This window comes from Poeciliopsis prolifica, unplaced genomic scaffold, assembly GCF_027474105.1.
Source record: "Poeciliopsis prolifica strain line A6 unplaced genomic scaffold, Auburn_PproV2 SCAFFOLD016, whole genome shotgun sequence".
NCBI classification, from domain to species: Eukaryota; Metazoa; Chordata; class Actinopteri; order Cyprinodontiformes; family Poeciliidae; genus Poeciliopsis; species Poeciliopsis prolifica.
In genome coordinates, this window is record NW_026562391.1 from 11,026,673 (window position 1) to 11,170,851 (window position 144,179).

At 36.4% G+C, this 144,179-nt stretch overlaps 4 protein-coding genes across 8 annotated transcripts; 3 read left to right on the forward strand and 1 right to left on the reverse strand.

The window, feature by feature from the left end:
• Nucleotides 1-16,670: 16,670 nt before the first annotated feature.
• bdh2 (3-hydroxybutyrate dehydrogenase, type 2) lies at nucleotides 16,671-21,779 on the forward strand. Its single transcript, XM_055041154.1, has 10 exons — nucleotides 16,671-16,730; nucleotides 18,022-18,101; nucleotides 18,688-18,766; nucleotides 19,760-19,856; nucleotides 20,142-20,250; nucleotides 20,586-20,646; nucleotides 20,770-20,883; nucleotides 21,223-21,281; nucleotides 21,418-21,510; nucleotides 21,654-21,779. The coding sequence occupies exons 2-10, from the start codon at nucleotides 18,030-18,032 to the stop codon at nucleotides 21,705-21,707; spliced, it is 738 nt and encodes a 245-aa protein (XP_054897129.1). The 5' UTR covers nucleotides 16,671-16,730; nucleotides 18,022-18,029; the 3' UTR covers nucleotides 21,708-21,779.
• Nucleotides 21,780-23,545: 1,766 nt separating this feature from the next.
• Nucleotides 23,546-35,165, forward strand: si:dkey-162b23.4 (sodium/hydrogen exchanger 9B2). 4 transcript variants are annotated; one of them, XM_055041142.1, is made up of 13 exons: nucleotides 23,546-23,706; nucleotides 25,913-26,178; nucleotides 26,458-26,659; nucleotides 27,932-28,102; nucleotides 28,729-28,871; nucleotides 29,231-29,358; nucleotides 30,186-30,361; nucleotides 30,813-30,919; nucleotides 31,107-31,256; nucleotides 31,457-31,565; nucleotides 33,084-33,220; nucleotides 33,420-33,642; nucleotides 33,967-35,165. In XM_055041142.1, exons 2-13 carry the CDS (start codon nucleotides 26,056-26,058, stop codon nucleotides 34,023-34,025), a joined length of 1,728 nt encoding a protein of 575 aa, XP_054897117.1. In that variant the 5' UTR covers nucleotides 23,546-23,706; nucleotides 25,913-26,055; the 3' UTR covers nucleotides 34,026-35,165. The 4 variants fall into 4 exon arrangements, with proteins under 4 accessions (XP_054897117.1, XP_054897116.1, XP_054897118.1 ...); XM_055041141.1 differs by having other exon boundaries at nucleotides 23,546-23,682; XM_055041143.1 differs by lacking the exon at nucleotides 23,546-23,706 and adding an exon at nucleotides 23,779-23,826.
• Nucleotides 35,166-35,576: 411 nt separating this feature from the next.
• Nucleotides 35,577-40,042, reverse strand: cisd2 (CDGSH iron sulfur domain 2). Its single transcript, XM_055041144.1, has 3 exons — nucleotides 39,864-40,042; nucleotides 36,931-37,145; nucleotides 35,577-36,732 (listed from the first exon to the last, which is right to left on the reverse strand). Exons 1-3 carry the CDS (start codon nucleotides 39,964-39,966, stop codon nucleotides 36,643-36,645), a joined length of 408 nt encoding a protein of 135 aa, XP_054897119.1. The 5' UTR covers nucleotides 39,967-40,042; the 3' UTR covers nucleotides 35,577-36,642.
• Nucleotides 40,043-41,460: 1,418 nt separating this feature from the next.
• On the forward strand, nucleotides 41,461-63,516 carry suclg1 (succinate-CoA ligase GDP/ADP-forming subunit alph). Of its 2 annotated transcripts, XM_055041503.1 has the most exons (10): nucleotides 41,461-41,549; nucleotides 44,148-44,248; nucleotides 47,160-47,276; nucleotides 47,453-47,665; nucleotides 48,033-48,090; nucleotides 49,681-49,764; nucleotides 53,428-53,579; nucleotides 56,356-56,544; nucleotides 56,908-56,926; nucleotides 62,738-63,516. In XM_055041503.1, the coding sequence occupies exons 1-10, from the start codon at nucleotides 41,516-41,518 to the stop codon at nucleotides 62,743-62,745; spliced, it is 975 nt and encodes a 324-aa protein (XP_054897478.1). In that variant the 5' UTR covers nucleotides 41,461-41,515; the 3' UTR covers nucleotides 62,746-63,516. The 2 variants fall into 2 exon arrangements, with proteins under 2 accessions (XP_054897478.1, XP_054897479.1); XM_055041504.1 differs by lacking the exon at nucleotides 56,908-56,926.
• Nucleotides 63,517-144,179: the final 80,663 nt, after the last annotated feature.

Genomic DNA, 144,179 nt, shown 5'->3' on the forward strand with positions numbered 1-144,179 from the left:
AGTAATTCACAACATTTATAAATCTCAGAGCAGATAACTATTCAAATTTGGATTTCCACTGAAGAATCAATGAAAGCTAATTCTGTTATGTTGGGTCTAATAAAGAATCCTAAGCTTGCTTTGTAATTTCCAATTAATGCCTCCTTTCAGTTTTTCTGGAAAAAAACAATAGAAACATGTCATGCATTAATTTGCACTCCCTTCTGCAAGTAGACTGCTGTGATGCAACTGTATAATAATGTTGGTTCAATGATCGATTCTGTAAGTACAAATGCATGTCATTGATTCTGCCTGAACAATAAAGTAGTCACAATTGAGATTATACAAATGTTGTGTATTATACAATTTGACCTCATATAAAGTGCCAATATTTCTTGTTTTCTCTGTATTGATGTACAAGATTACCTAATAAATTCAAACTGCAATTGTGTCAGCTTGGAAACAAAAGGCGGTAACATGTCCTAGGACAAGCATCTGAAGTTGCTGTGTTCAAATAAACACAAATGGGTGAACAGGACACTCAGTGCTATCAGCAATGTGACCCAATTGAAGAAAACAACACCATCTAACAATGTTTAAGGGCATATGCCATCAGCCGCAAAGTGTTTCCTTCCCAGCTGTGTTAGCAATAGTTGTTTAGATTCCCACATATGAACAAAATCAATATTTTAATTAACTTTGGTTTTGCTTCAGTGTTAGCAATAAAAAAAAGCTGAGGCAGCTATTTAAATAAAAACTGTTCTATACTTTTGAAAATTTTCACATAAGAGATTAGTCTCACCAAAAAACAAACAAAAAAAAAAAAAACAGATTTGAGCAGAACAAACAACCATTTACTTATTTATTTATTTATTTAAATTATCTTTCCTGCCCCATTAACGTCTCACAATATGTATACTGGCAGATATATATATATATATATATATATGTCAATGAATATATATATATATATATATATATATATATATATATATATATATATATATATATATATATATATGTCAATGAATAGCACAATAACCACCCAAGAAAAAATCATTGTATAAACAATGTCCCCCTCTCTGCTGGGCTACAGCTCCTGCACCACAGCATCTATTAGATTGTTTCTCTGCAATCAGCACAATGCCAGCAAACCAAAAGCTTAAATGCACTGTGTGCAACTGTGTGCAACTGTGTGCAACTGTGTGCACTGTGTGCACTGTGTACACGTGCTGTTAATCACACACATGTACACGAGCATGGTTGACATCTCTAAGACCTTCCTCCTGCCTCTGATTGGTTGTTTTAACTGGGAGCAGAGCATTTCTGTAGTTAGCTGTAAGACCAGGGGAAAAAAAGTGGAGCTTGATTTTTCTACAGATTTTACGTCTCATAATACACTGTCACTTTTTTTTTTAAAGACGAATTGTTTTGGATTTTTTACATCAACAGGCATGGTTCACATCACTAAATAAGGACATTGTTCGACAGAAATCATTTTTAGAACTGTCTCTTACCCACCACAGTGACAAAAGCACATAGCTCTCAATTTCCCAAAGCACTGCTGCTGGGGAAAAATAAACACTTTATGTGCGGTCGTTTAAATTGTTTACGTCTTCCTTTTTTATCTTTGAAAAGAACACTTCAGCCATTCATCCTCTTTGGTTTTTAGTTACCTGAATACTGAGAGCAGTTGTTGCTGTCACTTGTAAGTGATGCTTAGAATGGTCCTTGATGGCAGCAGAAGATGTGTTTGCTGCTCCACATTTACTGTGGAATATGACAAATAGGTTCTATGTGCATCTGCAGTCCGTGTTCTCTTCAGCTGTTTTTTCCGTTTGCATGCAGTATCACAGAAAATTAATAGGTTCTGAAGTGAAAAAGCTGCTTTTTTGATTCTGAGAAATCACCCATCAATCTTATAAAAATATTTTTCTGAAGATGTCATTTTTAAAATGTAGCCATCCAAGGAGACAACATGCATGGGAAAAATTTCATCAATACGTTTAAATCCTCTGGGTTAAGAATCAAACTGATTCTTATCGTTTGTAGTCAATATTGAGCATGTACTGAATGCAAATTAAAAATGAAGTTGTTTGAGCTGAACTTGAAAATACAAATTTATATATATATATATATATATATAAACTTATGCACCATAGGCAGGAGACATTTATTTGTAAAGCACCATTCATAAACAGGGTAATTCAAAGTGTTGAAAAAGAAAGGAACACTGATAAGACACAATATAAATAAAAGTGAAAAACACAAATTAAACAACACAAAAGGGTTGATGTGTAAGCTGCAATACACAGTGTTGCTTTTAGTTCTAATTTAAAGGTTCACAGGTTTTCTGCATGTCTCAGGTCAATCAGCAAGATTATTTTCATTAGAACAATTTTTGAAATTTTTCTTTCTTCTTGACAGGAAACAAAATGCCTGCTCCTCCTTAATAGCTGTTTACTCCACACTTGAGGGCATTTTGATTCACATTATGTTCACTTAATTGGAAATGGATGGTGGATCATGACTTTGATCCATCATTCCTGGCTAGACTTCTCCCAGAAGAGATATGTTCCGCTTCTCATTACAACTTGTATTATTTTTAAGCCAAGTATACAGTTGTCTTATATTTAATCTGGAGAATTTTACTTTCTTGCTGTAAAGACTTTTTGTTTGTTAATTTTCAAGAATTGTTGTGGGTCCACAGCTCCTCTGGGATATTGTATCCACCAGACACTGAAGGATCTGACATTTTCCAGTAATTGACCAAATTAATTTACTGGTAGTCCCTTGTGCCACTGGCTGTAACAGCAAACAACCAGATAATTAACTATCAAACATTTATGCAGTATGTTTGGGAGCTGGAGATAGGTTTCACCAAATGAAGGTAAGTGACAAATTCAGGCTCAGAAATGGGTCTATAGAAAATACAAGTGGGCTGTTTAGATAGACAGATAGATAGATAGATAGATAGATAGATAGATAGATAGATAGATAGATAGATAGATAGATAGATAGATAGATAGATAGATAGATAGATAGATAGATAGATAGATAGATAGATATAGATAGATAGATAGATAGATAGATAGATAGATAGATAGATAGATAGATAGATAGATAGATAGATAGATAGATAGATAGATAGATAGATAGATAGATAGATAGATAGATAGATAGATAGATAGATAGATAGATAGATAGAATAGATAGATAGATAGATAGATAGATAGATAGATAGATAGATAGATAGATAGATAGATAGATAGATAGATAGATAGATAGATAGATAGATAGATAGATAGATAGATAGATAGATAGATAGATAGATAGATAGATAGATAGATAGATAGATAGATAGATAGATAGATAGATAGATAGATAGATAGATAGATAGATAGATAGATAGATACTAAAATGCACTATACTGCCAATAGTACCTATTCATAATTAAATTGTCATGCCAGTATTTTCACAAAGAAATTGTTAGCAACTATTTTGCACTGAATTCTGCTATTAGTGTATATATTTTAAAGAAAGTGACTGGGAATGACAGCAAGTTGCAGATTCAATAGCGACAGACCTCCAAACTTTATGTGGCCTTCAGATTAGTTAAAAAAACATTGCATCAAAGTTGGCATCCAAGCCAAATATCACATAGTGTGTAATGCAAAATGCTGGAAACAGTGATTTATTAGACTACTTGGCTGCAGAAGAGTGGAGATGTTTACTCGAGAGTAACAGATCACGTCTCTCTAAGTGACAATTCATTTGTGGGGTTGGCAGTTCCCAGGAGCTTAGAGCCTGCGTGATTATGTAGGTTGTAACGTTTGGTTCAGAGGAGATTAGTGTTGGGCTGTTTAATTCAGAAAGACCCCTGAATTAAATTTATAATGCTTCAGCATTAGTCTTATTTATACTTCTCCAATATAGTTCAGACAATCTGATTCTCCAAACCTTCTAGGAAAACTTCTAACATGATCAGGAAAGGGTGGACTCACTGTGTATCAGTGCTCAAAGTAGGGTTGTATCTAATAAGTGGGCATATTGTGCAATAGACATATGCAAATGTCCTTGGAATTTAGAAGTTTCTTTCTCTCCAGAGTAAGTTATTTGCATGATCATAGTGCAAAAACAACTTTCTAATTAATTTATGCAGAACTTAAAAAGCCTTGTGAGTTTGGTGTTTTATTAACAAAAAGACCTGTGAAATATCAGTCCAATCACAAAGAACAAGGAAGTCTACCAGTGTGCTCATTTATCAAATCTTTGCCTGTATGGAAACTTGGCTGAAGTAGCACTGAACAGATTGTGCCATCTAAACCAGATGACTCCAGATTGAACTGTGCTGCAATTTGTAATGGAAAATGCTCTTGAACATAAAGACATAATGTTATTAAAATAATTTGTGGGACTGTTCATGGCAGGTACTTAACTCACTCATGCTTCTCCTAAGAAGCATCATGAACAATTTATTTGGGGGAAGATTGTGAAATGAAGGATTTCCTGTAGTTTAGATTAATCCTGAGCTAAGGACAAAAAGGGAATTGATATTGTTTCATTAGGACATAACAGATTTAAGGTTAAGTCTGCACAGCTGTCACTGCCCAATCCACCCACAGCATTCAACAGGCTCAAATCCACCTTTTAGAGTGCTTAGTATATATCATGCACTTTATTTTACAATAAGAGAAAAATTTCAGACGTTTGTTCAGGCAGAAGTTATGAGAGGATTTCTGGTTAATTTGTGGATTTTCTCTGTTTCTGACCATACAATTTGTAATTTGTTTTCCAAGTCACTTATCAATCAGCAACACAACCATGGGTATATGAGCATAAAATTAAGTCTCTGTACTTATCTCTGGTTTACGCTGCTGTATATTTAAATAAGAGGTAAACACGCATTTATTTAATAAATCTGTGAGAAAATAAACTCATAAAATCAAATGACGCATACGAACACACACTATCTAAATACTGTAATACATTGCTGTCATTTTTGCCATTGTTAAACAATGTTAAGGTGACTAATTTCCAGTGAGTAGCTTCCTCTGATTTAGTATCAAATAATCATTGTTAGAAGTCAACAGAGATATGATGTTTGTAACATTTATTATATTTATAACAATAGTAATACTGAAGACAACAAACAGCAAAGCAAAAAAGTAACACAAAATTTTAAAAAAGGTAACAATTCTCAAATTATCAATTAGCAGTGTAGAATCCAATGAGTATGTTCATGATCCAAGACAAAAATGACACAGCTTTACATTTAAATAATTTTCTATGTTGTACCATTTAATGAATACTTTCATAAGAAGCAAAAGTATCCATGTATTATTCATCAAAAAGATGGAGGAAAGAGCAGTAGGCGGTAAATGCTGTGTTCCTCTGTATGTGCCACACTAATGTTAAGCCAGTCGACCTTTACGCTACAGCCTTCTTGTTCATTAAGCAATCAATGTACCTGTTACAGCAAATTAGATCCTTTCTGTTTCAGTGAGCAGATTTATAATAAACCACCTCCTCTCTTGGATTATCTCCATTTTGTCTTGTCCACTCGAGAGTTATGCACTCGCAAAAGGGAGACAAACACATAAACATCATATTCTACAAGGGATGGTGTAATGAGATATGAGCACCACAAACTAAATTCCAATTAATATCGGTGTGTTGACTAGGCATTACAGAAGAGGCCTCAAATGAGAACTAACAAAGTAGGAACAGGACATTTTGCCTGACTCTGCAACATTGTAAACTGTCATATTTCCCTAGAAGAATCAAATCATGTGTACTAGTAAATAATTGTATTATACTGGTGACTAATTTATCCCTCTTTTCATTAAAATTGAGTTAAACCCTCATCAAAATGTATGATTAGTCAGGATTAATCTTTGGAGAGAAGTTGTGTCTATCCTGTATTTGTGTGTATTGCTTGCACCAGTGCACAAATTCACTACTTTATCTATTGTTTTATAATTTTCCATAATGCCATACCTCAACAAGTAAATATTCATTAAATACCTGGTAGAGACTGAGAGCTGTTTGGTTGTTAATTCCTGATCATCGGGTGATGCTCCGATTGATTAATTTTCAATAAAATTACTTTGTTAATAATTGCCTTAGTAAGTCTTCAAAGCCAAACCAAACCTATTGTTGTCAAACAGGTTTATGTTTTTTTTTTACCCATTTATTCATCAATATAAATCAAAAATGCCGTTTTGCAAACCTATTCACTACAACCAAGTTTTCCTTATGCCTTTTCTAAATCATTGTATTTTTTCTCTACAGGCAAAAAGAGCCATCAAGCTCTCTTTTTCCAGCCCTTATTTTAGCTGTGCCATCGTGACCTTTAACATTTAACTTGCGAACTGAAGCATGTCGGGTCTGATATATTGGTCTTAGGTGAGGATTCTCTCAGCATTTTACATTCTGACCTCTGTGTGAACCTGCAGACCTGTCCACTGCTGAACAGATTGGTACATGCCCCGACAGTTTTCTGCTCCCGATTGTTTAGAAATGACCTCATAACCCCTTCTCGTATACATTTTGTTGTTAAAAATGTATTAGATATATTGCAAGTCCAAATGCCATGCCTTTTTTTTTGACAGTCTGTAAACACAAACATGCATACCATAGGGAGTGAAGCTTCTTGTTGGATGCAGAGGGCTGCTGCTGATGATCAGATAATGTTGCACAGTTACAATGCAAATGTCATGTTTCATTGTTCAGCTAATCTTGCCTTTACCTTTTTAAAACCAGACAGGACAGCACCATAGTTGTTGTTCTTGACCACACACTGTTAGATTTGTCATAGTTTAAGTACAAAATAAAGTACTTGCATATTAATGAACAATTACCATAGTTTTTTGAAAGATGGATTCATCAATAGAAGCAATGATTGCACCATGTTTTGTTCACTTTGTCTCTGAATAGCAACTTGGACCAGTTTCCCTCCAAAGCAACAGTAGTTGCCAAGCATCATAACTCATAGACTGCATAGACTGTTAAAAATCTATACCCTTTGTACACTGAAATCCATTAGTTTGAGCCACAGGGTTGTAAAGGGCCTCTGTGTAGGACATCCAACTGTGCTGGCTTAGAAAAGAAAGAAAAATACATACATTTGTGATAGACTTTCTCTAAACAGAACTCACTTTTGTGCTAAAGCTGTGAAAACTGCCACTAAAGGAAATCTCCTCTGTGTGTGAGAGGGATAATGACTATAAGCACCATCATTATGAATTACTTCAGAGTAAGAGCAGAGTGGTGCATGAAAAAAAGTAGGAGTTCAGTTTTTCTAGTTTTACAAGTAAATAGCTTTTTTTGCCCAACACATAAGAAATAATAGACCAGCAAAAATGCTGACTTCTTGTCTAACAGCAAAAATCCCTTTAGCAGACACAACTAGGATCAAAACCCAACATAACACCTGGTTGTTAGTTTAAATGGCACAAATGATAATTTGTTTAAATGGCACAAATGAGTTTAAATGGCACAAATGTTTAAATGGCATAATTGAGAATTTGTGCCATTTAAACTAGAAAGTTATTTTTTTATTATGCTTGTTTGTATTTTACTGCATGCACTCTTACATTCCAGATTCCCTTTTTTGTAGTTCCAACCACAGGAATTTTCCGAGCATTTTATGTGACAGGCCAACATGAAGCAGTGGACAATTGTGAAGTGAGGAAAAGTAAGCACAACTCTAAGCTGTTTTTACAGATATTGATAAGAAAGAACTTGTAACTAATTCTAATCCAGTGCTTTTCAGTCAGTTCTCTGTGGGCCCTCTTTTTCTGCAATTACCACTGAAAATGTTCTTGTTTCAAAAAAATATTTATATTCATTCTTCTTCACAAAGTAGTTTAAACCCAGTCAGATTAGATGGAGAGTACTACATTTCAAGCTTTACTACAAATTCTTAGCAAGTTTTAAGTTTGGACTTTCTATAATACATGGAAACATTTTGATCTAAACCATTACATTTTATGTTTGGTTGTTTGCTTAGGTCCATAGTCTTGCAGAAAAATTCCCCTGTATCTATCTTATCTATCATACAATCAATTTTAACCAGCTTCTCTGTACCCGCAAGACAGCAAAAAATAAGAGAAAAAATATATATTTTAGTTTTCATCTGACCAGAGTCCCTTCTTAAATAAGTCCTGAAAGACTTATTTACATTACACATTACAATTTTATGTCTTATGGCTTTCTTTTAACAATGGCTTTTTCATGATTAATAGTTGTCATGTTAACAGATTTTCCCTGCGAAACATTGCATCTTTTTAGCTTCCGCAGAGTTATCTCTTGCCTGCTTTTCTTATTATTGCTTTCCATGGATGGCCAGAACGCCAATGGTTTGTTGTTTCAATTCAATTTAGCTTTACATTTTCCACTTCAGGTGATGGATTAAACAGTCCTAAGATATTACAAGCACATGATGTTCTTTTATAACCTAATCCTTTTAAGATCTAACCCTGCTTTACTTCTCTGTAACTTGTCTGGAGTGTTTCTTGGTCTTTGTGATGCAGTTTGTTTATGATGTTGTCTAACAAACCTCTGAGGTCTTTTCAGAAAATCTGGATTTATATTGAGATTAGATTATACACAGGAGAACTCTGTCTACTACTTACGTTACATTCAAGGCCCATAACGTCTACTGGATACTTAGGGGTATTTTATTAAGTATCGTGAATATGGTTCACTGCATATGCAAGTCATACTTTTCACATTTTTATTTGTATGATGTTTTTTAAAATATACCACCCAAAAACCCCAATATGACACCTTGTAAGTGCTAGTGTGGCAAATTGTGAAAAGTTTTCAGTGGCAATTGCAAGAAACTGTATATAAGCAGAAGATTCCATGATATAGTGAGCTTTTGTTTGTTTGTTTGTTAATCGCTTCGATTTCTGTTCTGTCTTTTTAAACTGAAGCATGTTGAATCGGACAACTTGGTTTTAACTAAGTCTGATTCTGAAAGTAAGTTTATCAACTCAATTTACATTGTTGCCTGCCAGACGCACTTGACCTCACTGAACCTATCAGTCTTGCTTGTTCAGGCAAAGGAGAGATGCTCTCTTTTTTTGTCATCTTCATTATTAGCCCAGCTTGAGGTGCAGGCTGTGCTTGACATAGCAGATGGAGGTCAGACAGGAGGTGGATGGTGCAAAGGAGGTTCAAAGAAGGGAAGATGAAACGGAAATAAAGATGATGAGACCTTGGTCGAGGTGTTGAACCGACTGAAGCAGAGTTTTCATAAGACGCAAAGCAATGTCTGAAATCAGATTCATGAAGTAATAATAGATTACATTGGTATGGAGATTCAGAAATCTGGCCAAATGTGATCTGCATGCAAGCTCCATGAAAGCATTTATTAAATAATTTATTGTTCTCAGAACCTGCTGTCAGTCAGCAACACAACATTCTGAGATTGGAAAATAATTATCTGCCCACTTTATCGGGCTCACAGACAGATTGTGAATCAAAGCAGGTTTCAAGTCGGCATGCCAGAATCTTTCCAAAACACATGGATTCAGTTGTTACTCTTCAGAAAACTGTCATATCACTGTGATAAGTTACCTTCAATATTAAATGTTAATTCAAACTGTTTACGATACTATAAGGAAGCATGGGCCAGCATTTTTGACTATTTTTCTAAAACAGGTCTAAAAGTAAGCCTGTCGATTTTACTCCCTGATGAATAATCACATCTGATTACAGTCTTTAACCTTTTTCCCAGCCATAATCTGCTTCATTTGCCACCAGTTCTTTTTGTAATGTGACACTTAAAGCCCTCCTTGATGCTGGCTGTGTGAGTGTAATTTGTTATGACTGAAGGGGACCCTATCACAGCAAATCACAATTAAGACCTCTTGAGGTCATGTTAATTAGGATGCTTCATCTCAGGGCTTTTTCAAGAATAGCTCTGACCTATTCATGCCCACAAGCCCAGCAAGTTCTGTTGTGTCATTGCCTCGCTGATACGAAGCCAAACACTTTTGGCACAAAGTGTACAAACCATTGTCACATGCTATTGTGTGTTTTTGTACCATATTCCAACAACACTTCTTTGAAATAAGATCTGGTTGGCCAAAATGATCCTTTGTGGCCACAAACTATATCCTCTGGCAAGGCTTTGTGAAGAACATTTTTGCTTGAAAATTTTATCAACTTCACACAATTTTCAACAAAAGCTTATTTTATTTCTTAGAATTCAAACTGTATAGTATAAATGTGGCTATCTTTGCAGAACAATCAGATCAAGAGTAAACAAGAGATTGAGTTTTAGTATTTTTATTACATTATACCAAGTCATTTCCAATACTAGAGCTCTGAGAAAACAATTGTATTAAATATAATTAATGTCTTTCCAAACATACGTGCCTTGCTTTGGACTTGCCTTCCTGTTAATGCTGTAAGCAGGAGCGGCGCAATAGAATTACCTGGTGTGTTGCCTTAATTTGTAACATGACAAGTAATGTAGCAGATATCATCTTTCTCTGGGTCCAAATTCAATGAAAACGGTCAGCGTCTGCACTGCATCTTGTGTAATAGTTTCTTTAATGTCTTTTTCCCTACACAAACATCCTCACCTACTGACAGCTAAAAGATTTTGAATAACGTTTGCCTGTCAAGCTCTGTCGCAGACCTCTTGAAAGCTCATTTCCAAGAACTCTTGGTTTTCTTTCTTGCTCGGAGCAAACTGAAGTAAATCAGTGTGTGCCCATTGTGAGTTCTCATCACAGTTGAAAACAAGCCCCGATCAGGTCACAATAAGAGAAAAGATTACTGTTCTTTGTTTTATTTTAGCTACACTTTGTGTGCCTCAACAACACAGCTCTACAACGGGTTTCACTGCCTTCCGCTCCCTTTTTATAGCATCATTTCTGGAATTTTCAGGGAATTTCAGAGAGTAGCTTCACTGGTTGCAGACCAGACATTTTGTAAATAACCAATCTACAGAGTGATAACGACAAAGGAACGTGACATATTTCTGAAGTTAGTTGCTGTTGGTGTTTCGTCTTTGAAGTCTCATAACTGTTTCAAGGAGTTTGTTAAAACAGCTGCCAGGCTGAGAGAAAGTTTTTTGGACACAGTAGTTACTACTGAGGGAAATCAAGGGCCTCTTTTTGTTTTGAATTTGTCAGTTTCATCCACAGCTTTACAGAAATGCAATTAAACGTCTGCCATTTAATCCTTCTTTTTCTGTTGCTTATCATATATTCAGAAGGCTAAAAAACCCCTTCTTTAATATTTTCTGCAATATTAAAAAATGAGTTTCTTTTTATTTTATGAGATTATTTTTTATAAAGAAGTTTTGCTCAAAAAGTAAGGAAGTTTATGTTTTGTGAATTTTTTTCTTTCATTGTAATAATGAAGGAATCTGTGATTGCTGTTGGTAGTAACATTTAATTCTCTTTAAAAAGTACAAATCACTTGTGGGTTGAGATGAGTATGTGGGTTGCACTGATGGAAAACCTTCCAGTTCTTTATACAGCTCCAAATAATCTCATTGTACAAAGGTACAACAAAACCTTGTAAAACTGCACATCAAAAAGATTTTAACAAATGTGCATTACGAATCTTTGACCCTGGCACAAAAGCACAAAACCATGCAAGTTTGCTGCCGATTCATTTGAAAATACGCTATTTATGAATCTATAAAAGAAGTGCTGAAAAAGAGTTTTATGATGAATATGTGATGAAAAAAATAAGTATGAAGGTTTTAGAATTTTCCAAAACCTTCATATAAAATGCTGATTTCCAAACACATGTTGGGAGACAGATAGGCTGAAGAATGAGGTCAGGCCTCAGAGGAGGAGCTGCCAGGGTGTAGTTGTGGGTTATGGTGACAGACTTAAGTTTTTTGGATGCACCCCTCAGAAGGTAGTGATGGAGCAGGTAACTTTCAAGGTAGGTAAATGTATTATGTGGTTTGTTAGTCATGGAGAAACTTTTCCAAACAGGTCCCTGAGTAGATCACAGGAATAAGTCTGTCATTAGCACAGATAAAAGTTACTGGTAAGTCACAGAGAAACAAAAAATACTCAGAAAGAATTCATATTCGACTGGGTACCAATACTGAAGGACCATCTGTTCACTTTTTGAATCCAGGCTGGGTGACGAGACATCAGCGTGGCAACAGCAGAGGGCTTGAAACGTATCCTTTAGGAGGATCAGAAGCTCAAGATAAAAAAAGAACAACAACACATTAAATCCCAGAATTATCACAGTACCAAGAATTTCTACACAGGGGTTCATAGTGGATCAGTGTTATGAATAGCTTAAAACAACAACAAAAAAAATATGTTTGTATATCCACTGCAAATACGGGCAGCGAAAACATTTTGTTTTCTTTATTAACATAAATTTTTGAGCTTGAGATATTTGGGGAGACTGATGTCAAAAACTGCAACAAGTAAAAGCCTCTGTCATTTTTTTCAAACTTTTTTTTTTTCTGCTAAAAAAACTTGATTTGTTAATGCCTTGTTAATTGTTATTAGATTTTCTTTACATCTTTTTTAAAGTTGTGATTCCATTTTTATTAGCAGTTCAACAAATATACATACATGGCCTGAATCACAATGAACCTAAACATGGCCATCAGTGATATGTGGCAACAAAACATCTCCAGCCTTTTGAGTTATTTGTTTAAATGACTGGGGAATTTCTTTTTTAAATTAGATTCATAGATTATTTCTGTTGTATTGTGAATTAGGTTGGATTTAATGCCAGATTAGTGTCTTATTTGTACACAAACTCAAGCTGTATATTGCAGTAACCTCTGACCTTTCCGTTAATTGAACTAACAAATTTGTTGCAGTTTATCTGTTGTAACTCCACTCAGCTCCAAATTTCAAACCTCTGCTCTGAGTTAAATAAGATGATCACTTACAAATATTTCATCAAACAACAGTAGGTGCCATCTGTTTATAACTTTTGCCAAAATTATACTGAGCAATTTTAAATCCTGAAGTAAATAGTAATCACTATTGAGATTTTTTTTTCTATTCAAATGTTCATAAAATAACAAGTTGTATGTCAAAGAGGAAGACATTTTTATAATGCTGTGTGTTGTTGGTCTGTTAAGCCAGACTTTGCCCTGTTGATTTTAGTCTTGACATTACGGAGGTGCTAAATTCACCCAGTGTATTCTATAATAAGTGGTCAGTTGTACTGATGGACAATCACGGCTCCTTTTGCTAAAATTCAGCTGCTATAAATGAGAAAATGACTGATGGGTTCAAGATATTTCAGATAGCATTGTGACAGATTTAACAAAGAAAGATCCAACTACAGGGGTAATTATTTATGCAAACTTGGTGATGGATTTATGTTTGGTCATTAAACAGTGAAACATAACCAACATTCTCCCCCAGCAGAGCCTCAGTTCTCAGTTATGTAAGCATGAACTATTTGTTTAGTTTTAATTGAGAACCAAACACATACAAGCTGTCCACAGCTTTGCTGTTTTCCTTTTATGACCATTTCAACGCTGGCTGCCTAGAAAGATTTTCAGATACAACTGTGACTACAAATCTTCCTGTATTTGAAATTTACAGTTGCAAATAAGATAATAACAGAACAATTTATCCAGCAATGTATCTTTGCACTTTGTGAATGTGGATTGAAATTCACAAAATCTGCAGATACAAGTGTTAAGTAGCAAATGAAAATGAATGCTTAGGGTGTTTAGAAAGAATATAATGTAACTCTTTCCCAGATATATTAGCCAATTCGAGATACCATCTTAAGTGTATGTGTGTCCACGCCTGTGTGTGTGTGTGAGAGAGATTTCTTCCTAAATAGAGTATCTCTGCTGGCCTGCTGTAGGTCACACATCTGTCCACAATCACCCCATTTGAGTCTGGAGATCTAAGCAGCTGTCAGAGAACCAGTCTTCACCTTACTATCAGCCTTTTTGGTGAATTCAACCCCCCTTTTCATTCTTTTTGAGTGTTTATGTCTTTCTTTGAAAAATGTCTTCATTTCACTTCACATTTCTGCACTACTATTGTTACTATGCCACAAGAATGTGTGGCATAAAATTATGTAATATATCTGTAATATATCAAAAAGCAAGAGTATAATTTTATTTATTTATTTAGCAAATTGTTGTAACGGATGCAATCTTTGCTTTGAAATGAACTATTTCGATGCTGGCAATGCACTGTATTGGTTCAACTCCCATTAACTTGATACATTTAAACTAACATAGTTAGCCATATAGACTACCTTGACAGATCTCCTTGGATTTACTGCATATGCTGCCTCCAGGAGGGGGTTCTCTCATTTTCTCCTTTGACTCAATCCAATCAATAAACCATTAAAGTGCTGCAACAAGACACATAAATGCAGCTTTTACTTTGCCTCATTTTTGAAAGTGTTCTGGAACAATTTAGCTTTGCATTCATAAATTACACAATGACTGGTCTAAACTAACTTTATAAAGACTAAGTAAAATCGTCAAGAACATCAAATTCTTTTCCATCAATACTTATCCCACAGCTTAGGTAGACTCCCTTATATTTTCTTCTCTGTGGAATCTCAGAGTCTGTTATGCAGCAGCAGCTGTGCACTGCTTATAAAGTATTCAGCGTTCATTTGAATTCAGCCCCTGAGTTGCAATTTGTCTCACAAAGCTTGTGCAGAAAAGATAAATCTGTTTTCACAGTGAGGACAGAAATTCCATCATCATCTCCCATAACGAAATACATGCATTTTTCGTTTTATATCTAGGATTAGTTATGAAGTTTGTCATGTGTAATTAAAGATCAAAAATTAGAAAAATGTAACACATCTGCCATTTACAAAAGTTTAGCATTAATAATTAAGTTTCTTTAAAACTGTTTAGCCTAATTTTAAAAACAGAGAAGATGTTTGTCTCTTGAATGTAAACTGTAAACACATTCCCCAATAAAGGTCCCTGTGTATTCCTCCACTCTTCCTTTAGACATTTTGAGGCTCTATCAATTCTCCACGCTCTAAAAAGTGCTTCACCAATATTTTTAAAAAGAATTGAAAATAATTTTATTAAAATGATGTCTCCTTCCATTTTGCATCCAAACTCCTGACACAGAGTTTAGGATTAGCTGGAGGCTTTTCAAAGCTTTTGGAACATAGTGTGATCTGGTGTTCTTTCATCCCTATGATGTTTCTCGTTTTGGATATAGTAGCCAAGAGATTTGTGTTATGCAGGAGATAAAAAAAAAACAAAAAAACATCTTGGTCCAAAATATCTCTGGGGCTTTTAACAGGAGAGCTGGAAGACAGACATAAGACACTTGGAAGCTTAAAAACAATTTATTACGGTGACAAAATGTTTTGCATGTTTATATATTCTTGAGAGTCACAAGGGTCAAGACAAACAGCTGAATTAACATGGGATAAATGAAGAGTATCCCAAAAAAGACATATTTTTAATTACATTAAACAATTTTAGAAAATTCTAGAAAAATATTAACTAGAACTATCATACTGTTTTTCGTCAAAGAACAACACAAGTTGATTGATACGTTGATGGATTTGGAATAGTAAGGCGATAGATTACTTGTTACTGAAAAAGAAGTGGCAAGATAAGACAAAGTAATGAGGTAGCACAGATCGTCAGGACACTTGCAGGCCAATGACGTCATAGCTCTGCACGAGAAAGACACCGGATCGTATTGTAAACCAAATCTGTGCAAAAATTGAGGGATACGAAATCCAGCAGAAATTAATTCCTGCCCTTACCAAAAAGGTTGCCCTTGATGGAGAATGAGGTGGTCAACAATGTGATCGTATTGTGTCTTGAAAAGCACCTTTCAAGACACGATACGCAAGAACAGAGGCCTCCAGCTGATGAGTCTCCAGCTTCATGGTTCAGTGTCTACAAATATTATGGCAAGTGACTGACCATACAGTCAGGTTCTACCGGAGGTTTCCTCTTGATGAGAGAAATTTTGTTTACTGTCACCACTACAAACTGCTTGTTATAAGACTAGTTTCCCTCAGTGCATATTTTTAGTTATTTCCTGATACTTGTATTGACCTAAAGGTGTTTTCTTTGCTTTTAGATTTTCAGGGCCTTTATCCTCATGCACAGCCACATGCAGAACTTTGACCAGATATCAAAGGTCAGTCAAGACAAGTGCCTTACCGAGGCCAATGAAAAGCTCTACAGCAAATGAATGTTTCATTATCTATTGTCTGTTAGTGCCTGTGAAAGTAGATAACACAGATGTACATAGAAGTCACCGATTGAGATTATGTTTAATTAGGCTAGAGATTCTTGGAATACAGGTGTTTTTCTGTAATAATGATAATCAGAAACTAAAAAAAATAAATAAATAAATGAGAAACTTAGATTATCTTTCCCAGAAAAGAAGAATAAATTATGTGGCTCTCAGTAATATAAAAAAGTAGCATTATTCCTTCATGTCATTCAACTTTTCAAACAATATGATTTTTTTTTTTTTTAGGTTTTCATTCTCCAAACTAAAAGAACAGCAGTGACTCCTGCTGGTTACAGTCTGCAAACATTGTTAAAGAGTCAATTTAGTATGCTAACGGCCTCAGTGAATAATTTGTAACAATTTTTACTGTGGTAAAAATGCAGTAGGTCTTTCATTAGAGGACTTCGATATGGAGTTCTTTTTTTAAACCTTAACAGTCACTTCCGGCTTTCCAACCAATCACTGCGCAAGAAGGCAGTCACGTTTGGCTTTGTGTGGTGCAGTTCTGTCTCAGTCGAAAAGACGACGGTGAGTTTGCACCTAAAGTTCACGTCTGTTTGAAGCGTTTGCTTTCTTGTTTCTTCCAGTAAAGGTTATTACATGTCGGCTGACTGTTGGCACATTTCGGTTTACGTATTTTTTTTTGCGACGCTGTCTTAATGTCGACGAAATCTACATGCAAAAGGTTTCATGCTGTTTAAATATGCTGTTCATGATTTCATGTTTAAGTAGCAAAATGTTACATTAATGCACGAAAATTGTGATACTAGCTCATTTACCATTTCAGAATAAGAATGTTTATTTGGTTATCTACGTTCTTTACAGCACATAATCAAACTGAATCCAAAACCAGAAACGTCTTCAGAAAAAGTAAAAGTCTTGCTTTGTAAAGCTTTCTTAATGCTCTCTGTCATGTCCATCTATGTGGTGAACACTAAGAGTTTGTGATGGTCATCATTCACAAGTCCAGATCCAAATGTCCTGGAAAAACTTAAAAACAAGTGAAATCTTATGCATATTAATTTCACAGTTATTCGATGCCTTTGTTTCTTTTGGGACTTTTGTGATGGTTGTTGCTTAAACATGAGGAAAACGTTACATTTAGTGTCTGAGAAAAATAGACTATTTCATAAGATCAAAAAAAAAAAAAAACGTATGTTGCCGAATGAGTGCTGACCAACCACTTGACCATAACATTTCTGTTTATAAAACCATTTAATGTAATATATTTTGTTTTCCAAAACTGATTTTCAGTGTCTCATTACCTGTAAGCAATAATCTTTGCAAGTAGAAATAAATTACTGAAAAAAATTTATTTATTTCTCATAAATCTATCTTTTACTTTGGGACATTTTTGTGCAACATTTACAAAGTGAGAGGCAAATGGATTCACATAAAGATAGAAATATGCAATGCATAAAAACAGAAGAAAGAACATATACAGGTTACTTTTCAGTGGTATACTAATTTACAATTCACAGTAAAAGAAGAACATCTCACTCTGCCAAGAGCTTATGAAATTGGTGATCAAACCCTTTTAAATGGGTGAGGAATTTAAATTACTCTTTATTTTTCTTTTTGTTCAAGTGTCTAAGATGTTCAAACTACCATGTTTAAAAAGAAACAAAGTGTCACTCATTACATCTTGGTCAGCAGGTATTGTGTTCACAGTTTACAGCAGGCTTAGGTATTATATAACACCTCATAGACAGTGTAATGAATCCCACAGATGCTTGACATTTTGTGAAGAATAACAAATATCAAATTCAGCTCATATCTGATCAATGCTCCTCATTTGTTTGGTTTCTCTTCTTCACAGTGAAAACTATGGGCCGTCTGGATGGGAAAGTGATTGTTTTGTCTGCTGCCGCCCAAGGGATTGGACGCGCTGCAGCAATAGTAAAGTGCTTTTATAAAAAGAAAATAATAATAATGTCTCTCTTTTTTTTTTTTTTCTGAAAATTTGTTTGAAAAGTGAAGCCTTTCCTTTGAAAAGTCTAAAGCTCCTGAAATCAAAATTGGCTCATATGAGCCCATTTAATGTCAGTGGTCTGTAAATGACTGCTCTAACAGCATTCCCAGAAATGAGGTAAACATATGTTCAGACCAATCTTCTTGCAAAACCCTGATGTCATACTCTCCCCAAAGTGGTAATAAAACACTTGAATCCTCAATTCAATGGACCCCGAAGATGTGTCAAAGTCTTCTATCAGAAGGTTGTTTTCTGGATATAATGGAACATTGAAGCCATAAATTCATTTAGTTGCAACAGTAACTTCTGTAGATTCAAACATCCAGTGTGAAGGTTGCACTATAAAATGTATTTAGTAATACAAATTTAAATTGTAACACAGTTATGTGTTCTTTTCATTGCAAATTTAATTGTAGATAGTCTCTTCTTTCATGTAATATTAGTGATTTGGAAATCAGAATAATCTAATAATGTCGCATTAGTGAGGCAAGTTTTTTTTTATTATTATTACAGGCATTTGCAAAGGAGGGAGCTCGTGTCACAGCCACAGACATAAATGGAGAGAAGCTGAAGGAGCTGGACGCCTTTGAAGGCAAGAGGTTTTTCTGTTGGTTGTGATTGCCACCTACTGGAAAACTGGGGTAAAACAGACTGGAGGCGTTGCAGTAACTCCTTTTTTAAAACCATCTTTTAGTCCTTACTAACTACCCTAAAACTAGCAGCATAACAAGATGTTTTGTTCTTGATCAGTTTAGATATATAAACAACACAACATGAACGGATTAATTGGTTACAGACTTGAACTCTGTATTACTTATTACAGAGGTGCAGAACTGTTGTGAGTCTCATGAGCTAAGGAATGAATTCCTCTGAATCCACATCAGAGAGGCTTGCATGCTGTTCTTCCAAAGATAAGATAATTTTAGACAAACTTCATCTGATAGTTTCTTACCATCAGATGAGGTAAGAAACATTTGGTTCTGTCCCACAGAATTAAAGTCAGAACAACAAGCAGATCAGATAAAGGTGAAATCAAATTATTATATAACGCAAAGTATAATTAGACAACACACGTTTGTGTGTTGTGCACACAAATGTTTTGTGGCAGTTTAGAAACGACCAAAAAAGTAGTTTCTAAACCACTTATATTCAAAGTGGTTTCTCTAAAAAGGTTGAAACTGCCTTTTGTTGTCCCACCTTTATTCTTTCCTTCTGGAAGAAAAAGTAATGTTTTCTATCTAGGGAAAATTTTTATTCCACTCACATCTTTGATTTTAGTCTTCATGACTGCTTCTTTAACTCACAAACAGCTTTACTGATATGATATAACAAGAGATTTTGGTTGGTAGAACTGTTGTTCTGACTTTGAAGTATTTTTGTCTGCTTAGATTTCCAATGCAGCAAGTTTCTCCTACAATTTTACAATGGTAATGCATTTGCTGATTTTTTGTTTGACCTAGCTAATTTTGACCTAGCTAATTTGAACTAATCTTTTCATCACATAGGGAGGAAATGCAGTTAGTTTCTTAGTAACTGTGACATGATAAATAAAAAAGAGATTTAAATAATATATTTTTCTGACCAGGAATCAGGACTAAAGTGGTGGATGTGACTAAAAAGGACCAAGTGGAAGCTCTGGCAAAGGAACATGATCACGTTGATGTGCTGTTCAACGTTGCAGGGTACTCTACTTTTCTTGTGATGTTAATCAGTGAATCTATTTAAACATAGAGAACAAATTAACTCCAATGAAAGTACGAGTACTCGTCTTTTGAGCTACGCTTTAACAGCATTCTGCGATGTTTATCAATCCCCTTACCAAATATCCAATGTTACCTTTAAGAGGAAACCCCTTTTTTTCTCAAGTTTATTCTTTTGAGTTGGACGTTATGGTCACAGCTTCGACTGTGACACCAAAAGAACATTCTCTATTGCAGTCTGGGTCCATTGTGGCTTCTTGCTTACAGGTTTGTGCACCACGGCACCGTCCTGGACTGTGAAGAAGCAGACTGGGACTTCACCATGAATGTGAACGTGCGAAGCATGTATCTCATGTGCAAAGCTTTCCTCCCTAAGGTGATTCTTCATTTTCTATATTCTTAAGACAGCTCACTTCATTGCTGAGAGAACATAGTGTAGAATGTTGTGGAAAAATAAGCGACATATGCCCCTAAAGTTGTTCTCAACCTTTGTCTGTTGGGATTAGCTGTATTACTCTGAGCCTGTGACATGATGAACTGTGACTGTCCAGTTACTAATCCAGCCTTTAATCCAACCTCGGAACTAGTTACAAATCAGCATCGCATTTTGACGATTTTCTTTCTCTTTTTTTGTTCAGATTGAGGCAAATTTGCCAAAATTGAATTTCACTCAATAGATTAATAAAAGATTGCTTTATTTTATCGCTTTAGATGTTGGAAAAAAAGTCTGGAAACATTATTAACATGGCTTCTGTTGCTTCAAGCATAAAAGGTAAAAAAGAAAAAATATATCAACGTCACTGAAGTATGATTATTTTTTTTTTTATTATTTTTTCTCAGATATTTGCTTGGCATCTTTGTCTAAGAATAAATGACATGTGCTTCTTGGCTGTAGGTGTTGTGAACCGCTGCGTCTACAGTACCTCCAAAGCTGCTGTCATTGGCCTCACCAAATCCATAGCTGCTGATTTTATCGAGCAAGGCATTCGCTGCAATTGTGTTTGTCCTGGTCAGTGTTGGACAAAAATATTTTGTCAGTTTTTTTTTTTTTTTTGTTTTGTTTCTTTGCTATTGATCATTTTTAATTGTCCTGAGTAAGTGAAGTGGAGTTCTTAAAAATTAGGAGCCTTATCAAGCAAAATCTCACCCTAAGCTTTTAGGAATATATTGTGTACCCTGTTTTTTGTCACTTCAAAGGCACAAGTGAGTGCAATCTCATACTTATCCATGATAATACTTAAGGAGCATACCTGGCCTTGTCTTCCTTATCAGCATCCTCCAATTAGTCACAGAGCTGACACTGCTTACTAAAATAATTTCTGACCTGCTGTTTTATATATTTTCTCAGGAACTGTTGATACACCGTCCTTGAGGGATAGGATCCAAGCTCAGCCTGACCCAGAACAAGTACTGTATACTCTGGACTAACAATTTTTGTGTTTATTTCACTGGTATCCTGCAAGTTATCTCAAGTTTCATAAGCGTACATTTTGATTGCTGGCTGTTAAAGTTTATAAATACCATAAATCTTATTGCTGTATAGGCTTACAAGAACTTCATGGCTCGACAGAAGACTGGAAGAATGTGCACCACTGAAGAGGTGGCGCACCTCTGTGTATACCTGGCATCAGATGAGGTGAGTCAAGTCAGATGTGGTACACTGGTACCAGGTTGGCTGTAGTCTTTGTGCTTGCATATAAACAGTCTTATGCTGATGAATTTTGTGTGTTTTGTAAAGTAATGTAGTTCATCTGTGATTTGTGTCCATGTCCTTCACAGTCAGCTTATGTCACTGGAACAGAACAGATCATTGACGGAGGATGGAGACTGTGAAGAACCGGTGACATTCTCAGCATCAGTAAACTGAGGAAAGTTTTAGATCAAAATAAAGCTTTGATAATAGTCTATGTTTGCCCTGAATGGTTTTTATTTATTTATTTTATTTTATTTTTTATCTGTGCTAAACTGGCGTTTCAAATTAAACATGTCAGAAGACTACAAGTGCACTGTGCCATGTAAAAGTAGTTAGGCTCCTTGAACTTTTTTCTTTTGGAAACTTTAAAATCACAATCTCCCTCTGACTTATTTTATGTGGTAGTTCAACATAAAGTTGAAAGTTTTCAGACTTTTTTTTTTTTTTTTACAAATAAAAATCTCAAAATGTGCAATATAAAATTATATTATGCTCCCCCCAGGCCAATACTTGACTTGAAATATGAAGCCACCTTTTGCTAAAAACGTTTTTGGAATTTGTCTGTATCAGATTTGCACATCTGGAGTCTGTAATTTTTGCCCCTAGTTTTTCACCAAATCAGCTTAAGCTCCCTATAATGCACATGTGCAAACTCAAGGCCCGGGGGCCAAATACGGCCCGCCATAGCTTTTTAAGTGGCCCTCTACAGTCTAGACTAAACATTAAGTGTGATTAAATATTGTATTATCAATCATATCAATGCAGTTTTTATCTGTTTACTGCCAATTTATATCAATCAATCCCTCCAGTTTCTTGACAATTTAGTTGATGTAGGATTATAGTCCATGATTTATACAGCAAGTAAATAAAAATTTGCATTTATTATTAGTCCCTGAAGGGACTCAGAAAATGTTCAATAATATTATGTAATTTTAAGAATTTATTGACATATCAGGAGTTTGAACAGGTTTTATCAACACATTCTGGCCCAGCAGGCCCTTTAAGAGCCTTCATGATCTTGATTCGGCCCAAAACGAAAAGGAGTTTGACACACCTGCTCTAATGTAATGGAGAACATTTATAAAAGGAAATTGTCCCAGTTTCCCAGTTGGACTATGCATGAACCTAGACGAGGTCATTTTAAAACATGCACATATTTTGAAGTTGGATAAAAAGTTATATTTGTGTCTCAACTGACAAAGGAACCTTGAGAATTTCCTTTAAATGAGGCTTTATCTCTAGAGTGTGCCAGAAAGGCTAAATTTGTGAAGGGCACAACTCGTGGTTGACCTGATCTGTGGATCTCTTCGGCATTTCCAGAGTTACCATGGGCTCTTTAGCTGCTTCCATAATTAATTATTTTCTTGCCCAGCATCAGTTTAGGTGAACTGTCATGTCTTTGTAGATTTTTTGTTGTAAACAAATTTAATAACTGCAAACATTGTTTCCAGTTTTGGGAGATGATGTCAAAAATTTAACTTTTTCTAAGCTTGGTATATTGTTCTGCAAACTAAACCTGCTTCTTAGCCTACTTCTCTCCAACTTGGTCAGACCTTTTTGCTGTGTTTCTTGGGTTTTGTGATGATCACTTCAACAGAATATCCTCGCACTTCATAAAATGGTCAGTCACAACTTTGCTGAGTGATTAAATGTTTAAAAAAATATATAATACAGTAGTAGTAAAGTCATATTGTCATTGCTTAAATACATTTTAAAATTCATATATATATATATATATATATATATATATATATATATATATATATATATGGTTCTTATTTGGTTCTCAGTACAACATGCACATTATACAAAACATTATGATAAGTGAAAAGTGCATTAAAAAGGAAACAGTATAAAAATCCATATTTCCCTTTCGTTTTGTCAAACAAAAATTGCAGAAGCAAACAATGCGAAATGTAAGCACTGAAAAGTGAATGTTTCCGCCTCCCTTTCCTCCACCCCCAACTTGCGTTCGCACTATATATATATATATTTGCCTGTCTATCACTAATCCGCCTCATTCCCAGTACCCACCTGGCGTTTGTTCCTCAGCACAACCACAGTCGCCGTCAGTGACACTCTGCAAACCATGGCTTACGGTGTTCACGGTATGAGGTGAGCGGGTTTTCACGGTATGAGGTGAGCGGGTTTTCACGGTATGAGGTGAGCGGGTTTTCACGGTATGAGGTGAGCGGGTTTTCACGGTATGAGGTGAGCGGGTTTTCACGGTATGAGGTGAGCGGGTTTTCACGGTATGAGGTGAGCGGGTTTTCTCCTGCGATGCTCTTATTTAGAGAGTTTTGACAGACACGTTAAAAAAAGGGTCTCCGTGGCAACCGTGAGTCCGGAATGGGACACGGGGGTTTCAGGGTCTGGACGGAGCACGGTCAATTATAGCAGCGAAGGAGGCAGGCGCACAATATCGGACAAGAGTTTTTGTGTTTATGTAAGATTAGTTTTGTTCTCTGAAATCATGCCTATTATTAATACCGGAATGCTTTTTTTCAACACATGAAGCACGGTTTTAGGCTGTCACTGACCCATGGTTACATTACAAACGGGTCGATGAAGTAAGACACTTCGACTAGTTAACAGAAATAACTTTTTAGCAGTCGCAGTGTAGATGAATATGTCCGATAATGTATGATTGTTGTTTTGCTAGTCGATATCTGAAAGCTTCAACAGTTTACAGTGGCTATTACTGTGTGACCAGACCTCTGTGGGCTAACGCTACAATACGAACTAATGCAGCGCACAAAAACGTCACTGGACCCGAGTGTAGCAACAGACATGTCTTTAATGTTCTAGCCCGCTAACTGTATTGTTACCGTTAGTTAGTTACCGCTTTACCTGCTTGAGCTAACGCTAGCTAGCTGTGCCATATGGTCGAGCTGTAAGCATTGATTAGTGCGCTTTTTCAGAATTGGATTATCAAACGTCTGTTGCCCTAAGCAGCTATCAAAACATTGGAGTAGATGGTATACAGCCTTTATTTGTAGTGTCTGTATCTAAGTTGGAGTTATAGTAGCCTGCAATGTCACAGTTACTATTAGCTACTCACAATTTCTTAATGTCATTGGTAATTTTAATGCACTATTCAACTGTGTAGTTTCTTAAATTTTGTTTGGGATAAGGTACTATTATTTTAAGTGTATCATATAGGCCCATTGATATATATTGAGCACAAGATTTTCGTATTAATGTATTAGCATTAGCAGAGCAAAATGCCCTTTAGCATACTAACAATTGTTTTCTCCAACAATATATACATACATATATATATAATTGTATACAGCTGATTAATTGGGTATATATCTCCACTGCTGGATTTTATTTTACAGTGTACGCTTTTAAAATAAGTAGTATTTTTGTCTTTCATGTGTAATTTGATGTACATCACAATAGGCTTAATATTGGAGCTGATGAGCCAGTAAAGACTTTTTCTTTTATTATTTATTTATTTATTTATTTTGCTTTTTCCTACAGTGTTTCAAATGTAATAACAAAACATAAGATATGTGGATTGACCAATACAAGGTTGTACATTAGTATGAAGAAAAAGGGAATCAGTTTAGATCTTAAACAAATACAAATCTGGAAAGTGTGGCATTCATTTGTATTTAGACACTGAGGGAATACTGGCAGACTAGTTTTAGTTGCTATTACAGCTTGCCTATTCTTATTTGCAAAACCCAGTTTCATGCATCTTGCTGCCGCTTTGTATGTGGTCTGAACTGAGAGCTTATCTAGACAACTTTTCTCTGACTGCTGAGGAATTGAAATTTTTTTTCCTGCGTCTTCCTTCTGTTGACTGGATTGAGGTTGTTGATGGAGGCAGGATTGTGCAAACTGGCAGGATTTGGAGCACCTTTCTGCCTGGTGGTAATTTTTCAATAAAGTTGTCAGCCAGAAACAACAACTTGGCAGAAATAAATCGTTCAAGTTTTTTGAAAATGAAATCTGGTCACTCCTGTCTGCTTGGACCCTCTTCCCAAACTGTTTTCATTTGTTTTATTGTAGTTGTATCAGATAGAGCCAAAACGATAATGCCTCAAGGATATAAAACATAAGTAGGCTACGTAACTTTTTAAAGGAATATTTTGATTAAAAAAAATAAAAAAGTGGGGATAAAAAGAAAAATTGACATTAAAAAATACTGATAATGCAGCAGCAGTACAAGTTATTTTTGAAAGAGCAAACTTTTATATGTTTAAATCCTGGCTTACAGCTACAAACACTGACCTTGACATTTTGTTCTGAATGTAAAACAGTTTCCTTTAATGGTAATGGTGTGCTATTTGCTTTAATATTTATGTATTTTTTTTTTTCCTCTCACTCTTATTAGAACATAAGATGTATGAACAGGAGCCCCAGGTGAGAGGCTGGACACTTAAGAAGTGAAGGAAATTCAAATGGCTGAGCTCAACCGTGAGTTCAACCTGTTGTGATAAAGAAGCAAAAGAATCAGAAAAACGGTGTAGTACAAGAATGGAGGAAAACCCAGAGAAACCTGCAAGAACTGAACCGAGTCCTGCACCCAGTCCAGTACCCAGCCCAGTGCTCACCCCACTGCTGGATAGAATCACTATTCCTTCTCCAAATCATATTGAGGTAAAAGCTAAAGGAAAAGGAAAAAACTGGAGCCCACACCCAACTTAGTATTTCTTTTTAAAAGAATATCTGTTTTCTAATCTATTAGCATGCTCCCATTGATGAAGAACATAGTACATGGTCATAATAAGCTGTGCTCTGTTGTAAATCAATCATTTTTACCCAAAGGTAACTGTTAAAAACATCATGTCTCAGCATGTTTACACCATAATCTAGATCCTAAAGTCTATCTGCTATGTTATGGACTCTCTTTTCTTTGTCTTGATTCTTCCCTTAAAGCATCTCAACGTGAATCAGTTAAAGGTGGTGGTGCGGCGTTGCTCGACTCCAAACATAACAGAGGAGACGACCTACTTTATCCCTCTGCATCCTGTGGCAGATGCTGGCACCAACACAGAACCACCATTGGTCTGTTGCCCGCTGCTTCGCAAGTTTTGCCCATGTCCGCCACGAGGCCTCCTTGCCTCTATCATTACCAAAGGTAACCACTAGGATTCACTTGTAGGCTAAGTGTTTTTATTGTTTTTTCCCTTTGGAATTTTTAAAAATTTATATATTACATTAATTTACATTTTTGCATGTGTATACAGTAACAGTACTGATTTGCAAATGATTTGGTTTCACACATATTTAGATGTGTATTCAACATACAAAATTTAAAGCGTTGCAGGTTTTCAGTGGGTTAAAATTGTAATATTCGGCTTGAATAAAGCGGAACTCACAAAAAACACACAAGGGGGATCTTGTCCCAGGTAAATAGAGTATAAGTGTTACCGGGTTAATTTGAAATACAACAAATGTTCAACCACTCAATACGAAATTAATAGGTTTGCACCAGAAATTATTTATTCAGAAACCCAAAATTTGAATAGTTAATAAACCTAAATCAACATCAAAACCCACCCAAAATAATTAAGGGTCTGATTCGCCTTGTTCGGGTTGATCCATCAACCACACTTACAAAATAGTCCCAATAGTCCTGTTCCTTTTTTACATTTTTGTCCATAAAAGAGTCCCATAACTCCAAATCTAACAACGTCCTGGAAGCGTCGCTCCGTATTAATCCCTGTCTTCAATCCCGGAAGAAAAATCCAAAACGTCAAAAAACCCCAAAAAAGATGAGAAAAAAGAAGAGTGGTACCACCCAAAATCCCCCAAAAGAAAATAAAGTCCAGATCTCACCGGGAGCGTCCCTTTTCCCCCCCGGTGGTTTCCTCCATGCTCTGGCGTCGTCCTTCTGCACCGGGCGGCGTTTCCTCGGTGCAAACTCCGGTCCAGGCTTTCGGGCACGATCTGTGGCGCTGGGACGAACCTTAATCGATGTTTTATCTTTTTTGTTACTTTTCTTTGGTTTAAACAGACAATAAGGCCAGAACTCCCGCTGCGCAGATCGACACATGAGCGTCTTTCTTACTGATTGCGCCGCGTCTTCCGGCGCACACGCCTCCTTTTTATCACTAATTCCCACACCTGGCCCCAAACATGATTTACCCAACATCAGTTTTTTAACAGTGGAACTTCGACATTTTTTTTAATAATGAAATCCCCCACTGTTCCACTAGACAGCTTGGAATTTTTAACATTTGATATAGTTACTGAGAAAAATAAAACATAGTGGTTATGTTACAAAATATCTGGCAGTGTTTTTTAAAATTTTTTCATTGTACCTTTCTGTTTTTCAAAAAAACTGACAAAAGTGACAAAATTGATAATTTGTCTTTCAGTTAATGTCTGTCTTCTTTTCCTTCTTCAGTTCTTTTGGCAGCTGTACTCTTTGGGGTGATTGTGTCCATCACAGAGAAAGAATGTCTTCCCGGGGGGAATCTGTTTGGCATCACCATACTCTTTCTCTTCGCGCTCCTCGGCGGCAAAGCAGTCGCCCTCATCCAGCTGCCAACACTTCCACCATTTCCTCCTCTCCTTGGTAAGCTAAACAAATTATTGTCATTTAGGCATCAATTTCTGACTTCCAACTGTACACATTAAATTTTTTGTACCTCCAAACCTAAATGTGCATCATATCAGATGTATTTTTTCTATAATATCCCTTGTGTATTATTATGTTAGCATAATAATATCAGTTATGTTTAAGAATGGAAAGGACAATGAAGCTCTTTTACACTGGATCAATTTAAATAAATAATATTAGCTATGAATCAGTCACTGCAGTCGTCATATTAGATATAACTGACAGCAGAGCTAATTTTGACTGACTGGTCCAGATACATCAATGTTCTCCACTTTGGTGTGCTGGACATATAAGACATCCAGGACAGTGGTCCCTGAGGCTTAAGGTTGGGAGCCAGCTTATTGCTTCTATGTTCAGTTTTTTCACTTTTGATCTAGAAGAGTTTTTGGTTAGCAGCTTTGATTGATTCTTTTCAAAAAGCTTTATTTTTATTCTGCTTAGTCTTCAGTTTTTTCCCCCATTTAGTCACATTCATCTAAAATCTGTTCACATGATCTGTATTGTACGATAGACAACCCCAGGTAAAACAGAGTTAAAGCGGATCTTCTTTCCTCTTTCCCACCCTTTCTGCTGCGCTGCAGGTATGCTGCTGATGGGCTTCCTGCTGAGAAACATTCCTGTTGTAACAGATTCAGTGTACATTAACTTCAGATGGTCTGCTGCCCTGAGAAACATTGCTCTGGCTGTCATCCTGGCCAGAGCTGGCCTGGGGTTGGATCCCAAGGTATGACTCATTCTCATAGAGAAGTTTAGGGGTTAACTGAAATATGAGTATTTTAAAAAACTACAGAACTATTAATAGTTTAACCTCAAATCTTCATACAATGGCTTTAATTAAGAACACTGACTCTACAAAATAGAGGCAGATTCTGTTTACATCGGGCCAAATCTTCCAATTATTGCAGTTTTTCTAAATTTCCTTGAAATAATAACAGCAAGTTTGGTTCACAGTGATAGCTAAAAAAGCTTCAAATTTCAGTTGAAATAGTTAAAGTTCTTCGGTACTGAAAAACGTGGGCTTTCCAATGCTTTCTGTAAAATAGAAGACATGCATCATTATAACATGTACATTTCTACTGTCAGGCTCTGAGGAAGCTCAAAACCGTGTGTATACGTGTAGGAGCTGGGCCCTGCCTGATCGAAGCCAGCACTGCTGCTTTCTTCTCTCACTTCCTCATGGGCTTGCCGTGGGAGTGGGGCTTTATTCTTGGGTAAATGCAACCCTTTGCACTCTGTGTTCATGTATTTAAAGTTATGATAATTTACAATTTTGTCATTTAAGTGGTAAAGGGCCTAATTTAAATGCCTATTCACCTTTTGTTTTCTACATTGTGTTGCAAGACAAGAGGAAAGTTGACAGTAAATCTAAACTTTTGAAAAACATTTACTCACAACTTTTTCACTTACAAAAGTTGTAAGTGAATCTGAAATACAGTGCCTTGCAAAAGTACTGAGTGCCATAAATTTACCTCAATTTTTTTATCTACTCTGTCTAGCTGCCATAGAAAAACATTATTCACTCACCATGATTCTGTCACCACCAGTTTTAAAGCTAGAGGATGGTGAGTTCAGGGTGATGTACAGTGTTAGTTTTCTGCAATACACCGTGTTTTTGAATTTGATTGAGTTATTGTGTTATCTCACTAGAAACCCTTGTTCAACCAATGAAATTATTTACATTTTGAATTGATTTTCAACCACAAACTTTCTCACACTTTACTTTAGTAGAAAAAGACAAGTACAGATACTTTTTCAAGGCACCACACTTTAGAATCACTAATAAACTGTTCCCCTGTTTGTGAATAAATAGTATTCTCTGCTATCATTAGACCATGTGAAATTTTCTGCTATTCTAGTTTTTAGAGGTTTGTTTGCAGTTATATTAAAGATCTAAAAACATGGCCTGTTTCCTTCAGTTACTGCAAACATAATTCTTTTGAATCCAATTATGTTGTTTTCATTACCTTCCTGTGCAGAAAAGACAAATTATTAATTTCTTTCATTTTAGCAACAGTAAAATAAATCCATATTTCTGCAGCTTTGTTCTGGGCGCCGTGTCCCCGGCCGTGGTGGTGCCCTCGATGCTCCGGCTGCAGAAGGACGGATACGGCGTGGAAAAGGGCATTCCCACCCTGCTGATGGCGGCTGGAAGCTTTGATGACATTCTCGCCATCACAGGGTTCACCACATGCATGGGCATGGCCTTTGCAGAAGGTACCCTATGTTTTCAGAGTATAATAAGTCAGTCTTGTGCTTTTTGAAACAAAACGCCTGTATTGTCTCCCAGGGAGACGCAGCTGGGAGGTCAATAATGAGAATCACACTGAGGGAGAAAAGAACACTAATGTTGGCTTGTAGTTTATCAGCAACACAGTAGAGGGTGTAAATGTGCACATTATTCTGATTAGTAATTTAAAACTTTTAAATTTATGAGGTAAATGCTAATCGGATTGACTGTATTTTTATGTATTTCTATGTTATCAATTAAAAATAACATTTTTATATTATTTAAAGCAGCCACAACTTATAATTTTCTATGAAGTGCTTCATGTTGTTTAAATTATTTATACTTCATTGAAGTATATATACATATAAAAAAACAAACATTTATTTAATAAATAAGAATAATTTACTGCTTAATTTGCTTGTAATATTTTTTGTTCAGGATCCACCTTGTATAATGTCCTGCGAGGTGCCCTGGAGGTTGGAGGAGGGACGGTTGCTGGGATCCTCTTTGGCTTCCTTATTCAGTATTTTCCAAGTCTCGACCAGGTCTGCAATCTTATGCTGCTTTGCCTTTCTTAAAGGGATAGTTCAGGATTTCTAAAGTTAGCATCCGTTAAAAGGTTAACCTTCCTACAGTCGACATGTGAGAGGTCACATGCGATAAATGAAGCTTTTCATGTTGGTTGATTCGATTTCTTCAGTCTGTTTCTTAATCAGTTATATTCTCTTGTAGAAACACCTGGTGATGAAGCGCTCCTTCTTGGTGCTGGGTCTGTCTGTCTTTGCTGTGTTTGGCAGCAACGTGGCAGGGATTCCAGGCTCGGGGGGCCTCTGCACCCTGGTTTTATCTTTCCTGGCTGGACTTGGCTGGGGGGAAGAAAAGGTAATAGAACATGGAAGCCATAGTCAATCACCAATCCTTCTTTTCCACTCTTAGTTTGATACCACCCAGATTTTGAAGAGTATGTTACCACAGCAGGTGTGTTGTTTACATGTTAATTATTGATACAGTGTACAAGTTATTACAAGTTACGTTTGCTCTATGCTAAACATACTATTTTCTGTCTTCTGTTTGTCAAAAAGGCCCATGTAGAGGAAGTGATTAGTTGGGCGTGGTACGTGTTTCAGCCTCTGCTGTTCGGACTGATCGGAGCTGAGATTCGAGTCAATGAGCTGGAGGGACTTACAGTTGGTGAGATGGATGCCCAAAGTCTTTAAAATAACAGTGTCATCATTGTGAAAAATTCAAATGTGACTGTATGAATGTATGTAAATATATTTGCATATCCAAACAAGACATGACAGATGTGAGCACTATCACCTGTTCTGCAAGTACTAAAATCATTTTGTGTGTTTACCTTGCTGTCATTTACCTCCAGCTTGTCTCTTTAGATCTTCCATAAAATGTGTCTGGTTCTTGCAAACTAAATAGAAAACATTGAACAGTGTGTGAGAACTTTTTCGCATTTTGTGAAATTACAACCAGAAACTTTAGTACGTTTAGTTGAATTTTATATAATGATGTACACAAAGTATTAGGTAATGGTAAAGTGGAAGAAGGACTGTATATATGGCTTTTAAGAAACTTTTATTCTGATAGCCTTAAAAAACCAATTGCATTAAATGAATGCCTTTGTTAAGTTTAAATCTCTATATCAAAGTAGCTGCTCTCTGAACACTTGAGAGGTTTGTTAAAATGCATTAGTGAGCAAACAGTATTACAAAGAGAAAATAATGGCTCTGGCTAAGTTCATACCTCTTATTTGTACCCATTTCATCTATTTTGTACCATTTTGTACCCAATTGTATCTCAGTTTATGCAACACATTGGAAAATGATTTATAGATTGTTTATGGAGAGAATATAGAATGACTGCAAACCAAGTAGGACATTGTCCAACTAAGTCAACAAGACAAGCAAAGGTTTAGTTACAGAAGCAACCAAGAAGCCTTTTCTGGAGGAGGTGCAAGAAATGATCAGAGAATCTGTATAAAGGAGACCTCCACAAATCTCACCTCGCTTGTGAAATGGTAAAAGAAGCCAATATTGAAATAATGACAGAGGTTTTCCAGAAGCCATGTAGGACATAGGAGACAATCTAAGGGAGATGCTCTGGTCAAATTAGAAATTCAGAATTTTAGCCTTCCTGCAAAATGCTGAGGGAGAGAGGAACACTGCAGATGATACTGAACAACACTAAAATATATTTGTTGCAAAGACATTCCTTGGTGGACCAGGAAGCTGATCGGAGTTGATGAGAAAATGACTGGAGCAAAATAAAAGTAAATTCTTGAAGAAAACATCCATGAAACTGCAAAGCACCTGAGACCAGGGAGGAAGCAGGACAATCCTAAACACATATCCTGAGCTACAGTGTAAGAATGTGCCTCAAAGTATTGTGTGTGGCCCAGTCGAAGTACACACCTAAATCAAATTGCCCAGGTGGTTTCGACCAGAAGACTTGAAACTGATTGTCGACTCAAGTGGCTTTTTGGATTTCAGTTGTGAAAAGAAAAAAAATTAGGAAAGGCATGAATCATTTCACTGACACTTTGAATCCCATTGAAATACACTAAAGTCTACAGTACAATATGACGAAGTATAAAAAAGATTAAAGCAGAAAGGAAAACTTAGGCTTCATCAAACCTAAAGTATGCATTCTTCAGTAGAAGTGGTGTGCTGTACCCTTGTAACTCTTATGTCCTCACAGGTCTGGGTATATCCTCCATGCTCATTGCTCTGGTGTTTAGAGTACTCTTCACTTTTGTGTGTGTGTCACGTGCGGGCTTCAACTTAAAAGAAAAAGTGTTCATAGCTCTTGCATGGATGCCCAAAGCAACAGTGCAGGTGAGTCAGTGCTGGGAAATGTCAGTTAACTTTTCTTTAGTAAACTTTTTTCTTGTTGTGTGCTTCTGCAGGCGTCATAGAAAAACTAATTAAAAGTACATGCACTGACATGTTTCCATTTCAGTCGTTACTTAATGACAGCAGAAAGCAATCAATGAGTAAAGCAACAAATCACAGCTTGTCTTTGGGTCTTCCTCAGGCAGCAATAGGCTCTACGGCTTTAGACATGGCCAGAGCAAAGGCTAACGTGGAGCAGATAAAGTACGGCATGGACGTGCTGACTGTGGCCGTGCTCGCCATCCTTCTTACGGCCCCGGTAGGGGCTTTGATTATCGGGATCTTGGGGCCTCGCCTGCTGCAGAGACCGCAGACCCCCACCTGTAGTGAGCGAGTCAAACCCAGTTTATCAACATTTTTCTTAGGTGGGTAAAATCTGTTATTTGAAAATTCAGCTCAACTCGACAACCCTGTGTGACCCAGTTTCCTATAGCTACCTTCCAGTAGTGAATACAAGTCCTCTGCTTTCCGTATTTCACCGTTCCGATATCTTTGCAAGAATTTGCATATTATTAGATCTAATGTTTAGTATAACACCAGTGTAATATTGAAAAGTCAGTAGCTTAAAATTGCTTCTTTTAGTTAAGCTTGTCTTCACCTTTTCTTCTATTTTTCATGAAAAATGTAAGCATCATCCAGGCACTACTTGTAAAATCTCCACTATCTCTCCCTCCTTTTTCATCCCCTAGGCACCGCGGCAGGAAGTGAATATGACACCGAAACTGTCACCTTCGAGAGTACTCTCTGACATACTTGATCTAATAAAGACCTTGAACGTCAGTTTCTTCAGCTGCTCTTTAGCCACTGAGTGGCTTTCATGTTGCTCAACTTTGTTGGAATCAGCCTGTATTTATAGCAGCAGGTGGTTTCCAGGCACTGAGTTCCAAACACATTTCCTTTGTCTTGCTGTGTGCATTCATGCTCTATGAACTTTACACCAGAGCTCCTGTAGTGTCGAACTTGAACTGAACATTTATTTAAATACTCTGTAATTAGCATGAGGCAATTAAACAGTTTACATTTTTGCAAACTGGTAATGTTTTTGTCATATTCAAAGTATCCAGTGGTTTTATTTCTTACTTCCGTAAATGGTACTTAAACTGAAATGGTAGTGTTTAACATAAGGATTTGTATTTTACAAAGTGGTGAGATGGTGTGTGATTGAATGAATTTTTAGAGGAAGCCATGCAGAATCCACATTTTTAAATCTTTTTATTTTAATGCTGTATGTTTGTGCAGTTTTTTATGTTTGTAATTAGTGAGTGTGTGGATATTTTTTGATTTAGTTTACAACTCAGGAGATCTTGATGTCCCACTTTATTTAAATCTGCACATAACATTGCTTTAACTTTATTCACTGTGGTATAAAATTTCTCTCAATCAACTTTTGAAGTTTATCTGAACTTTATTGTGATTGTTTATTTTTAGATTATGAACAAATTTTACATGACTGTTAAATGTATTTTTTAACTACAGAAATATGCAGTGTGCTGTTTTTAATTTTACATTTTATGTAAAATATTCAAATTAAGACACTATTTATGATTAATTTACAGTATTATTTTTATCAAACAATAAATAATCACATTTTTACAAAATTGTCCGATTTATGCGTATAACCAAATATATCGGTAGCTAAATCTTTTATTTATTCGACATCCTGTGCTTCTGCAGATTTGTTTTGATTTTTCACTTTTTTTTTCACATCAATTTATCTCTGAAGCCAAATTCACCTAAACTGAGAAGTTAAACAGCTGCTTTATAACACAAGCCCATGCACTATGTTCCAAAAAGGCATGCACACAGGTGTTTTTTCTTTCAAAATTAAAATCTATTCACATTAGAAAAACTCCTGGAGCATTGTTTTGTATTAGTTTTTACATTGTAAGAAAAACACTCTTAAAGTTTTCCCACTTATTGCTGAGAATGTTCAACGATGTTGAAATCTCCAACAACTTCTCCTCAAATCCCCACCCTAACAGCTTAGGGAAGAATTACTTTATGTATTACCCTACCAGCTGTTTTTGGAGGCAGAACAGATAGGGAGTAAAACCTAAATAAATTATCCTGACTTCTAAATTAGAAATGCAACCAATACATTGCTCCCCAATGCAATGGAGCAATACTGAGTCTGTATTGCCAATTATACAAAGTTCTGTTACTTGACAAGTTAACGACGAGATGGTTCCTTTCTATTTAATCCATTACCATAATGCATAACGCTTAAATTTTCATAAAGTGTGGAAAATACCATGTAAATCTGAACTTTTGACTGGTGGTGAACATCAAGCCCATCAAGCACATGATCTTTGTATTTTATTCAACTTCCAGAGCAGCCTAAGCTGATTATGTTTACTGTTGCAGCACATGCGCATAATACAATGTTATAATGAAATTAAATAAAAGACAACACGGGACATGATAAACTTGAGTTGAAAGGGACATTCACTTAAATTTTCAGCTTAAGTTACGTGCAGATTTTTCAAAGTATTGACAAAGAAGTTGAGGTTCTGCCAACTTAAGCAACTGAATTACTCATGACCAGCTCTATTAACATTTAGTATGAACAACTTAGCCTAGCAAACATTAACATACATGATGTCATTTATAAATAGAGAACAAAGAACTAATTGTAAAAACCAACGTTAAGTTTGAAGCAAAAAATATTTTTTGCTTCAAACTACAGTAAGTATTCTGCCAAGAAGTAAAATGCAGTAAATACAGCAACTGAAAGAGAAAAGTCTTGACAGCACAGTGGTTTGAAATGTTTCAACACAACATAACTCATAGCAATAATTGTCTATGAACAAAACATCAAGAATCTACAGTAAGTATCCCATACATTATGAATACATACATTCATCATTACATACATACATGTTGATCTATCAGAAAATATATCACACCTCTAAAGTGTTGTGGTGAAAACAATTTGGCACTCAAGCTGGCAAATAGTCTAGAAACAACTAAATGAAGGCATACAAGGCAAAATGTTACATGCAAGTAGGACTAATAAATTGTGTATTTCATTTAAATTATACCGAGTGGAACAAACAGCAGCCCTCAAGCTCCAGGTCACATTATAAGAAGGTATCATAAAGTTAACGCTTTGGGTTGTTCCATTAAAGTGGTCCCAGTGAAATTGAATTTAATCCTGACATATAGAGACAAACACTTTTAAAATCATATATAAACAACTATTTCTGTAAATTAGAAAACCAATGAGAGCTTAACTAAAAAAAGTAAAAACCCACAAAACTATCCCAACTACAAAAATTCAATGGACTGCATTTCATAAGGAAAACAAAATACCAAGAAAAGATGAAGTACAGACTAGTCAGATGTACACTTCTTTCTGTGGTCAATTATAGTATCTTCTTTTTGAGGATGAGCGGTCCCACGTTGTCCCCAGTTAGTTCGTTGTGCTTTAAGTGTGACTTGTCACAAACAGGAAACTAAAAACAGGAAATAAGAAATAGTGAATCAGAAAGTTGCATAAATCCCTAATGATACTATATATTTTTAATATGGCAAAATAACAGCTGTTTAACTTTCATTACTTCAGAATGCACAACAAAACACAGGCTCACTTGTGACTGCAAGTTAGCTTTTATAGGATTCCACGGTCAAAGCCAAGAAAGACGTCAACTCACAGTTTTGGAACGCCAGCATCGACAGTAACACACATTTGCGCTGTTCAGGTCCTCAATGTCTATCTCGTTGACCACTTTGGGGTTCTCTTTCTGTATCTTCAGGTTGATCAGGCTGTCTCTCTGCTTCTTTTTCTTGGGCAGGAACGGACGAATGGTCAGGTAGCCCAGCAGGGCCAAAATCCCAAGAAGAGGCAGCAACCGGAGCCACTCAGACACTGTGGACATACATAAGAAACTGACTGGGGCTCAACTGGAATGTATACTAAAGCCAGCTTTTATGCCTCTGTGCACTTTATACAGAGCTGTAAAAAAAAGTATCTACCTCTTGATATTGAGGTAGATACTTTTTTTTTTTAAAACCAAATGGCTCAGATCATTTTGCAAGTATTAATGGAGACACATGTAAACCAGCCTTACCCAATAATAATTCAGTTGCCCCCTAATAGCATCTGCTTGCGCCACTTTTAGGGGCAACAACTACAATCGTTTGTGAGTCTTTACATTTCTGTGTAGGATAGTGGTTCAGTCTCTCTGTAGAATTATTTTTAACTTATCCGCATTTGAGTACGAAACAATTGTTTAAGATGATGCATAACGTAAAAATATTTTACATTATGTGTAATTAATCGCTATAAAATAGCTGTTTTTCTTTCTGAGATAGCTGGCAAGAAATATTGCACTTCATGCAGTATCCTGATTTATTTAGATGTAGTCATTCATCCTTTTATGCACACACTCACATACTGATGGCTTTATTGCAGCCAGAGCTGCCCAATGGCAGTTTGACAGCAAGTTAGGCCCTGAAGCTCTCCTCGTCTCTTTCTTTTTGCTGAATCCTGAACACTGACCTTGACTGAAGCAAATGAGGTCTGCAGTGTTCAGACATCATTCTGGGATCTCATCTCTTGGATGAGTCGTCAAAAAGGACTTGAAGGAGTTTGGTTTGGCCAGCCACTTCTGGGAAGGTTCACCACAGTTACATCGGAATAATCACTCTTTCTGAGGCTCACTGAGTGGTTTTATAACCCTCTCCTAAGTGATGCATATCAATGACTTTGTTTCTCATCTGTTCTGGAATTTATTTAGATCAGGAAATAATGTGTCATTTTCAAAGAACATGCCATTACTTTTTTTCCCTAACACTTTGCTTAGCTATATTTTTCCCCTTAATGATTAAATCAGCATTTAAAATCTGATTTTTGTATATACACAAGTAATGTCTGTCTGACATTAAAACTTGCTCAATCTGAAACATTTGAGTGTGTAGCTTTGTCCTGGAAGATCTCCAAATGTATCTGCAAAAACAATGCTTCTCCAGGTTCTATTACAGCATTGAGGTTTGGCGCAGAGAGAGGGGAATATGATGTGTTAGCATTCAAACAGAGGCCATTTCAAGATTTTTTTTTTCACCAATCCATCTATGTGATGCATTAAAGTATTAGAGTTTCAGCTTCTATGGATCTTAGATTATAAGTAAAAACAGTTAAGTACTTGTGGAACAGGAAACAAGGTGAATAAATGTTTTCTAAGACTTTAAATGTAAGACCTCTAGGTCAAATAACCAGTTAAGCAGATAAACTGGGGGGTTAGTTTGAGACCACCATACTTTTCCCTTTGCTACACTGAACAACAGCTGGTACTTAAACAAAAATATTAGAACTGAATGCCCTTTTTTTAAGCTTTTTATATTTTTTGTTCTTATTTTTTACTTGTGTTACCATTTCTACTTATTTAAATAGATGCTTGGAAGATAAGTACTTGAAGATGTGACTAAAAGCTGCAGATAGTCCTGGTTCTAAAGATCCTTTTTTTTCATTAAATATCTGGTAACTGCATCAGCAAACCATTATGTTTGATGTCCTGTCTTTTGCATTTTTCAACACCACAAATTGTTCAGGCCAGGGCATCACTGTCTATAATAACTCATGATTTGCATGCCATTCATATATTCAGCCTGTTGGATAGAGTCCACTGAGTCCTGACTGAAATGACTGTATCCAAGATGCTGAAGGTCATGGATAGTTCCAAGCATTATTGTGACTTATTAAAATCATAATGTGTGGGGTTTTTTACATTAAACTCAAGGTTTACCAATTGCATAAAGTTCCAGTTCAATTTTAGTATACAAAGTTTAAAGAACACACTACAGAAATTTGCAATTGCTATTGCAAATTTACTGTCCTCTGTCAAAATAAACTGTCTTAATAGATAAGACAGCGTGGTGGGGAGATTGTCGTGATAATGAAAAAAACACTGTGGTGATGACAAAAAAAAAATTTCTCAATATTTAACCGTGATCACACTGTTATGTCCTCATTTCAGCCCTACTTTTAACAAGAATCGAGGTAAAAAGTTATGCAAAATAGCTTAAACAAGGACTTATTGAAATATACATTGGTGTAATTTCATAGGTTGGCAGTCAGTCAGATATGAATTTGCAAGATCATATCCCAAACTTATAGTCAAGTCTTTCCCTCATTTTATAATGCATGACAGCACACCCTGCGAGCCTGCACTGACATCATGTTCTTACAGGATATCAAATCTATTCTTTTTATTGGGCCCAAAAACTGCTGCTGCTAGCCAAAAGTGAAATTTAAACCAAAAGACCCAAAACGGGGCAGCAAAGTCTTTACGTTGCAGATCATTTGTTTGTTTTTCATCGTTACCAACAGAAGCTGTCTTGAAGTTCCTCAGCTCTGAGATAAAGTTATGTAACACGTGAGATAAACTACATCATGCACTCGTCTTCCTGCATTTGTCTAAGCGCTGTTCAAGGTCTCACATTGTTGGACACAGCGTAAGCAAAGCGCTGGTAAAGTTGTGATGCCCGTGCAGGCTACTGATCAGAGCTGAGTGTTGAGTGTGAATCGTTCCCGAACAATTCACGAGTTCATCCTCACGTTACAACCACCGCGGCTGCCGTAAATTACCTGTTAACCTCGCGAAACCTCCGATAGTCTCCGGCAGCGGCAGCTTCTTCAAGTAGGCTGGAAGCTGCACTTTTATTATCTTTGAAATTGTTTCTAAAACCATCTTGAGTTGCTCGGCAGGGCCGGGTTTTGAGTTTGACTTGGGAAGTTCCTGGGGATCGTTTGTGTCACTGCGCTGTTTTCTGAGCGCAGCTCGACGCCGCTACGTAAACTTAAGTGACCACAACAAGAGAACGAACAAAACTGTGCGTAAATGAGTTTTGAGATTTGCGTAGAGGTGACACGTGATCTTAGTTGACGGCCAATCAGCGTCAGAGGAGTTGGTGGCTCGTGATTGGGTAAGTTGAATTGAGCAAAAAGAGGAAGGGTAGGTTAAAAATAATTTTTACATGAACGTAGAACACAACAGAAAACTAGAATGTCAAAAAAATTTAATTCTATGAAATAGAATTTTGAAGTTTTATTAGTTTTAGTGACATAATCGAAACTGATTTAATTACAATTGACTCAATCGTAATTATCATACGATTGAGTCAAATTATGCCAGGTAGTTTCTTGTGAAAAGCAAAGCAGCACATGCAAATCTACTCCTAAATGTTGCAGGTGGTAATTCCTTTATTTCTGCTATGTTTTGTTTTTTTATTTGTATGCAGAAATAAACATGCTTGCTATATGGTTGATTGTCAGTTATAGTGCATAGCCTTCAAAGTGACACGAGTTGTTCCCAATTAAACACAGCTAAGGACTGAAGTAAATGTCACACACAAGAATGAAAACCGTTGCTCGGGCCTAAAGAGTACCGATAGTAGCATATGTGAATACTGAATATGAACAGAAAAGTGTTCTAAAAACAAAAACTATTTCATTGCAATGTGTTTAGCCAGTATAATATATATTAACACATATATTTATATATGTGTTATTTGGAGATAATCTTTTACTCCCTTGGGACAGCTAATGAACTATGTAAGTCATGTAATAAGAAAATTTGAGACTAAAAAGATTTAGAAAATATATATTAAGATAAACATTATCGGTATAGATAATTGTCAAAAATGAAACCTTTAGAATATATTATTTACTACTTCGAAGTAGTAAATAATTTGCGTAGAGGTGACACGTGATCTTAGTTGAAGTTGATTTCGTCGGTGTATTAATTGATTTTAATTTTTTTTTTTATTTTACCTGAAAAGACAATTAAGTGAAAGGAGAGATAACCACCCCAATATCCGTTTCTAAGATATTCACACACAAAAAAATGCCACCGTTTTCACTGTTATTCATGTGACTTTTACTAAGTGTCGTCTATGAAATCGAGACGCCCTCTAGAGCTGAAGCGGAATTCTCTCTCGCTAATATTCTGTCACGAACTTCAATTCCCAGAGTGCACCCTGAGTGAAAGACTCGAACTGTTTTGCCTGTAGGAAAAATGACAAAGATAATGCTTGTGTTCATTTCGATATCCAATAAACAATTTTTTTAAAGAAATAAAATGTTGGCTATTTATGAATAATATTTTTTTTCTTATTGTGATTAAGACAAATCTATTTCCGAGCTTATTGGCACTCTTGAGTTTCACTGGATCTTTTGAAGTCAGCTAAATTCTACGTACAAAGTCCTTAGCCTGTGGTGTCATTGCTGAATGACCGAAGATGTCTCATAGCAGGTTGTTTGCCAGGCTGCTTTGTAAGTATTTTATTTAAGCGCGGGTTTGCTCGCTTGAGAGGTTTAGGAGTTTTGTTATAGTACCGCATAATATGTGCGCTGGTGTTTTTCTGAGGTTAACGGACAACTCTACACTGACACCTGGGTTAGCTTTCACTGAGCCCTCAAAGTCAGACACATCAGCCGCTGAAGTAATCTGGGAAATCCCTCATGACAGATAGTCAACTTGCTTAGTGGTCAATTTATAGTTAAGAAACCCAGTTCTATAACCATGTTGTCACTATTTGACCTGAAATGTTCTGAAAAGTCAGACATAACTGCTTTGCGACAGCAACTCTTGTGGAAATGGCTAATTTAGCCAGACACTTAGCTGTTTACAGCTGTATTATAGAAACTCTTTATATTAGCCATAAGGTTTGCTCAACAGATGCATATAGTTTGATAGTATTACCAACATACAATACTGTGTTTGTCAAAGTCATAGTTATAATATTAACTCTTTGAACTTTGCACAGTGACATTGTTCAGTTCTGCATGAGACTTGGAAAACAGAGCAAAGTTCAACCACTAAGCTGCAGCAGCTGCTGCTCTTCTCTGCTGCAGGCCATTAACGTTGCAATACACTCAGACTTCACAAATACATTTTGTAAAATACTGTTTATAACCCTACATGTTTTTCCACAGCTTGTCACCTCAAATGAACCCATAGAGCACTTATCTAACATCGTACAAAATTAGGACTTAATAGTGGAGTACAAGAAAAAATTATGCAAGCCTTTTTAAGCATAAATCGAAAGCGTTGTATATTTGTATTCTGTCAATGCTGAGTCAATATTTGTTGCACCCAACAAGTATAGGTGCACGTTTTTTGGTTCTCATCTCTCCAAGCACTTCACATTCACTTAGGCAAACTTTCACACATTCTTCATCTGGTTGAATAAAATTGGATGGAATCTGAATATTTTTAAATGGATGAAGAATGTGTCTTGGTGGGTTGTGCAATGCTTTTTACCTTTGAAGATAACAGATTAAACAGTGTTTAAGGAGACGTTCAAAGCTTAGTTCTTTATTATAAACTAACTTTGTTTTAAACTTCTCCACAGTGTTATCTCTGATCTGTGCGCTACGACTTCTTAAGATGATTTAATGTACTTTGTATTTAGGGGTAAGAGAGTCAGCAGGACTAAATGCAAAGGCATGCCACACTTTTCAATTTGAAAAGTTTAAAATAATAAATTAAATTTTTATTTTACGTCAGTCATGAACTACTTTGATGGTCTGTCACATAAAATCCCAAAGATTTGCATCAAACTTTAAGGTGGTAATGATATCACATAAAAATGTTCAAAGAATTAGAATACTTGTTAAAGGAACAAATATCAAGTGCAAAGAAGAAAAAATATTGATTGTGGGGGAAACGACATATTGACCGTATAATGAAAATAACTTGAGACATTTGAAAATGTCTGCATCGATACAGAAAGATTGATATCTAACTTTATGCTTGCAGGAACCTGAGTCCTTCCTATTTTGGTGATTGACATATTTTACTTAACACCTAATCTCTAAGAAAAGGTGGTATTGCACACAAATGCAATCACAAATACTTAACTATGTAAAATTTTAAACATTTTTAAAAGTATATTTAGTTCCACCCATCTGTTGTAAACACTGGGACTGACCATTACCTTGTTTTGGCTCATTGAGTTTATAGAGTGGTTTGGTCAGAGTGAAAACTTTTAAGCTGCAAAAAAATATCTTTATTTTTTCCAATATTGTTGAATAAAGTAGTTGATGAAATGTCAGGAAGCAGGGGGTAACAAAGGCCAGCCCTCATTCCCAGAGCTTGCAATGACATTTCAGAGGCTCATGCTGACAAATGGGTTTGCTCAATAAGTAGCTAACATGATTAACTGATTTTACTTTGTTTTGCTCATTTCATTTTATGAGTCCATACATGTTATCAAGTCTTGTGCTTCTTCCATTCATTAAAGCATTACATTATATGCATGGAAATGGTTAAATCAGTTGAAGTGGTTGACTGCAGGGTTGTGAGGTTAGATCTACCCCACATCGGTTGTGAAAAGATCCCATTGCTTCAGAATTAAATGGTCAGTGTTTAAGATTTGGAGCAGTTGTGAAACTGAGCTCCTGTTACATGAACATACATGCACACACATACTTTATAAGATCAGTATTTCATGCTCTACAGATTTTTGACTTGTTAGGAGCTCCACTGCAAAAGCAACCCAGTAAATATGTTAAATTCTAAATACTAAAGATGATTTTGATTATAGCTTCTGAAAATCAGCACCATTAAGTCTGCAGAAAGCTGGTAGTGTTGCTTAATGAAAGCAAGTGTGATATTTGTTGGAACACTGCAGAGTTTTTTGGTTTGTACTCGGGTTTGATTATTCTCCTTGAAATGAAGTAAAACTTTAATATTTTATTGTTAAACAAGAGTTGGACTGTCTGAATGTTGGATAAACTCTATTTTATTGAACTGAATGTTTTCCAACCACAGCTGTGAAAAGCTTTGTTGAATAATGTCAGCTTGTGTATTGATGTCTTTCACCTGATTGCTCCCTGTGTTGCTTTTCTTCTGTATTGATCCAACAGTGCAGCAGAGTGGAGTCAGACACTGTTATACAGGAAGCAGAAAGAACCTCTACATCAACAAGAACACGAAGGTCATCTGCCAAGGCTTCACAGGAAAGCAGGTTTGTAAACGCGACTTGTCTGGATTCTCATTTCAAATCACTTTAGTTACATGCAACTCCATAGTAAAAACTCAGCTTTTCAAGGAAGCGCAAACCTTTAATTTTTGCATTTTATGATCAGTGGATGGAGATGATTATTTTTCCCTCACTCCCTTGTGTTTCCACTCACCAGGTAGCTGGCTTTTCAGTAGCTCTGCCTTTAAAACAAGGTGTCTGTAATGTTACACTATAAAAGGTTTAATTTAGTGTTAAACAGCATTGTTGCACATAAAATCGAAGGAGAGTTTTTGTTTAACTTTTTAATAGACTGTGAGTTCGCTGTTAATGAGAGTCACAATAATGTGGACATTGAATCTGGGCTTTATCTCGTTTCCTTAATCATGAGCAGGTTCTTTTTTTTTTTTTTTACCTTGATATGAGGTCATTAAAACAAAACAAAAAAAACTTTCATTTTTTATTCTGCCTTTTTTGTTTCTTCCCAGCAACAAGCCCTTAGCACTCTTTCAATTCATAAGTCGGTGGTAATGAATCTGAACGACAGATTGTTTATTCCTGAAGTGAATCTGTAAGAGAGAAAAAGCTGAGGAGAATCTCATTAAACCAGGTGGGGATGATTAAAGTCTTGACAAAGTGTGCTCAATAAGCCAGAAACCTGGTTTCCATAGATTCATATCCGCCCTCTGTCCTTTAGCACATTTGTTTCTCCAGCTTTCCATCTAAGGTTGTTAAATATAGTTCCAGTGAACACTCCTGGTAATTAAAGAAAGACACCAAATGAAGCAAGTGCTATTGGGTGCACATGGCCATGTCCTTCTGCCTTGATAAGCAAGCAATTTTTCAAAAATTATTATCCCAACATTTTGGATAGTAATGAGTGCCAAAAACAGCAGAGGTAGCAGGGTGAAGGAGTCTATTACACATGGAGGTGAAAATGCTGATGCATGGCTTCCAATTCTACATAATAGGCTGGTTATCATTTTTGCATTAAGGTAATTTATTTCCACTTGTAGTTTCTGCTTGTCCTGCTTTGCGTACATTGTTTCATCTTTGCTTCTATTTAGCTGACTTCATCCTCTGAGGATTAGTGTGGCAGAAAATCAGCTTGGATCAACTGCATGCACCAGTTATCTATGCACATAACTTACAGACCAAACATTTTTTCTATTATATATCTAATTCGATGCTTCTCTTCATATTTTTTTTTAAATTGACTTTTAGTTCAAATGATCTTTCGAGGTGCTAATTATTTGAGCAGGAAGTAGTAATGATTCCCAAAGTTTGCAGTAACCTTCACCTCATGCATACATCGCGTCTGACTTTTTTCGGCAGCCTTAAGGTATAAAAGATATTTTCCTCAGTAGAAAAAATGAATGATTTTCTTACCATATGTTGTGTTTTTCCTCTTCAGTAAGCATTTCTAAAAGCTATCTGAGGTTTGAACCAGACATGCACTAATCTTTTGCAGAAGAATTGATGCATCTCTTGTTGGAGGCTATTTCTTCTATTCTATTTTCTGTTGAAACTGGGGCTGCTAGCAAAGAATCTGTCATGAAATTTTTATTTATTTTTTTTTTACATCACAGTTCTTAGGAGAAAATAGGGAATCAGGAAGCCATATAAAAAAAGTAAGAAAGAAAAAGAAACAAACTAGGAAAAGCTTGATGCTTGTCTCTCTGGTATTTTTTCTAGTAAAGTAAAACAGGTGATGAACTGAGTCAGTGTGACAACTTCTCATTCTGATACCAGGCAACCATTTTCGATCAATCCAGATTTTATTTGTGTAGCACATTTCAGCAGCAAAACTTTTCATAAAAAGTATTTTCTTATGTTTGGTTTGACTGGACTTTAACATTCAAGTTCCTGACGAATCTAGAGAAAGAGACTGAGAAGCTGTATTTGAGGTTATTGCTATCTTTTTAAATTCAGTGGGTAAGAGTCATAAAATTCTGAAATTTATAAAATTCTGAAAAACCTATATTCCCCTTTATTTATTAAGTTCAGTTAAACTAAGTGTACAAACTGTTTTCAGTCTCAAAGGTGCTTTGACACACTTTGAGCTTTGAGTGAAAAACATGCCTTTAAAACATAAATAGGGTAATTTAACTCAGTATCAGTTGGATTACTGATAACTTCTGCCTGTAGAAGTTATTTGTGTTATGTCCCTCACAAAGAAAATCTGTCAAACTCAGAATTGACAGGTCAGACCTCAAAGTTAACTGGAAATCCACATCAGCCAGGATGACACGAGCGAGGTGTATTGAATTCTATTGAAAGACGACAAAACCTGAAGCTCTGCTGAGTCTGGTGACAGATATGAATACAAATGGGCTTTTTCTTCAAGACTTCTTGTCTGTTTTTGTTTGAGTTTCTTTCCAGACTGAGGGAGATGATCTCACATTGATACTATTTGTTTATTTTTACGCAGTAAGTGAGGAGAAGTCCTTGAGCTGTACATAAACTTTTAAAGTGTCAGGAATTAAAATTCCCCAAATGTTGCAGTACAGCTGTGACACTTCCTCTCCGGCATCTATGATAGTGACCGCATTTGAAATATTCTCACAATGTCTCTTTGGTGTGAAATATTTTACAGCCAGTGTCGATGGGGAATATCCATGCTGCTTTTTTAATTTGTTTTTCAAATGTTCTGCCCGAAGATTAAACTAATATCACACCATTATTTATTTGTGAAGGACATTTCGATTCCTTCTCACCAAATAAATTTTCTGCTAGCTTCATCTTCTCCTGGTGCTCGGCCTGTACCCAGCTCCTCGGGTGATTAATCCTGGGTGGAAGCATATTTTCTCCTAAATGTGTCTGCAATGATATCTCAATGGGGACGCTCTAGAAGTGGCTGCAGCCCAGTTCATCACTCACACCTGCTCACTAATTCCTGCTTCTTCCTGTCTGGTAGGGAACATTTCACAGTCAGCAGTCTCTCGACTATGGCTCGCAGCTTGTGGGAGGAGTTTCTCCTGGCAAAGGCGGAAAGACGCACCTCGGCCTGCCAGTCTTCAACTCAGTCAAGGAGGCAAGTCACTTTTTAAAAAAAAAAGAATATTTTAATCATATTTTTAATGAAAAAGCATGGTTAATATGGACAGTAACCCTCCAGCCCATGATGACTTATTTATACAAATATGTAACAGTAGATGGCACTGTTTGACAACCTCAGAATTTTATGACACCTTTCATTCATTGTTTCAGGCAAAGGACGGTACAGGAGCCGAAGCGACTGTGATTTATGTACCTCCACCATTTGCGGCCGCTGCCATCATCGAGGCAATAGACGCAGAGATACCCCTGGTGGTGTGCATCACTGAGGGAATCCCCCAGCAGGACATGGTGAAAGTCAAACATAAGCTCCTGCGTCAGAGCGCCACCCGCCTCGTAGGCCCCAACTGCCCAGGAGTCATCAATGTAAGGTCAACCACAGAGGCTTGATGATGCCAATGCCTTTTTATGTATATGTTGTGTAGAATAGAGATACAAGTACAAACTGCATCACATGGATTGGCAGGTGCTTTATATTCAGTGGATAGATGGGCTTTAATCTAAAGCTGAAATCTGGTGACTTATTCATTTAATTTATTGCAAAGATCTGACAAAGGAGATACAAGTTGCTTCATGTAAATTTTAAGACATAAAAAATACTGGAAACTATATCGAGAAATATTTTTAGTGAAAAAAATTAAACTTGCACTTGAGAGCTTGACACCAAGTTGGCTTTTTGAATTTATTATATTGCTTAAAAAAACAAAGGTAATTCCTTCTGCTTTTTTTACAGCCTGGAGAGTGCAAGATTGGAATTATGCCGGGACATATTCACAAAAAAGGAAGAATTGGTGAGAACAATATACATGTATTTTGTTCTTTTTTTTTATTTGTGTCTAAATGTTCTTGATAGGATCTTTAAACATTTGGTTTAAACATAAAAATAATCTTTTTTTTTATTCTAACAGGGTACTGGGCTGAGTTAATAGCACCCCTGCTAAAAATGTGTGAAAAGCACTAAACTAAGTATTTATTTACGCTAGTTGCATAATCTCACACTGAGAACAAAAACATTTTGCAGTGTGGGAAATATTTCCACATTAAGAAATTCTTGTTTTAAACAAAATAAGCAGAGGTACAATAATCTGCTCTCCTGCTGTTGATACATTTTACAACCCCCTCGTGCCAATACGACAACTCAGTTTGTATTGCATTTGAAAAGGTTGGAGCATTCCCTGAGAGATGGACCATTGTCGGTCCTCTTTGCACAATCTTTCTAGATTATTCAGACCCCTGGGTCTTCTCTTATGCTGTCTTCTTTTCATCTCTGCTCTCAGTTTTCTGTACAATTTAGATCTGGAGACAGAGAATGGAAGAAGGTTGATTTTATGTCTGGTCTTACAATGGACTACAGGGATACTGAACTACTGGGAGAGACAGTCTGGACTGATTCTTTACTACAACCACAAGAATACACTTGTTCAAGTCAACAGGAGTGTGCTCCAGGGATCTGGTCATGATGTATTTATTGTAAAATACATATTTATTTACGTGTGTATTTTGAATCCTTTTGTGTTAAAAGACCCAATGACCTAATTCCTAATGAGGGGCATGAGTTGCCTTTTCATATATTCCTCCTGGAATGTTTGTTGGTTCCAGTTGAAGTCCCACCAGAGTTTAGCAAAATCCAAATGATTGAATATTTTGGTGAGACAAAAAAGACTTTTGACAGAATCTGGTGGACTACTGTGGAGATGTGATGATCGCAAGATGCCAGTCCTTGTTTCAGTTTTCCAACACTGAAGTTTGGAGATGTTTTTGTTTTCTTCCTTTATACCTCCCGTACCATTCAGCTCGCTTTGAATGGGTCACAAGATAAATATGGGTCCTCAACAAGCCTAGTGGCTAAAAGAAGCACTTAGCAGCATCTTGAGGGCAGCATCTCCTACTTTTTAATGCCCCCATTTCCCACATATCCTTTTCCTTAGTAGAGAAACTTTTCTTCTTGTTAAAATGCGAGCCGAGTCGGGCAAGTCAGTGAAGTGGACAGTTTAAAAGGTCATGACCCAGACATGTCCTCCTCCTGCAACAACCTTTAAATGGCTGGCATGTGAAGGAAAAAAAAAGAAAAACACTCAATGCTAATATTTTTCTTTATACACCCTTGTGTAAAATCCCTGAAAGATCTCCTGCTGTTGACAGCTTGATAAGCACCATGTGCAGCTGCTACTCGGTGAACCTTTACAGCATGTTGGTTTTATTAAAAATCAACTGGCTTCTTTCCAAAAACCAAACAGCAGCTGTTACCAAGCTGTCGTAATCAAAACATTTGGTTTATTTTGACTCTTTTGCTTGAAGCAATTCAGTCAAAAATAAGACTAAAATAGAAATAAAACATACACATTGCATTCTGAGAAATGTTTTTAAACTCTGTCTTCTAGGCATCGTTTCCAGATCAGGTACCTTGACATATGAAGCCGTGCATCAGACTACACAAGTGGGCCTGGGCCAGTCTCTTTGTGTGGGTAAGTTACTGCTGACATCATAGATTAAATGTGAATAGATTAAATTCACATCTCCTAATTTTATTACCAGTTAGCATTCAGATATGTAGCTAGGACTTAAGTTTCCTGTCATTTTTATTAGAGGTCCCTGTATTTCTTAAGAGTCATGAAATCATTTCTAAAATATCTAAAATCCTAAAAAAATTACGTAAGAAAATATAGAGAACCAACAAATTTGACTGTTTTTTGAAGTGGGGTATTAATGATTTTCTTTTAAACTGGAAGAGATATGAGGAACACAGGTCACCTTGTGTAAAATCTCATCAAAGGCATTGATTTTTTTGTTCATTAAAAATGAACAAAAAACTCGCCAACTCCTGTTGGCCCCAAATTGAACACTTAAAACCCTCTTGATTTTCACATTTCTGATTTTAATGACAAATCAAAACTGTGTTTAAGGTCAATAATTGAATACTTTTAAGGTTGAAATTCTTCACTAATTTATGTTAAAACCTGTGAACAAATTTTTTGTGACCCAAACATACATAATTTCACAAATGCTTTTACAAAATTGCAATTATGTAACGAACAAACGTAATCACTATTTTGTGTTTTTAATTATTAGAAAAAAATCGACCTGAAATAGCGCTTTTTATAGGTCACATTAGTTTAGTTAATATAGAGCTTAAACACAGTACCATTTTAACAGAAACAAAGAAAAATTCAGTTTGAAACAAAAAGTTCCTGTTCCTTTATTTTTTATTGTAAAGGTTTTTGTTAAATCCTAAAACATCAAAACATTTTCAATTCTGACAGAAACTGAACCATGACCATAATAAACATGTGCTGAGGTATAAAATCAGTGGACCTTTCTGTATACAAATATTTTAAAATATCACCTAACAGACTGCTTGCCTGTTTTGTTATCAGGAGTCTGGGGTCTGCAGTAGAACCCTATTTCTTAGCCAACGTCACATCAAAAAGCGTAATCACAAATTAAGGATTAATTAGGACACACACAATATTCACAGACTCGTTGATGGTAACATATCTTTGAAAACCAGGGGCATGTGCTGCCGATGTTGTATATATAATACTGTTTTTGATTTTTTATGTTTTTTTTTTTTTTTTTTTTTTTTGACGTAGTTCACAATAATCCCTTTAGATTTTGTGAGTTTAGATGTAAACAAGCATGTAATATTTGCACAGAGCTCAGGAAGGCATGCCACATAATCTGCCATAGAGCGTCATGCAGATGTTCATGCCCAAAATACATCTGGATGAAAATTTGATGCAGCTCTTTTCATCATAACAACAAAATGAGTTTTTATTTGTCCAACATCTTTTCCTCTAGAAAAATTGCATTATGGAACATCTTGGACATATTTAGTAAAATCCATCTGGCTTCCATCATTATTTAAACAGTTTAATTATCGAGTATCCCTCCAGTCAGACTTCATGAAATCAGTGCTGCAACAGTATTACATATTATAACGTTCATTAAGACTGTGGGGCTGTTGAGAATGTTTGACTGTCCTTTGGGCTGCAAATTATAGTCACTGCAAAACTTAATATCACTCTCATCTTCTTTTCTGGTCATATAATTAATTTTGTAACATATTTTAATAACGACTTTTTTAAAATTTTGGATATAAACACATTTTATCCCACGGTATTTTCTCACAGACCCAGCAGACCAAGCTCTGCTTTAGAAAGAGGATGAAAGTTCAGGAGAATAAAATGTAAACATAACTTTGCTCATCCTTCCTTTTATCTAAATATGTCTCCGATTCAGAGATGTCTGGACATGTCATTAAAAACACAGTTTCCATTTAAATAGCTTCTTTGCATCTGTTTCCTCTGTCCACATGAACTGTCTAAATTTGTTCTTAAGGGTGTTTCCTTTATGTTTTTGTGCAAACTTTGATATTTTCTTGTAAATGTAACTAAATCTACAGCATCTTACCAAAAGTCATCTTAGTGCTGCCCTCCTTGGTTTGAAGGGTGGCTACTGCAATCAAATCACTAGATTTGTCACTTGTCGCTTTAAAAAAATAAATAAATAAAGAGATAAAGTTGTTAAGTTGAATGAAAGTTTTCTAAATGTGTCAGGTGGCATGGTTGTGGTTTCACAGAGGTGTTATAGTTACACTTTTAATACTTCACTGTTACTGAAAATAGCTAGTTTTCTTCAGTCAATAGCAACTTCACACCAAAGAGTTGTTTTGCTCCCCTTCAGAATCCTCATGTCTCAAAAACGCTTAAAAAAACATAGGTAAAGTTTAATTAATTGTTATTGTGAAGAAAAACAAAACATGTAATGTTCTTTTAAATGTAATTTATTTCTCATGTTATTTTCTGTTATTTGTTGTTTACTGCAATTTTTTTTATTAACTATTAAGTATACAGTACATTTTGGTGAAATAAAATATCCTGAGTTATCTTTTAAAAACATTTTATAATTTTACTGGCAAAATGTTCAGTTCCTTCATTAGTGAAGAGCTGATGTCACTTTATCCCAATTGTTTAACTATTTGACTTCAGCCAATATTGTAAGATACTGAATATTTAAAAAAAAATTGGTGTCTTTGAATAAACTGATGTTTATTATTCCTGTAGATGATTGTCTTCCGTGTTAGTTTTTTTATTTTATTTTGCAGTCTGGTGGAAAATGGCCTTATGTTTTTTATTATTTTTATTGCTTATTTCCTATTTGTTCACAAATGACAAAACAACTGGAAATGGTATTTTCTTTGTAGGTTTTTATTTTGTCCAAACAAAACAGGAAGAAAATAAATAAGCAATAAGGGAAATTTGAAAGGAAACTGGCCCTGAGCTGCTCATATTGGCAGACAAACCTGGAACAGACTGACTCCTTTTTACACCTTGTTTTGTCACCATGGAAATCTTGATTTGTTAATGCGTTATGGGAACAGGTCCACATTAAAATCTTTCATTATTTTAATTTGGGAAAAAAATGTTATTCAATCATAAATATCATAAATAATCTTTAACCCTACATTGTTGTTTTGTGTAGGTTTTCTCACATTTCTTAGAACATGTGGTTTACATTGGCTTTGTAAGCTCTGCATCTAATATAAAAGTATCCTTAAGGTGCTGTTCTAAAAGAAATAAATAAATAAGGTTTTTATTATTAACAACTGAAGTGAAATAGAAAAATAAGCAAATGTCTCTCCAGATCTTTATTTCTAATTCTTAGCAAGGACAAGGTAGCTGCTCTACCTAGCAGCTCCACAAGCTATTTGGAGATGCTCTAAGTTAGTGCAGGTCTCTTGCCGTCATTGAGCCGTATTCACCATAGAAAGTTCTGATAAACCAGCTGTGACCTTCCTACTCAGGGCACTACTCAGGGCACTAAGTATGAAGCCAGGCTTCCATCTTTGAGGCTCATGTTTTTCTTCAAGAGTTTATGAAGAATGCAATTTTATTTATTTTTTTGCTGGAAGTAATATTCCAAATGATCCTCCCCCAATCTGAAACAAAGATAAATTGACTGTTGTTAACAGCTAATATCAAAAATTCCTTCCCTGTTTTATTTCAGTACCTTTTCTTAGATCTTACGAAGGAAAAGTAGGCTCTTATGTGCTTGTTTATGATTGCACTTACATAATTCACCTTTTGGCATTCTTGGATGCATAAGTGTTTGTTTTCTTCTCCTGAAAGGTATTGGTGGTGATCCATTTAATGGCACAAACTTCATAGACTGTCTGGAAGTGTTCCTGCAAGATCCCAAAACAGAGGGGATTATCCTCATCGGAGAGATTGGAGGAAATGCTGAGGAGAATGCTGCCGAGTATCTGAAGCAGCACAATACTGTAAGCAAATAACATACTAATACTCCTTATTTACACATTCTCGTGTGTGTCTGTGCTTTTTAAACTTTGCTCATGATTTTTTGAAAATCAGCAAAAGATTTACTAAAACAGTAAAATACATTCCCCAAATCTTCCAGTTCTTGTGAAGAAAGGCAACCATCACACACTAAGAATATGTTGGAGTATTACCTTTGTTTCTTTGATCACAGCCCTCAGGCTTTCTCCCCATATTTGTCTCAGTTATTTATGTGATGAAAGTAGAAAGTGACAGATCAGATGAAGGCCATGTTTTAGAAATCGGCCGTGGTGATGAATTCTGAAGCTTTTCTGATGTTCAGTTGTGAGGGAGGTGATGATTGGGTGATGTGATGAAGCTCCTGACATTTACAACTTCTCCAGGTCTGAACTCTTGTCCCATGGATTACTTTTACTCTGTTAATTTTGCTCTGTTTTTTTCTGTATATGTGTGCTCTTGAGCTGAGAAATGGATTTGATTTGCCCTCTGCTGCTCTAATGAATGCAAATCTGCTGCTGGCGTCTCAGGAGAATAACTACTCTGACTGAACAAATAAAGTACAAACAATCCCCCCACCCAATCACACTGAGTGTTGACAGTGAGGGACAGTTCAAATGAAACACAAGCATGAAAAGCCCAGCAGAGTGTGGGAGTAAGCTGCAGATTCCCCTTTGAAAGTCACTTGTGTAGAAAATTGTTCATAAAATGGTGCTCTTAGACCTGTTTTTAATAGTCAGGGGGAGTCATACAAAAATGTCAGGACACAATGTTTTCACTTTGAATTACCCTGCTCTAACTTTTTTTTTCTTAATTTAAGGCTATTTGAATTAGAGTTTCAGACAGAGTAGCTGCTGGAATCCAGGCCCATCACAGAAGCTCTGTGTTAGCAGATAAATGATTTACCTGCACTTTTTAAAATCGCAAAATCTAACAGATAGAGCTGCACAATAAAAAACTGGGATTCTAAAAATGGAAGTGGTGCTGGAAAGATGGCACATGGGCTGGAATTGGTTTACTAAATAAAAGTCGGTTTATTTTTTGTCTGTACCTAAAATAATAAAAAAAAAAGTTCTTTTTCAGAGAACAGCTTATATAGCGACATGTAAATGTTGATTTTGAAAGCACTGAGTGTTTAATAGGATATCTCTTTTTTACATAACTGTATACTTTCATTATTGTACAGTTTTCTATCTTTGTAAGTAGATTTGAAAATTTGGCATTCAAGCTAACATATCTATATCATATTGAAACGTATTGGAATCAGAAATCAGTCTTTCTGTATTATCAGTACAGAAATGACTGATAATAAAATGAGCTTGTTTTCTGGTGCATGAGTTTTTAAAGCTGTGTTATATGTAAGCACATTCCAGCTACTCCTACCAGCCTGTCATGTTTATAGGAGCCTAAAATAGCCTGAGTTCGACTTTAGTTTGTGTTTATGGTGCAAAGCACTTCCCCTGTCATGTTGGCAAACAGAAACTGTGAAACTCCCCTATTGGTCCCTTAATGAATGTAATAAATCTGCGCTGCTAACAGTGAACGACAGAAGACGGCTGGAGCGAATAGCACAGCCTCCCTCCCTCTTTGAATTGTTACTTAGTGCCAAGAGAGGCAGGAATTAATAGAGTAATTAAACCTGTTTTGCTTGAGGTAGATTTAAGGCTGGATTCACATGAGGGCGGTTTGTGTATTCAGAACGTGCTTTGATTTCTGAGTAGACTATTTTCTACTAATTTGTTTTTTTTTTTGCTTATAATCTTTCATTGGTTAGAAGAGATGCTTGTAACATATTCAAAGCTCTTTATAGTGATGTAGTGATATATTCCCTCCCTCTCTGCGTTTCCTGGGTAACTCTGCAAGACTTAACGCATCTAGTTAGTGATGCTTTTTCATCCAGGGCCCTTGACGTTCCCTTGGCTAATATATGCCCTGCTAGTCTCAATTATCAAACGTCGTCTTGAGCTTATGTGTATCAAGAGGTGCCATCTCGTTCCTGCCAGTGTCATCTTTAAATCTGGTGCTGAAATGCTTGCAGGAGTGCGTGTCTTTGAAGGACTTTGCTGTGCTGCTTTGGCTGTTAAACATGCCACATTCGCTCTCTGGATGCTGTCTGCCAGATGAGCGTCAGCCTGTACACACGCACAAAGCCGTCCCCAGCAATTATGTTGTTATCCCTAAGTATGAAATATTAGCTGCTTCGCACACGCACAGCCTCTGTCCCTCTTTCTGGTTATGATGTTATGGCTGAAGATGAAATATTAGCTCTCTTCACCTTGGAAATGATCTTAACTGTTGAATGTAACATCCATCAATGAACAAGTAGCATAGACAAGCGCTGAGCTAATCACTGGCTGCATGACTAATTACCAATTCAGAAATGAGATGATATGAAATGGCAGGAGCCTGAGCCCCTATCTGGTCACACTGCCGCCCATGCAATTAAATGGCTTGATTGACCCTTTGTTTTAATAATGCTGGCATAGACAGAGATGACTGGTTAGACTTGGGTGTTATCATGGAGCTCTCTAATGGGAGGTCATGAGGTGCAATGTGTCTAATGAATAAATGAAATGCAAGTGCAGAAAAGTAATTCCTTCTACTTTTGTACAGATGATGCTGCTACTGCTATTTTACAAAACAAACATCACTTTTCCATTTGGTGTTTCTCTCTTTATTATTAAAATTTTTTGTTAATTTTTTTGTTTGTTTTAAGTTCATTTTAATTTTTTTGGTTTTCTCCCTGCACTCTCCATCGTCCAGGGAGATAACGCCAAGCCTGTGGTGTCGTTCATCGCTGGGCTGACGGCTCCTCCAGGCCGCAGGATGGGCCACGCTGGTGCCATCATCGCTGGTGGGAAGGGCGGAGCCAAAGAGAAGATCGCAGCACTCCAGTCTGCTGGAGTTGTGGTCAGCATGTCCCCCGCTCAGCTGGGGAGCACAATGTTCAAGGTGAGAGACTTCACTAAACCTGAATCAGTGTTTAGGTTGACATACTCTCCGTTTTATAAAAATGCCACTTTCAGTTTCACCCGTTCCTAATTCTGTGAAAAGAAAAATCTCCTCTTGAGCATCTTTTGCAATCCAATTATTCATTTTATTAATTAGTTAATTTAAATAATAATCTGCAGATTTGATAATATAGTTCTTTTTAAAATAATAAATAGTAGATGAAGTCTTTGGATAAACCTTTACGCCCAAATTTGTTTATCTTGAGGACCGCCCTGCTTGTACCGGCAAGAAAAGCTACAGTCTTGTGAAAGGCGCTCTTGCACTTACATATGTAATTAAACAGCTGTTTTATATTGTTACCAGGTGATGAAGTCTGTGAGAGGTACGTAACATCGATTGGTTATTAAGCTAGATCCACACAGTTGACTTGATTCAGTGCAACATTCTTTGATTACCCCTAACATTTACACTAAAACACTTTGAAGAATAAAGAGCTTTTTATCAAAGCCACTTCCTCTAACATGATTCACTGGCTCATGATTTCTTTTACAAGAACATGTCCGTATTTATCAAGCGGAGTTTAAACTTCCCTCGAAGCATGTTGCAAATCCAGGCATAGACTGAAGTTCACAGCCTAGACTGTTCCATGTTTTGTGTGCTTGTTGTTTGCTCCCCTTCATTTTACATTTTTCCATCCGGTTTGCGCATGATGATTCAGGAAGATGGATCTGCTTGTCGATCTCTTATTGTCTGGGGAAAGTGCAGCTCCAGTAAGAGATGGATGCATTTACAGTTTGTTTGATGTTGACTCGTCACTGTTCTGTTTCTTTCGCTTTTGTATATTTGCTTTTCATTAATTTGATATTTCCCTAGACTTCCTGCATTTTTGGCCTGCTTAGTAGATGTTCTTTGTTTTCTTGATTCTTGAATCATAGCATGTAACATAAGTATAAGCATGTTGTGTGACAGCTATTGGTGTCCTGGTAAAACACAGTGATCATACTACACACCGCTACTATAAATTAAAGAGTGCTGGGGTTGTGTGTGGTGTAGAGGTGGAGTGGATGCTCCTCAAAGGGAGGCTATTAATCCTCAATGCAGCCATCCAAGGTTCGATTCCCAACCCTGGGACCTTTGCTGCCGGCCCTTCGCCCTTCTCTCTCTGCCCATTTCCTGTCTAATCTATTGCAGATAAAGGCCGCTAGTGCCAGAAGAACCTTTAGAAAAAATAATAAATTAACTGTTGCATCAAAGCACAGATTTGGCCTCAGGGATCTTTTGAAATTGAAGCATCACCTACTGCTTATACAGGGGATAAAAAAGCTAAGACAGACAGTTGGAGGCAACCTTATTTTTATTTTGGGAAGTGTACATGTAATTTACTGGAAACCTGCATATTGTCATTATGCCAATGGTCTGACTTTTCATTATTACATAAAAGCAATTTTAAAATGCTCAGCCTCGGAGTGGCATTTTGCAAATGCCCAAAATGATAACAATTTGAGATCTATTGAACTGCAGTGCTTCCCTTGTTTTTGCTGCTCTGCTACTATCGTCAGTCTGTTTTGTTTTGTTGAGGTAGGTGTATCACATTCAAATGGTGGAAAATGCTTCCCTAATAAATTGATAATAAATCCATTAATAATAATACATATTCAAATAGATGGGGACAGTATGAACGCAAACAGCCACATCTGTGCTGTTAATTTTACTTTTTCAGACATTTCTAATACGAAGAAACTAAATAAATGCACAGATCACATTTCAGTTGAACAAGTGAGCCAGTAACAGTGTCTTGAAGACATATTTCTGTTTTATTGAACAAACACCACAGCAACTAATTGTGATATGGAGAAATCCAGTGTAACCAGTAGCTTCTAGAAGCTATCTGGTTAGAAATTAGTACACTGTATGCAGTACACTGTACATATGCAGCTGTGCTGTGATTGTTACTGATGTACAACTGGGAAACTATTAAATCTGACCCAACAAAAATGTAGAAGATGATTTAGTAAGAGAAAACTAAAATTGACCTTTTGGGTCTACATGCTATACACTGCCTGACAGAAAACTCTTCAGAATCCTCTGCCCCTATGGTGACACTAGAAGCTGCCAGCATTATGCTGTATGGAGGATTGTGTTGAGCAGGGTCAGGGAAGCCTGACAAAGTTGAAGGAAAGATGGATGGAGCTAAATACAGGCCTTCATGGAAGAAAGCCTGTTAGATGCTGCAAAAAGTTGGCAAAGGTTCCCCTTTCAGAGCAACCCAAAGTAAAGTCAGAGCCTCACTGAATTGGTTTGGATTAAGCCATGTTCATGGGTTAGAATGACCCAGTCAACATTCAGATGGACATCCAATTGAGAATCTGTGACAGGACCTGAAAATCAATGTTCACAGTTGCTCTCCATTCAGTCTGAATAAGCATTTTCTAAAGAATGATTGAGTTGGAACCAAGTTGATAGCCACACTATTACACCTGCTGTTCCAGCTTTATGTTTGAGTGTTGGTCACTTAGTGTTAGCTTTAAATTAAGCACTGTTACAAATGTGAGGAGATTTTTATTATTTTTCTTTCATAATTTAATCGGTTTTTCTCAGAGTGTCGAGTTTTAATTTTTAATGTGCTATAAACAAAGAACTGCTGAAAAGAGGGGCAAAAATTAATAAGCATGTGTGGAACTGAACTGACACTACCACCTCTTTATTTAGGTTTATCCCAAGGGAGGCACAGTTAACAAGATGTATAAAAAGTGAAAGCATGTATTACACCCATTTATCATCCTATACTTTCATTACCACTGCTGGCACTACTGCACACAGATATAGATTTACATGACATTTTTTGCCACAGTTTAATTCATAATCATTGCGTGTAATGATGAAAAACGTGCGGCGTGGATGCTCATTTTTCCCACACGTTGTATTCATACATCTCTCTTTATCTCATTGACCGCTATAATTGAAGTAATAACGCATAAAAAGAAGCAAGCGGACACAATGCTTCGAGTGTGGCCTAAAACTGTGGTGACCCCAATAACAGCTGCTCAGCTGCTGGAGTAAACATCTGCATCCACTGACCGTGATGAACTTTGCTGGGAGTGATTAAAAAAAAAAAAATCATTATGCAAAACAAGAATAATGTGTCATCACATTTAATCAGCTGGAAAAATAATTAACGGGGCCTCCTTGTCTCTGTTTTGACCATCTTCTTAATTTGCCTTGAAAAGGTGTCAAGCTCTAATAGGGCATCAAATAAAATCACTGCTCAAAACAGTTTGTTGTCAGGTTTGCATAAATGCATTCTTAAATGTTGAAAAAGACTCAGTTTCATCAGAAGAGGAGGTCAGCATGAAGCTTTAGATTGGAGAATATGTAACTGTAAACAGAAATTGAGTGTATTCCTGTGAACTGGCGGTGCTGAGTTTATTAAAGATGCTTTTCAGCCTTGGACCACAGCGCTCTGGCCACTGAGACATGCAAAGCAAATGCTTGTTTTGAACATAAAAGTAGAAATTGGAAGATATGAACTAGAAGATCAGAAGGGAATTGGTTCATCTTATCTGGAAAAACCTTCATGGTCTAAGAAAGTTTTATCCAATTTAGATGCTGTATAAGCAGCTGTTTACCCTTCAAACTAAGAGGGATCTTTGCGAGCTTTTTTTTCCTTCCCTCAAGGCTGAAGCAAAGTAGGCATTCTCAATGTGAAGTTGTTTTCACCTGGACAATCATTTTTAATTAAGCTTGTTCTAACAGTTCAATTTTATAATGCCTTCACAGGCCACTTAAGTCTTAATGTGTTATGGTAATTGAAATTTTGTTATTCTAGTAAACACTTTGGGTCTTTTTTTCACACAGCGCTCTTTTTTTCAGTCATTAGTGTTATAATTGTCTCCAGTGTTGGTGCTTGGATTGGTTGTAGCTACCTGTGATTGCAGTACAACATGGTCACATTATGAACATAGTTCTATCTTGTTCTTTTCATTCCGATTTGCTGAATTTTCAGTTTCACTGCATATGATGACTTATCTCCCTCAATCTCTTTTCTTTTCGTCTGCGCAGATCAAAGAGGCTCATTTTATAAAATATTCATCTTTAAACTTAAATATTTGTAGCTTTTATACATTTATAACTATATTAATAACACTGATTTTTCTTTTATCTCGTTGCATTGATAACTAGCTTTAAATACACTGGAGAGAACATACATGTGCAAAAAAAACAAAAGCATTTGATCAGTAATATGTCTAGAATTTACTCCAAAATCCTTGGCATTTACAAAATTCTCTTTGAAGCATGGAATCATATAAAACTGTTTAAAAGAATTATCTATTAAATTAATTTGATTTCTGTAATATGGGTTTTTGACTGCCAGATGGTGTAGCACAGTATAATATTGTATAGGATAGCATAACATAAGATTGTTTAGCATAGTATTGCGTAATATTGCATAGCATAATGTAGCATAGAATAGAATAACATAGCATAACATATAGCATAGCAAACTATAGTATAGCACAGCATAGTATTGTAAAGCATAATATTGTATAGCGTAGCTTAATATAGCATAGTATAGCATAACATATTCTATACAAAGTTTAGTATAGCATAGCTATTTTATAAGTTAAAATAGCTACAACCTTATGCCTGACACATCATTGTATTTTTGCCCCTGTTTTCATACTAATAATCTCTTAACAAACCTCTGAGACATTCACAGAGAAATTGGAATACCACTGATACATGTGGACTCTATTTACTCCTAGGTGATTTCTGAATGCATTTGGTTGCACTGGACTTTATTTAATAACATCAGAAAAAAGAAACTGAATACAAATATATGTCGCATGGAAGATTTTAAGTTTTTTTTCTAAGCCATTCTTTTCACAGTTATCCACTACTTTGTGTTGCTTTTTGCACAAAACCCTTTATAATTCAAACCCAATAGGTGCAGACAAACAGAAGCCTTTAGATTTTGTAGCTCTTATAAATTCAACAGTTGAAGCAGTTTACTGACGTTGTTTACTGTGCCTGTTGGCTTCATATATCTGGGGCCAAGTGCGTCAAAGCTGTTGTCATTGCTCGCTTGTAAATGTCTTGCTTTTCTTTCATGTCACATTTCCGTTCGCTTTTGGACCAGGGGTATTTTCACTTGTCACCTTTGACTGACAACCTCTACTTTTCTCATTTTACTCCTCCCCTTGCTCTTGACTTGTCAAACGGCAGGCTCAAACAAAAGTGTTTTCTTCCCCCGTTCTCAGGGAAGAGCTAAGCAATCTTTCCCTGGAGCATCTATTTGTTTTGTGACCTTGGAGTTAGTGTCTCCTGCTTGTCAGAAGTGCAATTTTTGGAATTCATTTTTGTCATTTTTTACCTTCCATTACCGTTCTTTGTTTCCCTTAATTTACTTATTTGCCTCTAAACTTTCTTCAGTTCTTTTCTAGTCTTCCTTTTAAGGAACAATTCAGCAAATGCCAAAAAGCATTTCTAAGATGAGCAAATTTAGTTTGCTCATTTTTACTGTCAGATTTAGATTGCAAGGTGGCATCTTAACCACTCTGGATTATTCATGTTTTTATATTCCTGCCTCAGGGTGGCAGTATAACTTCATGCATTCACAAGCCACCAAGGAATGGGCCAACTTGTGCTCGAGTGCTTGTGTGTTCTCTAGACCTGATAAATGACATTTGCATTAAGTTACTCTCCCCCTCGGAATGGAAAATTCTCTGGGAACGACGTATTCTATCATCCTGCGATTTGTGTGATACTCTGCAAATTGAATATGTAAATAGCAACATCCTTTTTAATGGCTAACATAATGCCTTCTCATTTATAGTCACATGGTTGGACTGCACAGATAAACACAGCTAGCATAACCTCACATAAAACAGATTTTCACAGATGTACCACTCCCATCAATCAAAGGAAGCAATCTGTTTTTTAATGTTGACAACCAACAAGTGAGCTCTTAAAGTGCTCGAGCTTTCCGACATGTATGTGCTGAGCGAGGTACACTCTCAAGGAATGAAAAAAGAGACTCCAGAGCTACTCAACACTCCCCCCCCCAACAGCATATCTGATGCACAGGATCAAAACAAGTCTGTATGAATTCCACATGAATAAATCATTCATGTCTTTCTGTCTCACTTCGTTTGACGCCCTGTGTCTTCTTTCTCTTTGTTGTCTGTCTTTGCAGGAGTTTGAGAAGAGAAAACTGTTGTAAATTGCGCTCTAAGACACCCGACTTTACACCCATCCACCTCTGGAGCTGGACATGCCCTGCAGTATCTGTGAACCCCGACTATCTCATCATTGATACGCACATGCGGCGTTTCTGTTGTCATTTCTGCCATGAACTTGTACCTTGCACATAATGAAAGAAATAAAACATTAGTGTCTTACATTAAACATCTCTGTTATAAGCCATGCAAGAGTTTTTTAATCAGTGTATTCTTCCACAAAGTGCTACCAGCTGAAAGGGAGATACCACAGTTTCGTTTTGTAACACTGTAAGATTTATTTCATCATCAATTTCACTGGCTGTCCACTTGAAAAAGAAAAAAAGAGTTCTCATATTATTTACCCCCTGTGTTATGTGTGTATACTTTCAAAACAACATGCACAATGAGACTGTCTGTTGGTGCTTCCCATGATTAAAGATTCAGTAACAACCTCAAAGGACAGAACGACTTGGTTTAAGAATCAATGGAATCATCTTTTTTGTTGAAGTTGTCTGCAATCAGTATCTTACCTGTGGTAGGCTCAGATTCGGTTCTGATCAGCTACAACAAGCTACTCATTCGAATAGAATGACCCCTTTCCTACATTAGCAGATTTGTAATCTGAAATATCCAACTATTAGTTCGTGTAAGGTTTAGCTAAATCACTTGTGGCATATTCAGCAATATCTCTGCCAATTTGAGACCAAAACCTGCTTCTCTTATGGAGTTTTCAAAATAAAGACAAGCAAACATGCATTGACACATCCAGTCATTTTTCTGAGCAAATTTTCAAACTTTGTTGGTTTTGAAAGCAAGCCATTCGAATAAGGCAGATGTGTATTTCTTTCATTAGTCACAAAAGATTAAAGGGATTTGAACCTTTTTTTTTCTTTTCTTTTATTACTGTCAGAAAAATCTGAAAATCTGAACCATGGCAAACAAGGCCAGATGGAGGTCTACGCCTGTTTGCACCATGCAGAGTAAGAAGAGTGGTAAGGGCGATAGATACAATCTCTAAAGGAGAAATCTCCAATTCTGTCCTGCATGTTTGTAGATTCATTCCTTATCTTGCACACCTGAACCAAATCAGCTCATTACCGACTTCTCCAGAACATGACAACATGCTGAAGAGGAAATGCAGCTATTTGATTCAGGTGTTTTTTAGCAGGGCTGTGTACAACAGTTACAGGACTTCAACTCTCGAGGGTAGGAGCTGCAAACTTCTCCTGTAAGGCTTAATGTTAAGAAAGCTGCACTTTTTTTTTTTCAGTGCAAGATTAAGCTTGTGCAAAAACAAGACACTTAAAATGATTTACAAATATTAGTGATCTGGCATCATGGTGCACGTAGAGTGACAGCTGCTACAAATGCATTGAAAGTCATTTACAGCAGACCAAACAAACCTAGAGTCTGATGTACAGTGCCTATTGGATATCAATGACTAAACCGAAGGCAAAGAGTTACAAGCTTCAGCTGCTGAGATGGAGATGGAACAAAGGTCACCAGAGTTCTTCATCAGTTTAAGCTGATGAAGCCACTGTTGGAAGAAACCTTAAAACCTGTCGACTTAAGACCTGTCTGTCCACACAGACTCTGGTATGATGGTAACGCAAGTTTTTTTTGCTCATGACTGATTTGAAAAAGCAACAAAAAAAAGGTAAGACATCCAGTGGAACTTATATTTTTATAGATAATGTTAATAGCTATTGAATGTAAGATTATGGTGTATTAAAATGTTTTTTTTTTTTTAAAGCCGTTTCTTACAACTCCTAAATGTTTGGAAAAAGATGCAAGCTCTGTGGCAAGACCGCCACTTTTTCTAACTCTTAGCTTGACTCCGGTAAGAAATTCTCTCACTTTTCACATATTTCATTAATGTGTGCAGTTTCTGTCTTCGAGAGGCCAGTTATGTGAGGTTGAGTTAATCTAGCATTATACAATATAAATCAAAGTGCGGTGAAATAAAGCAACGAATGAGAAGACTAAATTTAAAACAAGAAATGCATTAAAGCAGGAACAGAAAATTAAAAATTCTATCACGTCTCCATCCTTAAAAGGGTCTATCCTTCAGTTTTCATAATAATTAAAATGTTATGAGGCTTCAGTTATTAGTCATTTAAATAATTTCACACCTGCATACACACAGTGTGGTGACAAAATATCTTCTGAATACTGATGTTTGAAGAAAGCTAGAATGAAAGATTTTCTGACTAATTTGCTGGGTAACCAACTGTGGTAATATATAAGCTTCATCTGGATAATATTTCACTTAGTTTTCATATAAAAAAATTTAGAAGTAGCAGTAGTAGTAGTAGAAGAAAAAATGCACTAACGACAAATAACTCCAGCCTTTAAGATGTGAAATAAAGCAGAATTTGGTGGTATCTCACAAGGCATGAACTGTGGCTCAAGTCAGATCTTTGATAACCACCAAACCCGTTGCCCCTCCCCTCAACCACAGACATCAGAAGTATTCCCTCTGCTCTCAAGATTTGTGGAAATGCTGACTTTATTCTCAAGTTGTCATCTGCCCACACTGCCAGAAGTGCCAATACTTGGTTTAATGACCCAGGTGTAATTGTGACTAATTGGCCAGAAAACTGGCATGACCTAAACCCCATATAGAGTCTTTATGAAGAGGACGGTGAGAAACACCAAAGCATTTTCTGAAAAACCAAGTGTTGGGTTTTCAATGGTGTTTCAACCACAGTCACCTAAATTAATTTAATATAAACTTCAAAATATTCATATGTAATTGAATACCTGACATAAATTAACTTAATCCTGGTGCTCAAATTGGGGCACTTGTATATTTTCCGTCATTTTTACTCTCCCATGGAAGAACTGCCCTTCAGCTGTCATTGAACGCGTTTCTGACTCGGCTTCAACAACCAGATCTACATTCAACATTGAAGTCTCTTGATGTTTTTATTTTCTCATCCATGAAACAAAACCATTTTCTGCTCACCATTTCCAAACATGCAAAACAATGAAAGAAGGAAGTGAATTGCTTACTTAAACACATCCTACAACTGTTGTAAAGTTTGTTGTGCTTCTTCCTCCAGTAGCATAATTTTAGGGGGGTTGAAACCTCTCTAAAATATCCTCAATAATTAGATGGGGTTTTTTTGTTTTGTTTTTATTTCTAATAAAAACAAAACAAAAATATCTTTTTCAAAAGCTAAATAAATAATTACATACATTAGTTTTTACTCAGATATTATCATAAATCATTAGTTTTCTTTTACTTTGATGTAAAATATACAAAGAATTGCTCAAAAGGTGATCCAAGCTTGTCACTTTCTACACCTGTTCTCCATAGGATACCTAGCAATTTTAGGAAACCACTTTATTATGGTGACTAACTGTTTGCTCACATCCTGTGCCTCTCCTGGAGGCTAAGCTCCCCCTCGTCCTTAATGCCTACATTCCTGGCCTCCTTCCTCAGTTATTTTTGGTATTTTAATTGATCACGCCTCTAAATCACACCTTTATCTTTAATGCGGCCTTCCACATTTTCTGCTATAAATGTGGAGACTACCTGAAGAATCACAGTGGAGCTTCAGGTCAACCTCTGATTGAGCAGGCCCGAGTTCAACAGCAGCTAAATCCTTGTCTTATTACTGTACACAGAGTGAAATTAAACTGAGTGGAGGGAAAATGAAAGCAGCAGATAAGGTTACAGTTTGATCTGCTCCCTACCAACCTGTTTAAATTAACTCAGTAGGAACTAAAGTGTGTAATGGAGCATAAAATGCCCTGTACCGGACATCTCTGCAGCGGTTTTTTTCTTTTTCTTTATCATCTCCACAGCAGTCATCTGGGGCAGATTATTCTGTGTACACACAGTTAACAATTACTTTTTAATTTGCATTAGCAAATTAACATACTGACTGACTGGTACAGAAAGCTTATTTGTTTATGGGCTCAGATGTTCGTGCTTGTACTGAAGCTGTTGGACTGAGCTCTGCCTGGGTTGGATTTGGACTGCAGTGGGAAAAGGGAACCGGAGTTTGCTTTCTGCTCTTCTCTAGCAGCTGTGTTTGGCTTTTTTAAATGTCGTCATTCACCATTAACAGTAACATTAAGTCTCAAAATTTAATATTGAATAACAACTGTCAAAAATCCTCCAAAGGTTTTATCTTGTGAACCACATTCATTTCAATTGAGAAACAAGATGATTTTCCACAACTTAACTCATAATTTATGACAGTCTGTGCTGATCTCACTGTTCTGTGCTGCATATGTCCCAGTCCAGCAAGGCATGTTTCTGTGATTGCAATGGGACACTCAACCTTGTTGATGATGGGCATGGTGCATGGCATGGTGTTAAAAAAGGTCAAACACTGTCGGAAGCAGCCGCTGCTCCCTCTGCTAATGCAGGCTTCTGCACCACCCTTGAATTATAATATGCAGTGGAATTAAAATGCAATTTATACTCCAAATCTGCACACATTAATGATTTCCTCTCTAATAGAAGTTGTTTAAATGTGTGTAAAGTGACATTAGTGGCAGAATGCCAGTGTTGCGGCTTGCAAATGGATAAATGGCACTAATTTCTTACATCAAGGTTATTACCCCCAAACCTGCAAAACATAAATCAAATATGTGAAGAAAAATCATGAACACTGAAAAGCTAAGAACATTAAATATTGAAAAGTCCAAATAGACTGATAATGAAATGACAAAATGTTGATTGTGGATAAAAACAAAAGTTTTTTTTCTGCATAACTGTTCATTTTAACTCGTAGGAACTACATTTATGAAGATCATATTCTCTTATGACAGGCATCAATATCATTTTTATTTTATTTTTGAATGACTAATTTGAGCTGTTCTTTTTTTCAAGTACATATATAAAAATATTTAGATGTTTGTGCCTGTCACTGGGGTCACTCTCTTCAGAAAGTGGCCTGCTCCACCATGACGGACGCCAAAAGAATGCACTCTTGTAAAGCCTGTCAACAAACATACATTTGGTAGCATAAAGTAACTTTTTTAAAAAATTTGTATTCAGCTGATTTAACTATGGGAATTGTCCTAGGTGCTGTGCGGTGGGCAGCACAAACTTTTCATTTTATCGTAAAACTTTTGATGAGGAAACATGACATCGTTCCTAGCAGCCGTCTGTGTTCTCTTTGTGGATTCACAGGGAACTCTTTAAAATGTAAGAAAATTAACATTAGTATATTTATAAGCAGGTAAGATTAGGGAGATGCAATTCAATATTGCATTATGGAGAAGGTACATTCTAGGCTACACTATCATGCAGCCTAGAATGTCTGAAGAAAACTGGTAAGCATCTAGACTTTTATACACTTTTAAGCCTGCTCCAGTGTAAGGGGAAATGCCATTTATGACACGGTCGTATAAATCATGTTGCGTGAATTCAGGAAAAATCGATTTGATCAAATCAACAAACCTCCGAAGGGAGATGGTAGAGGTCAGTTTCTAAGCCAGCTAGTGATGGCCAAATGAAGCCTCATGAAGCAAAGCCCATTGCTTTGCCCAAAGGTTCATTACTCAGTGTTTCATTTATTGCTGACTAGTGACATCTGCTTTTACACTTGAATTGTGATGGCCTTGTCACTCAAATAAATCATACCTTAAAAATGTATTAGATCATTACTGAGTATGTATGCAATATATATTTCACAAAAATATTGTCATCACAGCCATGTAGGGCCTATTGAGCCCAATTTGACTTTGTCGTCATTTATACCCAAAGTAATCCTACTGTTGACTGTCAGCTAAAATTGTGTTTTATTTTATGGGCTGATTTGACAATAGAAATATTTGTTTTATTATTTGATTTCCTGAAAATTAAAAATTCTTCTAACTGTATTTTTCTAAGACTTCTGTTTATGATGTTTGTGTCTTTGAATTTTCATCTCCCAGTAACTTTCAGTATCTTTCTGCTGTGTGAGACTGATATGTCTTTGTTTACCAAACAAAAAATTTTGGAAATTTTCTTAAAATTTCTGCAGTATAGGAATGAACTATTTTTTATTTCAATATAACCTTATTGTGAGCGGTCATCTCAAAGTACTCCCAAAGATGGGAGAGATCACATGTCCAATGTGAAATGGGGCATCGTTTGTTGTCTGTCAGGTTTTCAGCAAGACGACACAAGCACTGAACTGGGGCTTCATCCTTTTTAACAACTTGAGAAAACAATTGTCTCTTTGTTCAATGCCCTCATTCCTCAATTTCAAGGTCTGTCATGGCACTTGGGAAAATTAAGTGACATAGTTAAACATTTGAAATACAGAAAAACTTTTGTAAGGTACTATCGTCTCCACAACATGGACTCAGAGAGAAAAGAAGTCAGTAAGGACCTGCAATTTTGATTCAGGCAATTTAGTTTGAATTGAGCCTTTATATATTTTTTCCAATAGGCAGTTAGATTTAGTCAAAAGGCTTTGAAAGAAAGTTGAGAATACACAAAAAGTGTCCAACGCACAGTCCTTATCACCTAGAGAGTGCAGTCAAATCAATTGTCAGAGTGGAAGACATAAGAATATTCCTCAGAGCAGACGGGAGTCTTAATGAACTCAACAGGGTACTCTGCAAGCGGCCTTGCACGCTCTCTGATGCCTTATGAGTAATGCATGAGAAGAGAGGTGTTGAACACTGCCAAGGTGACCAGCATGTAAATGATCTATTTAATTGAACAGTTGCTAATGAAACCAATAAAAATAAATCTTGTGTTAAGAGGCAAAAGCTTTTGTTTTGGGCCTCTAAAACTTTCATACTGTGCTCAAGGATGTGTATCGACCAACATGCTGTGTTCCGTGGGCAATTATCATTGGAATGTTACAGTAGGTCGGACTGCCACCTGTCAACTTGGACAACATTCTCTTTCTGGGCCAAAAATCTATTTGGAGGATGAGGAGGTTGAAGTCAGATTTGTTGCCTTGTTTCTGCGTGCCATCTGCAGCCATGATTCACCTGCTCATCCATTCAAAGCCGTAAATGTCTCTCTCTTTTTTTTTTTTACCTGAGAGCACTGCCGATTGTTGCCAAGGAGTTTTATAGATACTATTGATCCTACCTGATGCTGCTTGGCCTGGCTGGCATAGCCTCCATTAAAACAGTGGAGAGCAGTGGTAAGGACAAGAAATGAAACCAAGGGGCTTGACAGTATCAATTTGCATGAGGCGATATTGTTTTAATAGAACTACTGGCTTGAGATTGCTTTGGGAATTGAGGGCAGAAATGAGGACAGAGAAGCAGATGTACGGGGATCCTGGAACAGAGCCCCATTCTTTTCTCTTTTCATTTTAATCAGGTGTAGATTGGTTTCTTCTTCTGATGGAGGACATTGTTATTTGTTCGGCTCATGATGAAAGAAAGCCAGAGAACAATGCTTCAAACAGCGGCTGAAGTACTGCTAATCTGAGCCATTTGGTTCTTGGAGGGTTGTTTTCCTCATGCTTAAGTTTAATTCTTAGCTGGGGTCATCCAGTAGAGGTTATGCAACCGAAGAACAAAAATATGATTTTGTCTATGTGACTAACTCATATGGCTTGGCCTTCAAGCTCAAAGCGATGTGTAAAATAAATACATTTTCAATTTCTATTTAGAGATAGAAAAAGTTTCATGCAAAAAAAATACTTCCAACTATTTAAAAAAAATAAAAATTAAACTTTAAAATGGGTAAATTTGACCCGGAACATAACAGGAGTTTAATAAACACATAGGTTCAGGATAAGGACATAACTATAGAAAGAACAAAGTAAATAATTTCCCAAAATATGAATTTGTAAAAAGGGAGTCTCTCCTCCCCCAAGTCCTCTTTCCTACATGTTTCCAATTTCATGTGAACATTAGTTTGGAGTTTGTGTTCAGCTCTACCACTCTGTTTTCACACCGGTTAATATAATGCACAGCACAAATGTTATGGGACACTAAAACATAATGTTACTTTAATAAACATATTTTCCAATTAGTCCATTTACCTTGAAAGTACTGCTGCTCTATACACATATATAGGGCCTTAGACTTTATTGTAGCTGAAAATGCATAAATTCGAAGCACAGTTAAGCCGCTGGTATTTTGGGCCTCTGTTTGGATGTAGACACCAACTGGCACAAATCTTCCAACACTTACAGGAATTAATGAGTCAGGCAGACTAGATTAACATTGAAACTGCCCCTCTGCCCCTTGCAGTGCGCTCGCTGCGCTTACGACTGAATGCAGAAGAGGGGTCGACGTATGAACCTATGAATAATTACACTAGAATAAGCAGAACACTTACTGTTGCTCAGATTTTTCTTTGTCTTTTAGTATCACATTGATCGTTTATGTATGCATCTGTGTTCCTCGGCTTGATTCTCCTTGTAATTCCTTTTTATTTTCCAGATAAAGCACACAGCATTGCCTTATTTAAAATGTCACACTTCTAATGGCTTATTAAATGGTTTATTCCTCACTTTTAGGCTTTAGTCATTGAGATAAAGGCATTAGACACAACTTCTTAATCTTGTTAGAAAAGCGCCCTATTAGATAGCTGAACAGCTTTACGCTACGTGTAAAAACAAGATATGCTCTTTGGAGTTTGGAGTAATGCAAGCTCACGTGTCAGATTCTAAGGCCCAGATCAGTTTGTTGTTTTATTATACAGTAAATTGAGTCTTCAGAGAGAGATATCTGACACTGAGGTGTGTTTTATGATATGAGCCTAGGCAGAAAATAGTGAGAAGAAGTATGAGTTATAAAAAAATAGAATGAGGTCATGAAAGGTCTATTAGGATGCCTATCACGCATGCAATGGGATTTCTCTGTAACCAATCTGTCCCCAAAACAAACCTTTCTTGTTATTTTTATTAATGGCAGCATTTGTTCATTTTTCTCCAACAGACCAGGATGTAGACTTTTATTGAGCTTCGTTGTTTGAGCTCTTTGGAATTTAGCTGAAGAAGTTGGCATATGAATATTCATATGATTCTTAAATATTTAAGCAAAAATTGTTCTTTCTCGCCATGTGCATTTCCATGAAACCCAACTGAACATGTTATGCTGCTAAACGTGAGTCTAAAAGGCATCCAAGAATGTTCTTTTGAGATGGTCTACAACAGTGTCTGGGGTTTATTGATTGCCATTTTGTTGTCTATAACTTCCAACCAAGCCGAACTGTACCTGTCACCTGCCGTTGTCTTTGAACCTGCCCTTCATAAACAAACAACTTCACTGGTTTGTCTCGGTTAGCAGAAAATTTTATTTAATTCAATGATTTATTTCAGAAAGTAAAAGCAAGCTTATTATATGGATTCATTATGCAGGGAGACGATGATTCACATCTTTATCCATATTAATTTTGACTATTATGGCTCACATCTAATGAAAACCCAAAATAAATTTTCTTAGACATTCACAGTGTTACATCAGACAAATATTTTTTTAAATAAAAATGTTATTTTCATCTTTTTATTTTCTTACTTTTAAAAACCATTGAAGTGCACATTGTTGGATCAGTCCATGATGGTTCAAAGAAATCAAGACCCAAAGTAATGAGACAGTCATGCCAATAACAAGTGAATGCAGACTTTTGATAAACCTTGCCAACAACACTAGTGATACAGATACCTAATGTTTTTCCAACTGTAAGGATGATTAGAGGAAAGTTAACTGTTAAGAGTTCTCTCAATTTAAAATTTCTCCTGAATGATAAATTATTGCAACCACACAGCTCCTCTCTGCACTCATGTAAATTTACCTGCGCCTCTGATAAGAAGAAGATTGAGGAATGCAGCATTTTGCTGCATAATGGCTCACTAACAGCCTGGAGTCTCATCAGAAAGGCAGAGATCTCCTCAGGCACCTCATTCAGTCCCTTACTGCAGAGTGCTGTGGAGAAACCTCCCCCCACTGCCTATCCATCATACCCTGGGCGAACACAACAGATGCAGCAATGTTAGACTTAACGCAGTTTAAGCTTTTCTTCGTGTTGTGGCTTTATTAAATTTAGTGCCAGTGCAGGTATGGTGGGAAGTCTCTGAGGACAAGCTGATGGCAAGAGAAAAGTCCGATGAGGAAAAAGCGCCTGTATATCACTGCTTTGAAAAAAAAAGGCAAAGGGAGAATCTCCTGTGATTTAAAGGTTACGCATTTGATGCTCACAAAATGAAGAAAAGAAGAGCATTTTCGTCGACCTTAAACCCTGTGGGAGTCTCATAAAACGTTGCTGTTAAAGTAAAGCTGAGGGGAAAAAATGCGGGGAGTAGGCAGCTTTCTTTATAGAGTTTGCACATGTATTTTAGGGTGTGTAGCATAAAGGTCTACTGCAGATAGTTACTTGAAAAATTAAAGAAATTAGATCAAGCCCCTCTGAAACCTTTTCTCTAGTTTTTTCATAACCAAGGTAAGATTTCCACCTCAAAGTGACACGAGTCTTTGGGAGCTTTACATGTACTATGAGAGAATTGGTTTGTGGTCATTTGAATAACTGTAAATAAATTAGGGAGTTTGGGATTATTTCTTCCTTTAGAGAAAATACAACTTGCTTTTGCATGCATGATGTATTTCTACCTTCGACTGAGTCAGGTTTAAAGGAATGTAACACATTTAGGAAATAAAATTGCTTACAATTTTCAATTTTTTATTGCAAGGCAATAAACTCTTGTTGCCTTTTATTGCAAGGCAACAAGAATTGAAGAAGCATAGTTTCATTGCAGTGATGGGAAAAATGCATTTACCGTATTTTCTGGACTATAGAGCACACCTCACTATAACCGCACCCACAAAGTGTTTAAAAAAACACTGGAAAAATACATATATAAACCGCCGGCATCTTTTCCACAAGGATGCAGCAGAAGGTTGAGGGCTGAGGGCTGCATCCTCAATTATTAAGGACACAGCCCTGCGTCTCCAACGCAGAACAATGGATTCGTTCACCCCGAGCTTACATGCAATGGCTATCGATCTGTACTGCAGATCAATAGCCTTCAACTTTAAAGCGGCCTCATATGAACTTCTTTTTGTGGTTTCCATGATGAGGGGTTATGTGTTTGAAAACATTTCTCTGTTGTGCCTGCTGCTAGCATGTGCTTGTTCTAAATGAAACTCAGCACATTCTTCTTTAATTTCCAATGATTCATTTCCTGCTAAACATTTGGTTGATTCACACTCATCTGAGTTACTTTTCTAATTACTAGGTCTAATCACTAACAAACTCATAGAATAAAAAAATAGAACCTTTCAGACAACATGAAGCATGTTAGACAATTTGAAAAAGCAACACATCACTCTCCAATGTAATGGAACTCGAGAATAGATGACAAATCAAGTCAATAATATCTAACAGCATGCTTACGGATTAGGCAGCCACTTAGGTTTTGGCACTCCAGTGAAACGTCACTAGACCAATTATACATAAATAGATAAAGCCAGGAACAGAGTTGGACCTTGTCTGCAAGTCAGACAAAAACAACACAATTTTAAAGTAATACTTTTTAGGGGTTAATGTCAAACAGCTTGTCCAATGAAACAATCCACAAAGTTCAATCATCAATATAATATCAACTGAGTCAGTTTTGATTGTGTGAAGGAGCTATTCTCATCACTTGTTTAAACTCTGGTCTCTCAGCAAGTCTTCCTGAGAGGCACTAGTGTCAAATCTACCATGAAGAAAAATCAAACTTTAACAACATGAATACAAGTTTAATGTAACTGGGGCTTACACTGAGATTTTGTTTGAGTCCTGAGGATAAGCAGGGCAGCAGTGTAAAAAAAACAAACAAAAAAACAACAAAACTTGCGAATTTATCCAAAAGTGCAATGAGATTTTGCCACGCCCCACTCTTTAAATCACTTTCGGTGCTTTGAAAATGTATGCAGATACCAGATTTTTCCCAATTTGTCATTTTAAAAACAGGTTTCAGCCACAAATTTGAATGTATGCTATTAAATTTTTTTAAGAAACGCAGACACAAAGAAGCACTTAATTGTCTTGAGGGGAAAAGAGTTCATGGTGTATTTGTGTTCACTCTCTGATACCCCTAAATTAAATCAATTGCAACCAATTTTCTTCAAAAGTCAGAGATATCTTGTATGTGGGACAGTTTATTTTTTGGACAAAACAACTATTATTTATGCACTCGACACATTTGACCTTCCTAGGTGAAGAAGAAAGCCAGTACTGAAAGCAACATACAATTTACATTGTGAAACATGGCAGCATTACACAGTGGGGGTGCTGTAAGGAAAGTTAGCCCAAAATGATTTGAAGATTGTAAACATACAAACAGAACTATAATTACATGGTTCAAATCAAAGCATATTGATGTTTCAGGTAATGTCAAAGTAAGGACCTAAATCCAAAACAGATGCTTACAAATGCCATCCATTCAATCTGTCAGAGTTTTAGCTTATGGCAAAAAATTGTCAGTCTCTGAAAATGCAAAGCAGGTAGTGATATGCAACACAATATTTGCTCTTGCAATTGCAGTGACGTGTTTCAATAAAGTACAGATTTACAGGTGCTCTGTACACATAACATGCCACACTTTTCAGATTGTCATTTACAAACATTCTGGAAACGTGAATCCTCTAAAATATCCTGAAATATGTGGTTATAACGCGACAAACTGTTGAAAGTTTAAGGGAATGAATAATGTTAGAGGATTTTATGTCTACCTTGACTAAAAGATTTAAAGTAGCCATGTGTATTCATATTTAAAAGTTTTACATGATGCCGACATTCAGAGAGAGTGATAAGTATTCAAAAATGCAGATTTAAAATTGGACTTGAAGGACAAATAAGAGTCATAAATAGTAGATAAACTGTACAACATAATATAATAAAAGTAGAAGAAAATACCGTCTTTGTATTTTCGCATAGCCTACTTCTTTTTTTTGTCATTCATGCTTGATCTAACTTTCACAGAAACACACATTTTCATTCTTTGGTTTGAAACAAACAGGCTAGCTTTGCAAAGACCTTTTCATTTTACCTTGTCTGAAGTCTCTGTCTTTGCCTTGATATTTCGATTGCACATGTTGGCCCTAACCTTTGGCTCTCGGTGCCAAATGTGACATATCTCTGAAATTTTTCTTTTCTTCTATTTTTTATTTGCCTTGAAGGGAGTGTTGAAGAATTGTTCTTTGCAGCTTTGCCCTGCTTAACATTCATGATACAGTCGCAAAAATTTTCTTCAGCCGTTGACCACTTACCAGCACCAGAGGAGAGGTCCAGGGAAAATATCTTTGCTAAGGGCACTGCGTTAAAATTGGTGGCAAGTCCTTCAAGGCTTGACCTTTATCTGTTCACTTTTGTTGATGCAGCTTTTTTATGAAACGGATGAACATAAATACCGGAGGGAAGGAGAATATATATTCTACTTGGCAACGAGGAGAAGAAATAATTAATATTAATATAATTTTACATTCTCGTTGAGGGTAAACTTCTTGTTCTTGAAGTTCTTGACCTCCACATAGTCTTTTAGAAGCATGCCTGTTTATTCATTGTTTTCCTTTGCTATGCATATCTTCCATGCTGGTACAGTCCCCAAGGTGGTGGGCCTAAATTTTCACTCTCCATCTGCAATAATCATCTCTATGGTAACTCGCGGGGAATGGTTTCACTGCATTTCAAAGCAGAGATGACAACAAGTGGGAGTGGGGCAGTGATGCAGGCTCCGGGCTTTTCGTTTCATTTTCAGCTATTTTCCAGCCATCAGTCACTCATCTGTGTTTCAAGTCTATCACTCACTCACTTAAGAATTCCCAGATTACATCAAAAATGGAATGGAGTGGTGTTTTTTTTTTTTTCCCCGCCAATTTTCCTCTACAACTATAAAAGGGTGAAAAGAAGTCAAGTTGAGCTTTCAAAATGTATTAATTCCGTGAGCATTCCTGACCTCTTCATGTCTGAAAGAGGAGACAGAGCTGCTCGTCTCCCCAACCAGCCCGTGTTTATCGATTGCAGTTAGGAGGGGGATACACATTCTCTTTCGCAGTGGATATGTTGTCATATTTTAGGACAGTGCATTTGCCTCATAAACATCTCTCACTCTTCATCAATCACCAGGCTTGTCAGTTCCACATTCAGCTCTGTTGTTGAGATATGAGGCTGTAAGTGCTCGTGCTCGATCTGCAGATGAATTATCCATGTATCTACTAAATTCTGCCTCCATCCTGCAGGGATATGAATACCAAACCAGCAGTGCTCAGTGAGGTGTGGGACTCCAATCCCCGGCACTTTACTTTTATCTTTTGGTGCAAATATTTGTCTCATGAATTTCTGTGCCAAGTGTTCCCGGAGATATTATGTCCCCGAGATATAGCGCAGGTTCTCCTCAACATTTATTCAAATCTTTATTATCAGTTCACAACTTCTCCTTAAAGCTCCTAGCTTAGGGAGTATTGCATTCATCCTTTTGCTGTTGGAATATGTGTGCAGGGCTTAACCACACTCTGTCTTTGGGAAATGTATTCATCAAAGACGACGCTGAGGGCTGCCTCATGTGTAGCATGTTGGTTCAGCTATGAATGCATTGGATTAATTAGTGCTCAAGGAATGACTTAAAGGTCATAGCCTGGGGATCAGTCAATAGGGCCTTTGCTACTCCGAGACTCTGCTGCAGCTGTTGAATGCATATGTGAGGGTTGAACAAAAGAGCGAGACGCTGAAGCGTTTTCCATGTAAGCAGATGTCTGTGTGTGGATATGTTTTAAATGGTATCGAATACCAGGTGGAGAATTTTCATTAGCACATTTCCAAATATGTAATAAAGACATAATTTAGAACAAAACATACAACTACATTTAGAATCCACATTTTTTTGTAGCCATAACTATTCAGTCTCTTTTTGCTTATGATATATGTAGTGATGCTTGTTGTTTATTGAAGCAGAAAATAGCTTTGGAGGGAATTTGACAGTCCTCAAGAAACTACAATAAGTTACCAAAACATCAGATATAATCCTTTTTTCAATAAAATGACACTCATTGGCCCAAAAAAAGTTTAAACCAAATCTGAAAAAAAAAATCACCCGTTATAGCTTTGAATGTGGAACACGGTCGCTTTGGCATTATTAATGTCACATATATTTCCCTTCAGCATTGCATAAATTTTTCGCCACGGTCTTGTATTGAAATAGGAGATTCCAGCCAGTGTGCAAAGCCTTCTTCAGCACAAAGACTCTTGATGGTTGAGTTCTGGACTCTGTGGTAGCCGATCCATGTGTGAAAATGATACGTCCTGCTCCCTGACTTACAATGTTAGATCCTGGCATTGTCTTTTTGAATGATCCCTTGTCATCAAGGAAGAAACAATCCATTGAGGGAATAACCTGATCATTCAGTATATTTAGGTAGTCAGCTGACCTCACAATGATCAGTGATCAGTGCATCTGCTTTTCTTCCTATTCTGATGCACCCATCACTCTGGAAGAGGGTAAATCTGGATTCCTCAGATCACATGATCTACTTCCATTGATTCAGAGGTCAATCTTTATGCTTCCTTGCAAATTGTAGCTTATTTTTCCAGTTTGTGTCATTGATTAGTGTATTTTTTTTATGACTGCTTAGTTTCAATACCTTGACTTCCCTTCAGGTTGTCCTTGTGGAAATGCTCTTATTTTAATTTTTAAACATGAGTTCTACCGTTCTTTTTTTAATTCAATGTCACCAAATGTTTAAGTGATCACCAGTCTTGATGATTCAGGAATTTTTTCTGTCTACATTTCTTTCTCAGAGATGATGGTTCCCCACTTTCCTGCCCCTTTATAATAAAGCACAGTTTCGGTAATGTCCACAGGTTTCCACATGGTTGTTTCAAAAATATGAAGCTACTCGTTGCACCATCTCGGGTTGAATAAGTTGTTGTTATCCGGACGACGGTTGTTCATGCTGTAACAATCCAATAAGAGGCTCAAACCTATTTAATTAGTTAAATCCAGGTGGTGACTTTTTGCCAGCCAGTGCATGTTGCTGTGAAGGGAATAATAATTTTTTTCCCCAGCATCAAAATAGATTACTTTTAAGTCTGGGGACCCTACAGAAAGTTGGCGACCTTGACACAAATTGAACTCCAACATTTGCTGAGCTCATCTGTGTAATTTTCTGTTACAATAAACTGTTTACTGTGAAATATTTAGTCCAAGAAAACTGAATGGCTGGACTTATTGCATAGTGATTGTAATAACTGAATTTAATGATTTTGATGGGTGAACAAATACTTATGATAATATCATGTATTTGGGGAAATGAGAAGGATTGTGACATCCAGTGAAACGTGAACAGCAGGTTGTGCATGGCAGCAGTCCTGTGGTAATATTAAAGAATCTAACACCTATTGACAGAAATAAATCAAATTATGCTAAGCTGTGGCTGGAATGTTCTTTGGATAGGATCATCACAGAAACATGTTGGCTACATTTACTTTCACGCTGGTACCATGAGTTCTAAGCTTGGTGAAGACAAAACGACTGTGTCTCCTGAAAAGCTGCAAGAAGGTACATGGCAAGTAGAATGCTATGACTCCTACTAACATCATCATGATTAATGGAGCATTATTGTTATTTTTATAATGAAATTTGACGTCATCCAGCCAAGTGTGAATGGATTGAGAAGGTCACCGGGAATGGATTTTAGTCTTAATACTGGGGAAGTTGGTGAATGTAGCTCTATTAGTTGTACAATGAAGGGTCTTTGTGCCAAAAACCTTTTTAGATCCAATTTTTTTTCTTCTTTTGTGATTAAGATTTTTATTTTAATATCTTTCTGAGAAAGGCAGCTCTTAGAGAAACTAGTGTTCTGATAAGCACTTTCACGCTGGTACAATGAGTTCTAAGTTCTGTCTGTAATCATTGTCTTTATCTACCTCCTTTTAGGATTCCATTTAGATTATTTTTTTACTGTAGTTTACAGTTATCTGGTTTATTTTACACCTCCAAACTACTTGTGATGCCTTGCAAAAACTGCACTTGCATACATCAGGAGCTTTGGCTGCCCAGTCGTTTCCACAGTGCAAAACCGGAAAGAGAATCCTTTGCAAATGAGTAGTTGTGATTTATTGTCACGTGATTTGAACTCAGAAGTACTCAGCATAACTTTCTATATTCATCATTCCTAAATGTTTCTTCCTGTCTCGTTAGAGACAAATCATTCCGAATTCACGATGGAATAAATCACTGCTTTTATTATCTTTTTCAGTGAGCTGCAAACCACACAACATAAACAACATGTTTTTTCACCTCCCGCTCTGCACGTCACCTGGCACCTATATTAACATAATGATGCCAGAGAAAATGCATAGCTGCGCCCGAGTCCCAAAGTGGATGATTATCTCCACACATTTTAACACTGACATCAAAAGATGACTCCTATTCCCAGAGGGGTATTTCTGGGTCTCCGAGTTTCCTTTTCCATCCTGGGTTTTGTTTTCACTTTTTTTTTTTTTCTTTTCATTTCATCCCATCTGAAGTAATAATCCTCCCTCATGCAACAACAGGTTTGACCCAGTGTGTCCAGCCAGGTGTTGAATTAATTTAGATTTTCCACTTCTGAAATGTTGCATTTACACAACAAAAATAAAGTGCGAGCGCCGTTTTCTGGGGTGTTGTACAAAATGGGCTAATTAGGAAGACTGGCGACCACGCACATTGTGCTTTAATTTGCTTCTTGCTGCGTGAGGAGTTTGTCATATTTTTCCTGCGCAGTGTGTTTACTGCTGGTGACTGAAATGCTGACATTGGATGGTAACATTATTAACAATACCTCTGCTGCCATGGTTGGTGCCCACATCTAGATAATGGCATTCAAATTGTACCTGTTGTGTTCTTTACAACTCCCTGCAGGAGACTCAAACAATATGAGCACAATCTAAAAGTGACAAGAGAGCAGTATTTTAATTAGATAACTGCTGCCACAACATATTAGCAGCGCTGCAAAATCGGGTTATGCTTTATACAATCTGTTTCACGAACACAGTGTTCAGGTGATATTAACAAGAAAAATGTGTTTGAGGAGCATGCAAATGTCTTCTGTTTTATAAATCACTTCCCGCACTGAAAGTGACAAGGAGCTTCACACATACCAGCAGGCAGGGTGCAACATGGAACAATAAAGACATATTTTGTGTTGTGGGACTGGAAATGACACTTTCAGGGGGATCAGGAGAGAAAAAAAAACTGGGAGGCAGCTCAGCTCATGGAGGGATTTTTTGGTTTGTGGGGTTACAAGCAGTGAGCATGAATTGTGAATGAGCAAGCTCATGAGCTGCACACTTGCATAACAACTTAGCCAAGAGAGAAATGTGGCTTCCTGAAACCTGAAAGGGAAGAGCTGGGTGTTTTGAAGACATCTTGTCTTGTTCGCATTAAATAATGACAACCTTTTGGCAAGATTGCAGTCTACTCATTTAGGTTAGCCGTAAATTATTGAGCTTTCTTACAAGTGGAGCATTTTAGCTCCATCATATGTTCCTCTTTAAAGTTTAGTTGTGTTTGTAGGGCTCATTAGGTAAGCTAGTTTAACAGATAACCTGTTCTTTGTGTGAGTCTGGAGAAAATACAGTAGGCAAAGAAAAGGTAGCACTTTATTAGGTTGGTGGTTAACCTACAATGGAGAACGAATGTGATATGTTGAAGACAAAAAACAGGTTTTTTCATCTCCCGCTCTGCACGTCACCTGGCACCTATATTAACATAATGATGCCAGAGAAAATGCATAGCTGCGCCCGAGTCCCAAAGTGGATGATTATCTAGAAACGTATTCAAGAAAATTCACTTGTTTTTGGATTTTTTTTTGTTGTGCAAATACTTTAAAGACAAAATGCAGCTTGGGAAGCTGAAGAAAGGGATAAGTGGACGTGATGGTACTTGGACCTTTATTAGATACCGCTTGCAAAGCAGCCAATCCAGGCCATTTGTTTTCACTGGTGCTGATTGGCTGTTCTCACAAGAGTGGAAATAAGGAATACTGTAAACAATAATCTTCTGCAGAAGTACAAAGACAATTTCCACTGTGTGCATTGATGTATATTAGGTATTTGTTGTTGAATGATTAAAATAGGCATTTATCAAAGGTGGTCTCGAGTATTTGCTGATTTTACCAACTTGTGTGCAGCTATGGTCCCCAACCATCATGAATAATCATTCATTAAACATAATAAACATGTTTCATTTTGCTTTCGCATTACTATTATGTAGGACCTTATGTTGGTCTATCACATAAAATCCCAGTTAAACACACTGAAGCCTGTGGTGGTAACATATAATTCTCCTTAATGTTATAATTCACTTTCTCCATTAAGATTATAACCTAAAGAAGGGCATCAGTGAGGCATCTGCTTGGTTCCCAGTTTATTCAAGTAAATTACTCTAAACATGCAGCCAGCTTCATAATGACTCTTCCACCACAAGAGAAACAAGAGGAGCAGATGGTACGGCCCACACACATCCGTCATTTCCAAACTGTTAAATCTTTGTGGGATTAAAAGACGAGACAGAGGCTGGAGAGACAGACTAAATCCACAAGAGGCATGTGGTGAGTTATTCAAGATGCTCAGGAAAACCCAAGTCGGCTCATGGTCGGGTTTTGTTCAGAGGCTAATTTTAACAATGCTTCTGCAGAAAAGGCTTTGTGTCTGACTGCACCAGAATGTCTGTCAAAACAAAAATGACTAATCCACTGGATTAATCTATGGCCCTGCCTCTTAATAGTCAACCATTTCATCAACAGTGTGTAAAAAGCAAATGTACAGCGGGCTAAAGGTCTAGTGTTTTCCTGTGCTTATGTGTAGCAAATATTGCTACCATTACTAAATTGTTTAAGGTAACAATTTTGTGCAAATATGCTACATGTAACATTTATGTGTAACAGTTTAAAATTTCTTTGAAAAAACACCTTAATCCATTTTTCATTTTTAGAACTGTGTATGAAATACAGATCTGCTACACACTCCACCTCACAATTTTTATACACACAGGTTTTAATTCTGCATTGATTGACTCAAAACAAAGAAAGCATGATTATTGATAAATGTTGTTGTATTCATCAGGATCATTCTTGAAACTGAAAATACAGTATATCAAGAACTATTATGCAGTTGCTCAGCAATAATAAAGTTTCATTTATCTGGGTTTCAAGAATTATCAGAGTTGATCCAGTTGATGGCAGACCTACTTGATTTCTCCAGGATTTAACAAATTTGACCAGAAGAAGTGGTATCATAAAACAGATAGTCAGCTGATCCTTTGACATGAAAGCAAAATATATTAATATAACAAGGTAGTAATGTTGCAGCAAAAGGAAGGTATTTCATCCTGGTGCAGTTTAGCACTTAGGCATGGGGGCCTCTGACTCTGTGGGAAGATTAGCTATCTAACAATAGGTTGTGAGTTGGAGTCTAGCTTTCCATGAAGCGCACTGGTACACGTCTTTGTTGCAGTGCTCTTAGTTGGCCCGTTTGTAGTGATAACCAGTAAATCACTTCAAAATTTTACCCTGGGCATGCTGGGAGTTTTTCCGGTGTGGTAGTAGGGTTTACATTAGTCAACGTCTCCCCATCTATATCCTCCGTGTAAACACAGCTCTGCACTGGATAGGCTGCTATATCTGGTTCATTTTCGGGTAAAAGATGTTTGTTCACGAACACGTGAAGTTGTTCACAGCAGAACTCAAGAAATCATAGAGGTATGCCATAGTGACATCACCCAAGAAAAACTAAAATGCACAATGTCGTAAAACTGCTCGTATTATTTTTTTCAAAAAGTTGCTCAAGTAAATTTAACAGACTGAAAGTTATCAGTATGTGATCCAAGACACTTTGAAATGGGCTCATGTGGATTTGATTTAGAAATGCATTTGTTTTTGTCATTTTTGTGAGAAAAATTACTGATCTACAAATCTATTGACAGATTATGTATTTTCCTCTTAAATCACTGCATTGTACCTCTTGACAAGGAGTATATCCGTGAGCGTATCAAAGTGCCGCTAGGTGACCGAACCCCTTTTATGAGTATCAATCTGGTTTTATCAAATGGAGATGTGTCTTTGAGAAAAGGTTGTAAGGCTTTGAGGAGAGAATACCTCCTTATCATCACCCTAATCCTACGATTCTTCACAGACATCATTCAAGTTTGGGCTGTGGCTGAATCACTCTAAAACATTTTATTCATGTTTGTAGCTTTTGGGTTAAGCATTTCAAGCAACACTTAGATGTATTAAAGGTTCAGTAGTCTCTCTTCCAAGTAGCTTGAGTAATGGGTCGCTTATGCTAGATTTACTAGACAGAAAAGCAGGCGTTGCAGTAGACTGAGATAGTCCGCCCAGCCGTTAAATACATTGTGGCATGTGGATGTAAAAGTACTGCCATTACTGTCATTGACTTCGTCTTTGTTCCGATCGCTGATCATAGATGAGCTTAACTGCCCCGCACTTGCTCCGTCTGCTGCATATGGGTAACCCATCGCCCAGCTCCCTGATGGGATACTAAAATATGCCTGAAATGAGCGCAGAAGACGAACAGAAGGCTCCCTCCGTATGCGTCTGCATATTTAATGTTGAGCATAAATGGCCCTTTAGCCTGTCATGTTGGTTTTCAGTTTGTTTTAATATCCCAGCGTTATTATCATTACTGTGTTCTTTGTTCCCTGATTCGCCTGTGTATTTAGAGTGAGCATATTTACTATCCCCCCCCGGTCACCTCATATTTGTGTTTCAACACACACCTTCAGTGTATATTGTTTACTCAACTGACCTGTTCCTTAGCTCTTGCAATCATTTTTGCTCTGTTTAAGCCTCAGGTTTTCTCCTACTCATTCTCCTTCTGGTTTTACTCATTCTGGATATTCCTAAATTTTCATCATTAAAGCATCACTCCACCATGCACCTTCTCCTACCTATTTCTTGTTTACTTCCAGATTCTCATCAGTCATCAAATGTGAATAAACCTTTATTTACTTTCTGCCATAGATGCCCCGTGAAGAGCTTTATCAAACTCCTCGTAAGTCAATCAAACAGCTGCAGTTGATCCAGAATGCTGTTGCTCGCATTCTTACTAAAACTAGGAAAGTAGAGCAGATCACCAAAGCTTTGAAGCCTTTGCGCTGGGTCCCTGGCTTTAAAAGTTAGTTTATAAATCATTGAATGGCTTGACGACAAAGTACATTATACATGGTGTTGTATCAATCTTCCAGACCAGTCAGGTCTATTCATCATAAATTTGTAACAAACTTCCAGAATACCGCAAAAATGTTGAAACAGTTCTTTTAAAAAGAGTCTAAAACCCAATTTATTTAGAGTTGCCTTCAATTAATAAGTAGAACATCATTAGTTGTAGCCATTTTTCATGACTTTTTTATTTTGCTACTGAAGTGTTATATAATAAATATGCTTTTTTTTTTTGCTCATAAGAATATTTTAACCATATAAAGTACGTTGGCCTTCAGAAGTTGTATGCAAATATAGAAAGTAAATACTTTTCTCACTGGAAGTCCTGGTTTATTACAGCTGTGGTCTGCAAAGCCAGAATAGGCACATAATTCATGTCCTACAGCATGAGTCTACCTTTTCAGCAGGGTTATTTCAGAATGAGTTCTCATGAGCTGTAATAAAGCAGTTATTTTTAAAGGCAAAAACAGCTCCCCATCTGTTTTTGTTCTGCAGCTGGCAGACTGCAGTCCTTGTATTCATTAGCAAATATGTTTAGACTTCTCTTTCATTTTTTATTTATTTTTTTTCATTTTTTACAAGGACTGCCCTTTAGCAGCCGGAGAAGTGTCGCTGGAGGAATGCTTACTCCTAAATCCTTTAGCACTTTTTGTGGATCAATGATTCCTCCCAAGTTCAGAGAAACAACGTGTATTGGATTGATGTTTCCCAGAGCTACACTCTGAGTAAATATATCTGCATTCATTGAGCCGCCCTGCTCAATCACACAGCTTTGGCTGCAACACCACAAGATAGCCAGCACCCAGAGGGAAATGTTGGCAGACTCTTTAAGGCGTCTTGCTGACTACTAAAGCGCCTTTATCTGTGCATTTCCTATTGGCATAGTGCTCGCACAGATTTTCAACTAAAAAAAGAGACAATGTTCAAAGTGATTTTTTTTCCCACATGACTTAATTAGTGATAATTACACCACAGAAGTGAATGTTTTCAAACTAGAACTGACTCTTATGTTATTCTTTTAGGTTTGCTTTGACTGAAAACTTGAAGAATTTTCTTCAGTTTTGCTTCGTGTTTGAATCGTCCGGCATCTTTCTTTCTTGCCTTCAGCAGCTGCGGTATCAGTCAAACAATGTTCCGTGATTCTTGTTTGATTTGTTCATTCAGATACAAACTTGATGTAATTTGCTGGATGCTAATTGAACACCCCGCTCCCTGTCCCTTATCTTAAAAAAAAAAAAAACAGCAGAAATCCTGTTGAGAATAGCTTGTTTTTGCAGAAGTCTGCTGTGCTCGATATAAGATTGCTAAGATTAGATGACCTCTGGCTCTTTACTGTACATTTGTTGTTGTCATTGGACAAGTAATCAATTGCCATTGTGAGGACAAAAACATCCCAACAGGCCTTTATAATGTATGCAAACACTCAGTTGTTTAATGGCTTGGCTTTTTCCAAGGTTGCTGCCAAAAAGAGCAATACAATCTGTTTTAAATAAGACGTGTCAGTGAAAGAGGGCTTTTATGGTGTTGCATAAATCAATCAAACAAGGAATAGAAGGTACCTCATTATTATTATTATGCTCAGGAATCGCTCACTATTCAGCTTTCCTCAGAAAGTTAGTTCTCTGAGCATTGTCTGATCAAAGATTTGTTTTAGTGGCCATTTGAAGTAAGTTGAAAATTTATGGTTGTAATCTGAAAGATGTGATGGCCATTTGTATTTAGGTTCCTTTCCTCTTTTACACCAGGATAAGATCCAGTGCAGACATGTTTTCAAGCTCGGTATAAATAGATCTGTTCTGTAAAGGTCTCAGAGGCTTGTTAGAGAACATTTCAGAATAAACAGTATCCTGGAGACCAAGGAATAAAACAAACAGGTCCGGAATGGAATTGTGAAAAGCTTTGAAGCAGGATTAAGTTATAAAACAATATAACTCTGATAATCTCTCAGTGATCTGTTCGATCCACTGTCTAGAAAGAAAACATTATGGCTGTTTATTCCACTAATGTGAATATGAAAGCAGGCAATACACATTGCTAAGTTTAAAAATATTAAGTTGAAGTTGTAATGTAATGTGAAAACAGCATACTACAGTTTAAATGTTGGTTTTGGTCATCTCAGCATGTTAACATTATGAATTGGTGAAAATTGGCTGTCAGTCCAGCCCGGCCCCAAGTTCTCCCCGGCCTCCAAACCCACAGAATGGAAATCACTTACTTAAGTCACTGTCTTAAACAATGTTTTTTTATTAAATAAAATTGAAAGATGGTTTAGTAATAATCCAGAGGAGCTGAATTAACATTCACCGAAAGCAAATTGAGGCAGACTGTAGTATAGTTTGGCACAAAATCTACACGTTTATTGCAAAGGCGATAGAAGATGTATTTAACTGAAGGCACTTCTGAAATCATTCCCGGAGGACCAGTGTAATTGTCCTCATCTGCATTTGTCTTTGGGCATCAATCTTTTTTTTTTTCCCCTTTAAAAAAAAATCTTATATCTTGAATACTTTTATGGCTATCAGTTAAATTGATTTCTCAAGTTAACAATCTCTGTGTGAAAGTGGAGGAAAGTTTGAACAGACTGCTGCTGCCCTGCAGCATGTAGAAGCCAACACAAAAGGAGGCAATTCTGTGTTCTCCATACACTGTATCCCTTTATTTTGAAATGGAAATCTGACTACATTTACACCTGCGGCTGTTTTTGTCTTAAAGTTCAATCAGAGAGCTATTAGCCTGTGAGCAGCATTCAAAGGTTTTATAGTCTGACTGAGAAGTATTCACAAGACTTAACTTTTTCCTCATTTTCTTATGATAATCTTTATACCAGTTGTTTGAAATTAACCAGTTGTTTGAAATTAATCTCCTTCCTGAAAATTACACTCACAATTACCTCAAAATGACAATGTTGAATAAAGATTTTGAGTTTTTATGTTGCAAATTCATAAAAAAAAAATTAGGAAAGAAAGAAGTCACATTTATACAAGTATTTAGAGCCTTTACTTAATACTTGATACGAAATGCAAAGCCAAATAATGGGAACGGTAATATTGGGCAGAATAAGAAATAAGCCTTTTCCGTAGGTAATGTTATTAAATTTAACTTTTGCTTTTATGTTATATTTGTCTCCTAAATTGGTCAGATATTATGCTGCACTTAGTTGGACCCCATTGAAGGACCAAAACACTTGAGAAAATGCACCAAATTTACAGAACTTAACATTACAAGTAACGCATGAGTATAGTGACAAAGTTGCTTAAAAACAGCAATTGAATAAATAAATGTATGCAAAGCTTTCGAATACCATTAGATATGTGATATATTATTAAAATTATTCATAAGACATGTCTTACTTTTACAAGGTTGCTCTACTTTACTTGCCTTTGGATGTCAGTTGTCTATAAATTATTTCACACTCACACAAAGGTATATTTAGTGTGATTCATAGGAAAAACAACACTGCCAATGTAAAAAAGACTGAGCTCAAAATGCATGACATAAGATTAAAGCAGCCTCCTTTTGACTCCCAGAACAGACATTCACACACAAGCACGCCCAGGCACACACACTTGAAAGTGTACAAACATGCACACAATCACACCAGGGCTTTGGATAAAAACTAATAAAAAGCCTGGCAGAAGAGGAATGTTTTGAGCCTCGTCTTGAAAGTGATAAGATTAGGGGCACATAGCGGGTCATCTGGTATGCTGTTGCACGGATTCAGGGCAGACTGACCAAAAGCAGCTTCACCAGATTGTGAGTCCATTCTTGGAGCTATAGAAAATCCCCCAACTAGATGTTTAGAGCAGTCAGGTGCTGTTAAAAATATATATTTTTTTATTGAGTCGGGTCATTCTGTGCTTTATAAACCAGTAGTGCACTTTTAAATGTGACTTTAGAAGGATTAAAAGGAGTACAGAATAAAGGCCAAAACCTCAGTTCCTCAGTCAGCACTCTGTATGGCAGACTGACTTTTTATTTTGGGTAAATGGGGGAGAGGGGATTTGATCAAGGCTCAACAAGTTGCGGTGGCAGAGTAAATGTATACTATGAAAAGTTGTTGCTACCTTGCACAATTCCTCTATGTTTTAGTGTTTTGCCCCACTTTGCTGTTTGACACAAGTGATCAAATTAATTTGCTTTTATTCAGCTTTCAATGACTGAGAATTGCTCAAACAGAACCTATCCGGTAAATGATGTGGACTAAAATATCTTAAAAAGAAACAGATCTAAATACGTTGTAGAACAAATTGACCCCTCCCGACCCCACTAGGGACCAGAGTGTTAGAAAATGGATGGATGGATAAAAGTAATTGATGACGATCCAATTAGAAAGAGGTTCAAAAGCATTTCTAGGGGTTTGAGATTCCAGAAAACCAGAAAGAGCCACTAACCATGACTGGAGAAAATAACAAACAGATATCACTCCAAGAGCTCACCAACATCTCATCCAAGAAGTCACAAAAGTCACCAGAAGATCCACATGTCCCACTAGTTAGGTCAGATCATTATATATATATATATATATATATATATATATATATATATATATATATATATATATATATATATATTTTTTTCCTTTTTTTAAAATGTATGCATTCTTCTAATATGGTTGAAATAAAACAATTCTTCAAGAGGAATGGTCCATAATTTCTCATGTAAAAACCTAATTTCTTTCATAAGATTGATTGGCAGTCGTCGTTGCTACAGAAGGGGCAGAAACATTTCTTAGCTTGCTGTTGTTATCCTTCTGTATTTGGACTTTTCGTTTCAGTTATTTTCTATGTTGATCATGTCTTTATTCTTTTCTTGTAGCTTTTCATTTTTGTTTATTTCTTGTGTCAGTTCAGCTATTCTCATTGTTTGTTTTCTGGATTTGCTTTGCTAGATTACTACCTACTCATGCAGACCTTATTTCCCTCTACCTGCTTCCCTCCCCAGCTGCATTCACTTATCTGCAATTAGTTCTTCTGCTTTTTTGTCATTTCCAGCCTTAAGCTCCCTAGTCTCATTGTTCTACACGGCTCTCCGTTACTCTGCATTCTTCACTGTTTGCTACCGTTACTCAGCCCGGTTTTTGGTCTCAGCTTCATCTCCATAAGTTTCTTGTTAATTTACATTCTGTACTTTGCTTCATTAAGTTCTCTCCTCTTGGGTTCTCCTTAAATCACCATTATGACAGATGAGGCAAGTACTTTTTTCTTCCCCTTTGTGGCAAAAATAGAAAAATCTGTATGAGGGCAATACTTTTTTAAGAGCACTGTATTAAGCAGCGAGAAAATATTTACATACAACTTGACTCGGGTAATGCGTTTTTAAATAGATTGCATTGACTTTTTTTTTTTTTTTTGACATAATCGACCAATAGGCTTTCTTCTTCAGAGCCGTCAACAGTTTGTTGGCCAGCAGTATGTACTGCATCACCCTGCAGTACATAACTGTAGAAGACTTTATTCTCCTCAGGGAAAGGTAAACCTTACCAGCAACAATACGTGATCTACATTCATCATAATATACTGTGACAGGTGTTCTGTGGTCAATTCATGGCACCTAGGCTCTGTGAAAAACTTCTAAATTTCTGCTCATACTATGCTGGCTGAGCAGCCTTTGATTGAAGCTGAAGTGTGAAGGACCACTCCTTCCTTTGGGGGCCTTGAGGCAGTTTTCCACTCTCTGAGACAGGCAGAGGAGTGTGGAGGACTGATTTATGAGAAGCTGTAACAGCAATTAAGTTACTGCCCAAGGAAAATGATGCACTTGAAGTCTTTTTATTCCCAGAAATTCACTGCTACTGGCAACTGTTAACTTCAGTTTTAATTATGTATTACACACACAAAAAGCTTAAAAAATGTAGTTGGAAAGAAGAAGGAAAATAAATAGATAAAATGTAAATGACTTAAATAATAGCTTATGCCACTATTCAGTCTCCTGTGAACACGTTTATTGTTGCAAAAGCCAACACTTTTCAGATAAGTAGAACTTTCGGGTTCTATTTTTGTGTCAATGTAACATAGCTTCTGTTAGCTTGTACCTAAAAGAAGGAGTGTAAAATACCATTTTTATGGCTTAGAAATGAGACTTTAGTGACTGTTGAAATAGTTTTCATACTAAGAAAACCAAATGTGTGTCTGTATCTGTTTACAACTCTGCCTTGTAAAAGACGGAGACCGGTGTTCCTCAAAGGTCATTCTTGGAACCAAATAGTTTTTTTCTTACTATTTAGGTTTTTTTGGGGTACATCTAGATCCAGCTATGGCTTGCTATTACATTGTCATTATATTTCTAATCATCAATATACTCTCTTCCTGCTGTATTTGACCTTTTTCAAAGTTTATTAAACTAAAATTAGTACCTAGTTACTTGTTTCTGCACAAAGGAAATTAAACTTGTTACTATTCCATAGAGGCATTTCGTTTCATGATACTAAGACAGTGGTTCTTAACCTTTTTTGAGGTACCGAACCTACCAGTTTCTAAGATGCGGTATCAGAAAAAATAAAGGGACAAGCAAACTTGAAGAAAAAGAAACCTATAATTTATTGTATTGTCTATTGCTGTCTCTATACTGTCATAGGAACGTGGTGTAAAAGCAATTATTCAACAAAGAGAAAATTCAATTTTATGGGTTTTCTTATATACTTATATTTGTGTGTCATAAAGAAATCTGAGTAGAGGATTAGGTGACTGGACTGAGATTATATTGACTTAAGTTTGATTATTTACTTATGATGCAAATTGAATTTCATTAGGATCAGAGGTGCAAGGGAATACATCATTCTATGCACAAAGTCTCCTGTTTGTGACTGAAAAAAAAATTCTACTAGCAGAAAAAAAAAAGATTTGCTTTCTACCTGAGTAAATTGTCTGACTACTGGTGCTGAAGGGATCTGATTTTTAATCAATTTATAATATCCTTTTATTTGCTAAGATCACTTGCCTGAATGGATGTTTTTGACAAAAGATTAAAAAGTTAGAAAATATTAACAAACAAGCAACCAAATAAATCTGCTTGCCTTCCTTAAAAGCAAGACTTTTTATTTTTGTCTGATCAAGTTTCATGTTTCACTCTTTAGCTTCATCCCTTTCTACGTAAATGCCCATATAATTAGACTCATAAAATTAGCCCATAAAAATCCCATAAAATTAGTGAATACTCATTCAACATAATTCATTATTCATCACCATTAAGTATTATTAGTTATTCTCAGACAAGAACTCTTAATCAAGTGAACCAATGTCTGAAATAACTTTGGGATTAGTCTGACTTCCAATAAGTAAAACGGAATGCTGATTACAGAAATGCAGCCTTGTGTCTATGAGAACACACATCCATATGTGTGTCTTTCTTTAAGAACCAACTTGTCAAGTGATGATAGTTAAATAATAAATTAAACCAAATTTATTTTTATAGCACATTTCAGCATGAGGCAGTTCAAAGTGATTTTACATTATAGATTTTTTTTTTTACCTTGTCACAGTAGAAAATCCTTTTATGGACCATGACTTTTTTATGACGTTCTTTCTGGTTTGAGTTTGAGTAATATTACTATTTGAACATATTTCCCCAGAATTGGTGGTGCTATAAAAAGCTTCATCCTTGCACTAATCCATCCTCACCCATGGTCATGGGTAAGGTCATGGGTAAGCATGGCTGCTCTTGTGATGTTGGAAGACCTTGCTTTTATGTATAAAACCATTTCATTCTTACCTGAGCCAGAGTCCTTGCTCTGAACTTACAGGGCTGCAACATAATCTTTTTTCAGAAGTTTCTTTCCTCATGTGTGACTACGGAAGTATGACCGACACAAAAAAAGAATCCATTTTTTCTCATCTGCATAGACCAAATAGCTAGTAAAATTATTTTCTTGAAGAGGTCTGTAAGCTTTAGCACATACTGACAAATTCTTAGGTTGCTGAAAGAGGAAAAAAAGCAGTGCTTCATAAAAGTAATGAAATTGAACACTTTTGCCTTACTTTTAACCAAGTTTTAATTATTAGGCACTAGCCCAGTGTGTCACAAAAAGTGTGTCACAATCTCCTGCTGACAAAATATTGAGCTCTTTTGGTCTACCATAGGAAACAGGTTCCGTAAATTTCTAAAAAGTATCTATCCTAGAAATATTAAGTTTTTATGATGCAATGAAACCTAAGAAAGTGAACAGATGAACAGTAATTGCTGCTGTTATTGCATGTTAATAGTGTGTGAAAGTCACACTTTTAAACATTTTATTAAAAACAATTTTTTTCTACATAAGCCCTTGTTGCAGTTTTTTATGATGATGGCAAAAATAAATTCATGTAATGTCCTAACCTTTATTTTTCCTATTTCTCTAAAACATTCCAAGCCCAATATATCCCAAGGTAATTATCATCTAATCTCTATTTACCTCTTTTTATGCTCATCTCATGCCTGACTGTACTGAAAGATGTTTCTCTCTGTCAACCCTTTCTGCAGTTTCTTTTGTGTTTGTTCCCTAATGAGCCCTTTTCTTGTTCATTTTCATGATGCATCGTTGTTTGTTTCTTGTCCTTATGTATTAATCCAAAATAATGGCATCATGGAGACCTTTCAGGGTGCAGTAATGGACTATTATTCAGCAAGATTTAATTTGACTTGACATGCAGCAAACCAAACTGATAATTTATTTATGATCTGGATCAAATTGGACTTTGGTTACTAATGAATTATGATGGCCTAGCCAAGCTCACCATCTTATCATCCCTTCTGTTGTATTGTTTGGTCCATGCTGTTAACAGAGTGCAGGGCGAGCACAGAGCAAGATTAACAACAGGTAAATAACAAAAACTAAAAGGGAAAAATGGTTAGTTGTGCTGCCAAAGGTGTTCTTGCACACCTATATATATATATATATATATATATATATATATATATATATATATATATATATATATATATATATATATATATATATATATATATATATATATATATATATTTCCCCTCATCATCCTCAACAACTACTGTGGATCCCTCCTGGTACTGTGGAGCCACCCTTTGTTGGTAGCCTAATAGAAAAAAGGCCTAATATAGAAATGGACAGAGTAAATGTAAATTCTTGCTCAGGCTAACAGATTTGACTACTACAGTTAAACAAAGTTGCTTTGTATTTGTGTCAGGAAATGAACTCACATGAATGCCAGACGAGGCCTCTGTCCAAGAAATGTATGTGCAGTTTGTATAAAGACACTATAATTTATTTATGCCCTAACACTTCAGCATGTCAGCGTAACTCCAAGTCAATCCTCTGGTGTAAATCCTCTCTTTCCTTATTAATGGGAGTTGCTTCTTGCCCAGGCCACTTCCTGCCAGCTGCGACTCTCCTTAGCAATTAAATTAATTCCATTTGTGTTGAAGATGCTTCTGAGTAGGAGTCTGGAGACACCACTGCAGCGTGAGGCACCATCATCTGACAGCAGCACCTTTGAAGTTTCTAGATACTTTAAAATAATCATGAAAACAAAGGAATGAAACCACAGTACATATGCTAATATATTTGAAAGACAATGCAGTGTGAATCTGATATGCCACTTTGCTGGAGGTTTTCTTTCTTCCTTTAATGATTCCTAATGATGTTTCAGTCAAGCAGTTCATTTTAATTGAATCAGAACCTAAAACATGATCCACTACACACAGTCGCTGCTTCTTTTGAGATAAATGTGGGTTCTGCCTTTTTTTTCTATCCTTTAAAGTGGCTGCTTTTGAGCTCAAACAAGAAAATAACTGAGAGCACCTGCTATGGTGACAGAGCTGGAGGTGGTAGATGAACATGTGGGGTTATAGTTATTGCTGAGTCACAATACCTGTGAATGAGAAATGTGAAAGGAGCCTCATCTTCAGGTAATTTTTTAAATATTTTAATTTTTACACCTTTTACCAACTCAAATAATAAGCCCATAATCAATAATAAAAAAATAAAAATAAAAAATTTAACTGCTGTGTCAAGATCTACATCAACACATGCATAACCACAAATTAACTGAACAAATAAATGGCAAAAAACAAATTAATTGAGGTTGTGCTGCACATTAAAAAATTTTCACTGGCATTGTCAGGAACTATTTTTATATATGGTAAAACGATTGTGAACCATAAAGCCATTCCTACATCCTACCTCTAGTTGCTATACACTACAAGTCGGCTGGTAAATAAATAAATAAACGGCATCGCTTGTTATACTGTTATCTTAGTTCTGTCTTTTCCACCGCTGTTCTACATCAGTGTAATCACTCTTACCCATTCCATGCTGGAATCGAGAATGTTACCATTCTCATGCCACATGCTTTTGATTGCTATCCTTAATTTACACTGCATTCATTTCCACTCCACAGTCAGACTGCAGCTGTTCTGGATCAGCCCAATTGCCATTGTTTCCATACGTTCTCGGCTTCGCTCCACTGCGCTCTGAGTGTTTGTAGAGGTTCTAGAAGACGATTGTGATCTTTGAAAACTGACTCCGCATTTGCTCTGGTGTCCGGCAAAAATAGAATCAGTTCTAATTTTGGAGAGTGGCTCTGCGGATGTGCGAGGCTGTGAAGACACAGTGTAAATCCTCACATTGACTATGATAGTTGCATATTTAATGTGGAGGCCACACTGTGGCTGCACCAGATGCTGTATAAATGATGAATTATGGTGTTTTGTTCAAGGTTTGTTTGGTTGTTGTTGTTTTTTGTTTGTTTTTTTGTTTTTCATCAAAAATTACTTCCCACTTTATCAGCAGCAGCAAATGTCACCTACACTTCTCCCATTTGTTGAAGAAATTCTAATTTTGCTGTTTTGATTTATTTTCAGACGTCAAATTATGTGATTTTGTAAGTTATGAGCAGCACAAACTGAGCTAATGAAATGCATAAAATAACTTACCAGATACATTCAATCTACTATTGTTTCAAAAAGCAGAACAGCAAAACTGGTTAATATTGTGTACTCAAAGCTCTGACCAGAAAACATTATTATATCAGTGTTTTCACAGCAGTGAGAATCGTCGCTGCTTCTCTGTTTTAAATAAAAGCAATTGGCTCATTGCTTTGAGCAGATTTATTCTTGATTCATTTTAACATTAAAATACCATGTTTTTACCCCAGATTACCATACTGGGACAGTATAGTGGTCCATGCTTATAATATCTGGAAAATAATATGAAGCTATAAATCGTATTCAAATTTGATGACAAAAAAAACTACAGTATTTAATGAAAACAATAAAAACTTGGACATACATGTGTTTTGAAGCCAGGATTTAAGTGTGTTGGAGTAATTGCAATACTCCTCTCTATCAGCAGACAGCCATGTCTCTACAGTCTGCAGTACTCATACATAATTTCTGACAAAATCATGACTCAAGTACAAGAGATATGTAATAGGCATATTGCTGCATTTATAGAGAACTCAGTAATATTGAGTTTCAGTTTATCAACAAAGAGGATAAATAAACTGAATAATGAGAGTTGAACTATTTAATATATATTACAATTGGGTGGTAATGACACATCAAGCTTGAATCATAGCTATTTTCTATACAGAACATGAGATGATAGCAATATTTGAATGAAAGCTCAGAATCTCTTATTTTAGTTTTTGCATAGATCTCCTAAATCTAACTGTCATGCAGAATTACCCAGTCTAGGTCAGTCAAAGTTTTTTAGATTTTGTAAAAGAAATGAACAAATGCATCAAAGATTTGATACAAACTGTAGAATACATCCTTAGTTTAGCACCAACATGAAGCTTCAAAGCTCCATTTGCTGCTACTTTTGTCATTAGCAGCTAAGACAGTGACTGTTCTCAGAAGATTCCCAAAAGGCTCTGCCAGAAGCCAACATGTGTGCTTCACATGGTTATAAGCACAGTAGTTACTGCAAGGACCAATTAATGGTCAGTTTTTTTCTATGAGGTTCAAGTCCAAATCTGTATGGTCTTTTTCAAAAATATATTTTTTTCCAACAGCTAAAACTGTTCTTTTACATTCTTCTTCCTCCTCCTCCTCTTCTTCACTTTCACTCAGCGGACCTTCCCAGGAAGAACCACCATTGGCTTCTGCATTACTGTAGTCAGCCAATGTTGCTTCCAACCCCCATTGGGTCATGGCAGACGGCCCAGAGAGATTGGGATACCTACTGTCAATCACACCCAGCTCAGTTCCAGTGACATTTTATTTGAGGCTATCCGCCTTACATTTCTGATCGTACTGACTCGTTCTTCTTGGGTTCTTCAATGTTATGCCCTGGTTTCCTCAAGCTTTGTTCCGTGGGCTCCATCGTAGGATGCAGAACTGTTCAAAAGTAGACAAGTCAATTTGAGTGAATTCAACAACCAATAAACATATATATCTCAAAGGAATTCCAGACAATTAAATTAATGCCTTTTTTAGGTTCCCAGCAAGTCGTTGTATTTCTGATTATTATGACATCAGTTTAATGCAGATTTTTTAATTAAGGCTCTTATTACCATTTTAGTAATCAGTATATTGCTTTACATTAGCAGTGTACCCAAAACTGTAATCAGAAATTAACATCCACTCTCCCTTTTAGTGTAGATAATTAACACTGACAGATGGATGCCAACAATATTACAAATAATTACAGATAATGTAAAAGTTAACCTCAGCCTTTGTGATGTGTTGTACATATTAAGTATTTTCTTCAGTAGCTGTTTCTGCAGTTCTCTGTGTCCTCCTTTTATTATATAAATTGTTACACATTAGGTGTACATTTTCTTGATTATGAATGATAATGCTGAAGCATGCACTTGAATGTTAAGTGAGATCACATTTAATTAGGCTTTGTTTTGATGAATTCAACTTGAAGGCAAGTCATTTTTGCATAAAAGCACAGTCAGAAGCTGGCCTTACAACATCCTGTTTTAGGGTAAAGCGAGACAAATAAGTAATACAGTCTCGAAGGGAGAAACCAAGAATTAATTGAGTAAAGATATGTTGTTGTTTTAAAGTTTCTCAATTTAATTATCACTCACTGAATAATTTCCTCAAGTTCTCTCATTTCAGACAACAGTGGCCATAATTCTTCAAATTAAACACAGCACCATTGGATTCTTTTTTTCTCCCTCAAAAAGCTCATTATCCATGGTTTCCCCACCTCACATTTTGCCTCTGTCCTTTGGCTTACTTTACATTTCAGCTCCACAGCTCATCTTACTCAACACAGCCAATTTGAAAGCAGCTTAATCCTTGAGAGAATTCTTCTGCTGCTTCCAGTTGCACCCCTTTGATTGATGTCTGGCAAGATCCAGTCTAATGTACAACATTTGTATGATTGACACCACACATGTGCTTTCTGTAAAAGCTCGTGGATGCAAAAAAGCACTAAGCGGGCTTACATTGTGCCTATTACCTGCATCGGGATTAGAAACACTTGCATCAGCAGCTGATCCTGATTGTATTAGAAGTCAGTTTACAAAGCAGAGGTTTTCTTGTTGGGCTAGTTTGGCTATTCCTGCCTTTTGAAGCACACTTGATTGGCCACAGAGGTGTAAATGCTGACATGAAGTCTGAAAAAGGTACAAGTCAAAGACAGATTCTCTAAAAAGATGGCATTATGTGGAATGTGTCGCGTTAGGGCATAATTTTAGACAGCAAAGTTAATCTGCTGGGAACCAAAATAAGTATCTGATGCGTAGAGTAAATCACATGGCATCCACTTGATGATGCAGCTTTCTGACTATGAAAAAGGTACAATGCACATGTGAAATTCATGTCTACAAACAAATATTTTCTTTTCTTTAAATATAACTATAGCAGAAATAAAATCTTTAAACCCAGAAGTATAATGGTCAACTCTTAAAATAGTCATTTATATGAGAAGTGTAACAAGATTTGGCGAAGTCTGTATCTCAAAGATCTATCAAGCCTTTATTACTATACCCAGATACAAAGTAAGTGTTTGCTCTAAGTTTGATACCCCATCTATGGGGTATAATACATAGATTAAGTAGTTCTTGAGTTTTGGCTAAAGAATCAACTGAAGGCTTTCCCATAATTCACCCAAAGCTGAATGATGGACATGCGGTCACATGGTTTGCAGGACGTTCACATCTGTACACACCTTTCATACACAGCCCGGTCCCCCTAAAGACAACCTTCCAGTTTCAGTATACATCACGCTGGTATCCCCACTCTGTTCATACATCCTCTGTCTTGCTTTCACAAAACGGTCAAGAAAAGGGTGCCACACCTTTTTGTGCCCACTATTTCTGTGAACAACTTTGTAGGTTCCATCTAGAAGGTATTGGCACATGATGTTCCTCAGGGTCCTGGATAAACACTCCTCAGAAGTATTTCTGTTACCTGGAGATACAAAATCCAGATAGTAGAAGTAGACAAGTTCAAGCAAATAAAGCAATATTCTGAATCAAACACACCCACATCATGCACACAACACACCTCATCGAGTTCTGTGCAAAATAGCTTGACCCAGGCCTCTTGTCAAGGAGGGAAGAAGGCCTCTTGTGGACAAAATGACAGATTTTTTGTTGTTCGGCTATGTCAGTTAGAGCATAATGTTGATGCTTTGGATGAAATGCTTTATGAATTTTCCTCTGGGCTTAATAAAGTATATGCATTCATTCATGAAGCATGGGAGAGCAATAACAGAGACTACAAAGACTACACTTGTTTACAGAGGAACCTAAGAACCCGCTCTACTTCCTATAAAAACTAAGTGAGATAGGTTTCTTAGCACTGTCAGAATACTGTGACTGACTAGCCATTCACTTTGAGGCTTCTCATCTGCTATAACTTATACCCGTCATACCATCTGCCTTTTGTTTCACTGCTTTACAAGGATACAACAATATGACGGGAAAAACAATACTCTAGCATCGCTTTAGCAAGCATTTAACATTATGTAGGATAAGGTGTAGAAAAATTTTACTTATAAGTACTTCATGAACAACACATCATCCATGTATAATGCACAAGCGCACCACTCCTACATAATCAACCATATGCAGCTATGACTCAATGACTTTACATCTAACGCCACCATCAGCACTGAGACTATTGACTTTCACTGTTGTTTTCTTAGATGTAATGACATTTATCTGACCACCAGGGTGCCCTCAAAGAGAGCATTAAAAGTGAATTATTTGAATATAATCTATTCAAACAATCTAATTTCGGGTATGACATAAATTAGCAACATTAGCCACAACTGGTAAAGCTAATTATGCAGAATTTTTTTTTTTTGATACTTCTATTTTTAAAAGAGGGATTTGACATTCATTTAAATATTTCTGTACCATCACTACAGTTCATTAATAAAAATGTTTCAACTACTTTTAATGACTGTAAAAAAATGGTAGAATATTTAATATTTCATTAAAGATAGTCAAACGGGCACCAAAGCTACATTAACAGTACTAGTAATGAAACTGAGAATTGATTATTTTCTTATTTTATTTTTTGTATGTATGTGTGTATGAAAATCATAGGTGACTAAAAGAACAAAGCTGCTGGAGAAACCAAACTCCACTAAGAAGAAAGTAACATGTTTTAATTAAGCTTCTCCAACAGAAACTTTAATATCATTAAGCAGTATCTAGTGATTGCTGATGCTCTTTATATGCGGTAAGCTGTTCTTTGCTAGAAGCAAATGTGTGTTGGTAAAAAACAGACTCATATTTCCTTGGCAAGTAATTTTCTTGTAAAATCCCATGCAGACAGACCGACAATTTCAATATGTGGCAGCAGGTCCTGTCATAAATCCAGAAACCCATTGCACTCATGATATTAGTGAGGAAGAGGGTGGAATGTTTGTCAGGAAAAATGCTGATAAACTCCACTTTGTTTGCAGTTAATTTTCATAAACACATTTTTCTTTCTTCAAACCAGAATGTTCTAGATTATTTGGAACTGATTTAGTAGAATTTGGAAGATGATGAGAAGTGTTTTGTGTGGTAGCAAAAATAGCATAAACAGACAAATGCATATTTTGTGGCATTGCAATTACATTTCAGAATATTTTTAGGGCTACTTTTATGAAGCAAATCAATTAATAACAGCAAAGTGGAAGTTAAATGATACACAATTTTCAACACAAATTAAATCTGAAAACCGTGCCATATGTTGCGCTCCCGACTCAGTACCTTTCCGAAGCAAATATTTCAGCAATTACATTTTTAAGTCTTATCTTGTGACACTCTAGACATTGCAATTTTTAACCAATATTTGAAAGTTAGATGAGATTGTAAACCTGTAACAGATTCTTTATTTCAATGTAAGTTTTTAATTTTGTAGCACATGAATATGCTTTGATCTAAAACATTCTGCTGCAGTTCTTCATGCATTTTCCAGAAGTGTTCGTACTTCAACTCACTGTGAAAATGAAGCTTTGAGTGTGATGTGCAGAGTTAGTTTTCCTCCACATACTAGATTTTGCATACAGACCAAGAAGTGATGTTTAGTCTGATATGAAAAGAGATGCTGCCACTGGTTTGCTGTACCTTTATTGCTTGTGGCCACTTGCAAATGGAATGTCTTATTGCTTTTGTTTATCAATAGGTTTCTTCTTGCAATTCTTCCATTGTGGAATTCATGGGTGAAAATTTTTCTATAAACACATTCTCCTATCAAAGGTTTTGACGTCTGCATCTCCTCCTGTCTGCATCTCCTCCTTTTAAGCTCTTAAATTGAGCAATGATTTTCTTTGACTGTCAATTTGTTGATTGTATTGTTTGTGTCCAAGGTTTTATTGACTTTCTTTTTGGTATGAATTTAGCATCTCATTTAAAATGATTGAATTACATATTATTATGGGTTCAACAAAGCAACTGGTTACTGTTCTACCAATTAGCTACAGCAGTTTTCAACCTATCATCCTCATAAATGTTTCGCGAACACTACATTTTAGTGATGCATGTTAGAGGGACAGGACCTATATGTGAAGAAACCTGAAGTTATGGGTCTGAAGGGCAAGGTTATGCAAATCAGTGTCAACTTCAGGTTGGTTTTACTTTGATTAGATCTTTGTCATCATCATCCCCCTCCATGGTCCTCTTCGTTGTTTCACCAGTGCCAGTGCTGAGTAAATGTGCATTCTGAACTATGAATGATGATCTATAAATAGAAATATAAAGTTCCTTCTTTTACATTTCAGTCCTTGTTATCACACATGAACAGTTTGATATTAGAAAGCAACCTATCTCATGTTCCCAAAGTTTACTGTTGTCAAGGAAAACCTTGGAAAAAAGGACATTGTCTCCTTGAAGCAGTCCACCATCTGTTTCTGTGCCAGCTACTCCCTTTTTTAATAGTAGGGATTAACTCATGGTGAATTAATATAAGGATGTAGATATGTTCAGACATCATTTATGTATGCCGTAGCTATAAGCTATAAGCATGTATGGATGTGTAGTACATACATCCATACATGGTGATCCGCAGACATCTGTGTTTTGTCACTCTTAGTTTAAGACATTTTTATGGGCTTATCAAGATGTTATGGAAGAAAACACACAGACTGAAGTTAATGGTGTACACAATGTTTATCCTTGACATTATTGCACCCTAGTATATGTAAACACTTATTCTACATGCAAAAAAAACAATCAGAAGATGTTTATGGAAATTAAAAGACAAGCATTTTTTCTCTTTACAGTCAAAAGTGGTCCTCTGCCTGCCTCCCCTGCATGACATTTTTACTCAATTTCTTTAATGTTGATGAATCATGAACTAAGGTAAGCAGGGCCGACGATGCTTTAGATCTTGTTCCTCCGGTTGTAAATAATTCTTCTCATTGTGGTTGGCCTTCTAAATTGTATCTTAACCCTTTCCAGACTGACATAATGACTTTTTTTCCTCATTTGTTTTAATGTTTCTTTAGAATAAATTGGGGCATGAAGTGCAGGATCTTCCAGTTTTTCTCTTGTTGTCAGGTTCTATTTAAGTGATTTCTTGACTACAGATCTGACACTAATGACACTTCTGTGTGAAAAGTGAAACTGAACATAGCTTTTCATTTTGAAAGAGTATATTGAATTTAGAGCATTTATTTTAAACACATATTGGTAACACTGACAGGGTTACCAATATATGTAACCCTGTCAGTGTTGCATATAACAGTTTCATGTCAGTGTGCATAAGACTGACATGACACTGTTATGAACTTGAAAGAGCCTTCATGACTGTTTACGACTGTTGTTATGAAATGTCATTTAATAAATAATGACACCTTTACTGCAAACGTGCATTAAAACTTACTTTAAAAATTCGTTAAAATAGTCAATTTTTCATTATTTACCAAATGACACTTCATAATAACAGTCATAAACATTCATGAGAACTCCTTCATGTTTATGACGGTGTCATGTCAGTCTTATGCACACCTCTTCAAATAAAGTGTTACCCATATATATTATAAATGATATAATCTATGTTACCAGATAAATATTTAGACCTGAGTAAGTGCAGTGCAAGTGGACATAAGTTTTATTCACCACCCAGGACTTTATGCAGAACCTGAATACAGACAAGCTATCAGACAACAGGGCATCTACAGGAGATGTTATATTTTGAAGTGCTAGAGAACAAAGTTTTCAGTTAAAATGATCTAACCAGTGCCCCGTCTCTGCCTTTCCAACATGGATGAGTCTGTCATCAGAATCTGCTGCAGCTGTAAAATCTGATCAGTCAGACTGCAGAATTGTGAAGATGGTTGTTCACTGTTAAAACGTTTCAATTCAATTGAAGAATACTTTATTCATCTCAAAGGAAAGGCAGGACAGATCTCTGATAGCAGTCTGTATTACAACAAATTACACTTTAATCACAAACTAAACTGTAGGGACGGCTGTGACTTTCAAATGGGTGATACTATGTCCCTAAGCAAATTCACAGGATTTGATTGTTACTGAGCAACTGAGGTGAGAGGTCAGGGGACAGCTACAAGCTCTGACTCTGTGCACAGTATGTAACGAATGTTATACAATGAGCATTCATGAGGTTGACATTGTAATTAAGCAAAATCATAAAAAATAAACAAAGGAAAATGCCTGTAACAGATGATACACGCTCTGAAAGCGTTCACATTGTTGAGCATCACCAATGTCATTGTAGTGCAAATTAGTTTATTTTTATTCCTCCCTTCTTTGAAAAAAAAAGTTTTTCACTAAACCTTAGTGTGTGTATTGATCACAGGAACTTGGGCAATTTGACATACTGTATTTTACTTTTGTATGAGTTCCATGCTCTTCTTCATTACAGCCGTGGAGCTCCTTCACTAACTAGAGGACTGTACAGATTTTATTTTATGGATTAAATATAAAGATGAGTTTTAAACAAAAATTAGAAGCTTTTGAAACAGGGATTGAAATGCAAAGATGACATTTTTCTCAGATTTTTGAATGCTAGTAATCTTGACTCCTGAAGTCATTGGAATCTTTAATGTCTACAATTAAGTACCAACTGTGTTGATTCATTTTTGAATCCACAAAAATTCAGCTTGCTAAAGGTAATCATTGACTGTCAACTTCCTGGTGGATCTGGAAAACAGGTCTTTGATCGTAGTCTGCATTTTAATTTTTCTCTGTTTTTTTATTTTTTTGAAGCCTAATGAATCTAGATAGCAGGTGAGTTTCGAGATCTAGGAATTTGTCTCAACTGACTTGTTTCAAACCTTTCTTTCTCCACTTATTTCTTCTCTTTTTGTAAAAGAGCACATTTTTTCTGTAACCTTGAGTGGTTTCTCAGTGTCTGGCTCTAAACTGGCTCACTTTCTCTGCAGAGAGACAGGAAGCCTGCAAGTTGCACCTTATTACAGCGAGTGCAAACATTAATCACTCCCAATTGATTGGGGTCTAAATCTGAACCACTGACTGCCATTTGAGGCCCTCTGACCCACATGGTTATGATCATTCTAATCTACACCAGAAAGACCCCGGTGCTGGTAAAAGGAAAAGATCATCTTTTTCTCCCCTACCATGACCTGGTAGAAGAAAAAGAGAAAAGTTGTTTGCTAAGGTAGAGTAGAAGGTCTTTAGAATGCATGAAGTGCCATACTACTGGCAAATCCCTTTGCTGTTTAAGGCAATGCAAGCAGAATACCAAAGTTTACCAGTGGCAAATATAAACAAAAACACATTCAGATGGACATGTTGCATGACATAGTTTTGGAGGCAAACAGGATTTTAAGCCCTGATTTAGGAACTTTTGCTGCATGAGCCTCTGATTTCTCCCACCCCCGGCACATACCCTTCAAATATTTATGGTGTGACTAAGGGAAAAAGAACCACAAAATGTCTTATACAGTGAAAAAAAAATGCATGAACTTTTTGCATCTGAAATACAGCTGAAATGTCTCACAATTTCTGCCAAAAAGTTTCTCACCACTGCAGCCTTAAACTCCAATCATGTTCCGTTAGCCCAAATATACACAAAGTTGCATCAGCATTTCTTTTTATTTCTGTTTTTTTACTTTGGGAAGTCAAATGCAGTGAAAATCTGTATCTCATTACCCAGCTGTGTTTTTTTTTATTGGTTTACATCTGATAGTGAGCATGAATACACACCTGGATAGCTTCTTTAAATCCCACAAATATTTATATTTACAGTGTCTGCTCACAGCTGCTCCAAAAATAAAAGTGCCAACCGCATTATTTGTTCTGTAATGAAAAATAAACCAGAGTTATCACAGAAATATCAAATGCGGCATCATGCCAAGGTTTTAATGACATTCTGAAGACAGTTATAGCCATAATATCAACATTACTGACACAGAGAATGTTCCAGTATTAATATTCTTCTCCCTTGATATTTGACTTTCAACATAGCTTTCATAGAACAATCTGTTTTATATTATTTGTCTCGCTTTCAGATGTGAAAATTATGATCATTTTGAAAGGATTCTGTGTGTTTCTACAGAAAACTGCATCACTGAGTATAGTAACAGATGGAAGTGATGCCTATAATTACGGTTGTAACATGTCTGTGTTGGATTAGCAATTTAATTATGTTTTGTAGATTTTAGCTGTATATTTCCTCTTGTGGATGTTTGTTTTAAATGAAAATCAAATGTCTTGACGGTTAGCTACGAACAGTTTGTGACCCTTTTTATCTTTTTTACAAAAATGAAAAAGATCCTGTTTCAATATTACTCAATTATAATTAACTTAAGGATTACTAAACCTTCAAGAGCTCGATTTCAATTTCAGCCTCAAAGGGATTTTTAGATTCCTGTGAAGAATTAGAGTAAGACCATGAGAAATCTCTGTGGGCTAAATCAGTTGCTCGTCCTTTTTAACTTTAGCAATTTATACTGATTCAAAAAAAAAAAAAAATCTCAGATGTTTACTCGATATCCTAAAACAAATAATGCTGCAGTAAGTTAACACAAATCATTTTATCAAAAGCTTTAGAAAATTGAGTGAATAAAGTAATCCATTCATGACATTATCAACAGGATCTCATAGAATCCGTAGGGGCAGCTACAGCTATCTAATCAAAATGATTTGGGTGAGAGCCAGTAGAGGTTTAGATATCTCTTCCCAGGTTTGTTGTGATGCTGCTATCGCTTTAATCACATACCTAATCCTCAGTCACAAAGCCATCTGAATAAACAAAGGCGCTGCCTCAAGCATGGCTGTTTTGGAAATTTAGATGTTACCTTGTAGTCCTGTATCTTTGTATAACTGTTCTAAGATTTTGTGTGAATTGGTGCCTTTCTACTTAGCAGACAAGTTACCAATCTGTTTATCCTCTAATGAACCTCTGAGGCTATCACAATAGCTGTACTTATGTTGAGATTTAATTTCACACGCTAACTAAATGTCTTCTAAAGGTGAATGGGTGCTCTGGATTTTATTGTTAGGGTATCAGAGGAAAGGATGTGTTCAGCAAAATGCACATTTTTTTCCCCCTGATTTTTTAAAAAAGGTATTTCCTTTTACTTTTGGGTTACTTTGGTCTTTCATAACAAATCCAAAACAAGATGAGCAGTGCACAATACATATCATGTTTCTTAATGTAGGCAAGGTGAATGCATTTCAGCTTAATGCCATTGCTAATCCTAACAAGTATATACTCAGACCAGGAAATAGCCAAATCAATCAAGAGCAGAACAGGCAATCAGCTAAACAGGAAGCCTCTATCTGGAGTAGTACATGTTAGAATAAAATTAGAAAAAAGAAAGAAAACTTTCTCCCCGTTAGGGAGAAGGGTGACCAGAAAAAGGATGGATGGATGGAAGAAAACTTTGTCATCACAACACTCATAATCAAAATACATTACATATAATTTATAGAAACATTAAAATTATACATCAAAAAGTAAAAATGGAACAGAAAACTGTACATTTTAATATTTAAATAAATTAAATTAAATAATATAATTGAAATAAAATATTTGTAAAGCATGAATCCATGTGCTTCCTTTTGTGATTAGTCTGTCTCTGCCATTTCACTACCTTGAAATTTCACATAATCGTTTCCATGACCAGCTGCACTTAAGTGTTCATCCACAAGAGATCTCTCATCTGTGAAAGTTACTTTTGTATTTAGAAATCCTGATTTTCAACACTTCTCTGCTCTACCTATATATACCAAGGCCAATATAGAGCGGTAAGTGATTCAGTTCTTGATAAAGAACACTTTAGTTGCTGATGTGATATGAGTCCCTGTAATATTGAAGAAAATGCATGATAAAGATCTAACTTTAATAGAAATCAAGTATGAGTGCCCAAAGCTGTCTGCTGCAGGGAGACAAATACTGGATTGTTTCTCTACTGAGATCACACACTGGGACATTTTTTCCAGCAACTTCATGATGTTTGTGTATTCATTCAGATTCTGCATGTTTCCTCTGCTAATTATTCGGTCTTCCCTCAATTCCCTGATTAGACTCAGGTGAGTACATTTAATTGTACTCACCTGGTTTCAATGGCACAATCACATCTCCACAATATTTAAGCTCTTTGATTTCATTTACTCACTGCTGGGTTCTTTCATTATGCTCTTACCCTCTGTCCTTTGTGTCTCCTCTGAAGTTCGGAAAGTGTCTTAGCTCATTATCAAATTGAATCTCAAATCGGTTGACTCTTACACACCGAGAAAGTCTGAAATCTAACAAGCATGATTAAACAAAGTATTGTCTCTCTTTTGAGGCAAAGAAAATACTTACGTTTGCAATGTATATGTATGTGCCTGATTTTGGAGAATTGCCTCTTCACAACGCTTCAGTTCCCCTGACACATTCTAAAATGGAGCTTTGAGATCCGTCGTAAATCAAAGTTTAGCTCGTCATTTAAAGATGTATTCTATTGTTGGATGATCTGCTTTGTTGCAGTGGAGATCAAAACACTGCAAATACTCATTTATGAAGGTCTGATTGACCTTGTTCCTTAACATCTATTATTTCAACAAGATGCAGGCACTTACGATAATTGCTCTCAGAATCTTTTCTTATTTGGTACCAAGGGCTCATCGTACATTTAGATATTCTGCTTCTCATGCAGAGAATCAGCTCCAAAATCAGAGACATTGGCAGGAGCTTCTATTAGAGAGCAAACGTTAACAAATATTAAGCATTTTACATTGTCATACATCTGAATGCAATTGTTTTGATTTCATGGGATATTTACTGAAACTATTGAACGAGTTATTGTACTTGCTTACGTCTTTGCTATTGGTGTAGTTATATATAATGCTTTCTGAAGTGTAAAATATTTAAACTCGTCTTGTAACCTTGTAACCTCTTGAGCTGTTGTTGTTCTGACCTGGGAGCCTTTCTTAATCCTAGTTATTTTTATTTCAGTGGGTCTGTGTTTGTGCTGGCAGTAATTCTTCCCAGCCAGCAGGTGGTAGTGTTTTCATGTTAAGTTTGTTACTGAACAGTAGAATGAGTTCAAAACACATGTGTAATGGCTGACACAGGCAGTCTTCAGTAAATCATTCTTCATCCTGTTGTTTAGAGAAAGCACTGCTTGTAAGTATTTTGTGTTATTTTATTACATCTGAGACAACATTGAGCTATATTTGTGGGTATTTATGTTGAGAAAGGTGCATGCTGAACACCTTCTTTAAGCTGTCACAAAATTCCAATAAAACACAGTGAAATTGGCCAAAAGATTTGTCAGAAATGGAGAGACATAATTTCTGTGTATCAGGTAACCACCACATGTTAATTTCAATCTGCTCTATGTAAGAATAATATCTACAGCTCCATTTATAGGAAGTTAGGGCATGCATTTTTCATAAGCTTCTGTCTCATTAGCTCAATCCCATTGTGGTTCTGCAACGATCCAGTGCATGTTTTCATTAGAGCTTTTCACTGAGAAAGAATGAGTGAAAAGAAGATTGCAGTGTTTGATACTCTACCAGAAGGGCTATAGATTATTAGAAGAGCTTTTCTCAATTGTATTAGGGTACTGTTACACAAAGGAGGCCATTTTAAAACTGCGATTGAAATTAATGTAATTCAAAGCTTAAATATTTCAACTAAGAATTAACTTTTGGCATGTTTACTTTAGATTAAAACAGCGTTCATTCAGGAGATTTTCACTTCTTATAATGTGACTAATCAGCTGACAGAATCAAACTTTTATTTCAAGTTTTTATTCTACATTTTAACCTCAACATCAATTGAAGATGCAAGTAAATTACAGTGAATGCCTTCAAAGATGTCGTAAAGAGAGGAAAAACGAAAATGGCTACTTGAAGCTATACAGGTACACGTGTAATCACTGTTTTTCAGCAATAATCAAGAGAAAATAATGCACTGTTTTACCAACACCTTCTCTATTTATCAAAGAAATACAAAGTGTGGCACTTTTCACATTTTATCAGTAAAAACATACAAAGCCTCTACTGAGATGGTCTTTGATTTTCAAGATGCTTCAAGAAAAACCTGCAGAAGAATGATTTTAGAATAAAAAATCCTCTTGTGTATGCAGTTGTTCAACCAATGTCATGTTATGAGTGACGTGTTCAACAACAACAAAAAAAATCTTTTGTGTGTTCATGTTCTGAGAAGTTGACATAAGCAATAAAATCACAGAAAACTCACTCTGTTGATATTTTTGCTTCTCTTGTGGCTTGTAGGCTGTGCAGTCTAAACTGCACAATCTGAGTGTCTGGATTTGCATGAATTTGGAACATCACAAAAGTGTTGCCAAAAGGGCCGTAGGAAGATTAGGCTGTTATCACTTGCTGTTGTTAAGTGAAGCTGGGCTGAGATTACGCATGCTGTCAGCTTAGTGTGGCTACCTTTGTTACAGTGTGTATGTGACACTCTGTGTCTGTATGTATTGTGGAGTGTGTCTGCACCACCTGTATTTATGTCTAATGCCAATCAGTTATATAGGCTTTTTGGCCTGGGTATTTTGAATTTAACCAATTTCTCATTCTGTGGGGTTGGTTCGTTCAGACCCAAAATGGTAATAATAAAGGCAGTCATTTTTATGTGGTTAGCTATTTTTGTTTTTTAAATCCAGCCTCTTCTGTGATATAAAAACAATTATTTAACAAAGGAAATAAACAGCATTTCAGTGCTCCCACATGTCTGAATAGTGTTTTGTAGATGAGACAAAGCAAGAAGTTAAGCAACATTTCTTATGAAAAACATGTCAAATGTTAAGAATCTTCCGGAAGAAAAACACATGAAGTTCAAGGAGAGGTTTAAAGCCCAACCTTGTCAGCCTTTCAAAATTGTGTTTACAGAAGATGCCACTTTCCTGACTTCATACAAGTAAATTTCTGCTCAGTGTTTGAGCTTTTGCTCTTTATTTTGTTCCAAGAAGATTTTTGATAAAATGCAGTCAAGATGAAAACTTTCATTTCCATTTATACAGCTAAATGTAAGAGAGCTGACTGATCCTGTTGATTTAATAAATTTATATGTGATGTTAAAACAACAACTCTGAAGAGGAATGTTATGCTGACCTTGCAATCCAGATCAGGAGTATCTAGTTTATATACTTTAGATCAGCATTATTAGATTCAATTTCTTCTTTTGCTCTTTCCTTTGGTTTATTTTGTTTGCATTTCCTTTTAATTCACGTAAAGCACTTTGAATTGCCTTGTTGCTGAAAATGTGCTTTCTAAATAAAATTACCTTAGCTTACCTTACTGAAAAAAGAAAATCTAGCACACTTGGTAGAACTTCTCCTGAATGTACATTTACAATACAATTTCAAATTAACCTTTTACTACACTTTATTTCATTATTTTAGAAAAAAACTTGTACTATGTGAGGGGTGCTTTGTATACATTGCATTATAATGTTCCCCTGGCTAGGTTTTCAGAAAAAAAAAGATAGGCTTTCAACTAATATTTGCTCAGACTAGTATGGAAGATGAATTTGAATCCATAATATAAATATTAATGCTTTCAATTATCTTTGAGAGGTGCTAGTGTCAGGTAGTAAATAAGGGCATGAAGCGTTAAAACTATTAAGAGGAACAGGCCGATGCATGAGAAATTTCTTGGAATACAAATTCTCAAATAAGTGCTTCCAGTGGATTCTGTGGAAGCAAACTGCTGCGTTGAAATTTAACTAACCTAAAAGGTTTGGAGTTCAACATGAATGTGCAAAAAAAAAAAAAAAGACATGCAAAAAGCTAGTCAGTAACAGTAATAAAAGTTTGATTTCAGTCTGTTGTAAAATAATATTTCAGTAATCTTTCTCTCCGCCTTTGTCTCTGTGCTCTTCCTAGCGTTCGCTCCAAAACTGTGCGACGCGGTTCAGAGAGCAGAAAAGCTGTCATATTCCAAGCATCGCACCAGACTATTTAAACATGCTCACTGGTCCCCCAAAACCTGATGAAACGCTGGAAAATTCAACAACATACTGCTAGCACTTAGCAGCAACTCATTGGCAGAAGTGACGGCACTGCCCACCACAAATAATGACCCAGACTGAACATGGTGTGCTGAGTAACAAAACATAATTTAACGAAGCTTAGAGACAGATACATATTCCTCGAGGAATTTTAATAATCAAGGTACTCGATTAATTTGAGGAATTGTTACAGCCCTAGATTGATTATGGTTTCAGTGAGCTATGGTGTCTAACAAACAAAAGGAAACTATCTCACTATTAACTAAAACTTAACCTATTCAAAAGTAAATAAACCAAATGACAAAAACATACTTCCCTAAATAAGAGAAATGTGACAACATTAAGAGTTTACATGAATGGCAGCTCACTCCTACAAACTCCTTGAAGAGCTTTTACAATGTTTAACAGAGCCAACAGTGTATCCAGGTGTGATGAGCTGAGGATAGATGGCAGGAAATCCACATCAGGGTCTTTCATCCTCGTCACTTCCAGCAGATCACCAATCTGACGTCTCCACGGTCTTCAGGAGCCAATACGTGACGAGTATCTGCCCATTTATATTTGCATAATTAACCTTACGATGCCAGTTGTAACACACATAAATTAAGCAGAAAGAAGAAGATGTAGATCCAGGACTGACAATAAATGTTAAATAGCCTCTACTTTTTCTTGTGCAAAGGGCCCCAAAGCACTTCACACTTTATTCAGTCATTCAACCATTCACATGCTGATGGTGGCAAACTGTTGGATTGTTGCCACAGCTCCAATGGGCCAGTCTGACAGAGGCAAAGCTGCCATGCACCAGCGCCACCTGGCCCTATAACCAGCACCGGCAGGCTAGGAAGGTGAAGTCTCTTGACCAAGGACACAAACACAGAAACCACGGACAGATGAAAAAGCGGACTCCTACCACCATCGTCACGAGGTGGAAGAAGGCACCTCGTGCATGCAGGTTGACCCTTTGTTCCTTGACACATATCTCCCATTTCTTGTTGCAAGCCATGTAAACGCTAATGGCTAAGGCCTTTTTCTGCAGGATATCGCTTCCTGCCAGACAGTTAATTGATTAGGGAACAGTTTGAGGTGTTGCACTGGCCTCCACACTCCCCAGATATGAGTCTAATTGAGCAGCTGTGGGATGTGCTAGACAAACAAGTTGCAACATGCAGGAGCTGTAGAACATTTTGCTCAGCTTTAAATCACCCAGGTATCATATCAAGGCACTCAAAGATTGGAGCAACCTAAACATAGAGGAGGGACCAGACATCACACAATTGCTAAAAAGCATAAAACTGAATCCAGGCAACTCCATTCACTAAAAAAAAAAAAAAAAAAAAAAAAAGAAGAAGCAAACAAAAAAAACGCTGGATTAAAACAGCTGTGAACAAAAAACTCACAACACTGGTTAAAGGGGAATTGACTTTACATTCTATGTAAAATATCAACCTGAATTAACACTAGTCAAAATAGAAATCTGTTTTCAAAAATACAGCAGTGACAATGGTATAAACAGCATCCCATCACACATGCACACTTCTATTGATTGACACCAATTGTCCTTAACGATTCAGAAGTCTGCACTCTTACACTTCCCTCAGACACACCCATCCTGAAGTCCTTTGAGGCAGAGCTGTGCTACAAGGTAAATGTAACCAATTTAGTCTGAGTGTGAATAAAACAGTCAGGGTCAATCATTATACAAAGGCTGTTATAAGAAAAGACCTTGTTCCCAGTTGTTTGTGAGGATATGCCACAATGACCAAATACATTTTTATTGGTCACTTAGTACTTTTTATTTTAGATTATTTGTGCTTGACATTCACAAGACTGAGCAGAAGGCAAACCAGTAACTCAGTAATGTCACTTCTTTTACATGTTACTTTATAGGGAGAAGATTGGCAAAAACACGTAATTTTCACTTTATGGTCCATGTTCTGTGTATTTGCGCGAGTCCATATCAAACTTAAATGGCAAATTAATTTGGGAAAAAAAAACATTATTGAGTTGAAATAAGTCATATTTGATTTTTTGCAGCAATAGGAATTGCTGGAATTTGCTTTAAAAAATGCAGTTTGCCAAATTTGCTAAATCACTCATTATTTTGATTTAATCTCAAATATTTGCATCCTTAAAATATAACTGAGGAATTCAACCCCCCGACCACCCCAACAGATGCAGCTTTTTGTATTCTAAATTACCTACTAAATGCATTGCTTTTGTCTGGAGGAAGCAACTTGCTTTATTTAATATTTTTGTTTTAATCGTTTTTCTTCTCTTTGAGGCCACCTGGTCATGTGTTGCCATGGAAGCGCGCCCATGAGCAGTGCTGACAAGGACCTGGTGTTTTCAGTCCACCTCACTGGGAAAATTCATTGTTTGAGAGGGAGGGGAGATGTTTTTTTAGTTTTGAAGTTGTTACTTGGAATTATGTTAATATTTTTCTAGGACTAATGTTATTTTTCTATCTGGAAATGTAAATGTTGTCTCCAATCCTTAAATTAGTCCTGGTAGGAGCCAATGCTTTAAAAGCTGTGAACTGAACTGAAATGAAATGTTTGAAGACCTGCATAAAGGAAAAAAAATTCAGAGCTCTACAATTGCTGGATTCTGTCTGATTTTTCATCACAAACCAACCATAACCAAGAACGAGTGAGAGAATTGTGAATGTAAAACCACTGAATCATGGATAGTTTTCTTTTTACAGTCAGGACAGTTGGACAATTGAGTTTATTTTTGCAAGTTCTACAGTACTGACTATTCTTATGAAACAGAAGAAACACTTTTGTGCATGACATGGCACACTACAGACACATTTAGAGCACAGTACCACAGAGTACATATAGACGGACACCAATTTCACTCTCCACATTCCACAGAGCTCATCCTTCATGGATGAGTTTGTTTGAGCCACATTGAGGGCAAAGGTAAGATTGAATCAAAGTTTGTTGGCATCAAGCAGGTGGAGAGGGCAAATGCAGCTTGAATAAGCAACACCATCATAGCCATCTGTATGAACAGATGGCACTGTTATGATAACCAGAGCCAAAAATGGTGTGGTCAACCTTCAAGACAGGGACAAGATCTCCTTCCCTGAAATCCACACTATGGTATGCAGCTTGTCTCAAGGCACACAATCAGAATGTGATGTAGGGGGCTTTTTACAATGCTGTCTGCACCTCCTTGGACATCAGATCACTGAACAGGGAAGGCATATTTTTGCAGTTCAGCAGACCAGCGCCCAGAGGTGGTCAGGACTTTAAATAGAAAGCCTTCCAAAACTATTCACAACCCTTGAACTTCCTCATGTTTTGACTTATTACAAAAACAAACTTTAAAGGACCTTTCTTCATTTTATAGGATGGTGCAAGTAGTGGGTAATTTTTTAAATATATTTTTTAAATATGTCAAATTAGCATCCTTTATTTTCATAACTTGATTTAAAATCCAGTGGATCCATTAGGTGATCTCCTTTAAAAGTCACGTAATGAGTAAACACGGTCCACCTCTTGTCTCGTGATTTGTGATGCTATTAGTGTGGTTTCCGCCTGCGAATAATAGTTTTACACTTGAGAAGGATGCAGCCAGGCTGCCGACACATCTGACGGCTATTACATCATCAAGATGCTATAAATTTAAGCACCTGCCTGATGCTTGTACAATCCATCACTGTCAGTACATGAGAGGTAGATTGCAGTTGTCTTTCATGTATTTTTCCACAAAAGATGGACTTTTTCTCCAATAGCTTTTGTTCAGTGTGGTACTTTTAGTAGGACCTTAATCATAAGTTTGGGTCACAAAAGTAAAATTGAAGTTCATAACTCACCTTTAAAAAAATGTGAAATCTTTTTGAATTGGCAGATATTTTCTCCTTGAAATAAAGATTGCACAAATATTGGCAGTGATGCAATTTTCCAACTTGTATGTTTTTGTAGCAGCTTGAACCCTGCCAACAAGTTCACACAAAGCAGTTGTCAAGTTCTTGCCCTTGAGGAGAAATGCTGCCGACTAAATTACCTAAAGCTTTTTTTTAAATGTTTTAAAACGCAGTTGACATCTTTCATCCAGTCTCAAGCAGAGTTTTGATTTGTGAAATGAATCTCAGGCTGCACCAACACTGTTTGTCATGTAAATAATGGCATTGTTATGTTGAAAGCTCGCTAATATGTTAAAACCACTCATGACTGCACTCATATGAACATATTTGTGCAGAGCACTTACATTAAAAAGCAGACAGGAATTTAGAGTTTTTTGGGCAACAGTGGAAAATAACAAAAGCTGTAGTTGCTAGCGTTGACAGCAATGGTTTATTTAGCTGTAATACTGCTTTCGTTAATAAAAACTATTTGTTAACGAAATAGTTGCTGTAACCATTTTCACATGGTGACCAATTCTATTTTCACTCAAGAGTGAAATTACATCTCTGTTCTTCTATTGCCACAAATTGGTCCCCAAAAATTGCTAAGAAAAATGCTAGTGTATCCTGCTGCCACTGGCTCTTCCTATTAATTTGTTTGTTTTGTTCTGGTTTTCCCATTTTATTTTATGTCTAATTTGCATGCAAGCAATGGAGCAAATGAAGGGGGGAAATAAACAAAAGGAAAGTAGAGTACACCTGCAGTGTGCTCCCTTGTTTTATTTATGAAGCTTCCACCGGGCATGATGGAGACAAATTACCTTTTAACAATGTGAAATAGAATTTTGTTTACAAGGCTGCGCTTCTGCTTGCCATTTTAAATGAGATTTTTCACAGCCTTCTCATTTGTATCTCACAGGATTATCGTCTCAATCTCTCAAAACCAGTCAGTCTTTTGCTTCTTCACATAAAGAAAGGATAAATTACTGCTATTCACAGAACCACCCATAGAATTTCACCGGAGCTGTATATGTAACCCTCCTCTAAATCACCTCTTATTTAACTCCTATTATTGACATGCCCTTCTCATTTTTTACAAAAGAATACAGTTTGTAAAATGTCATGATAGTGTTTTTGAATGACTTCGTTTTCAGAGATTTGTCAGTGTTTGCTCAATCTAAACAAACAAGATGTATTGAAAGGAAAGGATGGAAACACTGAAAAAACCCAACAATTTCCACACTTCACATGAATGGATTACACAGTAAAGAGTGCCATGCATTAAGACTGCTTTAATGGTATTTTAGGCAATTTATGTGAACGTGCTTAAAAGAAAACAAGAACAAAATACAAAACAAAAACTAACATCCAGAAAGGTCCCAGTTGAGATCTGAAGTATAGTGAGGCAGCTGTGCTACCTACCTCACCAAACACCATGTGGGTGAATAACATCTGGGTAAACAGGGTGAAACAGGTTCAGTGTACTGAAATAAATCACAAATCTATGGCTATGATTATTTTAGCCACACCTCCAGTAAGATGCAAGGCCATTTTTCCCTGTTAAACAATCACAGCACATTTTCTTATGTGCAGCTTTCAAAATTCCGTGATTGTAACAAGTACAGACATTAACATATGTCTGTACTTATGAGATAAGTCTTTTTAAGATTTTTAAAAATAATGATATAACATGTAAGCTCAAGTAAAACAAGTTAAAACGCACAAAGGAGAGACTGTGCAACAGACCAACAGAAAAACAGATTGACAAGAATTTAATCGAGCAACAATGGAAGCTAACAAACCAATCCTACGTAGGTGTTTAGTGTAACTAGGACAAGGTGATAATAGTCAGCAGAATGAATGGTAGCTGTCCCAGGAGCAAGAGTTAGGCTTTTAGGAAGCTAAACAGGACCAGAAATAAAAATGGAGCAGATGGCTTTGAAAAACTTTTATGGAGAGGCTCATTGTGGGATAGTCTAATGCCATTCCAAAGGCTGCTGGTGTTTATCACAACATCTTCAATAAGAAAATAATGGGAGGTGCATGCTATCTGAGAATTTGGTTATGTCTTGGCTTTGTTAATAGATTTGGGTACTGGTAAATATTGTACGTATTTTTCATCATTTTTAAGCAAGAGTTTGTTGAGGGGTGTGAATTCTTCATGAAAGAAGTTTTACCTTTCGTATGTATTTTTTTACCCAAAACAATTTTTCTGTTCATTAGTTGAATTGTGCAGAACATATGTGAAAACGATGATTTATCATGGCCTCCAATCTTTTCCAGTCTCAACATTCTTAATAGGAGTGTGTCTTATTGGAATATCTAAGACACTTTAAAAATTGACAACAAAAACAAGATTTCACATTCATTCAACAACATTCCCAAATCAGTTATGTCACAAATGTACGTCTTCCCTTCAACGGCCTTTCCAGTTGCTATAGGTACTGTAAAAGTAATGAGTGCTATTAGGATTTTACGGTTAGGAGATGGTGAAATGTATTGTACATTTTTTTATAATCTAACAAAAAGCTTTTTGATGGCAGGTTTCCCAGAAAAATTGGACATGTACTCCACTAGCTTCTGCGTGTCTATCAGCAGAGAGGAGATAACATGTAGTTCCTTCAACAGCATGCACTAATGTGCTCACCATTGTACCGGTAAACCCACTGTATTGGAGAAAACATCAGGATGGAGGAGGTAGTTGTAAACAAGTGCACCCTCCCTCACCTCCTGCCTCTCTCCAAAGCAATAGAATTGTGCTGATGGAGAAAATGAGAACTAGAAAACGTCTCTCTCCTCAGTTTTGTTTGAGTCAGCAGGGACAAAAGGTGACACAGGTAAATTGGGGTCATCTAACAAAACAGAGAATATAGCACTTTGCTTTGTTACCCAAGAAACCAAGGCTGAGTGATTGATATGTTGTTCCCCAACAGATGTGATATCTTTCAAAATCCCTTTCAGGTATCCATTCAAAACCCTGCTCAGTTTTGACTGCCTCTTCTGGTTTGATTCTGCAGCGGTAGTAGAGTCTTAAATATATATGTTGAATAGAACATACAAGATTTTACATAATCCTATTTTTATTTACTTCATTCTACATTTTGCAGATTTTCTGTCTGTTACATGCAAAACAGCTTGTAAAATGCTTGGAAGAGCATTTAAAGAGCAAAGCCAACTTCATGGTGATTTGTTGAAACACATTTGTTGAAACACAGGGACTGACTTTTTTATTGATCAAGCCACCTAGCTTTCTCCATTCACAAAAACCTGAAACAATATGAATTCCTCATCTCTAAATTTAACATCCATAATTCAGCTCACTTCATTATTAAATAAAGCTCATAAGATGATGGAATAAGGCAATAAATAAAACCCTGAATAATGCAACGCAAATATAGAAGAACATAAATCAATATATTTTTCATGAATATGCTTACTTGCCACATTGTCCCTATGAAAAGTCCATAATAGAAAATATGCTTTGTAAAATTTGTGGTAACATGAACATTTTTTAACACCTATTCTCACATTAAGGTGAACAAACTAGTTCCATCCTGGAAATAAAAGATGACTACCAACCTCCATTTTTCAAAAAGTAATATTTCATAAGTAAATTAAACATATAGAATAATAGCTTGTATAGAAACTACAATGTTCTCCTCCTGGTGTGGTTTTTACTGAGTGATTAAAAAGAGAACAAAGATCTAGACCTCTGTCTTGAAGAGTTCATCAAACTCCTTGCTGCTTGGCTGCCTGGTACTATTCTGTTGAAAACTAAAAGTCTTCCTGATGTAAAAAAGCAAATTGCTATCTGTCATTGAAGCTTTAATAGCAGTCACTTGAAAAACAGAAAATCTGTCACTCATTGTAGTTCTGTGGATTAGCAGTCTTGCGTGTAAGAATACAGATACAGGCCCGAGCCTCTGAATGTTGACAGCCAGGGATTGTGAACCAGTCCAACCTCTGCTGAATATGTGCTCAGCAGAGCATGTTATACATGGGCGCCTCTATGAAAACAGTCTAAGAGACGACTTAAATACTTTAAATAAACTTTTGAATGCACTAAGATGTTTATGTGCTGTGACTGATCTTTTCTTTTTTGTTGCTGCTGTGGAATTACTGAGTCTCCTTCGCCATTTTTAAATAAAACTATATTAAGAAGTTTAAATAATCCCTCTCGAAGGTGAGAAAAGATATAAAATAGCTGATCCTTTTCCTGTGATGTCATTTTCCAAAGGGATTTTATTGGCTGCTGGGCATGAAAGGAAAGGAAGTGACATTGCATCCATACAATTGCCTCAGGATAAATATTGTCCACTGTGTAATGGAGGAAAGTGTAAACTCCAAAAGGCATCGATATTAAAATATTTTTATTAACATTTCACCCTCATTGTTCTATCTCCTTACCATAAAATTGTGCAGCACGTCTCTCCCTCATTTAGAAAGTTGTGTTCCTGTCATTGAACTACAGGAGTTCTATAGCAGAAAAAAACATCAAGTGGCATAACTGCAACGTAAGGTAATTTATTTAGTTGAAAATATATTTTTTACAATTCTATTGAACCTTTCATTTATATATTCACCTTTCATTTTCTTCTATATTCACAGATTTTAATCTGAGTTTATTCATGTTTCCCATGCTGCATAGAAGTTTGCATATATTGTCCAATACATTAGCAAAGTTTACGTTGATAAACTTCTCTGTGTTGTTCATCTTGTTTTTGTTCAAGTGTGGTGTTGTATATCTCTGAAAATATAGATTTGGTGATTTTATTTAAGTCTAATCATAATGATTGGAGTTTTTCATATCAAGATGTGGTGTTACTTTTAATCAACCATGTTTCATTTTTCCCCAGAGTAGAATATTTCTGCATTTTTTACTCACATAATTTTCTCCTCTTTTCAAAAGCTTTAAAGGAGTGCAGTACACCATTTCAAGGGGAAAGTGCAAAGAAAAACAAGCACGTTTTCATGAAGTCAGTAGTCATCATGTCATCTGGTATCCCGTGGGTTGAAACTTTAGACAGGGTTATTTCACAGCAATATAAAAACACCACTTTGCAAACACAATGGAGGAACCTAAGAGCAAGAGCATGGAGAAGGGCTTCAACTTGTGCACTGAGATTTTGTACCGGCACTAGTGAGTCTGTGAGCAGAATTGCAGACAAGCTGGGTTTTCTTTAGAGAGGGTGAAGTTTGGGGAAATGCTGTGCAGTATTTTATTTTCATGCCCTTGTAAAAGAACATTCTCTTTTGTTCTTTCACAAATGTTGTCTTTCAGGGGTGAAAAATATTTTTTTAAGTGAGGTCACAGGAAATTATTCTCAGTAATGGTTCTCTTTCCTGACTGTAATAGAACGGTTCCGAATCTAATTGAGTTTATGTCAGACAGGTGCCACTGTTTTATGTACCTTTATTGAGTGGCGGCTGATAAAGCGGGCTGATACAGGTGAATGTTAAGCATTGTAACTTTAGCAAATCAAACTGAAATTTCAAAAAAAAAAATAGTAACATGTTTCATTGTTCCTTTGTGAAAGAGTAGAGGCTTGATATCCAGTAATAGCGTTGCATTCAATGAATACAAACACTGTCAATTTCAGACAGTACTCATAAAAAAAAAACTACACTTTTTACGTCTCTTGATTGTTTCCTTCTTCACTTCTTTGTGAAGTTGCTGTCATAAAATTACTGACTGTATTTAATAAGCAAATTGAAGATTATGTTCAAAGATATTTCAGTTATTAGAGCCAAAAATGTCTCATAACTTTACTGGCCCGTCTAACTGATACCATCTATCCTCACTGCACCTCCCAAGAATGTTGCAATAGCAACCAGAAATCTCATCTCATCTGACCTCACCTCACTTCACTTCACCTGGCAACTGCTATTACGCCTCAGTCAGAAGAAGTTTCTTTATTAGTGACTCATCTGCTATGACCTCATTGTTACAGATGATGATGAGATCCATATAGCACACTCACTCCTAAAAGCAGTCCTGAGGGCTTTAATCTGAAATGCTAATAATCAGTGATTTAAAGTCTAGAAAATTTAATGAGCTGACCCTGCACAGTAGAGGTAAGTCTCGGTCTTACAAAACTGGGGCAATGCTCATGGGAGACTATTTAAAGAGGATCCATTATGCTTCCTTGAACAAGTTAGGATAGGTCTATGGGCTATACAAAACACAATCATTATATTTTTATTTTGCACAAAATTATTCTCAGATAATTGGATTTCACCTGGTCAGTGCTGCCTGTTTTGATCTCTTTCAGAATGAGCTGATTAAATCAAAATAAGCTTCTGCTAACACAGCCCCCAAACTTAATACTCTGCAAGTGAAAATGGCTGAAAACAGATGTGCAATTGTACAACTGTCAGAATCATTAGCAGAAGTAGGGCTTCCTGCACAACCATCAAGAATCCAATAAGTTCTTTCTGAATGATAAGAATACAACAAAAAACTTGACTTTCCCATGAGCCATTGTACAGCACATGTGGTGTGGAACCAGCTGATCCAACATGCTCGAGGAGCTTAGCTCGGGTCACTTAGATCAGGGACTGGACTCGGCTGGGGTTGCTAGGCAATGGGGCAGTGCCTGATAACAGTATTTAAATAACAGGTTTCTGAAAAGACTTGTCTTCCAGACAAGAAAAATCATCAAATTACTGCCAGAAAAGAGTTGAGTACTTTTTAAAACACTTGAACTGTTTTGAGAAGCAGTAGAGACCAAAGTGAAAGACCGAAAATGTGGCAAAATTGAATTTTGGGGCAAAATTCAAATAGGTTTCTTTTAATATTTAATAGAGATGCAGCTGTAATTTCAGAAACCTTCAGACCTTCAGGTCTTTTTCTTTCGTTCTGTTAGATGGCCACTTTTTCATTTGTAAAGATTTTTCCAGCAGGAAATGCAAACGCTTTCACAATACCCAAATATTATTGTATGCGGTTGGACAATTACACTATAATAATAATGTGTTTTTTCACATTTGTGAAAAAACAGGTCACTCTCAGGAGATCATGACATGTCCAATCTGCCCAATAGGTACAGTTGTCTTATTTTCTCCCTATCAAGTATTCCACTATCAGTTGTTAGCAGGATAATTTTCGTTGAGACTTAGGTGTACAATGTATATTTCAGACAAGAATCGGTGAACCCTGAGGTTAATAGTAAACAGAGCCAACTGTCACAGACCTTCAGTCTGCATATTTCCTTTAGATTTGCTCAAAAAAAGTGCAAAGGGAGCATCAAAAATGGGTTGCCAAAATCAGTTTTCACACATGATTTGTCAAAATGACAACAATCTGAATAATCACACTCCTAAGCTTTGTAGAAAACCTTCCAAGAAGTGTTGAAAATTGCAATAACTGGTGGTGGGGCTGCTTTCATTATAAACCCTAGAGTTGGGTACAATTATGCTAATAATACCACAACTGTACACAAAGTCAAGTGACCAAAAATAGTGTATACCGTATACTGCCAAAGTATTTGATCATATATCACTCTAATCCAATGACATTTGGATTGCCTGTCTGACTTACTGAAAAAAATTAATAAGAATTCAAAGAAGAAAATTTCTATGATTCATTAACTCTGTTAGCTGTATTCATCTGCACATTCAGGGTTGGGTAATAATTTTGGCTAATGAGTGTTAAAATTACAATAAAAGGTGGTGGCCTTTCCTCCCACGTCTTGCCATTTCAGCTGTAACATTTTAGACTTGTTCTTTCTGGTTCAAAACATCAGGGCATTTCCAACTTCCATGCAGGTCATGTAACCAACTATCTGTAATCATAGACTGTTATTTTTCTGATTAGCTTCATGAGTTAAATGATTGCAAATGTGAGCAGATTCACAGGAAGCATATGCCTCCCAATTCACACTAAAAACAAGATGCATACTCTCACACCAATATCAAGTGTGTGGGTGAAATTTGTTTCTGACTGATTTGAAAATCGAAAAGTAAGACGTTCTTTTTTATGCTTCCTAATGTTGCAATCTCACTGTAATAATGTAATGTCAGTGTGAAACTGACATCACATTAAACTTCTGATTTACTGTGTGAAATTATTTTTAAGTCACAACTTTCATCTTCTTATTTGTAACAAGGATTACACTTCCTGCTTGATTCTGTTCTTTAATTAAATGATGCAAGTTTCTAATAGAAATCTCTAAACTTGGTTATACAACAGTGTATGCAGCTCTTTTAAATCTCTAGACAATCACATTTTCAAGCTGCAAGTAGACTTTAAATCAATAGTCAGACCACCAGTAGCTGGCATGGAACCTTGGAGTAATGTAGTAATGGCATCAGAGGAGACAGATCAATGGAAGTGCTTTACCCTTTAATGCCACAGTCTCCTGGCCTCTTTTACAAGACTGAGTAAAGTGTGATCTTCCTGTCAAAGACAGAGTTTAGTTATGTTCTGAGAGTGTGGATGGCTTGTTATATTGTTTGTGCAGCTTTTTTATTGACCTTTATGGAAAAAGAAGCAGCCCTATTCAGACCAAAGAGTGAAACTTACATCTGACTGAGGAGAATAATGTTCAAAAAGACTCATGCTGCATTGATTAGTGCAGGGGAATCTAGCTGAGGACAGGTGATGGCTTGTCGAGGAACTTTGAGATATTTCTGAGGAGAAACTGGCAGTTTTTGAGGGAAATCTATAAAAACCTGTCAATTATTTAAAAAAAAAATCAAATAAGTAAGCTTTTTAACAAGATGTTAACACATAACTTCTCTTTTTCACTCACGCTAGTTTAAACCTGTTTGGATCGAAATTAGGGTGTTTTAACCAAACATTGAATCAAATAATATTTCCTGGTTTGTTAGGTTACAAAGTTGAGAAGGATGATATTTACACATTGACATTTTCTTTCATAAGCTAACATGGGCTAACACTTAAGGTAGCTTTCACAAATGTCCACTAGCTATGTTCATTTTTCACATTCTGACAAAATACTTTGTCTTAAAGTTGAATGAAGGCAATATTTGGAGTTCGTCTTTATGTATTCATCAGTTATCATGGACTTTATGTTTAACGGTTTTTCCCTTTGCATGTAGGTAGCCTCTATATATTACAACTTCTCTTCTTCATGGAAAAGCATTTATGCTAGGTAAACATCCAGCATTGTTTTGTCATCTGCAATCTGAAGCTGGACAACCTAAATTGGCTTCATGTTTTGTCCGTGTTACTAATGTCGGTAGTTTTGTATTTGTGTTGTATTATCATCTACCTTGAATTTTCATCCAAATGGGAATCAAGAGGTTTGTTTCTTCACCCAAACAATCATGGGTGAAGAAGGTAGGATTCCTGTGGGATCATTATGAGAAAGTCCTGCTGATGAAGACTGCAGTGAAAGTCTCTCAAATGTGAAAAATTGATCGATTAATTTCCAGTCTATGAAAATGCGACTTTAAAAAGTTTTGGAAACATTATTTCAATTTTGTTACAGGGTAAAACAAAAATGTAAAAATGCTTGTGATTTTTGCTTGCTTCATTGATAATGTATTTTACATTATTTGATGATTATTCTTTACATTCAGTTTAAAATATATTATATAAATATAAACAGCACAATAATTTAATCTGTCTGCTGATTCCTAAGGCTTTTGTCCCCTTTCTGTATTCTGTCAATTGCTGTAGTTTTCTGTTGTACATCACAGTCGTAAGAAATTGTTTCATCTCAAATCAGATGTGTGTGGATGTGTCTATACCCAACTTTACCTCAGGGACTTGTCACTAGATGGAGACATAAATCTAACAGAAACACAGATCCAGAACAGAGCATGGATTTGGTTGTCTGGATATATCTTTTTTTCTGAATTGCAAACATCCTCTGTCCAATACAGATCATGAGCACAGATTTATTTTCTGTCTATAGCAATGTGAGGCTTTTGAAGCAGGGTTCTTTGTATCCTCATTAACAGCTTGGCTGTGTGTTCCTCGGCAGAGTATTTAGGCTGTTACTGTTGCTTAGCTACAGAGGAAAATGTTGCCTTTTGACTGCGTGTCAATGTTACGTTTGTCCAAAGACGAGCAAAACTGCTTTTACTTCAGTTTTCATAACCAGTAACTAGCCAAAGATGAAGAGCTCCTTTTCATCTTTGAAATCAAATAGTAAATATCTCTTCACAAACACATTTACACACTAAACTCTTAAAAACCGTTGTTTACCAACCAGATCGCAAAGGCAGAAAAAACAGTTCTCAGCATTTGTTTGTCTGCTCTCCCTCTTGGTGAATGACTGATTCCTTTCTTCTTGTCTGTGAGTCTTAAACCCTGAATCTATGTTGCTTTCTCTCCTTTTCTGCCAAAGCTAACACTTACTGGCAGAGTAACAGTGATACTAACACACCCTGACAACTTCTTGCTGGAGCCAATTTTAATGTTGCACTACCTAGCAGGCTAACCTGTGAAAGCCTTTCAATAAACCAGTAAACCCAGGAGTTTTTATTTACAGACTGCAGAAGAGCCGATTAACGCCCAGCTGGATCTTCGTCCCTTTCTCCACAGAGCTTTGGGGTTAATTACTCACACGGGCCTCGGGCTGCGTGTTTCATCCAAAATAGTTTGGTTAGATGGCTGGCTTTTTACACTCGGAGCGATGTTACAGCCTCCCCCGAGAAAGCTTCTGTTTGTTGTTCACACCATCTTGGGGAGGTAGCTCTTCATCTCATTTTACATTCCTATCACTGTTTGCTGCTGCGGGCCTCCTGGGTCTGCTGTTCCTATGAATCTAAGCCACCACTGGCAGCTCTTGAGTTTCTACGCAGCACAAAGCTGTGTAGCCTTGTCTTTTTATGCTGTGAATTCATATCTTGTCTGCCTTTCTTCTTTGTTTTTGCCTTGTTTCCTTGTGAAGGTTGCTGATCACTTGGAAGATTCTGCATCAAACATTTAAAACAGGAATCAGTGAAACTTATTTTAATGTGCGGCATACCCTTGCCTAAATCTAACAAATACTCCACAAATATTTAGAAAATGATGAATAGATAAATAGACGAGTTCAATGTCAAACTAAATAATAGCGCCACTGCAGTTTATAGATATTTTAGTTTGGCAGTCATGGAATGTCAATTGGGAAATCAACAAGCACAATACAAAGTATTATCCTTTTATTATGTAAACAGATATTTAATTTATTTATCTAGGCAAGGTTTTTATTCAGAGCCAAATTCAAAAGAGAAATCGCGACCAAGTTGAGAACAATGTGGGTTCATGTGTAATGTGAGTTTTCAGAGGGCTGTCAGGCAATTAATGGCAAGATTACTCACAATCACCCAGTGGACTTTTAAACAGACAAAGCTTTTAAACGGAACTGTCGGTCCAGCCAGCAAAACGGTTCGGGGAGGTTTTGCGAATTCACTCTTCACAGGATCAAGCTTAGATTTCAGATGATAAAGAATAAAAATAATTAGTTGACAATTATAGCTCATCATTATTGTTTCACTATGAAATTCTGCTTCCCATTTAGCAGTTTTATTAGGCAAACATTTAAAAATAAGCTATATTTTCCCTTGTAAGGATACTGCATGCACATCTGCAGGAGCCAATTTTTTTTCATATTAATTATTAAATATTATTTCTGGTTTAGTTCTTTTTTGAAAGAAGCGAGTAGAGGAGATGAGAGAAACACTATTGTTGTGGAGGAACTGTGTGAACAACTGCTGAGGTGCAAAACGATTGAATGAGTGAGGACACATGCAACGCGACGTGTTTGGAGACGATGCTGGACCGCGGATCCGTTAGTGAAACTCAACTAAGAGACAACTTCAGGACCGTTTCTCTTTCTCTCTTAATGATTGACGCCTGGATAACAATGTGTTGTGAATTGTTTTACAACTTTAAGTACATCTGCTGCAAGTATAAGACAATTGTACTGTTTGTTTTCACAGTCTCCATAGCAACGTCTATATCAAATAGTATTTAACAGTGGTGTTGGCAGCTCATTCTCTTCAGTTTGAACAATGAAGGCAGTGGGAGTGAAATGAAACCTACATCTTGAAGCTACGGAGAATATCTAAGCTGCAAATCGTTCAGCCATTTGTCGTCCAGGACAACAGCTGGCGACCAGGAAACTGAACCTGGGCTGGGAAAGAGACCAAACTGTCCAAGGGGTTTCACTGATTTCTCTCTTCCTGCTGCTTGAGTGTTTTGAGATGTGACATTTGCTTGTTCCCTCTCAAGTGTTGTTTGTTAATCTGATGAAATCTCTGCTCGCACTTGACATCTGTGTTTCACCCTATTCTCTCATTCACATTTTTATTTGCTTTTGATCGCTCACATCAAAACTGTAACACACAGAATTCCACCTTTCAAGTAAAAATATTAAAGCTCATTTCCATCAACATGCAGCCCTTGCTGACTTGCTGACTAAGTCTTCGTGAACATTCAAAAATGGGTTAGGGTTAGGGGAGCGCACTTAATCACTGCTACCCAAGAAATACTATGACCATCAACATGACCATATAACCAAGAATCTGATTATATGTCAAATGTAAATGCAGAATCTATGAAAAGGCGTTTATTGTTTTACTGTTAGATGTGAGCGTTGCTGCCATGTCTGCACTTTGTATCAATAAGACAACCATGTGCTAATTTAATTTGTGACCCAATAACTGATTTTACACTCTCATGTTTTTTGATTTGTTTTAATGCTGTGTTTGAATCTTATGCAAGCGTTATTTGTGATGTGTATAGAATATTGATGAATTTGTTTTGATAAGATTGAAACATTTTAATATAATACATTCCCGTGATCATAGAATTTGAGTGTATCAAGAGAAAACCTCTCACTGACACCTATGTTTCTCCTAGTTAAGTGTTGACACATGCAGGCGCATGCACACACTCACAAAGCGATCCACAGACAAACAAGCTTATCACCAACGTCAGCAAAACTGGTCAACTCCCCTCACTGTAAACCTTTCCCCCTTATAAGTTAAACCACTGCAGTGAATCTGCAAAGCACTCTGAGGTGTTTGGTAACACATATGTTGTCTTCACTTTATAAATACAGTGACCATCTTTTGGCGACAGGGTGTCCTTGGGGAATAGATTTACCTATTGCTGACACAAATAATTTTTTGTGTGTGATTGTTGCACAAATATAAGTTATCATTAATGTATGTATTTATTGCACTATCACAAGATTGCATATCTGTCTGGCATTTCAATGGAAGATATGTCAATAACCGTCTAACATCAACTTCCTAAGCTTCTGATACTGGAGCATAAACATTTTGATCTGAACCAAATCACAAATCTACAATGTGAGATATTTGGCATGTAAGCACTACTGCTATACTCAAATGTCACAGTCACTAAATGACATTATATAATGTCATACTAACTAAGCAGAATGTCAGCACTGTCAAAGACACACTCACCTGAATGCTGGAAGAAGCTAAACTGCACAACATACGTTTAGGTTGATTCAGCTAGTTATTATTGGACCATTTGGTGCAGTTCATCTGCATATTGTTTTTCTAACAGTGCATTTGATCCATTTTCTAATCTTATGATGTAAGCACATTTACTTCATAAATAATTCAAACTATTTTTTCTTAAGCATATTTTGTGAAACAAAACTAATTTGAAGATTTTATGCATCTTTCTATGCACACTAGCTATCAAATAAAAACAGATCTCGTAATGTGGCTGCTTTCCACGTCTATGCGGAGGTCAAAAAGGTCATCCATTAAACTATGTACTCACTTGTGAGTATCGGAAAGCGACATCAAGTGGTCACAATGGTCCTCAAATTTTAAAGAGACACATTCCTTTCTACCTCTGGTACAAGGAGCTATTGGAGCTGATGGTGTCTCAGCAATAATTTATTGCATTGATAATTCAGAGAGGAAGAGGTTAAATGCTCACCTTTCACTGCTTGAATTTATTCATGTAAGAATTATTTTTCCTCTGGTTTTGCTGCCATGTGGATTTTAAATTTCAAATTCCAGTACAAAATAAATTAAGGTATTTTTGAGTGACCAAAGATTCTCTTTTCCACAAACATTTCCACTTTTGGACATGTCCAGGGATGTAAGGGATTTTTCTTAGATTGATGAAAATATTCAGATTTTCATAATTTTTTCAGGAGATCTTTTGGAATACTTAAAATGACTGGTGGGATGCAAGGAATACAACTCATTTGATATAATTTGTTATGGCATTATTTATTGATATTATGTAGCACCCTACACTTTCCATACAGTGTAAAAGCGATCACACTTCTCTGCTTCAAATACAGGCAAGAGGCGGGTCCTGAAAAAGGAATTGCACCAAAACACTTTAAAGGCTCAGTGGGAAAAACAAAGGCAAACCAGGAATTACTGACTCAGTAATCAGGTGAGTCTAATTAACTCAATGAGGAGTAAAACAGGCGTCAGAGCAACTCAACTGAGGTACTTGAGAAAAATAGCTGAAGTTGAGGGCAAAAATAAACACGTAACTAAACACAATGGAAACATTGAGTTGGAAAAAGCAAGGCAAGGCAACTTTATTTATATAGAACCTTTGAGCCAAAAACAATTCAAAGTGCATGTACAAGAAAGTTAGAAACAACATACAAGAAGATAGTAATAATTATTTTTAAAAAAATCAAGCAGATTAAAAATAGACACAGTAAACATTAAAAATTTTAAATATAGTGAACAAATAAAATTTAAACATTTAAGAATAGGCAACTTCTAATAAGACGGTTTTTAACCTTATTTTAAATAAACTCAAGATAGGGGCAGTCTTACATTGAGCAGGAAGCTTCTTCCAGAGCGCTGGAGTATAAAAACAAAGCTGCTTCACCATGTTTAGTTCTGACTTGGAATAGTTAGTAGGTTTGATTCTGATGATCTTGAAGGTCTGAGCGGTACATAGGGTTGAAGAAGATCAGAAATGTAGTCTAGGTTTCTATTATGAAGTGCTTTGTAAATTATTAAGGAGACAGGCAGCTAGTGAAGAGATCTTAGAAGTGTTTTAGTAAGGACTCTTGCAGCGGCATTCTGGAGAAGCTGGAGCTCTCTTTTTTTTTATGATCGAGTAAAAACAGCATTGCAGTAATCAAATCTCCTAAAAACAAAGGCATAAACAAATTTTTCAGAATCTTGTGGGGACATAAGTCGTCTAATCCTAGAAACGTTTTTTAGATAGTAGTATGATGTATGATTAATTTCATGATAGATTTGATGTGGATATTAAAGTTCAGATCAGGATCCATGATCATTCCCAGATTCTTGGCTTTCTCAGAGCATCTTCATCCAACAGATTATTTTTGTTGTTAGATTATTTTTAATCTATGCTCTTTTGGTCCAAAGACTAATATTTAATTTTTGTTTATATTTAGTTGGAGAAAATGTTGGCCCATCCAGACATTAATCTGCTCAATACATTAGTGAGTATTTGAACCTAACTGTAATCTCCTGGTGAAAGACAAATGTACGGCTATGTGTCATCGGCATAGTTGTGGTATTCTATCTTATTATTTTGTATAATTTGAATTAATGGAAGCATATAGATATTGAAAAGAATCGCCCCCAGGATGGAACCTTGGGGAACTCCACCGGCGATGACTTACCAGAGCAACCAAAATGAAGCAACTTCCGAAACACAAATTGAACTCAAAATGTCACAAAACTCAAAACCAAAGTGGCAACAAACCTTACACAAATAAGAAAAATATCTTACATCCTTCATCCTGATACAAGTGCTACACAAAGTTATGGTGAATCAACTGGCATGACCCTGTGGTAAAAAAAAAAAAAAAACGTGGTTGGCCTCTTCAGGCTTGTACCCACATAACACATTTTTTCAAAACATCAACCTTTGTTGCACAATTAGAGACAGTATGATTTCGCATTTGCAATAAAACAATACCTATCTGGGATTGTAAGTGGATGCTTTTTACAACCAAGTAGCTAATCAAGCAGACGTGACTTAAACAGGATCACTAGAAATCATTGCTCCTGTATCACTTTTTTCTGCTTCAGTAAGCATTTTGAGCCACTAAAAATACAAACAATGGAGGCAGGAAAGGGTATTTAAACCACCTAATAAGTGTGAGATATATTTCAACTATGAATAAATGTTGCTGATGTGGTGCTAAAGGGTCTCAATGAAAGGTAAAAGTGTCTTAGTTTTTTTTTTCAGTTTTAAGGTCATTTTTATGGTTATTTTTGCTTTAAGGTTGTTGACTCCTTAAGCTGTTTACATGTCATCAGATTTAAGACGGTTGTTCCTTCAGGGACACCAAACCAACTGATGTGCATCCTCTAAAATTTTAGTTTTACACTTACAGTATGTCTTTGATGTACGTGCGGGAGGAGTTAGTGTTTACACTAAGTTAAATCTGTCAGTTGTACGGACTAAAAACACCACGTCTTGTACTTGCGGCATCTAGACATGAAGATTAAAAATAACAGGCAGCGTATCAAGCAGTCAAGGTTGCATAAATTTCTTTACAGGACCTCAAGCCTTTTTTTCCCAGATCGCTGCAGCAATTATAACGGAAGGGAGGGCCCCCTTTTCGTTTTATGTTGGTGCAGCAAGGGCCTGGAGAGCACCCACTGTCTCCTGGCATGCCGCTCCTCATCAGCACCGCAATAAATCAATTTTCATCCTCACACAAGCCCCACATAAACCCTCCCCACCTCCTGCTCCCATTTCTCTCTACTTCTCTACTCCCACTTGGCTCCTTCTCCTGGGTCTTTTTCTGTTCACTGTGATGGCTCTTAGCAATGAAACAGAGGCAGCGGAGGTTTAAGTCATCCCAAACCTGTCTCTTTTTTCTATAGATCTCTCTTAAGTCAAATGAAGCTGTTGGGCATTTTTACAACAGACTGAAATGCTACTCAGGTTGACCTCAAGCCAAGAAGTCCACAGAAACGTTATTAAAGTGACTGATAGACAAGCTGTCACGGTGAAACTCCTCTGCATTCATTTCTAGCCCATACAGTCAAGACATAGTCGCATCTAAGTCTGCGAAACCCCATGAGCAATGTGACAGAGGGGAAAAAAATGTTAAGTGCTCTGACATAAAATCAACTGGGAGCTAGTATGAGACTTGTGCCTGTCAAGTGGAGCTCCTGCAGAACAATGAAAAGAGGGAGAAAAGGCGTTCCAGTTAGCCCCTTTCAAATGTCAGGGAGCACCAACCTCAGGATAGGTGCTGAAGAAGAATCATTGTCACTGGCCTCTGGGTGGGAGCAGCACTTGGTCAACTTTGATCTCATTTCTATAATAACTGCAGGGCATTTCTTTAAAATGTAAAGAAAAAGTGCGTAATGATACTCCCCCTTTTGAAAGATTTTGTTGGTGCCAAAGGAACCGGTTTAAATATTTGTTACAATTGGAAGCTGAAAATAAATGGGGTCCACTGAATAGGAATAATAATTTAGCAATCAGTGTATAAACTGTATGTGTTACAGATGTTATACAATCTTCAGTAGGGCATATTCTTTCAAATCTAGCCCATACAGTCAAGACATGTATCTACTGACAAAAGATACGTAATGTTTTATGCCCTGCTCAGTAAAGTTGTGCTCATGTGTAAAATCATGCTCCTTTATTTCGATTTCCTTGCAGTTAAATTTCTAACTGAAGTTGTTGCCACCATGATCATAGATTTTTAAATCTATGGTTTAATGTAGAAATACTGGATGTATTTTTACATTCAGAAATAGATCCAATTTCTGGATATATTTGGCATTTCCAATCCTGAGGTCAAGTCAGGGGTGAGATTCTGGAGATTCAGAAGCTTTACAATGGCCTGGAATAACACACTGTCTTTCATTGTTAAGTGGTGTTTGTTAGTATTCTAACTGTATCTCATTGGCTACATTCACACAGCACATCTTAGTGCTCACTTCAGACTTTTTGCTGAAATCTGATTTTGTTTTGCTACAAATTAAATGCGTTCGCAATCAGATTTTGGTGTGAACAATTTACGACTCCGCGGTGCAGATGAAGGTAGAGCGCAAACAGCAGCACACTGTTTAAAAAAGTAATGACAGCCGTTGCCATCTACGGATCAGTTTTAAAATTGTTGAACAATGGCGGTCAACAAATTTGTCACAAGTTTATAACAAGATGAAGGAAGGAAAGAAAAAAGTAACAGTTTATGGCAATAAACTTTTGTGACTGCAACTTCTGTAGAAAAGTCTAGATTGGAAACAGAAGTAGAAGCATGGACATAATGATTCTAAGAGTGATAGGGTGTGCATCTTTTTTTTAATCTCAATTATTTCTATGCTGGACACATGAAGAAATTTCTACCTGCATGTGTTCAGCATAGGGTTGGGCTCAGTCTCAAGGAAAAGAGACAGGGGGTATTGTGGTGGCGCAGGGGCAAAGCACAACCTATGTATTGAGACCTTAGGCCTCATGCCAGTTGTCACAGGTTCGACTCCTAGCCTGGCAACATTTGCTGCATGTCTTCCTCTCTCTCATTACCCTCTTTTCTGTTGAACTACTTTCAAATAAAGGCTAATAGAGCCAAAAAAACTTTTAAAAAAAGAGACCACACACACAATCATTTTACCATTTTGCCAAGACCTCAGTATTTCTTAATGTTTATTATTAGATTGTGTAATAAAGTTTTACAGCTGTGATGTCAAAGCAATCGTCAAAACTATATAGAGGGATTAATCTTCTCGAGACTGGGGTGACTAATAACAATTTTATTCAGAGGTTTACAAGTATTCATAATAGGCATGAACTCCATATTGATTTTGAGCTCAATGTTTTCAAAAGTGGTAAAAGGGTGATACCATAGAAACATTTTTAAATAAAAATTAATGAGGATACTGTTGTATTGCAATGTTGTTAAGGAGTCTGATATCTGTTGCTGGTTTTCAGCCTAATTAATCACCACAAGGTTCAGAAAGTTCACTGGTCACCATTACATTTAACTGGATTACTGAAGAACTGTGTGGTTACAAAATAGAAATAAAGAAAATTAAAGATCTGATTTATCATTGCAATTATATACAAAAAATAAACTCATCAGTATTAATCTCCTTGATCATAAATGCCTTTTTAATGAACAATTATTATCTGGAGTAATCTGGCTAACAGCTAAGTTAGCTTTAAAAAATCATAATCATGCCAACAAGAAAAAAACAACTAACATTTAAAGGCTATACATGTGCAATACTATCAGAAGAGTGAAACATCTACACTTTTAATTCACATCACTATGAATTGAACACTGTCATAACACAATGACTGCTGCACATGTTGGGTGGAGAACGTGAAGAAAAGAGGAAACTGCATAAAACACTTTCAAAATAAAAACCTGAATACATAATTATTTACCTACTTGAAGAATTATTTGTATTTGTAATTTTTTGCCATTTTGATTTACAGGCTGGTGACAAAGAACAGTATTGGAGGACGATCAGGCAGGTGAGCGAAGCAAGGATGGTGGTGGAAAGGAAAAGAGAAATATCCTTGTAGATTTTCTCCAAACACACACAGGATAATGAAGCAGACCGCTGGAGCCAAAGAGTCAGACATCAAAGGTAGGGTCCAGTATCTGTCAGTGGAGACAGGGAAGATAAGTCAGCATTTAAAGGAGCAAATAACACAAAAAGACACTCATATGGACAAAACAACCCAGTTTCAGCCTCAGGGAACCAGATCCTACTTAAAGTTCTCCTAAGCTGCAGCTGTGGAGCATGAACTTGCCCATCTCATCCTGGCAGAAGAGGTGATGGAGTTATGTGAATAGCACAATATGACATTCCTGCTGATGGTGACATCAACTCCTTACTGGAAGTGCATGTGAGTAAAAAGAGGGCATTGTTAATCTCAGATTTAAATTATAACAAGTATATTGAAGATGTTAACTTAAAAATATGTTTTCCAATTGACAATTTAAACTATTTGATGCATTATGAATGATGCATTTAAATGATAAAATATTTGGCACGATTTTGTAAACGTGGACTGTGTGGTGGACAGAAGTCCTTTTGTCATGGCTATCTGCCATCTACTTCACACTAAAGCTGTTCCACTGCAAGGATTGCAGAGTGTCATAAAAGAGATTAATGCCCAAAGCTCTGGTAGATAGTGAGGCCATATCACAGTACAGTTTAACCTGTATGTCTGTGCAACATATCCAACGACTATCTCTGCTGCAGAAGGTTCTAACATTTTGACATGAGCTGTATGTCAGTCCAAACCAAATAAGATTAGATATGTCCAGTGGTTCTCTTGCCCAGATGTGTAATTATGCTGGTAAAGAGTTGGAAATACATGCCACCTGTTCTTGAGTAGTTTATAAACAATTTTATTATCTACACACTTTCATGTTAAAAACATGTATCAATAAGTTTGCAAAAAGGTGTGGTTAGAGCTTTTCAGTTAAAGCATTACTAATGGTTGATGGATCCTGATTAATTTAATCACATACAAATAAAGTGGAATAAGAAAACATAAAGAATGTGCAGCTGTCGAAGTGAATGGCTCAGCCATTGGAGACTGGACTTACATTAGCTGTGATAGTGGAAGGATGAACCTGCCAATCTCAATCACCCTGAGTCAAACACTATCTGATCTTTATTGTAGAGAGAATTCAGTGATGCAGGGTTGACTTCAGACACTTCTCAAATTGCAGATGTTTTTTTTTTCATTTAGCACACTAATTTTAAACAAATGGAGAGTGTTCATAGGGCTGTTTGAAAATGGGTGAAGGGCATTTGGCAAAATCGACTTTTTTGAGCTTAACATCATATTAGAATGGCATTCCTTCATCAAACAAACTCCTAGAGGGCTACCTTCACTCATTCATCCGTGTTTAGGAAATCTTAGAATCTCACATGACATCCATTCAGGGTGTTTTAACATCTCCTGATACAAGCTCTGCAGCTTTTGCTGCAGTCTCCTGCAGTCTCCAGCTGAGCTCCCGCCCCTCCCCGAGCCTTCACCATTCAACTCCACCAGACTAGCAGCAGCAGCAGCAATTACCAACCACCTGGTGCAACTACATATCTGCTGAGGTTATTAAGCTACATTGCTCCTAAGAATGGTTGTAAATGGCATCAATCGATAGCATGGAGACAGAAGGAAAAATAGTTACGTGCATGTGGTGTAAAATGACACCATGTCCCTGGAAAATTAATAATACCAATCTTTAATCTACAAAAACAACACAAGACTGACAGAGCTTGTTGACTTTGCTTTGTGACATGAACAGAGGTTGCTGCTCTGAGTAGAAAGCATAATGCTCTGAAAAGATATACTGAGTTTTTGGTTTCATAACAGGTGGTATCAATTAGGTAGCTCACCTCATTGCTCAAAAATATATTTATTTTTGAACATGTCATCACACTATGTCATCACAGCTAATTAATCTTGTAGTTTGTCAGCATAACTCGAGCCCTGCCTTTTTAGAACAGGAAGTGGAGATTTGATTATGACCCTAATAAAAAGGTGATTCCAAACCTATTCAAGAAGTCGTCCATTTTGGAGTGCTGTTCACCCTTACAACCAAACAGGAAACTGGTGTTTTTGCTACAGGCAAGTTCAAATTTCATCCAATGTTTTGTTTCTTCAGAACCGAACTTCCCTCAGTGTGAATTAATTTTATTTTCAGCATAGACAGAATCACTTGACAAGTATTTCTAAGCAACTGTAGGTTGCTTTGATAATTTCAATCTTGATTCAGGTTGTCAAAAAGTGTAGACAAGAAAAAAAAATTCTTTGTCCATGAGTATGTTTGAAAAAGCAAATTAGATAAGAGGCTCATTTACATATTTGCCCTGATAATCAACCACATTGTACTGCAATAATGCACAGCTTCTCATATCTTTTCTTCTGACACAGCACCATTCTAAAGCAAAGTTTTAAAGTATTTAAATTTTTGCATAATTTAAAAGAAGCCAGAACATCTTTATGCAGAACTATATTAGCCCCACTCCTCTGTGCTCTGTACCACTGTTTCACCATGCTGGATTTATCAGATTCCTTATGGTTTTATTTCATCACATCTCAGCAGGGCATGCACCACACAGAAACTATTTCCCCTCTCCATTAATCTCCCTGTATAGATGATGACACTGCTTCACATTCTCTCCCACTCACTTTGTTGCTCTCTGTGTCACAGATATACATCCCTGACCGGTGCCCTTCATTTTGTACCACACTTTACAGTCCCTTACATTGAAGATACGAAAGATTAAGTTGAAATATCTGATACCATTTTTTGTTTTTCTGTCCAAGCCCCCCACCACCATGAAGTCACTTTGCCAGCTTCTTATTGGAATATCAGGCCACTGCTTGAGTAAGCAAACAAACAAGCAGCAACAGAAGTGATGTATCAGAGAAATGCCACCCATTGGGAATGAGCTGTCAGTTGCTCTGTTGAGCTAATGATCACTGTTGGCTGATGTGGGGATTGAGGGTCTTTAATTCAGGGCACTTTGTTTTTTTTTCTTTCTACTTTGTCTGGATGTCTGGCTTGTGGATGTGTTGTGTTGCAGGATGCTTGAGGTCTCCATCACACATAGCAAGTTTTGTCAAAACTTCTTGGGTTATAATTATTGTGTATGACCTATCATCAACTAGTTATTTTTATTTCAGATAATCATTATAATTATCATAATTTTCCTAAGGCTCAACATAGCTTCATCAACTCGCATCAGTGTCATTTCACGTATGATTTGACTAAATTGACTCTTTTCTTTTCAAGTGGTTACAGTTTGAAAAACTAAACAACAGCCAAAAGCTTGATATATATGTATATATATATATACATTTTTTTTTCTCTCCGAAGAGTTTTTTTAGCGGTGCTAGTGGCTCGCATTTTTGACAGTAGACTGACAAAAAATGTCAGTCGGAACCCGGAAGTGGGTTCGACTTCCCATGACATCCACGTCGAGGACTGAGGCCTGTAAATGTGGGGCGTGCTAACACCCTGCGCCACCACAGCACGCCCCATAAGCTTCAATATTTTTTAACAACCCAAAATCTCTAAAGGCTGGTGTGTGTTTGAATTCAACCCTCTTTACTCTTAAGAAATATCCAAAATTATCAATAGTCTTCAGAGATGTCCTAATCAGTAAATAAAGTCCATGTATGTGTAATTCATTCTTGTTATAAATGCATGTGCTGTGTGAAAGCCCTAGAGGTTTAGAGAGCAATAGTGAGCAAACAGTGTCATGAATAACCTTTTGCAGATGTTTGCATCAGGGTTATGTTTAAAAACTCTCGTTCTGAGATTTGGACCACTGTTCAGTTATCTGGAAATAGAAAACATATGACACAACAGCAAATTTATCAAGCGTTTGCCACCCAGTTACACTGCTGACCAAAGAACAACTTTAATAAACAATACAGCAGAGACCTCCATGGTATCTTTGGAGGAGCTGCAGTAATCCCTATCTCAAATATGAGGAAGATTGTGATCTTGTCAGATGATAAAAAATGTATTTGGTCTACATGTGAAATATTGTGCTTCAGAAAAGATACTATGCTAAAGATGAAATACTTTACATCTACAGTTGATGGATGCATTTTGGGGATTTTAGACTTTGCTGTCTTTGTGGTTGATGCAATATTTGTGATTAAATAAACCCAGTGACGACTTGCAATGTAATGGTAATCAAATAAAAGATGTTTCTAATACATTTTGACACAGGAATACAAATGAAAAACACTTTTCTGAATTACCTTTGTAAGAATTTTTTGAAAATAATTTATAGTTTTCTTTCTTTATATTTATACATTATTGTGTTTTTATCTATGATATAAAAGCCCAATAAAATACAGTGAATTTTGTGGTTGTAATGTGACAAAAAGCTGCATTTATTAATACTGGAAACATTATTGAATGAAGTCCCAGGCAAACTGAACGGATATAAATTCTGGCTACTAGATCAGGAACATGGCAGTTTGTCAGTAGCCAGGACAGGTGTTGTTAATCCTTACATCTCGGCTGTTACGTTCACGCATCATTTAAAAAGACGAGGTCACATAGATACATGTCAAATAATTTCTGCTTTTATAGCATAATGACATACTGAATAATGATTTTTATGTGCTTCATTACCGAGACTGGAAGGACGTTGCTAAATTCAAACTTTTAATAAGGCGGTAATGCTAGGTTATAACAGTCCATCAAAGTATTTTTTTTCTGTTTTAACAGAACAATAGGGCTGAATGTTCTATCAGTTTCAGCTACTCCCACACATTAACCTGCAGTCTCACATGCTCACCTCTGCATGCTCTCCCTTTTTTTTCATTTTTTTTAAATCTGAGATGTTTTCTACTTTTATGTTGTTGTAATATAGAGACAGTATATAAATGTTCTTGATTTTGAACATTACATATTAAATGTATTTGGTAACTGGGAGTGGTAATAACTGTTTAATTTTATTGTGAATCATATATTTTGATAATTTAAATTATCTACATAATTAGTATTATGTAGATAATTTTCACATTTCACGTTCTGAAAATATAAGTTGATACAGAAAGAAATATGTTATCTTGCCTTTTTTTTTCTTTTTTTTTTCTTTGTCATAAGTAGTAAGTTTGAGGGTGGACCAAAGTACAGCCAATAGCTGGGAGCATGGATCATCTAGAATGTTTTACAAAATAATGAATCTGGGAACTTGCAAAAAAATAAATAAAAAATGAATGGTGAGGTATCAGCAGAGAACTAGAGCAAGAGATAACCTAACTGAAACATTGGAGCAACAAAAGCATGGAGTGATGGAAAGAGAGGAGGTGTGTAGAGGAGTGAACAATTGGCTTATTAGTAACGGGGTACAGCTGAGAGAGGGGACCAGGCAGGCAGGGTGAAGGAAAGAGAGAGTAACGGCACAGGAAGGGCATAAAACTAATGGGAACTGGCAAAATATAAATACAACCATAATAAGGATAACTAAACTCAGAGAATGAGTGGAAGCACTGGCAAATAAACCAAACAACCTGGGATCTCAACAGTTTTTCTAGTCTTTGCTCCAATTTCGTAAAGTATTTTAGGAGCCTTCTGATGAGATTAAATACTGCAAATAAGAACTATTGTTTCATGAATATACAACTTGCACATCCATCTGCAGATGTTATACAGTGGTGATGGAAAGAATGTGCTACCAATTTTACATTTTAGCATTTATTGTTAGTATTAAAGTATCAAAGTATTAATAGTAGTTTAGATATCTGCTCAATTATTCTAAATAACAAAGGTTTTTAAAATATGTGCACAAATGTGGTATTTGATACTTGGCAGACACACAGGTCTCCAAAGCTAAATTAAAATTGGCACCAGATTTAAAATACTTGGTATCCAACACAATAAATAAATTAGAATATGTGTTCCAGTGAGACTGGATACTGGTTTGCCAGTAATAACTTTTAAACAAGTATTAAACATACTTTACTTCATTATACCCACATTTCTGTTTTCTTTATTGGCTAGATGTAATATGTTTATCTTAAATGTCATGTTTCATGAATTTGAAATCATCATAGTTAACAGGAAGGAAGTGTAGAAAACATCAACATTTGTAATTAATCTGTTTCACTTAATCTGTAACTAATGAATTGAGTTTTCAGTAGTATTGTCATCTAATTTATTCAGTAGATCCGTTTGTTCTTGAGAAACAAGAACAACACACTTTTTTGTTAACAGTTTGTACTGAAGACAGTTGGTCTTACAGCCCCCCTTTTGGCACCAAAAGAGCTCTGATCAGTCAGGAATCGGACAAAGAGCATGCTTTGGGGTTTGTGATGCTGCCATGGAAGCAACTCATCCCTTGATCCCCGCTGATTCTGGGATGATGTCATTTGTTGCTTCCAGCAAATGACATCAGATTTGATCGAATTTATATCTGGGGTGGTTATAGGTTTATTGGACAATGGTAACTGTTTCAAAGAATCTGATAGATGCGACTTGTCTCTATTTTAAAACTAATTTGACTTCATTCCCCATTCATCATAACGAACCTTGTTTTATAAGCTTACATTTGCACATTCAACTGTGATATCTCTATTTTAATTATTAGTGCTTTACTTTTATTCTCTGTTTGTTCCTAACATCATTAATCTACTTTCTTAATTTTTATTGATATTCTTCTCCATTTTTTTTAGCGGTTAATTTTATATTACTAATCTAGTTTAATTGAAATACCTTCAAGTTGAAATGGTTTGTTAATCAGTCCACTTATTTTGGAACAAATTAGTTTGTGTTTGTTTCTTATGTGTGCAGCTCAGCCTGCTTCAGATATTCAGAGCACAAATTCAGTCGTTCATCTATTCTTCTTCAATGCCACGACTCACCAGGCAGGTATTCATAACAAATAATTGACAGAGACTGAGAGCAGTTTGGCAATTAATTCCTAATAATCAGGTGGTGCCACAACTTGTAAATTTGATTAAATCCCCTAATGTTATTAATAATTGCCCTTGGGACTTATTAGCAGTTCATAACCAAACATCACCTGGCACTGTCACCACTGTCTCTTTCTTCATTTGTCACAGCTGCTGCACAAACAGTTTGAAAAGTTGTGGGAGCTTTGCCAGTGTTTTTGCAACCAGGTGTTATTGGTCAGCCTATCGAGAAGTCTTTATTAATCTGACTTTGACAACAGATCAGCACCTCAAGAATACCTTTCCTTTTTGCTTAACAATGTGGGTCTTAAACATCGATACAGACTGTCAAGTTGAAAGCACTTACCTTTATATCTCAGGCTCATAATAATAGCTTACACTTACTTCACCAGACAAGATCACATGCTGACAGTGGCTGGACAGCTTTTAGCGAGGCAGACTTTACTTTGATGAGAAATATAGTGCAGCTTTAATATCGCAAGATCTTGTGGCACAGGACTTGCTGCAACCAGGCTATTGATGGATTAACCATTAAGATGTTCCACTGCAGACACAGAACAGGCACAAGCCTTTCACACAATAAAGTTCAAGTTTCTGATTGCAATGATTTCGGTCAGATTGATGAAATGTCAGTGTACCTGAGGTTTGAATTTCATATGGGATGACTACTTTTTGATTTGATTTATGAGCCCTTCTTGTCAGGATATTGGATTCCTGTGTCACATAAAAAAAACTTTAGTACCGTGCTACACGGGTTTGTCGAAAAGAGCTTGGATCTGCACTTCCCATATATTGGTTGCTACATATTATGGTTGCTGTTGCCTTTCTAACAACTCAAACTACAATGCACATTCTCTTCTGACCCTTGACATCAGCCACATATTTTTATCCACAGAACTGCCTCTCGTTGGATATTTTAATTTTTCCAATACTTTTTTGTGAACCAGACAGTTTCTGAAGTCCTCAGACTAGTCCAATCTAGCACCAACAACAATGTCACATTCAAAGTCCCTTAATATGGTTTCTTCCTCATTGTGAAGCTGATTGAACTTCAGTTGCTTATCTTCACCAAATCTAGATGCCTATACACATTGAGCTGCTGCCATGTAAATTGTTGAATCACTGTTTAACTCAACAGCAGCATATGTACCTGATAAAGTGGTATGCCTAATTACCTAATTACAGTGATAGAAACTACACTGACATCTGACACAAACATCAAATACATCAGAGCATCTTTCTACAAACTAAACATTGTATCCATTAAAGCATTTTCACTCTACTTCAGTTCTGTGAATTTACACAAAAGGCCGAAAAGACATTTAATGTGCTAAACTAAAAAAGCATCCAGTGCATGTGGGAGATCTAATTCCTCCTCCGGTTAATCTTGTGCCTCATGTTATGAAATTGAATGTTCCTGTCACAGCAGAACAGGTTTCTAATCCTGACTTGTTGGCCCTTGTTGCAAGAAATCCTCTCCTGTTTACACCTGTAACCTTCATTTCCAAATTAAAGACCAATATATATATTTAAAGCAAAAGAACACATAAATTCAGGTGTGCTTTGTGATGAGGTGTCTTTGGATCAGTTTATTTAAACAATATTGCTATGGTTTCAACACTGGATTATAGGAAATCAGTCGTTTTCTTCTTTTGTTTTTAAGAAAGATTACAATTCTGTTCAAATCAATTCCTCTTGTTGTCTGATGCAATAGTATAACTGTGTAATTTTTATTTTTTAATTTTTTTTTACTGCCTCTCCTCCAAGTGCACATTTTGCCCCTGAAATTTCCAGCAAGCTACCAGACTTGCTCAGGTCATTTGAGTGCCTTACATTCCCAACTGTACGTCCCCTCTATAATCAAAGCTGTTCAATGAGTCATTACTTATGCTCCTCATGCAGCAGTGCTTCACCCCAGAATCTGTCAAAGAAAAAAAAGGGGGGAGGGAGCTGAGTGTATATGTATGAAATCTTTGTATCACATGGTTATTTATTTTGAACTTGGATAACATTTTAAATTTGCTGGAATATTATCTGAATCACAGGGTGCTGTGAAATGTACAGATCTGAATGGACTGTAAGAAAATGTGAATGTTTGGCAGGGGCAGGTTACAGCTACCTGGTTTGGTTGTTTTTGCTTTATTGTTTCTTGAGCTGTTTTACAGGTTATTTTATTTTTAATATCTACATTTAAATAAACCTAATTCGCAATTCGTTATTGCAGTGAAAGGTACTGTTGCACTGTATTGATTCAGAGTGGATGAAGACAAGTTTTTATTTGAAAAAAAAAACAAATAGCTTTTTTTTATTC

Excerpts from the sequence above, each read along its gene's own strand:
- bdh2 (XM_055041154.1), top strand. The coding sequence starts at position 18,030 with ATGGGCCGTCTGGATGGGAAAGTGATTGTTTTGTCTGCTGCCGCCCAA. Across the intron at positions 20,251-20,585 it reads GCAAAGCTTTCCTCCCTAAG|ATGTTGGAAAAAAAGTCTGG; the intron begins GTGATTCTTCAT and ends TTATCGCTTTAG. Across the intron at positions 20,647-20,769 it reads TGTTGCTTCAAGCATAAAAG|GTGTTGTGAACCGCTGCGTC; the intron begins GTAAAAAAGAAA and ends TCTTGGCTGTAG.
- si:dkey-162b23.4 (XM_055041142.1), top strand. The coding sequence starts at position 26,056 with ATGGAGGAAAACCCAGAGAAACCTGCAAGAACTGAACCGAGTCCTGCA. Across the intron at positions 31,566-33,083 it reads GCTGGAGGGACTTACAGTTG|GTCTGGGTATATCCTCCATG; the intron begins GTGAGATGGATG and ends ATGTCCTCACAG. Across the intron at positions 33,221-33,419 it reads TGCCCAAAGCAACAGTGCAG|GCAGCAATAGGCTCTACGGC; the intron begins GTGAGTCAGTGC and ends GGTCTTCCTCAG.
- cisd2 (XM_055041144.1), bottom strand. The coding sequence starts at position 39,966 with ATGGTTTTAGAAACAATTTCAAAGATAATAAAAGTGCAGCTTCCAGCC. Across the intron at positions 37,146-39,863 it reads AGGTTTCGCGAGGTTAACAG|TGTCTGAGTGGCTCCGGTTG; the intron begins GTAATTTACGGC and ends GTATGTCCACAG. Across the intron at positions 36,733-36,930 it reads GATGCTGGCGTTCCAAAACT|TTTCCTGTTTGTGACAAGTC; the intron begins GTGAGTTGACGT and ends TCCTGTTTTTAG.
- suclg1 (XM_055041503.1), top strand. The coding sequence starts at position 41,516 with ATGTCTCATAGCAGGTTGTTTGCCAGGCTGCTTT. Across the intron at positions 47,666-48,032 it reads ACTGCCCAGGAGTCATCAAT|CCTGGAGAGTGCAAGATTGG; the intron begins GTAAGGTCAACC and ends CTTTTTTTACAG. Across the intron at positions 49,765-53,427 it reads GGGCCAGTCTCTTTGTGTGG|GTATTGGTGGTGATCCATTT; the intron begins GTAAGTTACTGC and ends TTCTCCTGAAAG.